This window comes from Cavia porcellus, unplaced genomic scaffold, assembly GCF_034190915.1.
Source record: "Cavia porcellus strain 051 isolate PalLab524CR breed Dunkin Hartley unplaced genomic scaffold, mCavPor4.1 scaffold_4, whole genome shotgun sequence".
Taxonomy (NCBI): domain Eukaryota; kingdom Metazoa; phylum Chordata; class Mammalia; order Rodentia; family Caviidae; genus Cavia; species Cavia porcellus.
Window position 1 is genome coordinate 47671623 of NW_026947487.1, and position 111716 is coordinate 47783338.

A 111716-nucleotide genomic window follows, 5' to 3' on the forward strand; every position below is an offset into this window, starting at 1 on the left:
TCACTCTGTAGTAATTCTCCATCTCATGTATAAGCTTCTGTTCCTCCTACTCACACCTCAGTCATTAGTGTTGAGTGGAAAGAGGGCTTCTGAATCCATGGATGACTACTCTCAAGATTAGGAGAAGGCAGTGTCTATTACAGGGGTAGCACATACATGATAGGACTAAACTCCAAATTATCTGCTTTTCCTTCTGACTTCCTAGAACAGTTGCACAAATTACCTTAGATATAAAAGATATAAGGTAAGAAAACAGTTCATGAGGAAACCAGCTGACATTCTATTACAATAAGGACTAGTATTCGATTCAGAGAAGCATTTATAGGTATGTCAACTTTAATTATCTGTGCTCAGTGATCCTTAAAATGACTCTGCGTTTCTCGCCAAGCTGCATATGTTCCATGTGCTAGACTTCTTTGCCACCTGGGGAACTCTAAAGTTTGCTTCTAAGATGTTTGTGGGAATATTCCAGCGTATCATTTTAGGTGTCACATCCATCGAATCTATTATACAAGCGTAGAAGAAGGGCTTGTTTTGTTTCTTTTCAGGATGGTAGTAGATTTCCCCATGATGAGGTTTTGATAGTGACTTATGTTTTCGTTGGGAACAGGAATAATCTGATCTTTCTGGCCCATAATCACCCATTTTATTCTTCCTCGTGCTTTTGTGTGTATCACAGTAATGGGAATCATAGTTCCAGTGTTCATTCCCACATAAATTAGATCTGGGGCTCCTTCTTTCTTTGCTTTGAGGGTACATGTGGGACTTGCTTTGGTTTTTTGCAACGTGTACTTTAATACTTGATAAAGAGTAGCTTGCTGCACTGTCTGCAGTCCATGAAAATCTCTCTTCACTGAACGATATGCAAGATGACACAGACTGAATGTCCAGAATATCCGAGGAATGGTACCAGTCAGGTGAATGCATTTTGGAGGGTGATCTGTAGTTCTTCCTTCTGTGAGACTCAGAGGAAGATGGTGGCCTATTCAAGGCGTATTTTGTACAGGCTCTAACATGAGGGGAACCTGAATCTTTGCTGTTAGATGATTTCAGATAAGGTAAGATGTCTTTAATGGTGAAGAGATTAGTTGAAGGAATGCCATTCTGAACTTCATATAGAATTTTTTGTGATTCATGACTTAAGTAAGTGTTAGCTTCCAAAAATATACTTTCATCACTGTCGTCTACTTCAGGAGCCATGCACTCATCCAACATAGCTGAATTCTCAGCACCTACCTGAAAATCAGTCAAGTAATCAGAAATCTTCCTTGACTGTGAATCACCCAAACCAGTAGTATTTTTCTGGGTGTTTATATGAAAAGGTTTATGTGTATTTGTTTCTTGAAATGATACGTGATAGTGTTTATGTTTTTCTGGAGTAACATGGGATTTTAACCCTGAAAGAACACTAGTGTCTTCCTGTACCCGACTCCTCTGTGGACCAGGGTCAAAGGTACACCCCGATGCTGGCTCCAGTCCTCTGCGGAAAAGCAGTGAGTCTTCATGGGAATGCTGCTCTTTGGAAGTAATACGTTCCTGTAATACTTCTGTGTCACAGGGCAGAGACCAATTTGCCCCACTGTCATCTGCTCTTTTACGTAAGCCAGTTGTGTTTAAATCAGGGATAAGTTTGGGGAAAGCCTTTGGCTTAGGCAATGTACTTTCAGCAGAAGAGCCCAGGTGACAATGGAGATATTTGTGTTGTAAATTAAGATCTATTTCATGAAGGGATTTTTCATCAAAGAGTAGAAAGATCCCATTTTTTTGCTTTGGTACTTTGACAGAAGAATGACTATCATCAGGCAAAAGTCTCATTTTTTCATGAGCATTGATCATCTCATAAGATTCTCGTACAGTTCTGGCAAAGGCATTCATTTTTATCTCCATTGTTTTCACAGAAAAGTGCCTGTGAAGGTTTTCCTTTCCTTCCACTGAGTACGTTTGGAGCCTTGGTGACCATGATGGTAACTTACGCTTTTTATGCAGTCTTGGATAGAGTAAGCATTGGTTTTCTTCAAAAGTAGGCTGTTTTAGGTAAAAGCTAAACTTTTGAATGGAATTTTTTGCTATCTCTGGTATCTGATTTAGTTTTATTTCAACTGCTTTTGACTCTACATGATTAATGAGATCGTGTTTTTCTTCAGGAGTAAGATGTGTTAAACATTTGTCCTGCAATTTCCTTTCTTCATGATTCACAATATTGTTATTGTCCTTTTCTAATTTTTTCTGTCCCACATTTGTAGTGATACTCATTTTTATTTTGTCTGCTTCTGCTAGGTGTACTGATTGAAGCAGCAAAGCTTGGAGTTGTTGAAGGGACTTCCGAAGCAATTCTAGAAGATATTCTCTTTTTTCTAAAGCTTTTTGGAGTGGTCCTTGATCATCTTTCTCTGAAACAGAGACTCCTTTTGAATTTTCAGAGGTATCAAGTGCAACCTGCAGTTCCTTGAATGTTTCCCGTGGTGACGAAAATGAAACTGAAACCTCATGACTCACTGTTTGCTTTAAATTATCCATTAGTTCAGTTTCTTTCTTCATATTTTCACCTTCTATTTTGTCTGTTGTGGGGTAGGAATGGAATGTAGCAAGAGTTTTTTCTTCATGTTTTTCTGGCTGAGACTTTTGCCCTGGAAAGCGCAGTTCCAGCCTTTCCCCACCTCTGATAGCAGATTTGGTGGAATACATGTTCTCATGTCGTGAATGTGCATCTCTTCCTGATTCAGTGTGTGGCAGTGCAGTGCTTTGCTGGGCGGTGACCATGAAGTTTGAGGTTCGCAGTTGCTCTTCGTTTTTGCGGGGCACATAGTGTTCTGCTTGTTTAACTAGCTTTTTACTATCACCTTTCGCTGACTCTCGATTGGCTCTTTTCTGAACACGTGATTTCTGGACGTGAGATGATTGGCCTCTCTGCCGTGCAGAAGAGGATTCTGTAATTGCTGCTGTGGCTTTGTTTGCTTTGTTCCTCGAATCCAGGTTAATGAGAGGCATGGGTGATACAGAAACAAAAGACTGTGTCACAAGCATGCATGAGTCACCTCTATCTTTGTGCATTGTGCTCTCCAGCACCTTCAAATCCAGTATCCATTCCTTTGCATTAAGGATATGCCACATTGGTGAACTCCTTGGCACTTGGCAGTGTACCCCAATCCTCAGAGCTACCATCGCTGCCTCACACCTTCTTTCTTGCTGTAACATAGATTGGCTTCTTTTTCTTACATGGTCATTTACAGTCTCTCTGTCTGCTACTTTTTTTGCATCTGATAATGCTGAAAGTGGTACAGGAAGAAAGGAAGATGTTTTACTTCTAAGTCTCTCCTCAAGTATCCGTTTACTTTCATACCGTTTATGGTCAAATGGAGAAGGGTAAGAAGCATTAACTTTTCTTAGAACTGCTGTATCTTGCAGTTTTCCCCCATCTTCATGTTTTTTTCCTTTGTGTTTGCTAATATACATATGCAGTTCTGTTCTGTAGAGCTTAGAGGAAGGAAGGAATTTTTTTGACTTGAAAGCCATATCTGTTCCTCTCCTGTATATATTGTTTCTATCGATCTCTTCTTTCTGAGGCAGATCGCTTTTGGTTTTGACATCTTTCATGGTAACACCACCAATTGACTCTGTAGGTATTGTTTCCCTGGCATTTGACCTTGTCTGAAAAGCAGACCTTGAACATTTTGGCATTTTATCACCTAATTCTGATCCTTTCTCCAGTTTGTGGTGAGGGAGTGGTGATAATAAAGTAGATTTCGTCACAACTACACCTCGTTCATCTTGTTGCTCCTGCACTTTCATTTCTTGATGTTTGGGGAACATTACACTCTTTTCTTTTTGTGCTTCACGCTCTTCCTGGTTCTGTGGCATATATTGTTTCCCACTTTGTACACTGGTTAAAATAGCACCAGTAAGTGTTTTTATATTCTTGCTTCCTTTAGGATCCAATGGTACCTGGAAGTTCTGTTTTGAACAAGAGAATTTTGTAAACACTGGTGTACTCTCTTTCTTGATTGTGGGGTTCATATTAAGGAACAGAGTAGATCTCACAGTGGAAGTCTTAGTCAACATCCTATCTGGCTCATTTTTATCCTTCTGACTGCTTTCCTCTTGCTCTTTAGTTTCCCACTGACGGACATTTAAATTGTGTATATATAAAATAGGTGATTTCTCTGTCATCCAACATGTATCGTTGGGATCCACTCTAACCTTCAGACTCATAGCCTCTTCTCTAACTTTGTTTTCTTTCTGTGGCCTGTGTTCTTTTAATTCTTTTATGTCATTTGAAACTTCTGCAGCAGTTACTTTTGATGGTGCTGCTGTTCTTGCATCAGATGATTCCTTGAACTGCAATTTTGAGAAGAACAATTTTATAATTCTGCTTGTCAAATGTGTCATTAGTTCATTTTTATCTTCTTGCGTCTTTCTCCTAAGCTCTTTGGTCTTCCATGGCAACTCCTGGACATTGAGTGGATGTGACAGTGGTGATTTCCATACTTTTGGATCCTCAGATTGGGGGTGCATTTTGTCGTTCCTATCTGTTATGAATCTATCTTTTGTTCCTTCCTGTGTTATGGATTGCATTAGTTCTTTTCTGTTGCTGTAAGATACTTTTGTACCTTTCTTTTTAACTGCCCCTCGGTCCCAGCTCAGGGAAGTTAGGTGAGAAGGTGAGAGGGAGGTTTTCCTTGAAACTGTTTCTGGTTCAGTCTTGCCTTTCCCGTGCTCTTTTGTATTCACAAGCAGTGTCTTTTCCCTGTGGAGACACATCACATGAGATGCCTCTGCTGCCAGTCCTGTGCTTTGGAGGACTATTTTCATGCCTTCTCTTTCTGCCCTGTCCTTGGCCTCTTCAAATGGCCCGTGCTGATCTGCATTCACTCTCACACTGTGCAAGCCAGTGCCTTCCCCTGCACCGTCAGGTCTGTGTTGCCCGGTGCCTGAGGGCACAGGAAGCTTTGCCGCTGGAGGAGAGGGTCTGCGGTGAGGCGGAGCGGGCGTGGAAGGGTGAGTTTCTGTCAGGACCCCACCCAAATTTATTGTTCTTTCCTGCCTCTCTCCTGCGTTTCCTTTAATGCTCCACTGTGATTCTCTTCTGCTCAGAGTACTGTGCTCCTGGGTCATGAGCATGTAAGGTGTTCCTGATGGTTTTGGCACATCATTAGGGCGCACCCAGCCATCTGTGCCTGGGGGTTGTACTCTGTCTGCTTTCTGCGGTAATCTGTGCCACACGTGGCCAGCTGTGGGCTCTGGATGTGCAGAAAACAGTGATTCCTGGAGGACAGAATATGGCGCAGGGTATCTCATTATTCCTGACTCTCCTTTTCCTGTTTGTTCTCCTTCTGTGCCTCTTCTTCCCTCTTCTCCCTCTTCCCCCTCCGCCTCTTCTCCTACTTCGTCCTCTTCTCCCTCTTCTTCTTTTTCTTCTTCTAATGTCTCTAGTTTAGAGATAAATGAAGTGACAAAATGACAAGTTTTTCTCAGATGCATCAGTGTTTTCTCATCATCTTCCCACCTCTGCCCTTGAATTCTTATTTGCAATTTCTTTGTTCTCAGAATAAAGGAAAGGAGGGATTTCTTTGTCTTCCCAGAGGTACATTTGTGTCGTGTTGTGTTCTTCTCAGAAACCTGGGCTTCGCTCTGTTCCCCCTCCCTGTGCTCTCCACTGTCCTTGTTCAGTCCCCTCCCATCTTCCACTTGGGGATCCCGTTTCCCCTGCTCTTTGTCCTCTTCATGTCTTCTCTCCTGTTCTTTCCTCTCTTCCTCCACTCTTACTTGCTTTTCTACCTCTTCATCTACTTTCTTCTGCTCTTTCCCTTGCACCTCTCTCTTCCCGTCAGCTCCTGGCCCTTTATCTTCAGCAGTGCTCCCATGCGCTACAGCTTTGCTGTCCACTCCCCCCTGCTCCTTCCTACCTTCATCCACCTTCCCTTCCTCTTCAGTTCTCCTGTCCACTTTCCCTTGCTCTTTAATGTTTTTATCTACTTTCTTCTCTTCTTTCCTCTCTCCATCCTCTCTCCTTTTCTCCTCAACTTTCCCATCCACTTTCCTTTGCTCTTGATCTTTTTGGTCCACTTTCTCTTTTTCTTTCCTGCCTCCTTCCACTTTTCCTTGCTCTTTAACCATTCTGTCCACTTTCTCCTGTTCTTTCCTCTCTCCTTGCACTATCCCTTGCCCTTCAGCTCCTTCGTTCTCTTGCCCTTCTCCATCCTCGCTCTCTTCCTCGTCACCTTTTCTGTCCACTCCGCCTTGATCCTCAATGCCTGTGTCCTCTGTCTCCTCCGCATCCTCGCTCTCTTCTTCACCTTTTCTGTCCACCCTGCCTTGACCTCTAATTTCTGTTTCCACTTCTCCTCGCTCTCCAACTTTTCCATCTGCTCCCTCGTTCCTCTCTCCAATCACTCTCCCTTGCCCCCTTCCTTCTCCATGCACTCCCTCTTCCTCTTCAACTTCTCTGTCCACTTTCCCTCCTCCATTCACAATCTTCTGCTCTTCTCTTCCTCTGTCCGCTCCCTCTTGCTCTTTCCTATCTCTGTCCACTTTCACTCGATCTTTCCTCTCTCCATCCGTCTTGTCCATCCACCTTTTCTTGCTCTTTCCTTTCATTATCGACGCTCCTCTGCTCTTCAACTTCTCCATCCACTTTCCCTTGCTCTCTCCTCTTTCCTTGCTCTTGAACCTGTCTGCCCTCTTTATCTTGCTCTTTGCTCTCTGGGCCGATTCCTGTTGCTCTTCCCTTTCTCCCCCAAATCTCCTGTGGTCTTCACCTTCTCTGCCCGCTTTCCCTGGCCCTTTCTTCTCTCCAGTCACTCTTGCTTGTGCTTTTCCTTCTCCATGCGCTCTCCCTTTCTCTCCACCTTTTCCGTCTACTTTCTCCCGTTCTGCCCTCTGCTCACCTCCCCCCTTGCTCTTCCCCTTCTCCACTCCCTCTCTCTTGCCCTTCCCCCTCTCTGACCAGCGTCCCTCTTCCCCCTCCTTCTCCATGCACTCCTTACTCTTCACCCTTTCTGTCCACTTCGTCTTGGTCTTTGCACTCTGGGTGCTCCCCACCAGCTCCTTCCCTCCCGCGGTCACTCTCCCTTGCTCCTTCCTCTGCCTCTCCACTTTCTCTTGCTCTTTTCTGTCTCCGTCCACTCTCCCTGCATCTTTTCTGTCCACATCGCCTTGCTTCTCCCTCTCTAGGTCCACTTTCCCTTTCTCTTTATCGTTTCTGTCCATCGTCCTCTGCTCGCTCTTCTCTCCATCCAGTCTCCTGTGCTCTTCAACTCTCCTGTCTACTTTCTGGAGGTCTTTTTTCTCTGTGTCCACCCTCCCTTGCTCTTTCATCTCTCCACCCACTCTCCCTTGCTCTTCCCTTTTTTCATGCATCTTCTCCTGCCCTTGCCTTTCTGACTCCACTTTGCTTTCCTCTTTCCTCTCTCCATCCTCTCTCCTTTGCTCTTCGTCTTCTCCCTCCACTTTCTCTTGCTCTTTCCTCTCTCCGTCCACTCTCTCTTGCTCTTTACCTTTCTCGTCCATCTCCCCTTGCTCTTTTACTTCTCTGTCCACTCTCCTTTGCTTGTCACCTGTTCTGTCCAGTTTCTCTGGCTCCTTACATGTTGCCTCTTTCAATTCCTGGAGTGTCAGCGATGGAAGACAGAACTGGTTTAATCCTTCCACAAATATCTCCTTCGTTCTGGAATCCCATTCCACATGAGTTGAAAGAAAGATGGAATCCCAGGATTTGTTCTGAACTACATCTAGATTATGTTTCCCTTTCTTCTGCATGATCTCTAGTTCTTGTTTCTTACTGTCACACCCTGCCTTCTTTCCATGCAGTATTTGTCTAAATGGTGAGTTCTTCCTCCTCAGGGCGGTACATATGAGGTCCAGTATAACTTTTATGTCTACGATATTTTTTCCAGTTTCCTCCTCCTTTTGCAGCAAACATTTTGACTCCAGTGCAGTGTGCAAACTCTCACAAATAGCTGAGTCTGCTAAGGATATTCTTTTAACATTTGATGGTGCCTGGGACTTTGGTGGCATCGGGCAGCTCTTTAGTATTCTTGGCTTATCTTCTCCTACTTCTGTTCTTGAATACAAATTAAGCTGTGATACAGAGGGTGAAAAAACGCAAGAGCTCATCAGTTTCTGCTCTAATTTATCTTCTTGCACCTTGCTGTCTTGTTTTATTCTGTGCAACAGCAAAGGGAATTCCTTTCCACCAAGGACATAGGGCAGTACATCTTTTTCTAACTTCAAAGTAATTTTACGGCCCATTGTTCCTTTCATTTCCAGTGGTTTTGCTCTGTCCTTTTCTTTGTGTGAAGTATGTTGTTCTGTTCTTTTTACATTATTTGAGAAACTCATCCTGACATGAGGTAAAGAAGGGATGGGATCATATACTTTTGTCATAACCAAACCTGTTTCATTCTTGCTTTGTTTCACATTGACCATTTTCTCTTTTATGTTGCACTGCAGTTTGAGTCTATTGACTGAGTTATCATAGGCAGGGTCATTAACTATATTCTTCAATGTGAGAGCACTTCTAGGGGGGCGTATTTTGTCTTTCATAGCTCTTCGTTTCATGCTATCCTCCTGTCTTTGACTTTCATACAGTAGAGATATAATTCCAGAAAAAGAACGTAAAATTATCCTCGGTAGATATGCTTCTTTGTGTTCATTATGTGTTTCCATGTGCTTTCTAACTCCTAATTTGGGTGAGCTACCATTTGGCTTGATTACCTGTGCCCCATCTGATGATCTTTTTCCTTTTAAAAGTAAATGACTCTCATATTTTGTAGTTTTACCAGATGATTCTAAAAGCAGCATTGTAGTTTGTTTTCTCAATTGCCTTGGAGTAACTGGGGGTGCAGTAGATTCCTGCCCATATTGACATATAGCACTCAGACGATCTTTAGGGGACAAGTATGCTGCTTTTGTCTTGCTTGACATGTTGCCTACTGCAGATAATGCTTGCTCTTTCTCATGCATTAAACATGGCTGGAGCTGTAGACAAAGTGGGGTATAAGATAAATGTTCCTCCACATTCTCAGCGGAGACTGCCAGACGCTGTGGCTCAGTTCCCTTTTTAATTCTAGCGTTTCCATCTGTAACATACACTTGCTGTAATGCTGCTGTATTCTGTGAAGTGGAATAATCCCAGTATGTAGTGTTCACAGCACCTCCCTTTCCTTGTTGCACTGGCATATTAATCTGAAGTAGATCTGCTTTGGAGTGAGATGTGAGCTTTGGAAGAGCTTTGTGTAAATTTATTTCTTGCTGTTCTCCCTTTTCTGTAGTTGAAGTGTGGTACCCCAGACTATCTACTGACGTTACCACTTTCTTTACCAATGAGGATACAATCTGATGTATATCTATTGGAAGATTGGAAGCAGATGCTGGAAGAGTCTTGCCTCTACTTTTTGGTTGATACTCTTTTCTTCCCCCAATTTGCACATTAAGTCCCTTTGCCTTTGGAGGTTGACCCTCTGGACTACTAACTTTATTTGATGCTTTCTCTACTGTGGTGCTTGAAAGTTTTGATTTTAAGGTTGCTTTTGATGGGACTTGTGTTTTTGGAACTTCAGCATTAAGTTGATGCATTATGCAAGAAAAAATGGATTTTAAAAGAATTTCTTCATTCTCTTCATAAATGTTCAGTTTGTTTACCCTTAATGTTTTTGAAAAGTCTAATTTTTGTATATTTGATTGTAATGGGGTGTTGGTTAAATTTGATTGTCTTAGTCCCCATGGCTTTACATTGAAATGTAGAGACAAGCCTTCCTGTGACTGTATTCTTTGTAGCCTATCTGTCACTGTTACTCTGTTACACTCGTTCAAGTTAAGGGACACCATCAATGGTGATAAAATAGTACTTAGGAATATAGGCGCACCTTGTTTCGTCTTGGGTTTGGAGTAGCATCCTAACTGCCTTTGGTGGCTTGTTATGTCACATCCTGCAATATTAAATGTCTTTGCCTTCTTCGCCTTCAAAATTACACGTTTGGGGCTCATTTTATGGGTCTTGTCCATACATTCTAACATGCCTGTCTCTATTTCAGGTACCGGTGAAGCAAGTTTAGAGAAAATGAAGGATTCCAGAGCGGTTGTGGGTGATTTTAGGGCTAATCCTTTCCTTTTTTCTGTTACTGAATCATGCAGCACAGTATTATGAAACCTGTCAGATAGGACCCTAGAGCATACTAAAAAGTTGGTAGTCTGTGATTTCAGGGTCTTTGGTGGTAAATATTTAGGATGACCGTGCCGTGGAATATTAAAAATCTTAGAAATCGGTGCCTTCCTTGCCTTCGCAATTGGAAAGCATCTTTGCCTGTGCAGTGCGCTCAATGGTAACTCCTCCTTATCTAAGAATTGTGGGTACGGATCCTCCACACTTGGTAAGTCCTTCTGTACTTCCATCCTTCTGTTTGGGTTCATCTGGGGAGGTGACACGAGTTTCTGGCTAGGTTCTGACATAACCTCTGAAGGCATCTCATGCTGTGGAACACGTGGATCAAATGCCAGCTTATTTGGGTCCTTAGGAGTCTCTGTTCTCCCGCAGTTTGTTTCTAAGAATGAGGAACTAAGTGCTTTTAGTTCATTAGCATTGGTTGTGAAAGCTGGTTCTAGCTGATGTAACATGCTTGGAGAGATGGAGTTCAGTTCTTTACTTTTTTTGTCATACACTTTTATATTTTTAATAATGCCTGAGATTTCTTGCTGAGTGGAACCTGAAAAGTTGATTTCCTCTGTATCTTTAGACCTATTTTGCTTCTGCAGAAAAAATCCGCATTTTATTAAGGTTGGCATTATTTTCAATAGTTTTTTTCTGAAATGCTTTTTCATGGAAGGAGTCATAAGCTTGGAGACAGAAATAAGATGCAAAGGTGCATCTGCTTTTTCTTTCCTTTGTTGGTATTCTTGCTTTTCAGTGTTGTTCTTGCATTCTGACTCATTCCTATTTTTTGAAGAGTGATGGGCTTTGACTTGAAATACCTGACAGCATGGTGTTTTCTTTGCTTTCGTAGGTGGAACTTTAAGCTTGAGTTTCCTTTCACCATTTGGTAATTTTCTTTTGTTTTTCAGCCCTTTAATGGTAGGTAAAAGAGGCATCAAGATACATACAGAATGCCGATTTAAGTTTGATGGAGTAATTAGTTTTGAAACATCTTCAGCAACTAAATTTGGACTTAAAACTAAAAGTACAAGCTCAGTATTCTTATATACACTGTTCTTTCCCTCAGGTGAATTTTGAATCTTGTCTGAATCTTCAAACTGGGCAGCATATTTGGCTCCATGTAAGTTCTCACCAGACTCTAGGCTCTTGATTACGTTTTTTGTCTCAACAGTATCAGGGGCTGTGATGAACTGTTGGCTTACATCTGTATCCTGGGTCTGTACCGAGTCTTCCGTGTTGGTGGAATGTGGTTTGCTTGTCAACTCTTGAGGCTGAGCAAAACAGCTGACCTTGGTACCAGGCTGCATGTTGACTGGGTTTCTGTTTTGAATAAATTGTTGGGCTTGGCTAGTAGCTTGTGCTTCATAAAACTCATCATTCTGAATAATATTTTGTCCTGGAAAAGAATCTTGTGCTTGGGCAGAAATAACCATGTCAACAGAATGTTGATTCTGAACCAGAGGCTTTTGAGATCCTGAGTACAGATTAATAGCTTCATTTATTAATGTAGCTTTAAGTTTTGAAGTAATTTTATTGCTCATATTTGCTTCCAGAAGTCTAACTTGGTCTTTGGTAAGAAATAAATGAGCAGGAGGGCATGATGTCACATCAAGCTCTTCATTTGTCACAGTGAATTCAGAAATTTTTAAAAAACTAAAGTCACAAGACGATTTTGAGTTTTTCTTTTTGTTGGTCTTCATTAGTGAGAATAATTCCTTCGAGGACAATATTGTTTCATATTCATTTTCTGGGTGCAGTCCATGGCTTAGGAAACATTTTCTTGATTTTGAGTGAAGTAATAACAAAGATGAGCTGGTCCTATCTGAAGATGAGTTACTTCTGTAACCTGCTTGATGTTCACTGGTACCTGCCTGGATTATTTCACTCAATGATAAACTACTGTCTTCAGAGTTGCCTTCATTTTGTTCAGATGTAAGTGTTGAAGTAATTCTTCCTGGAAAGGTGTTAATTCTGAAATATAAGAAAATAATATGCAACTGAACTGTCATTTAGGATATTATGTGTTACAAGGACTTGAGTGTTCAGGAGACTCACTCTTCAATATGAAAATGGATCCATATGGAGATAGAGGGAAACTGATTATCCACATAAAAACATTCATTACCTAGTTGCTTTCTACTAATAGGCTAATCAATTGATGAGGAAAGTAAATCAGTTATTTTTCAGAGAGTGAAAGAATTTACCTCAATCAAATTTTTTTATTTTAAAAAGTAAAGCAGAAAAAAGGGATAACAGTGATACAGAATTTTTTAAAAAGTTGGAAATTATACATATATATATATATATACACACATATGTTGGTAAATGTATATAAAGGTATACATATGTATTTGTATGCAAGATAAGTAACTACAGTATCAACTTCTGTCAGTTGATCAAAAAGTTGTCATTGTTTGATCAATTAATTTTTTTTTTTTGTCTTTTTCATTTTTATCGGTACCAGGGATTGAACTCACGACTGCCTGCTTGAAGGCAGGCGCTTATGCCGCTGAGCTAAATCCCCAGCCCCTGATCAATTAATTTTTGATAGCAGTGAACTAAAGCAGCAAGATTATATTCTTTAAGAAACAACATTAGGTTGGCCATAACCACTAATATAAATGGCCTCCATTCACCAATAAAAAGAAACACAGGCAGCGTGGCTCAGGAGACAGGATCCATCAATATGCTGTCTATAAGAAACACATTTAACCCAAAAGGGGGTTTATAGACTGAAAGTCAAAGGTGAGAAAACAATGCTCTACATGACAGGGAACCAGAAAAAAGTGGGGGCAGCCTGCCCATCAGATGCAGGTTGGTTAGAAAGCCATGACACTTTTATAAAGTGGAAAACTACTCAGTTATAAAGTGTTGTGGGTATTTCTATGAGAGTGTTTTGGGGAGGAGCTTAACATTTAAATCAGCAAACTCTGAGGAAAGCCTACTGTTCCCCCTATTGTGGGGAGGCCTCATCCTATCAGCTTGTATAGTACAAAAGACGGATCTTTGTGCAGAAAAAGGAAATTCTCTGGCAGTCTCTGCACTTCAAGCTTCACATTTTAGACTTGCTAGACACCAAAACTGTATGGATCAATTTAAAAGATGACAGACAGACAGATAGATAGATAATCAGTAGACAGATCTGTTTCTCTGGAGAACTCTTGTCTAACTTATTATCTACACAAATTCTTGGACCTTCCTCTACTCATGTGGAATCAGAAGATCCAGTGAAGGAGCCCAGGAACTGGAGTTTTAATAAGTCCCACCGGTGACTCCAACACATAACAAATACTGAAAGTCACTGTCTTCTGGAAGGACAAGCCTAAAATCAAAACTGCAACGCATAAACTAAGTCAGATAACTCACTAGCTACTTCTTTGAGGATCACAAATGACCTCATAGTTTACAGGAAGCGTAACCTTACTTTTAAGTAAAGCTGTTGAACAAAATGGTTAAGACAGTATATGAAATCATCATGATCTACTAAACCATAGAAATTGCTTGTGCTAAGTGATTATATAGCAACATCTCATTAATTTGGATTTGGTTAATATTTTTAGGCTACAGTAGTGATTATATGTATTCACAGCATAAGAATCCTAGGAAAATATTTCAAAAATGTTAACTAGTTTTCAGGTTTCCTCAATTGTTATTTATTAACGTCCAATATGTAGGCTGTGTTAGGGGCTGAATTGTATTTCTGCAAATTCCTATGTTGAATTCCTCTTAGGACCTTGGAATGGGACCATATTTGGAGCTACGGTTTTTATATAGTGAATTAGGGTCTAATGAAGTCTATTTCTGGGCTCTCCCCTATACGACTATTTAAAGGTTAAGTCTCTAAAAGGTACTGGGGTTAAAGTAATCCCTTAGGGCGAGGGTCCTATAAAATGAGAAAATTCGGAATGTCCTAAATTTAAGTACAGAGGTCCAAAGGATGGAAGAGAGGAGTGAGGAGTGAGGAGTGAGTTGGTTGTTAACAAGCTACAGGCCAAAAAAAATAGCAAGGCTCTTCATACTCTTAAATGTACCTGGAAATCTTAGCCTCTATCCCATTATGACTCCCTGAGTGTCACTGTATCCTGCTTATGACCCCACCCAGTCCAGAAGCAACACTAACTTCTCCTGGGCTCCTGGCATCCCAAAGCTTTCCTGCTTTGTAGGTTCATCATAAACAACCTGTGCCTCCTGACTCCCACTTTTCATTATTAAAATGTGCTCTTAGCACTGGCCCAAAGGAGAGTTTTCCAGCTACTTCCTAGGCTTGCTGCTGGGGCGATGGTAATGTGTCACAGGACTGGCCTTACTTCCTGGCTGGCACCTGTAATAGTACAAGAAATGCTTTTCTTTTGGAAATCTCTGACTCCAGAGTTTTGGTGAGTTCTTAAGAGTTCTCAACTTTTATTATGAAGATGAAATCTGGATAAAGGGACATTGCGTGCTGAGAAAAGATTGTGGGAAGACACAAGAAAGCGCTCATCTCCAAGCTGAGGAGAGAGCCCTCAGGAGAAACCAAACCTGATACCGATACCCTGATGTTGGACTCATCAGCTCCAGAACTGTGAGAAAATAAATTTCTGTTGCTTATGGGACTTACCTAAAGTATGTTATGATGACAGCCTCCGCAGACTAATATAGGCTGTCTTATACATTTATTAAATATACATTAATTTTAGTGTAATCCATGATATTAAGTTCAGTCCTTAGAAAAACTTCAAACTTGGAGTTGGATTAATGATCATGACCCATTTGACTCTTGATGACTAGGCTCAGTCCAACAGGAATTTCATGGTCCATTAATTAGCAATGGGCATAATCTAATCTTAGCATAAAGAAGTCCTAAAACAAACCATTCTCCAATTCCGTGTAAGATGAGCAGTATTCTTTGCTCACAGAGACTAAGCAGTACATAAGTCTACCATTTGTGAAATGTCCTTTGTCTTCTGGCCTTGCTCTGAGATTTTAAAAGGAACATTTTAATAATTATGAGAGATAGCTTTATAACACAGTAAGAAGCAGAACTGGATGCAAAGGGATCCACAGTAGTCCACAGTCAGAACGTCACACACCGAATCTGCTTCTTTTATCTATCAATGATAACTCACTTCAGGAAATATGCTTCTGAAACTAACTGATGACTGGCAGATTCAAGTGTTGAAAACCAGGTAACTGGTGGTGAATTGACCTATCACCAAGCCTCTGCGGATGAGGTTGACCACACAGCCGGTCCCTAAACCCACTATAAGAGCAGGAGCTGGCTTTGCTCCGAGATCATGCCTGGCCAGCTTGGCTCCCCCCAGTTTTCAGATCCCCAACGCCCATCTCACCCTTTGTGCCATTTGGTCCTAAGCCTTACACCATCTCACCCAGCCTCCCGCCTTCTGCCCACCCACCTTCCTATCTCATTCCACAGTGAGAAAATTGCATCCACTCACTGGATCTCTAGTGCTGTGCACTTACTGATTCTTTTTTTGCCTGTGCTTCTACAAATATTCAAGCCTTTCTATTTCAAAATACTTATTAAGATGCTATTCCAAATATAGTTCTGTCCTAAGAGCAGATTTAAGTGCCAGGGTAAAATATTTTTGCTGTTTCACATATCATTTTAACTCATCTCTGTGATGTTCCTAGGAGGGAATTCTTCTAAGCCTATTTTGAAAATAAAGAAACAGAGGTAAAGTGAGTTGAAATCACTGGCTCAATGCCATGACACAGTAAGAAGCAGAACTATGATATAAACTTAGGTCCTTGTAAACCCAAAATGTGTGGGGGTTTTTCATGACCATTGGCTAGTGCTAGAGGAGCCTTAACTCTTCAATCCTTTTCCCTCACTGCCACCACCACACTAACATCACAGGTTCCCTTGTTTTCAGGGATATGTTCCAAGACGCCCAGTGATGCATGAAACCCACAGACAGTACCAAATCCTGTGTCTTCCCTATAGATATATGATACCCAAGATAAGTTTAACTAATGACAGATTCATGATCAAACCCAGGGCCTCACCTGTTAGGAGAGTGCTCTAATACTCAGCTATGCCCTAGTCTCTTAAACTTTAATTTATAAATTAGGCACATTGAGAGAACAACAATAATAAAATAATTACAATATAGTATAATAAGGCTGGGGATATAGCTCAGCAGCACAGTGCCTGTCTGGCAAGCACAGGATCCTGAGTTCAATCCCTGGTACAAAAAACAGAAAAGAAAAGGAAAAAACCCCAATGTACTATAAGAAAGCTATATGAATATGGTCTCTTTCTGTCTCAAAATCTTATTTTATTTCTGCATTGTCATTTAAAGGCAACAGTTTACAGCTTCGCTCTCGCACATCTTAATTGTCATCATCACTACTACTGTGTTTTGGGCCATCAACTAAAATAAGGGTTGCCTGACACAAGCCCTGTGATACTGGGACTTTTTATGATAAGCAAGTTGCAGCTAAGTGACTAAGAGGAAGAGAACAGGATCCGTGTGAGTACATGGGGCCACGAGGTAACTCATGTTCTGGGGAGGACACAGCAGGTTAGCTTGAGATTGGAGCCTTCAATGTGCTGCTCAGAATGGCATGAAATATAAAATGCATGAGTTGTTTATTTCTGGAATTTTCTGTTTAATATTTCCAAACCATTGTTGACCTTGGGTAACTGAAATGGACAGTAACCACTGAAGTGCTTCAGTACACAGGTTCTGTCTGTGTGGAAAGGAAAACCTAGGATGGGGTGACTGTTGTACCTCTCCCTCACATTCCCTACAGAGCCACACCAGGGATGAAGCCCTGCCTAGGCAGGGAAGGAGTAAGGGCACAGAGAGGGGAAAGCTTTGGTCTCCTCGATTCAGAAGCTAACAAAACTTTCCTCCCTCTCTTTTCTCAGGACTTTCTCTTGGCTGTCGACCTGCTGGTTTTGAATCCCTTATGAATTTGGGGTCCCTTGCATTCCTCACCCCTGTAATGTCCCAAATACTGGCTCTCGGTCTGTCCGACTGGATGTCCTCTGGCTGCGCTACTGAGGGGCTCCCGTGTGTGCTGGCGCTCTGCTCCCAGCCAGTCCTGACAGGGATTCTACCTCCTGTACCTCCACATGCTGTGACAGCTTCCCAAGACGCCCACCCTAGGACCAGAGTTGCTAGGACCCACTACGCCAAAAAAGCAACCAGGTATAATTAATGAAGTGTCCCTAACATGACGAGTGAAAGCAACTAGACTAGCATCAGGCATCTTGAGAGTTACTCTCCACGAAGCACCTGGTGCTCTAGCTGGCCTATAAAGCACCTCTGCACTGAAGCATGTCAGTGGTTTCTGTCCACTGAACCAAACCCAAACTTCTGACTCCTACGTTCACCTCCCACCGCTTCTTGCCTCAATATTAATATCCAGCAATTTTGAAGCAAGTATCATTTCCTTCAAACGCCTGCTGTTTCTTATTTCCTGGCCTTTGCTCATGTTCTGGGATTCCTTCTAGGCTAATTTTCATTCCTCCTTTTAGGATTGTCTCCAGCATTAAATTTCATGAGAACGTTCCCAGCCCCACTAGGCTAGCTTAGCTACCTCTCCGATGTTCTTATATTTCTAGCCCTTGTGTCTCTATACTGTGAGGAAACCAACCTTTAGTGCGTATGTCTCTGCAGAAGAACAAATACTTCTTAAAGACAGTCTTACTGTGTGTGTCCTAGTGTCAGCATTCATTAAACAGTAGACAACTAATAATTATTGAATACTTTTCAATTAAAAAACCCTAAAATATCCAAGGCAACAAAAGTAGAAAAGATATCAATATTTAATCCCTAGCCCTGAGATACTTTCAGTGTGCTGATAGATTCTGACTGTGTAAACTCCTTTAATGTCACCATCACAGCACAGAGCTCTGTTATCCTGGTCCAGAGTAGATGTTAATTGAGAAGTGGTTCTTCCTATTTCTGTGTGTGTAGCATAGAGAAAACTTACAGTGAGAAATCAAATTATTTAACCTCTCAGCTTTTTCTTCAGTAATACTTGTGATAATACTTATAAATAATAATACTTATATTACCCATCTTGAAAGATAATTTCAGTAGTATGTGAAAAGCTCCTACCACAGCTTGGAACATAGTAACCATTAAAAAAACCATTAGATTGAATTGTGAAGAACAGCTACAGTCCATTATTTATATGGGAAAATCCTCTAAATTTCAGAAGTGCAATTTTGAATAGAATGTAACCAGTCTTATTTAATTCCAAAACATATCACTTACCTATGTCCTGCATGAACAGTATCTCTCCAATTACTTACACCTAAATGGAAATTTAAAAGTCACAATATCAGGATAAGAAATTCAGGCTAATCAAGTTTCATCATATTAAAACATGAAACTGTGATATTTACCAAGTTTTATCTTTTTCTGGTGACTGTCTTCTTTCTGTTTTGAGGCAGAAAACAATATGTTAGAAAGGTAACCCAAATATTAAAAGTTTGAAAATTTTACAGATTATTCCTATGTCTAATTTTGAAAAATAAGAAAGGAGGAAATTAATCATACATGCTTACCTTCTGGAAAGATGAACATGAACACTCTTTGTTTGGATGCACAGTCTTCTTCCAAAGATATGTCCAAATTTTTATGAGTATTAACTCAAGAGTAACTACTATGAAAACTATAAGAAAGATTGCCACCCAATGATTTTGAAAAACCCAGGACTCTAGAAAGTCCTGTACTGTCAAAAGTGTCCTAACTTCCAATATACTCCCAATTTTACTCTTAAGGAAATCATATGGCTTTGATATTTTGCAGTAACATGTGAAATAGATTGGTATCTCATTCAGAAGTCCTTGCCACAATGTTTGTACACCCATCTCGTAGCCATGCGTACAGCTCTCCCAGAAAAAGTTTCCAGGACAAGGCAGTGCCTCAACTGTAGCAGTGATTGCTCTGGGTTGCAGGTAAGTGAGGTCCATGTCATAGTGGGCATTAACATAGCTCACAGCAGCTACAGCAAGCATGAAAGTTCATTGGCGAGACACAAAAGGACAAGTACAGTGCATAGCTTTGTAATGCAGGATCATCTGTCAATTTCATAACTCCATAATTCTGTACACAATCTCAGTGTAATTGTATTATCACTGCCTTAAAGTTTAAAAATGCAGAATACGTTTGAATTGATAGCACTTGATATAATTATTTCAATTAATGTATTTTATGCTTCTTTGGGTTCAGAAAAATGTAGTACTAGTTTAGAAAGAATATAGAGTTGACAAATTTAGCAAATAAAGATACTGGATGTGCAATTTAATTTGAATGTCTGCATGAAATTTAAATACTGTACTAATAATTTTTATTATAATTATCCCCCATTACCACCATGTAGGATATAAGGTAACTTGTTTTTTAGGAGCCTGTCTGAATTATTTTTCTGAAAATAGAACGTTTAATTTTATATTTCTTTTTGCTAGAGAGCTCTGTTGGCGAGTTCCCCTTCACCAATCTATTAATATATTTTAAGCCAAAATTAGATGTGATGAATTTTCCTTTTGCAGTGTTGATGGTGTATAATCTTCTTGGTGATTTATTGCATTCTATTTGCCAGTATTTTCTAGCACTTTTGCATCTGTGTTCATTAGGGAGATCAGCCTGTATTTCTCTTTTTTGGTTTGATCCTCCTCTGGTTTGGTATCAAGATAATGCTTGCTTCCAGGAGTGAACCTGGGAGAACTGCTTCTCTTTCAGTTTCATTAAAGAGTTTGAGTAGCAGCAGTGTTAGATGTTTTCTAAATATCTTGAAGAATTCAGCATTGGATCTTTCAGAACCTGGGCTTTTCTCTGTTGGTAGGTTTTTAATTACTACTTCAATTTTGTTGACTGATACTGGTTTATTTATAATTGCATATATTCTTGATTCAGCTTATTAAGTCACATGTATCTAAGACTCTCTCCATGTTTATGTTTTCAATCTTATTAAAATATGAGTTCTTGAAGTAGGTATTGACAATCTTCTGGATTTCTGAAGGATCTGTTGTGATTTCACCCTTTTCATTCCAACTTGTATGAATTTGAGTCTATTCTTTCCTTATTTGAAATAAAATTGGGTATTTGTCACTTTTATTTAATATTTCAAAGAACCAACCTTTCAATTCATTGATTCTATTGTTTTCTTAGTGTCCACTGCATTAGTTTCTATTCCAATCTTTATAATTCCCTCCTTTGCAAAAGCTATAGGACTTGTTTTTCTTTTTTCTAGACGCTTAGGGTTCAACATTATGTTGTTTGAGTACATTGTTTTTCTTATGTTATACCACCACTATAAATTTTTCCTGTAGAACTGCTTTCATCACGTTGCTTAAATTTCAGGATGTTGTATTGGCATTATTATTTAATTGCAGAAAATATTTTCTTCTTTAATTTCACCCATAACCCATTTGTTGGGAGAGTAGTATTTAATTTCCATGTGTTTATCAGATTTGTTCCCCATCAATTTCCAATTTCACTGCACTATGATTCAATAATATGTATTGGGTCTTTTCAGTTCCTTTGCATATACTTATGTTCTGTAAGGTAGCATGTGGTCTGTTTTGGAAAAAGTTCTGAATGCATCTGAGAAAAATGTGTATACTGTGTGGGATGAAACACTGTAGATATTTACTAAGTCCATCTGTTCAAAGATTTGGTTCAGCCCTGATATTTGTTGAATTTTTTCTAGTTGATCAGTCTGTGAGGTATTGACATCCCCCGTTCCAATTGCATTAAACCTTGATATTTTTATATGTTACTGCTTTATATAATTGAGTCTGCTGGGGCTTGCTGCATATATATTTATGATTGTTATCTCTTCCTCTTGGATTGTTCCCTTAACAAGTATTAGTGACCTTTTTTGTCTCTCTTGATAAGTCTTGGTTTGAAATATTTTGTCTACAAATAGAATAGATATTCTACTTTCTTCTGGGTTCCTGTCACATGGAGTACTGTTTTCCCTCTTTTGACTTTTACCCTATTAATTTCTAAGTTAGATGTGTTTCTTGTATGCAGCATTATTGTTGGATGTTTTTCTTGATCCATTCTGCCAGTCTGTTTCTTTTGATTGGTGAGCTGAGATTGTTTACATTGACGGTTATAATTGGTGTATATTGACTTGTCCTTGTCATATTATTTTTCTTTTGTTGGTTCTCTTTTCTTTTCCTTCTGTTAATTTGCTTGCCTTGACTAATGGATTCATTGTATTGGGGTTCATGGAACTGTTGTCCTCATTGTCTTTCTAGAATATCCTTTAGAACTTTTTAGAGTTCTGATTTAGTATTCATGAATTTCCTCAGGTGTTCTTTTTCATGGAATTATCTTATTTCTCCATCAATTTAAAAAGATAGTTTTGTGGGGTGCATCAGTATGGGTTGGAGGTTATTTTCTTTTAGGGCTTGAAATACTTAAAACTCTTTTCAACGTAAGGCTTTGGGTTGAGAAGTCTGCTGTGATTCTGATAGGTCTTCCTTTATAGATGATTTACTTATTTTCCCTAAGAGCTTTTAATATTCTGTTCTTGTGTTGAATTTCTGGAATCTTGACTATTGTGTGCCTTGGTATAGTTTTTTTCTGATCATGCATAACTGGAGTTCTGTATGCCTCACACCCTCTGCATGTCAAATTCTTCTTCCATACCTGGAAATTTTTCTGACATTACTTCTGTGAACGGATTTTCTAAAAATGGTTTTGAGCTTTCTTCTGATTTTTCATTGACTCTAATCAATCTTATGCTGATCTTCTTTCTATTGTGTAGCAGCTGTTGGATTGACTTTTTGTGGTCTCGCTATTTTTAAGAAATCTGTCATTTGATTGTCACTAATTGTAAACCTGTCTTCTGGATGTGTTCTGTCTTCACATTGGTTGCTTCTGTTGCATATACTTTCAATTCTATTTTTAATCTCTTTGATATGTATTAGATTGTTTTATGGAACTTATTTTTTGCTGTGTCGGGGATTCATGGTGTCCATGGTCTGTTTTTGTTTTTTTGTTTTTTTAACTGTGTCTCTTTTAGATTCACTAACCGTGTCCTTCACTATGATCATCATCTCTTTAGTTTCTAAGAAATTATTTCTGATTTTTTTTCTGTTCTCATTCATCTGCTGTTACTTCCGCTGCTACCATTTCAAAAAGTTCAGTGGGTGGTTTTGATATCTTCCACTTAATTCCACCCTGAATTTGCTTTGAGAAAGTGGAGGTCTCGGGTTGCATCTTCTCATTTTCTATTTTTTAAAAATTTGTTTTCTGCATTTATGCTTCTACATTGCTTGTTTGGTAGCATTATTATTAAGACTTCATTAAGAAATGACTACTTTTCAGAGTATATTCTAGTTGTAGCTGGCGTTTGGCTTAAATCTGCTCCAAGAGTGTACCTCTTCAATTTATTAGGGATGAGAAGTTGCTGCCAATTTGGCCTCGCTCTCAGTTCTTTGGTCCTGGACTATGGTATCTTATTCAATCTCAGTACTGTTGTACAAAGAAGAAAAACTACTTCACATTGCTAAAGCAGTGCAATGAGGAATAGCAATAGCTTCAAGCACAGCCTAGAAAATGACAAATTGTGGTAGCTATTACCTTTCCACCTTTAACCACAGGATCAAGAATTATATCACAAAAGCTAAAACAAACCAGAAAATTATACACAGTAACTATTCCCTCCATAGAGCAATTTTACCTGCAGGAGAGAAAATTTAAAAGGGTGAAGAGGAAGAGATAGAGAAGTAGAAGAAAAGAAAGAGATTAGAGGGAAGGCTGCAGGAGAAAGGAAGATTACCCAAGCTTTGGCAAACTGATGAAGATGGCAGGATGTTGGGGATCATAAATTAGAAAGTCACATAGTATCTGTACAGGGTCCTCCTTGCCCTGCCTTATGGGCTGGTTTTGGAATACAGAGATTCCACTTCCTCTCCGTCACCACAGAGATCTTGATGGTCGATGAGACTGTGATGCTCCAGAGCAGGATGAAGCTGCTGAGGACAATTCAAGGGACCCTTGTATCCAGCTGAATCTAATCTTGTTTCTTTCATGATGCTAAACTTGCCCACTCTACCACTGCTCTAAAGTACTTTTCCCCTCCTCATAAACTGGCTAGTAAAATAGTAGCTAACTGGAGATTCTTGGTCTTTGTTCCCAGAGAGCACTGAAGATCCCAGAGTCCTATTTCCTTGCACTTCTTGTTTCTTGCTCTTTTTTTCTTGCCATGGCCATAATTCCAGGCAGGAAACTGAGAAAAACAAACAAACAAAAAAAACAATTAGGCTAACACAGCTTCAGAAAATGGCAATTTGTAATCTAGAATAGAGGAAATTTTATAGAACAATAAATGCAAATATACCGAGGGAAAATCTTGCTGAAATAAGCACAGATAAACAGACGCCACATGTTCTACATGGAAGTTAAAAATGTTGATCTCAGTGATAAGAGTAGAATCATGTTTACTGGAGGCTAGAAAAGTTGGATGAGGGATGAGGGGAGGGTGTGTAATTTGTACAGGAGTACAGTTGGGTAGGAAGAACGACTTCTAATGTGCTACATTACTGTAGATTAACAAGGGTTGAAAACCATTAACTGTATGTTTCAAAACCTAGAAGAGATTATTTGAAATTTTCCAAACAGAAGTGCTTGATATTATGAATAAAAGAATTACCTTGGTCTGATCATTATACACTGTATACATATATGAAAATATGACAGTCCATCAGTGAGCTCAAATGTTAAGTATATATTAAAATACAAAGTGGGAAAAAAAGAAAGAACAATTAGGCTAGTAAAACTGTACAGATAGGAGAAAGAAGGAAAGAAGGAAGGGAAAGAAAAGACATTAATTTGTATATATCCGTAAGACAGCCAAGATGACTATACTACTAATTCTATTGGTTCTTGGAAAAGAACAGTTAATACTCATATGATTAGATCAATTTTGCATGTTCATATCTAGTAATCTAAGCAAACTTTTTGAAGATAACAATACACAATAGAACAACCATTGTTAAATTCCTATCATCCTGTTTGGAAATTCTGTATTTTTATTGTCTTGGGGTGGTCGTTGTCTCTTTTGCTTTTTTTTTTTTTTTCTTTTTTTCTCTAAAAAATTGTTTAGATGAGAACTGATGAAGTTTCAAGAGTGATGGCAGTGCAAACAAAAAGGAGAGATGTTTAAACACTAAAAATAGAAGATCCAGAAACTGGAAAGGAAATGTATCTGTAGACAGGAGAGGGCAGTGGAGTGGTGAAAGAGCCAATGGTTTGGGAGGAAGCCTTTAAAGAAATCTTAAGAAGTTTCTCACGTGGGCACTACAGACATTTTGGAGAGAATTTTTTTGCTGTGGCTATGGCATTACCTTTAGCGACAGCCCTCTCTAATCCTTATGACACCTAGGACCACCACATCCCAGCCCTGACAATCAACAATGTTTAATTTTCATCTCCAGCTTGAAAGAGGTGAGTATTTTGAATGGAGAGTAAGCCTTTTCCTAAGCGTTTATTTCAGCTGTAGAAACTCGGGGATAAACCAGCTTTAAAATGCTATCTATATCATCCTCCTATTTTGAAGCAATTTTTTCTTTTAGTAGTGATCAGGATTGAACTCACACAGAGTTACCTACATTAGTACCATAAGTTTTATCTTTGTTTGGTCACGTGTATTATGTGTACTTTAATTTTGTAAACCTGAATATTATTATAATTGCATAGCCTGGTTAGTAAACTTTTAAATCTATTGTTGTTGTACCTGTATAGTATGTTATAATTCATAATAAATTGCCCTTTTTATTTTCATATTTCACATTGATTTTACTTCTGGTTCACCATATTATTTCATAACTGATTTATAATTTTAATAGACCAGTGATTATTATTCAACAGCTCTGAATTTTTTTCACTTATCATCTTTCGATGCTTAAAATGTCAAATGTTTACTATCTTTAAAATTTGACTTTTCTTAAAAAAATTTAAGTCTTGCTCAGAAAGTAACCCCAAAAGAAACTATATACTAGGTGATGCAGGAAATTTGAATTTCTAGTTGTACATGATTTCATTCTGTAATATAAAATCTTGGGATGCTGATACCTAGGTTTTCATTTTTGATGCTATATTTTAAAAAGTAAAAAGTAACAATTAAAACCTATTGTCTACCAAGGCAAAAAGAATGAGAAACCCTAAAAGAGAAAGTTCTCTAGGCCACCCACAACTGTATGAAATGTCTACCATTAAAAGCATAGGAGAGAAATGAAATCCATGAAACAGATTTAACAGAGATCCAGAGATTAAAAGCTCCACTGAAAGTATGTGCAACAGATTGAACAAAGGACAAGATAGAATTTTTCAGATCTTAAAGACAGAATCACAACTAGTGATCATGAAAAGAAAGATATCTCAAAAATAGCAAGAGACCATGAGAAATCAATCCAACAGCTGAAAGATGAAGCAAAGGAGAATAACACAAGGTTGATTGGGGTCAATGAGAAAGCTGAAGACAGCACAAATGCCATAACAATCATTAATATATATGCACCTAACACAGGAGCACCCAACTATATAAAAGTTATAGGTAGACATGAAAAATCAAATGAGCAATAACACAGTTGTAATGAAAGACCGTAATACTCTATGGTCACAGAGAGATCAACTAGACAGAAAATCAGCAATGAAATACCAGACTGAACCAAACTGTGAACAAAAGGAGTTAATAGGAAGCAGCCACGTCCCGAGGCCATGCCACCACTGGGGGGGAGCTTCAGTGAACCACCCACCTGGGCCTCTCCAGCACTCCAGGAACCCCAAATTGGAAGGACGCAGGTGCCTAGTCCGGTCACTACACCAAGGCACTGGCAGTCAGTGCAGGAAGCACCTGGGATGCAGCAATGGGCTGATTGGGAGAAACACAGGGAAATATCAACATGAAGGAGCAAAATAGTCTCAGTCCTCGGCCCGGGTAAGTTCAAGAGACACAGATACAGTAGAAATCATAAGTCACACACCTGAAATTTCTGAAAAGATAACTACTGAAGTAAAAAGCAATTTGACTCTTAATAAGTGTTTCACTTTACATACCTATGTCTGATGGTCTGGACAGCTATTCTGAAGAGGCATTATGGTAACCATTGTTAATTTCCTATTATCTTTAAGTCCTGCATAATTTTCATTGTTTGGTCAATCTCGTTTTATGAAGTCTGATGGTATGGGCAACTATTTTGAAGTTAAGAGGATATACTACAGTAGCCAGTATTAATTTCCTATTATCTTGTTTTGAAGTCCTGTATCACTTCATTGTTTTGTTTTGATTGGCCTTATTGTTTGGTTTTATTCTCTTTAATTTTTAAAAAAAAAATTCTCAGGCAAAAAAGCAACAGGAAAGTGAGGGAATGGATAAATTTCTTAGAACACCATTTATTATTACAAATTTAACGTCAGCCTCACCATCCTGTGCATTTTATAGGATATATGTATCTCACCATATATCTTAACACTATTCAAAGCCCAGTTCAGGAAAATTTCCCCAGATACAATTAAGCCCTAATCTAACTCTGCCTAGAGTTAGCACATTGGTCTACTGCTTAGCCCTTAATTCTCTCCTTAATTGCGAGTGGCTACCTATGAACTCTGTATACTATGTAATTTAGTTTCCCAGTGCTGAGTATTTCTCCTTGGTAGGGCTTCAGTAAACACTTCCTGAAAGTTGTTCCTTCATTCTAAAAGCAGTGTTTGTACCCCATATCTGAAATGTATCCCCACTGTTCTTCCCTGAGATTCTTTGAAAGATGAGGTGAAGAGATGAATATACTCTATAAATCTGATTAGATTTAATGTAGTAAATTTGGTTTTTGTTCGGCAGAGCTTGGAATTCAAACAAGGCTTTGTGCATCTGAGGCTGAGTACTCTTCCACTGAGTAACACTCCAGTTCCTACTTCTTCTTTTAAAGATGACACTGCTGCACAAAATTTGAGTCCTTTCTCAGACAAATAAGACAAAAGCACTGCTGTAACAAAATTCAAATGTTTTAATTTTTTTTTCAAAACTTAACTATACTAATAAAAATAAATTATATTTAGACCACCTTCAATATTTGTACACCATATTCATACAACTATAACAGTGCTGTCAAAGACATTTGTAAAGTATATTAATTTCACAATTAAAAATGTGTTTCAAAAATAGGATAACATTAAAGAACATTAGTCTGAAATATATCTCAATGCTGAGAGGTATATTGTTATTTATCAAATTAACTGTATTGGTATTCAAAATAACATGGCTTTAACCCAATTATTTCTTGTCCATTTCAGTGATCTCCTGAATCCAAAACAAAATCTGTGTGTTTATTTCTTTGAAAACATCATTTGTTGACCGTCCTTTCACTGCCATGGAATGGTTTGCCTTCTCGATCCAGTAGATCTTAGTGGGAGCTTGCATTTTCTGTGCCACCTTCTCCAGCAAGTTCTGAGGGAGGGAAGCAAAGACAGTATTGGACATTCTGTCTTGATAAAACAATCTTCTCCTCACCCAGCCCATACCAACATCTATTCACCAATACTCATTCCTGCTGTACAGTAACTTTCTAGGCAATGGATGTGTAAGGAAAGGTCCACCCGCTTCGCTCAGATACAATGGGAGGGGGGGACAAACCAAGCATTTGATATTGACAAAAAATAAGAGACTCTCAAACATTAAAAATAGAAAAACAAAAAACCCACCTTTTTTCAAATGAGTTCTATGCTCTAGAAAACAGCTGCTTTGTAATACCGGATAATACTCAATAAAGGACAGACAGTGCCCAGCCTGTTCTGTCTCAAGAGTCTATTTTATAACCATCAGTCAGAATGGGGACATGATTAGAAATGACAACATTCAGATACAAATCCTTCATTTCCAAAAGTAAGAGTCAATCCATTTACCAAGTCTTTCCAGGGATAAGCATTTTGTTCGTTTTGCTTGCATTTTTAGGTTCTTCAAAGAACAGCCTAACAAGAGGACACTTAGCACTGGATTAGCACTGTCTGGCATTACACAAGTTAGACAATTATAATGGACAAGCTGTTTTTTTAAAAAGAGAGAAACAGATTCAATACCTTCAAATTATAGTAGACAAATAGAATGAAATTATGACAGGCATGTTACCCCTTTCTTAAAGGACTAAAGGTTGTAGGTAATAATTTTTCCCCATCATACTTGATTGCACTTTTTTTCTCATTCATATAAACATTGATTTGTAATTCACCTTTTCACACATTTCATCTGCAGAGCCTGATACAAACAGTACAGGATCTTTTAGACGGAAGAGGTCTTCGTCTCTGAGTTTATGCTGCTGCTTTGGATGGTGCAGTGGATAGGAAATACAAATGAGGCCCCGGACAAAGTCATCGGCTTCATCGGGCTCCACGTGACACATGACAGAGGCCGCCGCTCTGGAGCCCATTGAACGACCTAAAAGCAATTAAGATGAGACTTGGTTTGAAATACAAACATGTACATGAAGCAGTCGTGATAATGCGGCAAAAGCAGATTTTACTTACTGTTTAATGTTTTTGTTAACTGCAAAAATTATGTAACTTCAAAAGACAATAATTAACAAGTCTATGATACCTGTAATGGAAACCTACAGCTTTATGATCCACCTGAAGTCCGTTTTAAAACAGCAATTTTTTTGAAGAATACTTAAGAGCGAGGACACTGGTTGTGAAGGAATCATTTACAAGACAGTGTTTCAAAGATACAAATAAAAGGAGACATCTTCAGGTTATAATACACAAAGTTTAAATTTGCTTTAAATATGTCAAGTGCTTTAATATCAAGGTGGTCACTTACCAAAATAATACAGTAATTCTTATATTAACTCCCTGATATCAATTTTAATATTAAAATGGGTCATTAACAACAATTCACAAGTTTCATAATTTACCTCCAAGGAAAACACCTGCAAGTTTGTATTCTCCTGAGGTCTTCAGGTAATTCTAGATAAAAATAACCAAAAGATTATGAACTCTTCTCCTATGTAATATTCCCCTGAACAGCAAAGACATTATTTCTTATCATTCTGACATTTACGAAAAACTACACAAAGAACCACAAAATCTTAAGATTCTTCTTGAAAAATTCTTCTTACCTCTTCTGGTCGTCTTTTCACTATTAAATCACATGTTGGGTAATACAAACGTGTGAGAAAAAAAGAATTTCTTTCATAAAAATATTCAAATAATAAAGTAATTTTACACAAATTATTTTTAAAAGGCCAGAAGAGGCTTCTAATTAGTATCAAAATTGATACTAACAAATAATGTAAAGCTCTGGAAAACTTAGCAAGCTTAAAGTAATTTAGATCAAAAATTTCAGATCTGTGCTTTAGCAATGTTTCTAAACAATATCTATGTAGAAAACACTGTCCTATTTGCACATGCACAAGGTGGCAAATATTCCAAGTGTCAGAGCTATATTCTAAAATTATACAGTTCCAGGGAGAAAATCAGTCCTGGGCAGTATCATGGAGGAACGTTTATGATGTAAGCATTTATCTCCATGGACACCAACTGATGGCAAGAGAGAGAGAAATCTGACACTCAAAGGTGTCGGGTACTGTTGGAAACCTGTAAAGCTCTCAGAAGACTCTTCAGCAAAACCAATGACTGCTAACAAAATTTGCCTTAAGTTTATTAAGAATTTAAAACCAAGTCTTAAAAGTAACTCGAAATTTGCTTACCAAAACTGCTTTATATGCCTTAATTCTATGTACAATATTAAGGCCTTTGCAGGTAAACCTCAGGCAAAAAAACCCATGAGATGCAAGATGTGCTGCTAGTGACATCAAGTGTGGGAGATTCATGTCTCCTGATGCTCCATGTGTAAGAATTATCCCATAGGTTAAGTTCTTGTTAGGTACCAAGCAAACAGCATCCAGTAATTTATTTCCAAAAGGTATTTTTAACTTAACCTAAAATTCAAGAGAATGAAGAGATTAAAATTACCCCTTTGGCTATTCAGACAGCTGAACAGCTATACATATTTGTTTAGTGAAAGTCACAACTCAAGTCATGGTTTCCAAATAAAATTAATACATTTAACAAATAGATCTTATTGTATGTTACGTACCACAAGCGCTTTATATGTGTTATCTCATTTCAGTCTTTTTCGTAATCTATGAGGCCGGCAGTACTATTATACCCATTTTACAGACAAGGCACAGTGAGTGAAGTAACTTGCCCAAGGTTACACAGTAACTAAAGCTACGTACTAGGACTCAAAACCAGGCAGCCTGCTCCAGAGCCCAGCCCCTTAATGACTAATGAACTGCCTCTCCAGGGCAGGGTGAAAATAAGAACAGGACCCTGAAGCTGTAGGATTACCAAGTAAGTAAGTAAATAAATGAAAACTGACAACACAGAACATATGAAAACATTACCTCTGTATGACTCATTTTCACTGCTGAGTAATAAACTGCAAGGGCATTACATCTGAGACGCAAAGGCCATCTCCCTGCAAAGATTCTGTCGTGAAAGGTGAGCTATTAGACACAAGTATGACACAAGAACCAACACATTCAGTGGCTGAAGTACACCTGCTCAGAGCCACTCCTCTAAAAACCCGTGTCCTTACATGTATTTCATTTTGTCACATATTACTTACCTGGCTCTATGATTAGAGACAAGTGTAGGGCCAGCAGGTGTAAGATAAATGTCATTTATTTCAAAGTAGGGTGCTACCTTAGCAAAAAAATACTGACTTTAAAAATATACACAGGTAAGCACCTTCATTCTCAACTATCTTCAACCTCATTTTTGCACGTCTGTTAACTCATTATCACACTCAGCACCCTGCTTTCCTGAAAGAGAAGAGAGCTTGCTTTGTCCTTGGCCTTGAGGTGCCTGCTCCCAGGCAGAGGACCCATCACACCCCACAGACTCTAGCTCTGGCCATAACGGGCTTTAACTGACGGAATACAGGTGAAGACCCGGTGTGCCGCTTCTCAGCTGAGTCACAGCAGGTTCTCAGAAGCCTTCTTGCGCTTTCACTCTGAGACATGCTTTGGGCAGCTTTGCATTTTCAGCCTGCGTACCCAATTAACACGTGGTGCAGACAGGAAGGGCAAAGTCTGGATCCAGTCTGGCCCACCTAGGATCTAACCCACAGCTGACCTGCAGCATTGTGAACATGAATGAAAGCCACTGAAGTTTTGGAATTGTTATACAACATTCCTTTGTAGTTTGAGAGAACTTTCATTTTTCAGATAGTCAACATGAGAATCTCCATAAGTGACCCATTTGCTTCAGTTGACATTCATTTAATAGGTGAAAATAATACAGCTGAAAGTTCAAAAGATATCTAAGACAGTGAAAAATGTCTTTCCCAGTCTACTTTTGCCTTATACCCAGATTTCCTGGCTGAAGGCAACCAGCATTACCCACTTCCTGGTTATCTTTCCAGGCTGTACTGTAGTTTCCTATAGGAAATTGCACAGGGCACAAACTTTAAAAGGAAAAAAGGCAAGCATTCTTTCTCCTCTCCAGCCATGGAGTTCTTCTCCACTCTTAGAAGCAATCAGTGTAATCAATGTGTTACCTCTCTTATTGTGTTACTTATTTGTTCACTCCAGAATTCTCTTATTTGAGCCTGGGATGTATTAATCTGGCTCAAAACCTCTGAAAGTTAAATGGAAGGAGATTAAGGTACCCCTATGAATATGCCTTGGGTCCCCCAGTTCAAAAATCCTCGACTTTGTCAAGATAAACAGCCTCCATTTAAACCTCCTAACTACTCCAAAGGCACTCAAGAGGGTGAAATGGGAACAGGAGCTAGATATTTAGCTTCTTTAAAAGATTTCACCTACTTCCTTTAAGTCTTCCAACCGCAGCACCACCTGCTTCACTCCCAGCTCCACAGGTGTAGGGTGCTGATCGTTCCTATGCATTTTCAAGATTCTCTGATTTATACAGTTATTCATAGCATTCCCTACTGCTGGTATACGATTCTGTTAAGGTTTGTTACGACATTTGTTTCCTAGAGCCCATTATTTGATAATTTCCCTATGTGGGTTTATGCCTTTTCAAAAAAAAAAATCCTATGTTTGCAATTTCTTTGTGAGATTTCAGGAGGAAGCAAAATTAGAGCGCATTCCCTATCACTATCTTAACTAGTGTCCATTCTGTAACACAGGATTGGTGTTTTGTTGTGAAAATGCTCCTCTCCTCCAGACTTCCTGAGGAACAGCTTGTTCAGCACAACCGGCAGACGCGGCCTTGACTGCTTCATAAACACTGTCATTGTCCCTATCGCAAGCTCAAGGCAACCTGCTCTTGGGTTTTAATCTCTGCCTCTGGGTTTTGATAACAGAGGTTCTGATCTGGCTCAGTCTTGATGTCTTTCACTGTCGATGCAGGAAACCACATCGAATTTCTACAGCTGCTGCCAGCATGCACTGCCCGTGTAGGACCCGACCTCAACACCGCGCGCGCACACACGCCGCCGCCAAGAGCACTCAGCAGCTGATGCTCCGCGCCATCCCTCACGTGCAGGATCCTTGGCTACGTCTTGTGCTAAGGAATCAAAAGGCCATAAAAACCCGACTTTTGATTGAAAGGCGCTCGTGTGCTCCCTGTTATGGCGACAGCTGTCACAGGGCTAACGTGAATGTTGCTAAGACTTCCAGTCTTCCCGGGGGTCCGCTCAGCGCCACCCACCCGATGATACCAAGCAGGAACAGAAGGCAACGTTCGGACGCGGATGTGCAACAGCATGGGGGTCCGAGGCATTCGGCGATCACTTCTGCTGAAAAGCGCGCGCGTGTGGAGGGGAGGACCCCGCAGCCGGGGGCGCGGGCAAGGTGCCCGGGCTGGCCCTGCCACGCTGCGTGCCCTCCTTCGGCGGACCCCCGACCCCGGCCTCCGAGCCCCTCCTCACGGAAGCCACACCCCTAGTGGCAGCGCCCACCGTCACCGCCACAGCCATGGCCACCGCCACACTCACCGGAAGGCAACGCCGGCGCCAAACCGCGCGCTCTCTGCAGAGAACAAACTAGCACGCTCGAAGCTACCGCGTCGCCTCCCCCGCCCCGTCTGCGCGGCCCATAACTACGCATGCGCGCCCTGGCCACGCCCACGCACGCCGCGGGGCACGCCGGGAGCGGGAGTCCCCAGCGCGCCTTGCCGGATCCGCTTCCCGCCCGGACCTGACGTCATCAGAGAGGGCGGCAGCGGAGGCGAGTGAGGCGTCAGCTGCGGTGTGCACGAGTTGTTTGCGGGTTCCCTGGTCGACCCAGTCACTCCAGTCTAAATTCCTGAGGTCCAAAGACGGGGTTCAGCGGGGACCAGGCTCATTTCACACCGCGCAGGCACAGGATCCTTGCAGAATCCCGTCTTCTGATCGCAGGCCCGGGTGGACCGGGCTCTCTGCCGTGTGCACCGGGCTCTCTGCCGGGTGCTGGAAATAGCCATCCACGTCCGTCTCGCAGGCTCCCGATAGTTCAAGGCCGACCTGAGCCACTCAGTGATCCCTGTCTCGGGACAGAAACAGCGACCTGCGTGGCGTCCACCGCTGTCCCCTCCTCGTCCCTGGGTCGTCAGCGCAGCTGCCAGGTGGACATTGCGGCAGTGCGACTGCTTCACCCCGGGCCTCCGCGGGCTTCGCGTCCCGCCCAGCATCCTGGCGGAAAGGATCGGCATCCGGATTTCCACTAACCTGTGCCTTTCCCTGACTGCTGCGGCGCCAGGGAGCCTGGTCTTTCCGCCACTGGGAGTATAGCCCTGGCTTTCCTGCTCTGCCGAGATCTCAGTGAGCAGCCGTCGTTTCCGGTCCTTCACTCACTGTTATCTTTTAATTTATTTACGTATTTCAGAGAGTCCTTCTCTGATGAGCCTTTCACATTTCCTGTCCTTCTGTCCAGGTTACTTAACATACTGTGATACGAGTTATCTCAGTATGTTTCCTACTGAATTGTCTCACTACGTTTCCTGTGAAAACGTGTGTGCACGCGTGCATGTCACCGTGAATCTCCTGTGTATGGCACAATGGCAGTGTCTCAGTTCTTCCTTGCTGGGACAAAAGACTCAACAACTACAGCTTAAGGAAGGAGAGGTTTACTTTGGCTCATTGTGTAGGGGTTTTAGTACATAGCTGCTTGAAAGGCAGGCATGACACAGATGAAATAGCTCAGGGCATGGATAGCAGGCAGGAGAAAGAGGGAGGAAGGGAGAGACAGATCTCGGGAATGAGGAGTGAGGAAGAGCTTCTAGGCCGCCAGTGATCCATTTCCTCTAGGCTCCACCTAACAGTGACTTATTTTAGCCTCATTATAACTACCCAACAGTATTTCAGTGAAGTTCCAGTCAGTGCAATTAAAATGGAAGTAAGTCATTAAAAATATGGTAGGGGTAGGGATTTAGTTCAGCGGCATAAGCACCTGCCTTGTAAGCAGGCAGTCGTGAGTTGGATCCCTGGTACCGATAAAAAGGAAAAAGACAAAAAAGTATGGTAAAGATGATACACAGTCGTTATTTTTTAAATGATTGTTTTTGAGAAAAGTTAAAATTTACGTGTTTCGATAAAATGGTTTAGTAAGTGCTTTGCACAGAACATAAAAAAACTATGGTTGTCTTAGGCAAATAAACAGCTAGAACATAATTTTAAAATACTCTAACAAAATAGCAACGAACATAGAAAATATTTAAGAATAAATATACTCAAGATTTTATGTAAAAAACATAAAATTTTCCTTGCAAATCCAAAAGAAGACCTGAACTGATAGACATATGTAGCATTTTCTTGGCTCCAGGACTACATAAAATGATGAACATAGAACATTTTTGTCAGCTATTCAAATTAATGAAATTTCACTTGGAAATTTTTATACTCCTTAACAAAGTGGTTTCAAACTACAATTAGAAGAATAAGCAAGATTAAGAGAACAGTCGATCAGTAAAGAGTACTGAGATATCAAGATACTAAAATTTTATAGAATATTTTAAGAAAATTTGAAATTTAAAAAATTTCATTGTAAGAAAACCTAATCTAATATGAAAGATTAACAGATCTTAAATAGAAAAATACTAAGTTCTGTACTGAGCTAGACATTGGAAACAGGACCAAAAAGATTAGGAGACAACATTTACAAGGAACAACCAAAGATTGATATTGATAATAGAGTTGAAACATCAATAAGAAATTTCAAAGGTTGAAAATTTGATAAAATTACTGAAAATCAAAGAAAATACTAGATGTTCAACATTATCATCAGAAAAGTATTTTTTAAATTTTAAATTGAAAAAAAGTTATCCAGTTGTTGATCCTCTAGGAAAATGGGACTTAATACTCTATATTAAGGAGAACATAGTTTATGTAAACTTCTTGTTTTTCTTTATCTATAGAAATTTAAATTACCCAGGGGGAGGGAAACACCTGCCATTAGTAGCAGTAATTGGTGATTGATAGCCTCTCTTAGATTTGGAATCCAGACACTGAAAAATAACAATTTGCAGTAGAAAAAAGGTCGAAGCAGATTGCTGGGAACCAGAAAGGAACTGACGGAAAAAAAGCTACAATTGAGAAGATGGTCCACACTGCAGAGCAAGCAAAGCAATTTAGTCTCTCCCTGGCCCTTAGGGCTCACAGGGAAGGGAACCAGGCTCCCCAAAAGCAGGAAAAATGCCTGTGACCTTTGTGCACTGCACAATAGTGTGGGATTTTGCTCTATGGGACTCCTTCCCCAAGGCAGGGAACAGCTGGAGAGGGTTTCAAGCTCCATGCCCACTGTATTGCCAGAGAGAGCTGGGTGCCATTTGGGGGAAGGGGCTGATTATTTAAATCAGATTCAGAACACTTGAAAAAACACATTTCACATCAGAGTTCCCAGTGTTGTCATTGCACAGTGACTGAGTTGGAGCTAGTCATGGGAGACCTCTGTGGACAGGGAGTAGGCTACAAAGAGATCTCCAGGAAGGACATGGATCATCCTCCTTGCCTTGAGAAGCTAGGCCTGGCCCAGTAATGCTCAGAAACAGCTGGACTTGAAAGTACCGAGAGCATTAAGTACTTGCACCCTTTCCCTGCTGCTTACATCTAGCACAGATCTGAGGTCTGATTGCCTTTCCTGTCCAGCAGCAAGAGCAAAGACACATCTCCACATGGACTTTGCTACAGCTAATGTAAACAGAGGGCCTCTAAAATAGTGCATGTAGGAATCTCACAGGCTAAAAAACTAGGCAGAGCAGAGAGACTCACTGGACTCCAAAGCTGCAGATTCCAGAAGGAAACCACCCATTCAAACATTCAGAGAACATTTTTTCCCTCTTTTTTGGACTCAATTTTCTTTTTTTTTTTTTTTCCCTTGTTTTTCTCTTTTTCCTTTTAATGTGTGTGTGTGTGTGTGTGTGTGTGTGTGTGTGTGTGTGTGTTGTTTTTGAGAAAATGTCTTGCTATGCAGTTCAGGCAGACCTTGAACTCATTTATGTAGCCCAGGCTGGACTCAAATTCACCAGGATCCTCCTGTCTCAGGTTCTCAAGTGCTGGGATTACAGGTACCACCATGCCTGGCTCTTTTAATCTTTTTCTGGTTTTTATTTTTTATATTTTATTCTCCACATTATCCTTTATCTTCTATTTTTAGGTGCTTTTGTTCTGTTACCTTCATCTAATTCTATAAATATTCTTCTACTCCATGTCGGGATCCTTTGTCTTACTTTTATGTCTTCCTCCCCCTACCATTGTTCAATTTTTCAAATTTTCTTTTTGTATCCTCCCATTCCCAATACCTTATATGTTTAAGAATGTAACCATTAAGCCAGGCAGGATTCAAGGGGGAATCTCTGAAAAGCTGTTTTTCCGGTCTTCTGCACTAGAAACTTGGGTAAGGATGTGTAGATTGTTAAGTCTCACTGCTGTCATGCAAAGTTTGCAAACACTAATTTATGAAGTTATAATAGGGTTCCGTACTGAGTCTAGTACCTGGGAGGGAGGAGGGAAGGGAGTGTGCCATTGTTCAGCAGCCAAGTGCTGCTGCGCTCTGCCCCCTCCTGTGGATGGTGGCATCCTGTGTTGCCACTGCCTCTCCCCTAACCCTGGTCAGGTGCATTTGGCTTTGAAGATGACAGGGCTTGCTGGCCCACCCTATAAGGTCTTATTGGGAAACTCCCAGCGAGATTCTAGGCCAGGTCACTTGGGATTTGAAAACATGGTTGCAACGGGCCTCAAGGCTGTAATGCAGCTGAATTTCAAAGGCCAAATTTTGCATAGGTGATGTCACCAGCTCTTTCCCAGCTGGCATCACCGAAGGCAGGGAAACCTCAGGGCTGCAGCTGTAGTCTTCAAGGCTTCCCTGTGCCTCGTAAGATGCCTAGGTATTTGATGCAAGCAAAACATAGGTGATTCAGTGTGTCTCTGTTACCACAGCACCAGGACCCGCCCTGGCTGCGACCCAGTCTCTGAGGTGCAAAAGCCCTGCTCTTGTGCATGAATCTGGAACACCTGGTGCCAGGATTAAACAACTGTACCTGGTCACCTTTATCACATGAAATTTTCATTAAAATAATTTTAAATAGTTACTGTTGAATTCTATTGTTAGTGAAGGTATAGTTATCACATTTGGCATATATATATATGTACTTGCTCTATGTGAATATTTGGGGTTTGTACTATAATTTTTTATTTCTTCTCTAAGATGACACATGGTACAATATTGGTTCTTAGAATATGTCAATATCCAGCTTTTCTTGGGTAATATTACTGTTGCCGATTTACTTGATATTCCCAGGACACACAGTTGTTGCTATTGATAGGTTTGCTCTGTATGGCAGTGCTAACTTGCCTTTGTGACATTAACAATCCTGGGGTCCAATCCCAAAGAACAGCGTGATGGGCCGATTACACTGCATCTCCCACTTCTGTGTTGACAGAGATGACTGGATCTTGGACACAGGTAAAGGCTGTATAGTGAGCCATGCCTAGAATATCACTGAAGAGCAGACTGACTAAAGAGATCTCCATACTAGCAAGAAAGTCTTTCCATGATAAGCAACTACATACTCAAGCACAAAACTGAAGATGAGAAGACAAAAAACAAAATCCATCTCAAAACTCCTAACTTGTGCAAAGCTGATCCATGGTGAGGGGGAGGAGATCAAAAGCAATGCAGCTGAAGTATTTGAAAGACTTAAAAGAGATTTAAAAATATCAGTGAGGTGCTCGGGGGCTCACAGAAAATATAGCCAATTAGATAATGAAGATAAAGCAATCAGAAAGCTTAAGTTTCCAGACAAAACTAAGAAATTAAAAAAAACTTTACCTGTAGGAAGGGGGAGGGAGAGGACAATGGAATAAAAAATTAAAACCTGTTTACCAAAGTAATAGAAAAGTGTGTAAATATTGGGAAACAAATATAAATAAGATATATAGCACCCCATATAACCATTATTGGTGGTTACATATATGGAGGATGTATATGTATATACATATATGGGGAAATGTAAGCTAGTACAACCGTTATGAAAATCAGTATGGAGAGTCCTCAAACTACAAGAATTTCCATTCAATTCAGTATTCTGCTCCTAGGTGTCTTCCCAGAAGAGTTAAAGGTATCATATTACAGGGATGTATGCATACTCATATTTATAGCAGCAGTTCACAATATTTAAGTCTTGGAAACAGCCTATGTGGTCATCAGACGAATGGATATACATATGTGTGTATATATATGTATATATATAGGAGTACTCTACCGTTGGAGAATAACATATTTGAGTCATTTGTAGCCAAACAGATGCACCTTGAGGCTAATGTTAAATGAAATAAATCATACACACAAGCTTAAATATTACATTGTTTCTCCTATCTAAGAAACCCATATTATAAATAAAAAGAAAAATAAATAATAGGAAAAAATTTAAATTACCCATAATTGTTGGCTCAGTAAATTCATTAGAAATTTTTGCAATCAATGGGTGAAAAGTAGAAATGCAATGGAGACAAAAACCTTTTATGGTCTGGAATGATGATAGACTTCTGCATTATACATTTTTATACATTCAAGAAAAAGTATAGAGACCTCCATATTAATGATGGCTCTACTGAAGTTTCTTTTAAAATTATGAACAGGAATTACCTTTGTTATTAAAAGGAAGTTATTCTAACTTGTGAAATAATTATATCTCTGTGGGAAGTTACAGAATTGTATTCAAGAACCCCCTCATACCCTGCACTCAGGTTCCTCCAAGGGCAGCAATCTTGAGTGACCACAGTAGAATATATGAATAGGATGTTAGTACAGGGCACAGTGCTCACTCAGTATCACTAGACACGCCCTCGACTCTGTAGTTTTAGTTCTCTTGTTTCTATTTATGTAATCACCACCACAACCCAATACAAGAATAATCCACCACCAAAAGTACCCCTCAAGCTACTCTTAACAGCCCTACGGCTCATATCCCCTACCCATAAGATTTGTTTTTTTCAGGAAATAAAACAACGTAGTGATGTACTGTTGAGTGAGACATCAAGTTATAGAACATTTTTTTTGGAGAGGGGAAATATTAATATGTTTCTATGAGCATGGGAATCTTCCAGTTCCATCTCTCATGGTCTAGTTCAAATGGCAAATTGAGTTCCCTAATCCAAACCGTGACAGAGGAGAGGTGCAAGGTCGTCATCCACAGATCACAGTCCAAGTTCCACAGCCTGAGCCCTTCTCAAATTCCTCACTGGAATCTCACCTCTCCCTGTTTAGAATTCAGAGACCTACAAGACAAGCAGGATCGCCTAGGAATCCCATTCTGTCAACTCCTATTTTCTACCTATTTTTACTACAAAAGTCCATATTCTTCAGAATTCCTGCCAGGCTAACGTGTCTGCCTCTTGAGGCCCAGGGAACACACAAGACACTGGTGGCAGTGCGACAGTGATGGATTGAAGCATCCTCTCCGTCAGGATGAAGGGAAGAGAGAGCTGAGTAATGAGGACGCATGCCCTAGAAATTTCGAGACTCGTTATATTTTGGTAAAAATTCCTAAGACTTAATCTATCTGTCTTTTGCCTTTTGTCACTCATCTAGTAGGAGTGACCTCTGGAGGCAGTGTGCATATTAGAGACCCTGTTGTGTTTCTTTAAAACGTACCTCTACAATTATCCTCACTCTGTTCATGGATATAGGAAACCTTTCCCCAGCACCTGTGATTCTGTGTCCTGGACTGAGTTTCCGCAGAGCCGGAGGCCTACTGATAGGTATTCTGGGATTGTTCTATTTCCCACCCCCACATCAATACAACCCATATCCACATGGCCTTACATGCTATGGCTTTATGAAAAGTCTTGTTACCTGGTGGTGGTGGAGGTGCAGTCTTTACAATCCCTTCTTTCTCCAGTAATTTTTCTGAGACTTTGAAGAACCTGAAAATTGTTTAGAAAATCTTCAGCAAGTTTTACAAAAACAGGGATAGAACATATTTTGATTAGGATGCACTAACTCTTTATACTCTAGATGCTATACCCAGTAGGAGGTTTGATGTCTTTAATGCTGACTTTGATCATCTATGGACATGTAATACTTTTCAATTAATCAGGTTAAGTTTTCAAAATTTTCAGTGTAAATGTCCCTTTCTGTTAGACTTGATTCCTTCAATGAGTAATGCACGGTTTTCAAAGCTATTAAATGTTACGCATTTTTATTTCATTCACCATCACTAGTTGGTATATTGAAACACAGTGATATTTTTATATGTTGGTTTGGTATTAAGCAAATGGTAATTTTTTGTTGATTCCAACAATTGCCCTATATATTTGTTTGGATTTTTTGTGTAATAAGGCATATCAGCTGCTTCTAATGACAATTTCATTTATTTTTAAATTCTTATACTATTTGTTCCTTGATCTGCCATCCTAGCTTAGATCATCGTCATGTACTGTGTTGCGTGTATGTGATGGAGGGAATCCGTATACTGTTCCACTTTAAAAGGAAATGGTTTTAGATTATGTCCTGGGTTAAGGAGCGGCTCCCAAAAGATCTGCCTGGGTCCTGACCTGACATCTGGGATACATAAGCTTGTTTAGAAAGCATCTTTGCTAATATAATTTAAATTCTTGATATCATCCTCCATGTAGAATGGGCTTCAAATACAGTGAGAGGCCCTGTGTCCAGTGACAAGTGTCCTGCTAAGAGAAACAAAGAAACACAGAGAGCAAGACCTAGGCAGGGACTAGTCTATAGAGCTGGGAATTCCAGGAGCCGCCAGCAGCCAGCCAAAGCTGCAAAGAAGGCACAGGAATGGATTCTGTCTTAAAGCTTCCGAGGGAACCAGCACTGCCAGGGCCTTCGGTTCCGGCTTCTGGCTCCAGACCTGTCAGGGACCAAGAGGCTGCTGTCGGAAGTCACCAAGTGTTGAGGAAGCGCTAAGAAACTCGTACAGCAGACACAACAGACTCTGGCTTGCTGACCTTGGGCTGAAGTAGGATTTCTTTTTTTTAACGTATTTTTGATAATTTAATTTTGAAATTGTAGACCCACAGCAACTATAAGATTTCATTATTTCCAGAGATCTGTGTGCCCTCCACTCAGTCTCCCTCAATAGGAACATCTTTCAAACTATCCTACCTCAGCCACCCAAAATACAGGGTCACTGGAGTTCCTTTTTGTAGCTATCCCTGCTTCTGTCCTGGCCCACCCCTTCTTAAGGTCTGACAACCACTCATCTCCTCCCCATTTGTGTAAGTTTATCATTTCAAGGTCATATAGGACAGGTATGATGGCACATACCTGTAATCCCAGCACTCAAGAGGCTGAGGCAGGAAGATCACTGCACACATGAGGCCAAGCAGGGCTATGATGTGAGTTCAAGGCCAGCCTGAACTGCAAAAAAATACCAAAAAACAAAAAACAGTCATAAATGGAGTCATACATTGTGTAGCCCTTGGCCTTTTTTTCCTACTTGGTGTTAATTCTCTAGAGATTCACTCAAGATGTTATATGTATCATTTTTCTTTTTGACACTGGATACTATTCCATAGTGTGAATGAACCAATCTTTTACCCAGGAAAGAACACCTCACATTTCCAATTTGGAGCTGTTGCAGGTACACCTGCGGTAAGTGTTTGTGTAGTGCTTTGTATGAACACAGGTCTTCATTTCTGTGGGACAAATGCCAAATGCAAATTGCTGCATTTTGAGTTGTAGTTTTTAAAATTTAATCATTCTGATATTTTATAATATCTCACCATGCCTTTTTCTCTTCCCTAATAGTTGATATTGTTAAAATACTGTACCTTTCTGCCATTCAACACCTACCCATACTTTTTTATGAGATGTATGATCATACTGGCTGGGGAAGAATTTCTTAAACCACATTCAAGAAGTGTTAGCCATAAAGATCGATACATTCAAGTCATGATCTTTTGAGCCTTAAAAGATACTGTGATGCCAAAAAATATGTCATAAAATAAGAGATATGTAGCAAATACAACCAATAAAGGACCACGTCCAAAATGCACTTCTAGAATCCACCAGGAAGTCAATTAACTTAGTGTGAAAATGGGCAAAGAAAAATTGTACAAGAAAAACACAAATGGCCCCAAAGGCTCCTACGCATGTGCAAAGATGCTCAGTCTCACTAGGAATTAGAGAAATGACAAGATACCATTTTGTGGTCTATATATGGGTTTTTTGTTATACTCTCTTAGCAGAGTTCTCGATAAAACTGGATTTTATAAGGAAGTGTACAGATAGGCTTAGGACAAGGTTCAGGAGCCTGAGAAATTTGCCAAGTGAACAGTCTTTGTCCATTGTTACATCAATGCTTCCTTATATTTGCTTTTTTTTTTTTTTTTTGATACCAAGGACCAAACTCGACTTTGTCCTTGCCAGGCGGTCACTTACACCACTGAGCTAAATCCCCAGCCACTTATATTTATTTATTTTTATTTGGCCAAATTTTTACTCATTGAACCACCAGGTGAAATCAAGCATAGACAAAACTTTCTTATTCAGTTACACTTAAACAAGACAAACAGTCACACCAGATTCATCAGGATGCAGCCGTGATGTGTGTAAGACATCTTTCTACAGATATAAGTCAACACAGTGGGGGTCAGAATAAACCCACCACCCAGGGTATTGGGCTGGAGGGGAACAGGGCAGCATACTGTAACTTAACCCTTCACCTGAAGAACTGACTTTTAAAACTAAGTATTTCTAGCCCACTGTAATGGCACACAAGAAGAACCCTAGCACTTTGGAAGGCTGAGGCAGGAGGATCCCAAATCTAAGCCCAGAGCAAGACCTTGTTTCAGAACGGATGGGGCAGGAATGCATCTCAACATGAAGGTCTTGGGTTCACTCCCAGTTCACACACAAGAACCAGGTCTTTGCAGCAGTTCCAGGTATGGATCCCAGGACCTCAAGCATGATAGGCAAGCACCCTACCCCACACGGGATATGTGCAGTTTTAACAAGCAAAGCCCCACATTCCCAGAAAATGGCAACAACGCTTCATCACAGCTTTGTGTCCCCCTTGAGTTGGGTTCCCCACCCAGACATCCAACAGTGCTGTACCCAGACACCACCTCCCTGCAGCACACAAGGTCCCTGAAGGCTCCTCCTTCAGACTCCAGTGCTGCCCACATCCCAGTGTTGTCACAAAAGCCACAATGAGAAACAGTACCACCCTTAAAATAGCAAAACCTTGCAGGAAGGAAAGGAGTGTCCATCTTCCTGGGTCTTCAAGCTGCAGGTTCCTGGCATAATTCAGGAAAAGATCCAGGGCTTGGGAGTGTTGCAGTACTCGTGGCTGTCCCTGACTGCTTCCAGCATGGCCTCCAAGTCACTGGCGGGGAAAACCTGCAGAAAGGGCAGGCAGGGCTGCAGCAACTCCTCCCCGCAGCTGGGGAACGGGCTGTTCCAGGATTGGGGGCACCAGCTCTGCGTGTTCCAGGAATGGTTGCCCCAGGACTGGCTGCTCCAGGCTGAGTTGTTCCAGGTCTGGTTGCCCCACATGGGAAGTTTCCCAGATGTGTTCACCAGGCAGCTCTGGGCATAGTTGGAGCAGACACCTGGGTACTCTGCTGGGGCTGGAACCTTCTCAGGTGCACCACCACCGTTCTGCAGCCAGGTGCTTTTCTGCCATCTCTTGCATCTCATTCTCTGATTCTGGAACCAGATCTTAACCTGCTTGCAGCTGAGGTTCAGGAGGCTGGAGAGCTCCTGTATGTGCTACAGGCTGAGGTACTGCTGCCTCTGGAAACGGTCTCTGAGCACACACAGCTGCATCTTCAAGAGGATGGTATAGGGCTTCAGCTTCTTACCTAGGACCTTCCCCTCCTTCTTCCTGCCCAAGGCCTCCAGGGAGCTAGGTAGGGTGGCACAGGGGCTGGTGGAGGAGTCGGGGGCCTCCTGGATGAGCAGGTCCCCAGAGGAAGGGACGGGAGAGGTAGACTCAGCCAGGGACTCCTCAGCCTCAGGCAGCTGCAGGGCACCGCAGGTCTCTGCAGGCCTGGGAACCTCAGGCACCAGCGAGGGGTACCTGGAACCGCGGCTTCTGAGCAAGGCAGGCTTGGGGGGCAGTCTGGGGCCACACTCACGGTGTCCACGAGGGAAACAAACTGAGTTTGAAAGCAGTTGGGAGAGACTAAGGCTCTCCTTAAGACTTAGGCCTAAGTGGGAGAGCTTAGAATAAGAGGAAGATTTCCACACAGGTCATATATTTACTTTAAAACTAGGTATCTTTTATAATCTTGTCTGTAGACAATTTAAAGAAATTTATAAAAGATTAACTGGAAGATGAATGGGAAGGAGACAATTTGGTAAACATTTTGCAAAGGATTACATAAGGTTTGGTGATGGAAATTTTAGTTCCTTTTAAATTCTTTAACCCCATTTCAAAATGATTTCCATTCATTCATTCACCCATATAAAACCTGTTAGGCTTTTAGTTGTAGCCACACTGTTATGCCTTGGAACACAGAGAAAAGGATGGCAGTCAAGTTGCCTCTGATATGATGAGGAAGAGAGACAGCTCACAAATAGTGACTGTGTGGAAGATACCGGTGAACATAAGGCAGCAGGAATGGAGAGGGAGAAACTCGGAGATGATATCTGAGACCTCCAGTGGGCACTGAAGGATGCGTCTAAGCTGGATGGAGAGCAGGCTATAGCATCTCCGTCCCAAAGACCATCAAATTCAGTGATAGTAAGGAGACAAGCATAGATGGAACCGCGAGATGTTTGCTTTGTCCAGATCTCTGGCTTCACATTAGGAAGCAGTGAGAGATTTTACTCAAGGCAGAGGCAGAGGCATTTCTATGATGTACGAGTTAGAATTGGTTTTGGTTGTGGGTAGATATCCAAAATAACAGGGGCTTAAAGAAGACTGGGATTTGTTGTGTGGTGTTGCAAATGAAGTCTGCGCAGGTCACAGGCAGGCTGAGTAAAGGAATCAGATACCTTCTCTTTTTCTGCTCCAAGGTCCAAATACAGCTAATAATCAGCACAGCACAGCACAGCCTTTTAAAATAAATGTGATTTTATTATAAAATTCTAAAAATGTGCTTTCCAGGACAGTCATGCAAATGCTGCATAAGCAGAAACATCTTCATAATGCAAACGGTCGCACAGACTTTATACTGTCTGTGCAACTAATACTTGAGAAAAATATTCTTCTTTTCAGGTAAGAAGAATCTTCAGAGCACCATTATTTGAACGGAAAGTATTTTGCACGTCAGAGTTCATCTTTGGTCTGCAATCAAGAAGCAAAATATTTAAGGAGGCATCGGGAAGATAGGAGTCCAGAAATCTTACATTAGTTATTTTTTCTGAAGATGAGAGGAGGAAAAAGAAGTCAAAGTGTTGCTAAATGCTCTTACGGCCTAAACTATCTCTGGAGGGTCATAACTGCTGGTCTGTGTTACACCATTATCAGCGAAGGGCCGGTGGGCACATGGAAGAAGAAATGAACAAATTCGGTCCCTAATTTCTACTAATCCAAGGAAGATACTGACAGGGTGACTCCTCTATATCACTTTGATAACAATTTAAAAAAATAAACAGGAGAGTAGAAAGAAAGCTGCATAGTCTTTTCTATGGCTAAAGTAAAAAAGATACTGTGATACCAAATCAGGAACTGGGTGAGAGGGGACCTTTCCATTCACAATCCTGTTTCATGGCCTTGTAGCACTGCAGGAGGTAACATGGGTGATGGACCATTCAAAGGCCAATGAGTTGGTGGCAGGTCAGTTGTCCACAAAAGACACAGACACTCAAAACAGTCAATGCTCTGGTCTTCAGCGTGTGATGCCCACTTCGGTATAAACACTCCCACTAGCCTGATTCCAGCTATCTAAACCTTACTTAATGTACACAATTCCTGAATATTTAATAACTGGTAAATGCCTATGAGCTGGTTCTGACACTGGCAAGGCCCGCAGTCACCTCCCCTCTTTAAATGCTCTTGAGAAGTGTTGTCCAATCTGCTCCTCATCTTTGGTTATAGTACCCCGATTCAGACTTTATTCATAGGGAAACGTGATAGCATTGCTTAAATAATGTCAGACTTGCATAATTTACACACACACACACACACACACACACACACACACACACACACACTCCTTAGATTATGAATCCATATTCCTTCACCCAAACTATATTTCTGAAAACATTACCCCACCACACCACATCTCCACACATAAATACGCACACACAATCTGACCAGGAGAGACTGGCTTTTACTTTGCTGGACGATTGGGAGCTGAAATCTTTTTTGGTCTCAGTTCTGTTAACCAGAAAATAAAGAAATGACTACACAGTGTCCAAGGTCCTTTGGAGCCTAACAAGGACATGAACCTGCCTGTTACAAATGAAGATATCATGTAGTGATGGCAACAGAGGTCGCCTTGAAGTGAATAATTTGGTGACATGGACATTCACAGTTGTATATTTTTTTCTTCCATGCACTGGGATAATGAAAATCAGCCAAAACTATTTCAGGGGGACTTGATCTGTGCAAAAATATTTTTCATCAGTGAACATCTATTTGAAGGCCATGTGATCGGAATTCTCACATTAAAAAGGTTTCCCCCGGTCTTGTCTTCTCACTCTACTGCATTTTAGCACCTTGATGGTGCGTTATTACTTTCTACCACCTCCACCTCTCTGGCTGAGTTGCTTGGAGGCCTCAGAATGGATACAGACGCAAACTCAAACCCGGTCTATGTTAGCGTGCTCTCTGGTGAGGTCAGTTCTGTTACCTTTTTCCTATGGCAGGAGCAAGGGAAGAGGTCGTCCTCAGCCTGTGGTTCTACTCTCTTCATCCCTTCTCGGATTTGGGGCTCACTCACTTGCAAGCTGGCATATTCCTGCAAAGCAGCGACAGAGAAGAATGCCTTCTGAGAGACTTTAAGTACATTTGCCAATGAATACTAGAATTTATGAGCCAAGTGGTGCTTAACTCACTTGTGTGAAATTATTATGTGCAAAGTCTTCTGCTAACACCCCCATAAACACCCAGCAATAGAGTTAGTGCTGGTCATTCTCTGACTGTCTCTCCCTAACCTCTTACGATTTCTTATGACTCTGTTCCAAACTTATGTGGCGATGTGTGTCTGTCTATCTATCTATCTATCTACCTATTTTACCATTTTTTGCTTCTTTAATGAAAATAATTTTGCACATGATCTTCCCCACAATGAGAATTTGAGGACAGTGACCATTTCTGCCTACCCTGCCATGGCTGCCTCAATCATCACCTTCAGTTACTACTTTCTTGGCCTGGGACAACATAGCACTAATGCTAAAAATAAGCTAAACAAATGAATACTAAACAGCTGATCTTTACAAATTTGCACAGCAAATCTCTCAGTTCATTCACTTGTACTCAACCCAATGCACCCTTCATCATCTCCTAGGCAAGGTTACAGACCAGAGAGAGACCATCTCCACTCAGCCATGGAGCCCAACACAGGAGGTCAACATCAGAGATGAAATTCTCAATCTACCTATACTACTGTTATAAGCAAACAATTTGTTTCTTGCTGTGTTTTTAAAACAAAACTTTTAAAATATCACTTTGATTATAATTACTAAATGCTTGGCAAATGAAGGCAACTTTCAAGAAAACTTTGGGGTCAGGAAAAGAGTCCCAAACATACATTGTATTGTTTTCGCAAATAAAAACAAAAGCAAAAACCAGAAACAAAACAAAGGTAAGGCAGCAGCAATATAATAGGAAGATAAATCCTGTAAATTTTTTGGAGTGGAGACTACATTATTCTAATTTAAATGTTTTACTTGATATTGTAACATTCTCCATTATTTTACCTTTGGTTTGCAGCTACTTTTTATTATTATTTAATATCTATCCACAATTTTCACCCAAAGAGGTGCAGGTATCTTTCTATATTAGCATACTCTTAGAAATTGTTATATGAAATATTATTTGCCAGTAACACAATTATTTGACTATTTGAGAAATACTGACCTGGAAGAGTTTGAAATAATAACAGAATATGTCATCACCCATAAGATTATTTCTTGCATATTCCTGTCCTGCTTTTGCAATCTTCTTTGCCTGGGGAAATTAAAAAAAAAAAAAATCTTTTAATGGGGCATATTTTTTCCTATGCAGACATAGGCAAACAGATGTTCACAATGCAACCACAGTGAGTCAACAGCAAGAAACACACCCTTCAGGGCAGTCCTGTGTTGCAAAAGGAACATTTAACAGTATGCCTGTAAAAATCAAAGGGAGTTTTTCAAGACTTGAAAGTCTGAGAAGTTACTTTGGGTGTCCTAGAATTAGGCCTCTTGTGGAGACGGGGAGAGAAGACACACCCCAGGCAAGGTAGCAATTACTTTGTAAATAAGTGCAAGATGAAGCTATATTAACGCACTGCCTTCATGGCTGTCAGAAAGCAACTGTGACCTTGAATCTTGTTCATGGAACCCCTCACATGATTCAGTGGTGGAGCTGGTGACACCTCTCCTGCCTCCTAGAATGGCCCCCTGAATTTTCACACTGCTACCACCGGCAGTGCTTGTGGGTTCGACAAAGCATAATCAAGGCCACTGTGCAGCTTGTTTCACCTGCGCAGTGGACAGTTACTACAGGGTGCAATGGCTATGTTCCCGGAAGAGGAACTGCCGGGCTCTCCACGAACAGGCAGCTTCCGTGAAAGGTGACAGATGAATCGCAGCATATCTGAGCCCTCTTTGGGCACAAGGTATTTCAAATGCTCCTGCGTCATTGGGCTAGAGACAGGAATAAACTTCTAGGAGAGCCACCTTACCTCTTCGTCATGATCTTTGGCCCACTGAAGTTTTTCCAGCAGGTCACTCAGGTTGCTTTTAACCGGAATATAGTGTTTCCAGGGCTGCAGCTCATTATAAAAGTGCTCATAGTAGATGGAGTCCTGCTTCAGCACAACACTGTCACCCACCAGTAGATAGGGCAGACGATACGCTGCCACTGTGCCATCAATATTTATTTGATACTTATGCTGCAGAAGGGCAGGAGAGTAGCAGAATCCTCCATTAAATCCCCACTTTCTGCTCTATTTCTCCCTCCCATTCTACACAATAATCTGCCATCCTCAGATTAAAAACCTGGCTAGACACTGTCCACCACCTTCACCTTTTAGCAAGGGCTGTCACACAGCACACAGATATAGAGCTAAGCATCCATTTGGATGTGGTCTTAAATTTCACAAGGCAAGCAAAAATCTAATTCCTGAAGCAGCCAATGACAGAAGACAGTGTCTTAAGCTGCACCATCTGTGACTCTAAAATTCCTTTACTTCTTTATCGATCACACATGTGAACCTAAGGATGCCAGAATCCGTACTAAGTTAACTGTGTTTTTAAACAGCAGATGGCCAACCATGTCTTAAGGAAATTAGAAAGCTCTAAACAAGAACATCTATGATGAACAAAAATATTCACAGGACAGTGATACTCAAGAGCCTTAGTTGTAGAAAACTCAACAGGCAGGAAAAGCCAAGGCATGACGTAACCCCCCTCCCCACCAAAGGGCTAGTTAATAAAGAACTCTCTTTAGCTATAACCATTTTTTTTTCAAAAATCTTTGCACTATGCATTTGCAATGTCAGGGGTGAATCTGAGGTTTCCCCAGGCTGTGGAACCTTCCCCAGCAGTTCCAGGTCTCTGCACTCACTATGGTTTTGCTCATCTCTCCTGTTCTCTGTAATCTCCCGTGTGCGATTCTGGCACAAAACGCTGGCCACTGCTGATGTCATACCTTGAAGAAATCGAAAAACGAGATGTGCTTCACAATGGGACCATACAGGCTCTCATCGTGTTTAAAGAAGAAGAAGTTGGTGAAAGCAGCATCGATGAGCTCCGGGTGTTTTCTGCTGAGCTTCACCAGCTCTAGTCTCTCTTTGCGGCTGTCTCGGCCTCGCCAGAGGGCCGTGGAGTTCTTGCTTTCCCAGGGAGGCCCCGTGTTGGCTTGCACAGACATCATATCCAGACTGACCCTGGAAGACAGAAAGTGCACACGGTCCTCTCAGCTGTCATGTCACAAAGGCGGGTGGAAAAAAACTCACCAAAGGGAGCACAGCACTCTCACCGGCCCATGGTTTCTAGAACAGAGTCGGTCAGGTCATAAGTGGGCATCACGATATCCCTGGAATCCGTGGAGCCACACCAGGAAAAGATCGGATGGATGTTTGAGCTGGATTTCTTTTTTTCCAAAGGCCAGTCTCCCAAATTAACAAAAAACTCCACATCTGGCATCTTCACCTAGGAGAAAAGAAAATAGAGAATTGATTCCTGGTGTTTTCCCCTGTATCACTCTTTGTATTTATCAGTTAAAATCAGCATAGCACCAAATGAAAGGCCAACCTATGAGCTTCCGGCAATGATCATTAGTTTAAAAAAGGTGACCTTGCAGAATACGATCAAATGTGTAAGTATCCCATTTGCTTTCTGCAGGATCCAACCTGACCAACAGAATTACTGCAAAAGGGATGAAGTAGAAAGGTAGTTTCTGTTCTCATGCTGCCATGAGACAGTCAAAGACAGAAAGAGGGTTACTGGAAAATAACAAAAAATAGCATTGGGACTCTAATTCTAGCTTCTTGTTCATGAGCCAGTTGCTTCTACTTAATAAAACGTTCCCCAGATAGGTGGTGGTGATAGGATTTGACATCACAGCAGCCTGAAATCACGTTCAGCCATACTAACTTTGAAGCTAAGCAACTTCTGCTAACACATGGTGTGAACATGTTAGAACCTGCTTTACAGAGCCACTGAAAATGCTTAGAGGATTTACAAAGTAAGATATATGACATGTGTTTAAACAAAAATATTTGAGTCAAAGATGCATTGCCTTCAATGCCCTGCAAAACAGTCCATTGGCTTTGAATTCACTTATTCTATCATTCTCGCCTCTTTCTGATGCAGTTCTGAAACTCTTTTGGGCGGATGTCATTAGTTGTGCTGTGGTGGCTGCCTTGATGTTCTGAATTAATTCAGGGTCTGTCTTTCATGGTCATTTTTGCCTTTGATGAAGAGCTAGGAGCCTCACAGTGCCAGGTCTGATGAATAGGTGTGTAAAGACATTCACAGAAGTAGATTTCCAGAACTGCTTAAGAAAGTGGCAAGAATAACAGGGAAAACATATAGGAAGAAAGGGATTGTTTTGAGGAGGATTAATGGCTGTGTGCCTCTTATTGCAATGAATTTTTAAAAATTTAATCATTCACTATATTTTTTAGCACTTTAGTATATATTTTCTTTTTTTTACTTTAGTATATATTTTCATTAAGAACTGTATTAGTCAGTTTGAAAATAATCTTCAAAAATGAAAGCCTTGGGACAATTCTTATTTTTCTATGTGTTGATACAAATGAGCAAAAACATATGGGACAATACTCTGACCTCTTAGCCTAAAGGAGGCATAGTGTTGATACTAAAACCCTTCCTTCAGAACAAACTGACTGCATATGCTTTACAATTTTGGAAGGTGCTATGATTTCACGCATTTTGAATCATGTGTGCATACATCATTCAATAAACAGATAATAATATAATAGGTTATGTATAAACATCTACACCACTGGTAAAAATGTTGACAGAAATGTTTGCGTCAGCCATTCACCCATGTGACTGGGTTCCTTATGGGAAGAGATACAGACTCATAAAAAGGCCACATGATGAAAAACGCAGACCTTCACGTTGCTCCAAACCATGGGGCACAGAGGACTGAGGGTCAGCACTGGACGCTGGGGAAGGAAGGTGTCCAGGACCTCTATGGGAGTACCATCCTGCTGACACTTCGATTTTGGACTTTCAGCCTCCAGAATTGTGAGAATAAATTTCTGTTATTTAAGTGCCTACCTGGGTTTATAGCAGCACACCTCATAATAACTATCTTGGAAGCAGCCTTGTGGCTATCTATCAACAGATGAACGATAAACAAAATGTGAAATTTATACATAATGGCATACTGGTCTGCTATAAAGAAAAATAAATTTGAGGCATTTGTAGGAAAATCGATGAATCTTAATGTTAAGTGAGATAAATCAGACATGCAACCTCAAATATTGTGTGGTTTCTCTTATATAAGAAACTCAAAGCATAAATAAAGAGCAAAATGAAAACTAAAGGAGATCGGGATGGATCTTTTGTACATGAGAAGGGGCTAAGAGATGGGGAGGGGTTAAAAGGAATGGTGATGTGTCATGTACACGTATCAGCTCCCAGGAGGCATGTCATCACTATGTGCTGCAAATATGTACCAACAGAATAAAATGAACTTTTTGTGTTGTTTTCAGCCACTCCATTTGTGACTCTTTGTTACATAGTCCAAGAAAACTAATATAGGTATTCTCCATGAATTAAAACTTCAGAACAGTATCGTCATAGGGCTCCAGAAACAAATACCTTTCGCATGACTGTTAGTTTGAACAATAAAGCCTGGTTTAATGTAGCCTCTTACAACGGAGACGAAGCATACGCTTACCTTTCTCGTCAAAGAAAGCAGGATGGCATCCATGAAAATCCGAAAACCCACATGCTCACCATGAGTCTTGATATAAACCTAAGAGAGAATTTAATACTTATTATGCCAGCCCAAAAGTGCTGGCAGACTTTGCTTTGTCACCGTGATTGCTGATAGGGTGATGCTTTGTTAAACTATTTAGTTCGATGCAGCCAAACAGCAACACAAAACAAAATCATGAAAGCCAGAAAACCTCAAACTACATGTTGTACCTTGTTGTCTTTTAAGGTGTAGTGACACAAACTCTGCCTTTGTCCAAATCTTCTGGGGATTTCGGTTGCAATCTTCTCTGGATCAATCGCAGGGAAATGGGACAGGTCTTTCTGAATCTGGGCAATGGATTTGGGGCAGTTCATCTCCTGGAGCCAGGCGGCACTGTCTTCTAGAGGACAATCGCAATTCTCATGGTAAACTGGCCCTGTTTACACAGAACACAGTACAAGAGTGAACTCAGCCTCTGAAACAGGACAGAGATGCAATGTGAGGGCTCCCAACCCTTTGGGCAGTTAGGGAGGGAGGGCCTTTGGATTAAATGCGCATTTTAAAATAACACTCTTTTTATTACATTGAGTCATTATGAGTAGGTCAGCCTTGTATTTTAATAGCTCCTCACTAAGAAGTTGTGTGGTATTTCATGTTCAGGTCCAATTTACATGAGTTTAGATGAAGCCAGCCAGTACTACAGTGGACATTCTTCGTCATTACTGATGTACTTAAGAATCACTAAATATTGGTAAAAGACTGTAAGTGAGAGGACTGTCCCTGTTCACTGAACGTTATACAGATATTTCAATGTTTTATTACACAAACAGCTTAAGTGTTTAGGGTACTTTTCTCAAAGCCTAAGAACTCTGACTAATTTTTTTGTGTGTGAGTGGTGCTGGGGATTGAACCTAGGGCCTTTGCACTGAGCTACATCTCCAGCACCACACCTTTTGTTTTTTAATTTTTAGATAGAGTCTAAGCTGCTTAGGCTGGCCTTGAATTTGTGATCCTCCTGCCTCAGCCTCTCAAAGTGCTAGGATTACAGACACACACACTTTTGCCTGGCTTTATGTTTTTTTAAAATGCTTTGAAGAAGAAACATAAAGAAAAGGCAATCTTCAAAACAGTTTATTTCACTAATATTACAATGAATTTATATATTTATAGAAATAATTTTAACATAATATAGCTGAATCTGAATTGAGGGCTTTTTGTTTTGCTTTATTTTTCTTTTCATTTCTTTCTGAAACTCTCAGATTCTGACCTGGCCCAGGCAATAGCGGACAGGGCAATACTTTTTTAAGGTTTAGCAGATTCCCATGTGGTGCTGGTGGAATGCAGCTAGGAACCGAGACCCTTTAGAAAGGTTTACCTTTCTTGGGGTACCTCTGTTACATACACTGCTTCCCCCACTTTGGGATTCTGACTCCTCTGCCAGGAAAGAAGTTGGCTGTGAATAACTCTCTTCCTATATAATAAAGAAAACACCAGAGAACCCCCTGGAGAAACGGCATTGAAATGAGGACAGAAAACAGCTTTAAGCTTTGAGCTCTCTCCTGGAGGGATCTACCAAATTCCAGTAATGATCACATTTACTTAATTCTTATATTTCCAATTAAGAACATATCCTGTATGACTGTATACACACTCTTATTATTTTTGTTAATATTATGTCTTCAGGGATGGAATTCTCTAACAGTTACTTGCTTTTTAGTGAACTACAACTTCCTTTTGAAGCAGAGATTTCTGTCTTTTTTTTTAAACCAGAACTCCTAATTTAGCTTTCTAGGTAGGAAATAGCTAATTTTTTTTTACTATTTCAGTGGAGGGAAAATGCTGTTTTTGTTAATGCAATAACGTGTCATCAAATACTACTGCTGTAAAATTATATTCCAAATTACCTTTTAAAATATACGGAGATTTAGCCACGTGTTGACCTTGGAATTTAACTTCCACCTTCAGATTTTTGTAGCTTGCATACATCCTGTATCTGACTATGAAGGACCCATCCTTTCGGTCTAAAACCTGGACTCCAACTCGAGTGAACTGCTCATCCAGCGCTGAGATTTTAACCTGGAACGCTTTTTCACCTGGCGAGGATGTGAATCTGTGGCAGGAAAAGCAATGAGACAGAAAGATCATTTTAAGCAATAAGAACACAATGATTATGCCCTTTGGTCTGTAATCTTTACTATTCTCTCCCTTATTCTTCCTCTACTATATATTTGCTGCTTCTCTCTTAGTCTTTTAGTACCAGAATGAATAGAAGGATTAGAAATTAAAGGAAAAAAATAAACCAAGATGACAATGGTCAGGATAACACAGCACAATTTCATGTTAGACAATCACAAAGGGATCTGTATTAAGCATGGAGATATTTTTGCATTCCATTATAACAATATTCCCATTGGTCCACTAGGTACTTACTTTATGCTTATCACATCTAGAAATTTGCTTCCAAAATGGTGTTTGCAAAGATGACTTAATTTGGGAAAAGTTCTGTCTGTGATTTTTTTTTTTTTTTTTTTTGTCTTTTTCGTTTTTATCAGTACCAGGGATCGAACTCATGACTGCCTGCTTGCAAGGTAGGCGCTTATGCCGCTGAGCTAAATCCCCAGCCCCCTGTCTGTGATTTTTAAAAATATCAGTATTATACATCACAATGGCCACAGGCAAAAAGCAAAATAGACATAGTATCCTCTTAGTGGCAAAGGTGTTTTGGAGGTGTGGTCTTGCTGTTAAGATGGCATTTACTTTCCTCTATAAATTTTGTTTCCTTTTACAACCTGTCTTTGCCTTGGGCAACTTGTTACTCCCAATGTTGCCACCTGTTAAACATACTGGCCAGCACCCACCAATAATAAAGCCTATCGTTCAGAAACAGGTGAATTACTAAAGTCTCAAGTATAATTTTAATGCATTGAATTCGATGGAATGAAAAAAACTTTTGTAGCAGTCGCCTAGAAGATGCGTACTTTCATTTCTGTGGTTTTTGATTTTCAAAACCTACTAGCCGGCCTGAAAACCGAGGGGCACCTCAGGGGAAGATGCAGCCCATCAGGTCTCCAATAAGTGGAATTAAAAGCAGGGCAGAAACAGTATTTTCAGCAAAATGGAGGCACTTTGCTTTGTTCTGATAATGTGAGTCTTCCTAGCAAAATAGCCAAAAGACAAGCTCCTATCATATTGTATAATACAATAGTACTTAACGTATTGTATTATGTGTTATGATTCGGAATTATTTCTACAGAGCAAAATCAGGTCTGGGAAGGTTGTCAGAAACAGATGTAGATTGTGTCTGGGACCCCGGATGGGTAACTGCTGGGCACAGATCAGTTTTGGGGGCGGATCTAAGTTGAAGAAGAAACAACGTTTTTACCTGGGGCCCTATAACAGTTTAAACAGAAGACGCCCGGACTCACCTCCTCCCAGACGCGTCCACCGCCTGAATGTAGAAATAGCGGGCAGGGAGGACCACGTCTGCTTTCAGCCCGGGTCCCCATACTTCGCTCTTCTCCGGGCTCAGCTGCCCCTCTCCGCCGGTCTCGGCAAGTGCTGTAACGGTCCCCAGAAAAAAGCAGTAAAGCAGCAAAATGCTAAACATTTACAAGACAGACACTCGCGATGTCCCACAGATGAATGAAGACGCGTAAGAAGCGCGGCACGGTCACACGGCAGCTCGCAGGGCTTCCCGGAGAATCGCCCGCTATGCGGGGCGCGCGTGCACCTCTCCACCGGCTCGAGGTTACAGGGGTGTCGGCAAGCCTAAGCGAAGGATACCGCCAGGGCTCTACGGAAAGGGACAAGAAACCTCTTCCTCCAGACAATGATAGACTTATGTCACGCCAGCCACCCGAGCATCCTTTGCGGGCGAATCCGTCTCAGGCTCCAGCCAAGGTGCCAGGCAAGGGATTGGCCTATGCATCCGGCCAGGGTCAGTAAGACTTTCTCCAAGTGGACGGCCAAAGGAACATGCGTCCCCAGCCCCGGGCTGCCTGGGATTTGTAGTTCTCCACAGAATTAGCGGAAATCCTGCCAGCATTTTTTTTTTTTTTTTTTTTTAACCACCTCTTAGCCAGTCTTTACTTTTCGGTCACTGCTTTCGGGGAACAGATGCCCGAGAGAGGCACGCAAGGTCTGGAGACTCAGCTAAGATTTTACGACTTTTGTTTGTTTATTTTGTTTTTTGGTGGTAGTTGTGGGATCACCACATCCTTCGCACGTGCAAAGCGCGGCTGTACTGGGAAGGAAGAGAGAAGAGTGCAGTTGGTGATATCCGATGACCTATCGCCAGGCACCGCGGTCCACAGCGCTGTCCCCGCGCGCTCGAATGGGACAGTACGCCAGGGTAACGAGGGGCGCGTCGCGGGCGGCGCGCTGGAAGCAGTGACTACTGGGTTCCACCGCGGCCACAGCGACCTGAACCGGCTGGACAGGCCTAAGGTACAACAGAGCAGAGGACAGGGGCCGAGGTGACCGCCAGCTGTGCTTCCTGCGCGCCCGGCTCTCCGCAGAGACTGCGGGGGGCCACGCGCGCCTTCTGTGCTCCTCCACCCCCGCTGCGCCGCTAGGGGTCCTGATCTCTCGGGAGTCCTGTCGCGTCCCAGTGGAGGTGACGGTTCCACCAGAGAAGCAAGGTGAAGAGTTGGGTTGCCAGGGATATAAGGGATCAGTTCTCTGGAAGACAAAGCTTGGTTTCCAGGTGCTCCAGTGGATCTCGGCCCTATCCTGGCGCGCGTCTTCTCGCCAGGCTCCGCAAGGCCGTTCCCTCCCCCTGCACGCTGGCACCGGGACCCTGCGGTCCCGGGAGCGTTGCGAGAGTCCAGGACTTGGAGCCTCACCATGTGTCCTCCCCTCCCTTATGCCAGGGGCCCCGAAAGCCCGGACGGCCGGGTGACTTGGTGCACCCAAGGAGGCCTGGCCGGCGCCAAGGCAGAGGGGTTCTGTTTATATATTTCACCATTGTCTTTAATGCCATCCACGTGTTCATCGGAAGCCCGAATGGGGCCCTCCCCTCTCCGCCGGGGACAATAACTGCGCGCGTCGCACCCTGCAAGGCACCTCGGCACTGGTGCGTCCCAGTTCCTAGACAGGATCCAGGCTTCCCCTCGCGGCGCACCCCGTCGGCGGGCCCCGAAGCGAGGGAGGAGAGAAGGAGGGCGGGGAGGCCTGGCTGTTTGTGGCCACTCCTGGGATCCAGGACGCCCGGCCCGGAGGCCGCCGGGAGGGCGGTGGGCAGGGGGCGCAGCCGCGCCTCTCGGCACCGCCGCTCCCGTATACTTGTGCTCCTCGCGGCTGGGGCCCGGCCTGCGCCACGGTCTGCTTCGCCGCGCGGCCTCGGAGGCCGCCTGGGCCGCGACTCACGCAGGAGGCTGTGGGACGCCCGGGCCTCCCCCGGAGCCTGCGCGCCAGGCGGGCGCCGAGCGCGGGAGGATCCCCGGTATCCTTTCCAAGGCCTATGCGCTGGGAAGGGAGGCGCGGGGCGGATGCTGAGACCCGGGACCTGGAGGGCGCGGGGAGGGCGCTGGGTGGAGAGCTGGAGAAGAGGCTGGAGATCAGTGCTTCTGATCTCGCCCTCAGACACACATTCAGTGCTTAGTATGTCACCTAACTGACCCCGTGAGACAAAACGCAGAGAGTAATATTCGTCCTATGTGGAAGGCTTTACTGAGACTTAAAAAATTATGATCAGTTCCCAAATAAACCTAATACTTAAGAATACAGACTTAAAATATAACCTGAAACGACTATCATCTAGGCGATGCGTTCTATAAATGGTGTTTATTTTAGGGACCAGTGCGTTGCAGTGATTTTCACAAATCATTCATTCCTCTGTCGGGGCACGAAAAGTTTGGCGTTTCGTAAAATTATGCTTCGCACACAACAAAACAGTACTTCTGTTGCCTTTGACATAATGTGGATAAACGATTAAGTTGAGCCATCAGTTTTATTAGTAAGTCTCACTCTAGCAACTCCTACTAGCTGGGATGAAGGAATGACAGTCAGGTAAAGCGAAGGCTTGTGATAATGTCTGGCGGGGTGCAGGCTGAACCAGACTTCTGCAACAGCATCCTAGGGCCTCAGAGCGCAGTCTCCAGGGAAATCAGATTTGCAGGAGGCAAATATATAAACACACAGCATAGGTAGCATCGCACCCTGTAAGACCTGTGCAAGTCAGCAGAGTATGCACAAGTGACCGGGACTTCCTTTGTAAAGCTAAGAAACCTTCCCTAAAAAGTGGGGGTTAAAAGATGAATGGGCCAAAATTAATGAAAGGGGACCACTGTGCTGGGGAACAGGATTCAGAAAACCTAAAAGCAGTCTGGCTGGAGCGCTGGTAAGGTACAAGTGGAAGGAGGCAGAGAAGTTGGTCTTTTGTTCGTTCCAAGGGCAGAGGGTTTGAAGTGGGGAAGTGCTATGTTCATCTCTGTGTAGCAAGCAGTTTTCTAGTATGTGGAGGTCAGATTAGAAATGTGAGCACGTAGGGGCGGGTGGTGTCGGACTGAGAATGCTTTGTACTTACACAGTCAGAAGGAGACAGATGCAGTGACTAGGAATGACAACTGCCGGCTGAGGGTAGATCGGATGATCTTCCTAAGCCTCCGAATTTCCTGAGGCTTTAATTGCATCATGAATCCAGTAATGAGTGTCTGTAGTGACTCTGGTGTCAGAAATAAATTGTCCCTAGGTCACATTGAGAAAGCTAGGACCTCAGCAAAGTACCCAGGACAGACACACTAGGAGAAGCTCCTCTGGCTCTGTACTCACTGGAGAGAGAGACAGTAGACATGAAGCAGATGCACTAGGAAAGAAAAGAAACGCTCTTTGAGTCATGGGGTCATGGGTTTTGCATACTTTTCATTTTCTGTGGAATATCATTTGGTACATTGCAGTTTTTCTAGAATATATTTTATTTATATAATAAAATAGAAAAACATTACATAGGTTTTCGAAGAGAAATGCTCATAAATAGTGGTTCAGATAAACTTTTGATACCTTTGGTTTTGAGTGAGAATCCATGTAAAGCAAATCTTTATGTTGATGATCATCTTTTTGTTTTTGTAAGACCAATGTGATCATTCTTGTCCAGTGACCATGTTTAATAGTAAACAAACCCCCGGACATTAAAAAAAAAAGAAAGAAAGAAAGGACACTACACTTTTTGAAAAAAAAAGTTTTGTCTTCTTGAGACAGGATTTCACTATGCAGTTTCAGCCTGGATTTGAACTCACTTTATAGCCCAGGCTGGCTTTGAATTTACAGCAGTCTTCCTGCCTCAGCCTCAAGAGTGCTGGGATTATTAGTATGTGCCACAACACCTGGTGACCACTGCACTCTTTACTAAGTGAAATTTTCTTTGTTGGCTTTAGCTTCCAAGAGGCTCAGTCCTAACTTTTGGGCTCAAATTAAGACATTTCCTTTTGCCTGTGTTTTAGATGAGAATAGTCTCTAAGTGTCCCCAGTGAGCACACTTCCTAAAGACTTCAAAGAGCCATAGAAAAGAGCTGGTCCCAGAGGCAATATTTTGCCCCTTTCCTCAAATTCCATGAAAGGTAGTTGGGTTTTCACTAGGATCTCCTCTGAGATTAGGATCAAGAAAATCCAGGGCCCCTGCCTGAGTCATCTCTCATTCCCTAGTGTTTTAGAGGCTTCTGTGTGAGGTTTTCGAATGATGGTTTTGATAGAATCATTTTCTGGAACCTAGGGAAGTGATTTGCATTTCTAGTTTTTAAAGTAAGCAAGTGGGGAGAGATATTAACTGTTAAAAGACAAACTGATTCCCATAGTGGACTGAATCTCTTCTGTGCTACTTTGTCGCTAGAGCCCTGAAAACTGTCATACCCTGCCAGACCCCTGGAAAGGCTCCCCCCATGTTACCTGTGACAGTGTGACCCATCAAGAAGCTCTTATCTTCATAAATCTCCAGCTTCTCTGGACGCTCACAGGTGTTACTGACTCCGTGGCTGTTTTCTTCCCTGAGGAATCAGTTTAGATTTGAGATTCACTTTTTCCTGCAGTCTATCAAAAATTAGTGATATCTGGATTCGATCCTTTTTTTGTTGTTGTTGGTGGTGGAATCAGGTTAAGAATAGTTTTAAAATGAAATCCATGTTGGTTGTTGATTTGAATCGATAACTGATCATCACAGATCTTTTATGCCTGTATACTTTTTAAATAACCTTGACAATACACTGTTGCTAGACAACTTTATTGCTATAATTCACATGTCATAAATTTACCTCTTGAAGTGTAGACTTTAGTGGCTTCTAGTATATTTACAAAGCCTTTCATTCACCACCACAACTGGTAATAGAATATCTTCATTATTCCAGAAAGCAGCCCTGCCGTGCTAGCTCTGGCATTAGGTAACACTCATCTGTGTTTTGTCGCTGGATTTGCCTGTTCTGGACTCTATTTAAATGGAATCACAAAGTGTCTAGTGCTGTGGTTGGCTTCTTTTACTTAGTTTAGTGTTTTTAAAGTTCATTCGGGTTGTACCTGGGATTCCTCTTCTCCTTAGTATCAACTAAGATTCCAAGGTGTGGACATCCCAGGCTTATCCCTTCATCAGCTGATCAGCATTTACGTTGCTTCTTCATTTTGGCTGTGACGAACAGTGCTGCTGTGTATGCGGGTAGACATATGTTTTCATTTCTCTGGAGTATGTAGGTAGGAGTGAAATTGCTAGACCATATGGTAATGCTGTTAAGATGTCCAAAGAACTGTGTTCTAAATCGATTGAACCGTTTTGGTTTTCTCCTAGCAGTGAATGAAGGTTCTAACTTCTCCACTTTCTCGTCGACACTGGGTATTATCTGTCTTTTTGATTACAGCCCGCTTAGTCGTTGAAGCAGTTGTTTCACTGTGGGTTTGATGTGCATTTCCTTGATGGCTAATGATGCCAGGCACCTTTTCAGGAGCTCATTGGCCATTTCTGTACCAACCTTGGAGAAGCAACTATTTGGAACTTTGCCCAATTTTTAATTGGATTATTTGTAATTTTTTGGTTTAATATTTTATTTTAAGCTAATTTGAAAGGTAGGTGGTTAGTGATTATAACTTGGGATACAAAGTTATAAAATAAATGTGCATTGAATGAAGAAAACATACGATTAATTTTAGGGCCTGTTGTAATATCGAGTGGATTGTTGATCATTTGTTTTTCTCCTTCTTTTCTCAGGGTCTCATTTTGCACTTCTCAGGTTTTTATAGAATGTTGTAAACAGTTGTCCAAGTCGTTCTCCAAGACGCAGAACCGGTGTGGCTTCTTCCTAGTAAGGGAAACTTTTACAGTTGTGTTCAATGCCTAACGTTGCAGAAACCGAAAGGTCCAGTGGTCCTGGAAATGCTGAGCACAGAGCAGAGAGGAAGTCTCCAGAAGAGAATCTACCAGGTGCTGTAGAGTCTTTCTGCACAAGTGCCTCGGGCACACCCTTGGGCCCCAAAGGAGGTGGCCATTACCCCTGGAGCTGTCCAGTGACTCACACTAGGGAAAAAATTTATGCCATCTGTTCAGACTATGCCTTCCTTAACCAGGCAACCTCCATCTACAAAATTCCCAACCCCGCCCGCTCCTCTTGCCTTCCTGACAGCACCTCATTGTCTGCTGGAAATAATTCGTCAAGGTACCTGGGTATCTCCTCTAGTGCATCGGAGATAATCTACAATGAAGAAAACAGCTTGGAAAACTTATCCAACAGCCTGGGCAAGCTACCTCTCGCGTGGGAAATTGATAAATCTGAATTTGACGGAGTGACCACAAATTCAAAACACAAGTCAGGTAAGAAAGAATCGCTGAAGTTCACATGGGAAAACAATGAGGGAGCAAACACATTTCTTAAAGTCTTGCCGTTAGAGGTATTTTCCTAGTAAAATACGGAATGGGAGGCATTGTTATCATCTTGCTTGTCATTGTGGTTGCAAGAAAGTAACCTTGGTCACAGGACATTTGGTTCATTAGTGTGGAACCTTTGGAGACTTCAGGCTTCACCTTTAAATTTACAGAGAGCTTGGGAATCAGAGCGTTGTATTATGTAAATATTATAATAACACTGTGCTTCCACAGTTTTGCAGAAATATAAAGTCATATTCTGTAAACTAGAACATAACTAGTTTTCTTTTTACCCTATAGTAACACTGTAGCTTTTTTGTATGGTTAAAATTTTTGGAACACTCCTCAAAGCCCATAGATATCACCGCATAGGTCATGTACTGCAGAGCTTTTGCTGTTCGTTTGTTGAGACGGGGTTTTTCTATGCAGCCCAGGCCGGCCTTGAACTCACTGTGATCCTCCTGTCTCAGCCTCCTGAGTGCTGGGATTACAGATGTGCACCATGATTTCACTGCGGTTTTGAAAGATCCTATCACGTAGGTCACAGTGCACAACCTTAACCATTGCATGGGGTGGTCCAGTGATAGACACCAATGCTTTTCATGTCTGTTGCTGGAACTCACAGTAATGCAGGCATTTTTTGAGGTAGAGACACTCTGGATGTTGGTGAAGAAAGGGGATAATTTTCATCCAAGTTGTACAACTACTAGAGGTAGAATTGAGATTTGTATTTTACCTGAAGCTTCTTTGATGATTTTGTAAAAACCTTCATACATTTGTCTCTTTATTTGCAAAATGAATTTGTTTCATCAGCTGTTATTTTATCATTCTCAGGGGCATGAAAGAATTTCACTTCATGTCAAAACTTATCGGTAATGAGTCTTTCATTTTCTTTTTCTCATAATGTGTCTTTTTAGGATTTAGAATTAAGGCTGTACAGGTCTCCTAAGACAAGTTGGAAAGTGTTTTCCTTTTTTCTGAGGGCTTGCAGAGGAATGTAACAATCTCTGTAATTAAGGTGTTGTCTTCATTACTGTTGACCTATGACAAATTTTAGTTTGTCTGTTTCATTGCAGTTGGCAAACTTGGCATATAAATGCTGGACTCTAAGGACTACAGTATCTTTAATAATCAATCCTCTTTCATTTCTATTAATGGTAATTTCCTTGCTTGTTTTTCCTTTTTGCTGACCATTGAAGCGAGGAGCTCACTGGTATTACTTGTCTTTTCAAATATCCAGCTTTTCATTTTGCTAATTTTTTCACTTGCTTGTTTTTTATTTCATTGATTGCTGCTCTGATTATTTCTTTTGATTCCCTTGTTTCTTCTTTTTGAATTCACTTGCATCACTGATTGAGACATTCCCACCATTAGCTAAAGACTATTCACTGTGTTAGCCTCAGCCCAAAACTTCTGATGCCCTTGTTTTTATTATTTAATTTGATATATTTGTACATTTTTGTGTAATTTCTTCTTTGATATATGAGTTAGTTGGATTATATGCTTCTTAATTTCTAGATATTTGGGTTATTTTTTCTAAGTATTGACTTCTAATCTAATTTCTTGATGGACAGGGAACATAGGAGCTCAGTCTTTTAAAATGTCCTGAAGCTTGTTTTATTACCGAGCCACACATATGTGGAAACAGTGTGCATTCTGTAGCAACTGGGTGCATCTGTAATTAGTAGTTAGGTCTAAATGTTTGAGTGTGTTGATGACCTTGTCTGGGCTTCTATTTAACTTTTGTCTTACTCTGTCCATTGCTGAGAGGGGGTGGTAAGAGTCTCCAGTTATAACTGTGAAATCATCTTTTCACTGTTTAATTCCATCTTTAAAAAAAAGCTGATAGAACTGTGGGGGAGGACCAGCGGCGGCTGAAAAGATAAGAAATATGAAATATAAATGACCTTTATTTTGGGAATTCAGGGAGAGACCCCCCCGACCCCCCGGGGTGCAGCATCTCTACCCCACGTTTGGTGATCTCTCTGTGGAACACGTGGAGTGAGGCACATAGGTAGCCTTGGTTTGGGGTGGAACCTAAGGGGGGCATTAGGGATGCACAGGTAGCCCATTGGTCCTAGGTTTGGCGCCATAGGTAAATTCCTAGGAGAGGGAAGATGGTGCAACAGGTAAATTCCTAGGGGTGGGGGAGATAGGGGCTTCCTGGTTCCAGTTGAGGCTTTTCCTGGCTACAGTGTCCCGTCTGGGCCAAAACCCTTTTAATAGCGAATTTAAAAAACTTTGGCAAAAGGCACATGATATAAAATGTACCATTACAGCCATTTTTTAGTTCAGGGACGTTGAGTGTGTTTGCATTGTTGTACAACTATTACCACCAACTGTCTCCAGACCTGTCCATCCTACAAAGCTGAAATTCTGTCCCTAATGAACAATAATTCCTATTCCCTCATCATCCAACTCCTGACAACCACCATTCCACTCTTTATTTCTGTGACTTTGACTACTCTGGGTTTCTCATATAAACAGAATCATACAGTATTGGTCTTTTTGTGATTGGCTTATTTATAGTCAGGCCTGTACTCTTTGGTTACCGTTTACTTGGAATATCTGCAGTCTTGCTCATGTCTCTAGATCCAAAATGATTGCCTTATAGAAAGCAAATAGGTCCTTAAAAAAATTCTACAAATCTGTTTTTTGGTTGGAGAGTTCACCCACTTATATTTAAAATTATTGTTATTGTTATTATTTTGGTACTGGGGATCGAACTCATGACCTCATGCTTGCTATGCGGGTGCTTATGCCACTGAGCTAAATCCCTAGCCTAAAATTATTTTTAATAAGGAACGGCTGCTGCCATGTTGCTGTTTGTTTTCTGTTTGCCTTATAGCTTTCATTTTAGCGTTTTCTGCACTATTGGCTTTTTTTGTATGTAGTTTTTTTTATAGTGAAATGTTTTAATTCTTTTCTCATTTGTTTGTATGTATATATTTTATAATTATTTCCTTTGTGGTTTCCATGAAGATTAAATTGAACACTGTAACATTATAATACTCCAGTTTGAATTTATCATACCACCTTAACTGCAATAATATATAAAGCTCTGTTCTCATAGAGCTTTATTCTCACCCTTTTTCACTTATTGATGTTGTAGTGTGACATCTTTGTACATTATGTGTCCAAAACATAAATTAACAATTTGATGCATTATGCTTTTAAAGAATATAGAAAAAGGTGAAGGTACCAACTAAAGTTATAATACTGACTTTTAAATTAGAAATAGGTTTTAAAAAAAGGGTTAGTCTCTAAATCATGCAGAATGCAAAAAGTAGAGCAACAAGCCAAAGTTATAATACCAGCTTTTATAATTGCCTGGGTTCCTACTTCCACTGAGATCTTCATTCCTTTACATGATTTGGGTAACCACCAGGCATGCTTCCATTTCAGCCTGTTTGTGATTGGCCTGCTGTACGGACCCTATTTAGCATATCCCCTATTTAGCATATCCGGCAGGGTAGGCCGAGTGGCAATTAAATCCCCAGTTCGTATTAGGGGGTGTTTTCATTTTGCTCTCACTTGTGTAGGACAGAGTTACTAAACATAAGAGTCTTAGGAGCTGCTTTCCTCAAGCTATTTTATTTTATTTTATTTTATTTTATTTTATTTTATTTATTTTATTTTATTTTATTTTATTTTTGGTACTAAGAGTCAAACTGAGGGCCTTGAACTTGCCAGGCAGGCACTGTGCCACTCAGCTGCACCCCTGGCCCTCCCCTGGCTATTTTAAAGATTCTCTTTGTGCTTTAATGTTTTCCTAGTTATATTATGAATTGTCTTAGTGTGGGTCTCTAAGCTCGTCCTGCCTGTGTTAAGCCTCTTGGAAGTCTATATTCATATCTTTCATCGGGCTTAGAAACTTTTCAGCCATGATTTATCATTATTTATTTTAGGTATGTTCTTTACCCCTTTCTTTCTGTCTTCTCTGGAGCTCCCACAATGCATAGGCTGGTCCGCTTGGTGGACCCAGGTCCCTTATGATCTGTGAGCTTTTGTTCAATATTTCTTTGTTTCTGCTCTTCAGGCTCAGAAATTTCAATTGTTCTATCATTCTTTCCATCTGTGTGCTCAAATCTGACATAGACTCCCTCTAGTGAATTCTTCATTTCAGTTATTTTAATTTTGAGCTTAAAAAATTATTTTTCATATCTTTTTAGGTTTTCTGTCTCTTCATTGTTATTTCCAAATCATCCATACAACCATCTTTCTTTAATTCTTTGAACATTTTTAAGATAGTGCTTTTAAAATCATTGTCTAGCAAATCTGTCTTTTGCTGTTTTTCAGAGATGGTTCTTGGTGAGTGTTTTTCTTTATATGCCTTGTGATTTTTTCTTTTTTAAGAAACTGGACTTACATAAGTAACCTTATGATATAGTAACTCTGGAAATTGACTCACCTATTCGCCAGGGTTTGATGTTTGTTTTTGTCCTTCAATTGCTGTAGGCTGAGTCTGTGCTGTGATTAACCTGCTATGTAAACCTAAGGGATTCTGAGTGTTTTTTTAATACCTGCATCTTTCCTTGCCTACATGCAAAAAGGTGCTAACATCCTAAATCTTCTGGAAATTGCTGTTTATAAAGGAGGAAGGGATTGAAACTGTGGGTTGAGGAGTGAAGAAATAGCTGCCCCCACCCTGTGTCTGTGTTTCCAGCATCAGAAGCAACAGTAGTAATTGAGATGGAGGTCCCTAGTGCTGCAAACAAACAAACAAATATTATTTGAACTTGTGAGGTACACACATATTTATGCGTTTTTTGTCCTCTTCAAGAATCAGCCCCTTATATCATTATAAAATGTTTCATTATCACTGGCAATATTTCTAGTGCTGGAAGCTATTTTGTTTATTGATATGGTGATTCAAACTGTCTTTTGATGAGTGCTTGTGTGCTGTGTCTTTTTCATTTGTGTGTTTGATTTCTAGTGTTTACATTTCTTTATTGCTTCTTTATCACCTGAAACGATTTGCTATCTTTTCATTTATAAAAGAGCATTTTATCTATCTCATAGTGCATAGTTATAACATCTACTTTAAAATTATAATCTGCAGATGTCAGAATCTGGGTCATACTAGAGTTGGCCTTACCTTTTTTTTTGTTGATAATTGTGTTTTTCCAGCTTCCTCACGTGTTCTATAACTTTCCCGTCTTCCCTAGATGGTGGGACTGTTACGTCCACTCTGGTATACTCAAAAAGTGCTGTGTTGTGTTTGTTTGTTTGTTTGGGGAAGCAGTTGATTTTGGTAGACCCAAATTGTAAGTTCTGTCTCTTGGAACAGCTTCCACTCTTTTAACCTTAGCTGCGCAGCTGGACCTCTGTTCTGTGCATGGTTCAGTAGTCAACCAAGCTTTGGCCCTAATTTATGCACAGTGCTTGGGCCTTTCTTTCTTCCTGACTGTCTTTTCCCTGAGCTTCTCTGTCTCACTTTTGATTGATTACCCAGAACTCTGTCTCATTGTTCAAGGAAAAATGATGGCAGATTTTCTTTCTTTCTTTTCTTTTCTTTTTTTTTTTTTTTTTTTTTGTCTTTTTGAGATAGGGTCTCTCTACACAGTTCAGGCTGGCCGTGAGCTCACTTTGTAGCCCAGGCTGGGCTCGAACTCGAAATGATCCTCCTGCCTCAGCTTCCTGAGTGCTGGGATTACAGGCGTGAGCTACCACGCCCAGCTTAGATTTTCTTTTATTTGTCCTCATTCCTTTCTCTAAACACCAGTATAGTGCATGTGTGTGTGTCTGTACATGACTGTATTTTGGGCTGCGGGTACATGGGCACGTTGTTGGTAGCAGTGAGGAGTAAAAGGGAAAAAGCGCTTTTAAAAAGGGAGCAAAAGGCAGAGATGACTGAAATGGATGTGATGAACGGATGTGATGAGCAGAGTGTTCAGGTTGCTTTTCGTATTCCCACTTTAGCTTCCACTTCAACAGTTTCCTTCTGTCCCATTCAATGAAGTTTTGCCCATCGGACTGATCTGTTTGTGGCCAGATGCGGATTGTATGAAATGGGCCCATTTTGAAAGTATGTGCTGGCCTATTCTGGGGGGATTGCTGGAGTGAGCCAGTAGGGCCCAGAGGGCAGGCCAGGTCATCCTTGGGGAAAAGTACGAGGACCCACTGCTCTGGCCTGTGAGCTCACATATCTCCGTAATTCACTGGTCTTAAAACTGCAAGTGGCAGGCAAAACTACTCTGGAAATAAGTCCTTATGAGGCCGTAAAATCATGGAAAGTCAGTTTCTGTTCTCCAGCTAAGATTCCTTGCACCAGTGAAGGAAATTCAGCATGATGAGCTTCATTACAAGTGGTTGTTCAGTTCTGTGCGGAGATTCTCACAGCCACCTCCTGATGGCTCAGGAAGGATAATTCAAAGGAAAATTCTTCCTTGATTGTATGGTCTTTGTTAATCTAGCACTGTACAGATATTCCCGGTGCAGCGAGGGCTCCTGGGTTTCCACTGGCTTTGGGGTGACACGACTTGGGGCTCTTTGGATGAATAAAAGATGCCTTGCCATGTTTGTATACGAGGCACGTACATATATAATTTACATTTTATAATTTATGAACACATCAAAAATTGAAAGTTAGTCTTCATTTAATTTGATGATTTCATATAAATAGATATATGTGAAAGCTATTAAAATATATGAGTGTAGCTGTCTGAAATATTAATAGCATTTTAACAAAATGAGGTTTAGGTGCTTTTTAATTAACACTTTAACTTACATAGTTTTTTTGACTGCATAACCCATTGGCATGGTTCAGAAATGAAAACTGAGCAGGGTAAATGTTCACTCTCGCTTTTGCCTGCTTTCCTCCCTGCCCCAGCCCTTCCCTGCCCCAGTACGTAACGGCTGTTGGTTGTCTCCTGTGTCTTTCAGAAGGGATGTGTGGGTGTGTGCATGTGTGCCCCTATAACCTGCGTGTGCATGTGTGTGCATCCACACACATGGAAGCGAGACTTGATTTCCATTCTGGCTCCTTGGACCAGCATCTCATTTTAATAATGCACGTGTGTGTGTTGGTCTTAATCCACTTTGTGCTCTCTGAAGGCCTGGAGATATTTTTAAGTACCACATCATCCCGTTAATGGATCCAGTGTTTTTTTTTTTTTTTTTTTTTTAAATAGGATTGCATTCATGTGGTTTTATTGTCCTTTAGAAAGGGTTCATTTTCTAGAACGTGGTCTAGTTTAATATTTTACTGTTGATTTGCTTTTATAGATGTGGCTGAAGATTTTTGTGATTGAGTCTTTTACCAGCTAAATGATTAGCTGTGGAAGTTGAATATAAGTGGACGATGGGAAATAACATTCATGGGTTTAAATTGTTTTTATTCTTTCTCGCTTTGTCTTTAAGGCAGGGAGCTATTCTTGAAAATACATGTACAGTACGCAATACACTTGCAAATATTTATAGAAGTAATGGGAATTACTTTTTAACTTTGGAAGATAATTTTATCTTAGTGGTTAACTACATCTGAAGCAAAATGCTCATTTTGCTTATTGTATTCCTTTTGTGTCCTAGGCAATGCAAAGAAACAAGTTTCCAAGAAAAAAACATCAGATAAGAAGGGAAGGCATCAGAGAGAGTGCCCCCAGCATTCTCCCCTGGAAGATATTAAACAGCGGAAAGTATTAGACCTCAGACGATGGTAAGGCTGTGTTGCTAGCTTTTTCAGTTTTTAAAATGTATGTTTTGGCAATAGTTCTGCTGTTTATAAATTAATAAGTTATATGTAGGATAACTATTTTTAGCATTAAGAATGTTTTTTGGATTTATAAATATTCAGTATACTGCACCGTGTGACATAGTTTCCCAAATTTGCTGGGCTGTTGTAGGTGTCTACTGTGCTGTTCCACCCGATGGTTATCTAGATTTAATGGCAGTTACCTATTGATTTAATTACATCCCTAGTTTTTTTTTTGCTGAAGCATTTTCAAATCTATAATGACATTTATCATATTTCAGATCAAATTACCTAAGTATGGATCCTTGAAACATGACTTAATTGCAAACTGATGTCATACCTAGTAAAACCAGCACTGTTTCCTTGTGTAATTTCTGGGCTAAGTTCACATTTCTCAGAGATTTTTCTGGAAATGTCTTTAGCCCTGCTTGTTCAAAGTGGGGGCCAATAATGAATCACATGTGTGTTTGCTTGTGACCCATTCTAATCTTTTTTTTAAATTGTAGGCGATAGCCTGATTTCTTTATGTACTTATTTATTTGTTTTAATTCACAAAAATAGTAGAGACTGACATTGAAGGGGCTTGGACAAATATCTTGAATATATCTTACCTTCTGAATTTGTTTTCTTTTCCCTTTAGTGGTTTGAATTATCACGAAACTTCATTATTTCCTGTAAGCTAGAAGTCAGGTATAAAGACTTGATTAGATTCCAGTTAAATGGTTTAGTTAAGAACAGTTCTGAAAGTGATCCCACACACTTATATTGCCATAGATGGTCTGATGATCCGACATTGGGGATTCTAAGAGTGATTTCTGGATTAAGGTGGCAGCAGCTGAATTTCACACTGAGTAGTTGTTTCTTTCTCATCTGCCACTGCTAAGTGAGGAGACAGAGTAGCACCAGGTAATCTCCAGTTCCCCTCCATTTTCTGTTTTATAGTTTCAGCCAAAGTCATTGACAATGCACGCTTAAATCTGTGTTGAAAAATGAATATATTTAAAAGTTCTATTGTTCTTCCTACTTCTACTACCTAGCTTTCTAGTAAGAAGAGCTTTTGCTTATTAATGGAAACTATTTGGTTACTTTACAACACAGTTTTTATTTTAAAGAAAAAATATTTCATTCATGATATTAAATGTACTTAACTATTTAAAACTATAAGGCCATAAAGGCTTTATGAGGCCATCAAACTACAAATAGGAGAGATTTGGGGCAAATGCTTTGAGGGTAAAATCACCAGGACTTCTGTTCCGTGGAACGTATTATAAGGGTAGGGTTGGAGTGCAAGACTCACAGAAGATAGTAGTGTTGTTGGTGAAAGTTTTAAGCTGCTGCACTGACATCATATTAACTTGAATCTGACTGCAGAGACTCTCCTTCCAAATAAGGCCCCTTTCACTAGTCCCAGGAATTGGGCATAACATTTTAGGAGACACAGTTCAACCCAGAATAATGACTATGTTATATTAAATTGGCCGTTATTATTTTTGGTATCACAGTGTCTCAATGATCCTTGTGCAGCTTATACATTCAAAGGTTATTGCTGATTTGTATATGCATCAATATATTATATGCACAGATATATACCTGTACATGCCTGTATGCTCATACAATTCTTTCTTTCTTTTTTTTTTTTGCAAATAATTTTTCAAGTAAGGCTCAAATTGTGCTTGGTGATAACAGAACTTCTGTTTTTAATTTTGGCCCCTCATTAATGCCTTCATTAGGAACAGGTCATTTGAAAATTAACCTGTTTTATTCCTTAAAATTGAATACTGAAGTCTGCAGCCTTCGACATTTCTCTTAAAACACGACCACTGTGTTTGGAACACCGTCTGGCCCCCATAGTGCCATGGAAGGATGTTTGTGTCTTGCTGTTAAAGTCCTCTGTGACATTTCTGCCTGTTGGCTTTTTGCCCAGGGCTTTCTCTGAACTCAGCGCATGATAAATGGATGTTTTTTAGTGTGAGTTGAAAAAAATCCTTCTTAAACCTTAGTATGTGGAGACAAGGGTTTGCTTTGTTTTGCCATTATTTCAGAAGTCACAGATATTCACGTCTGCAGCTCAACTTGGCATTTGGACTGAAATTTTAGTAGTTGATGTTATTAATGTTTTCCATGGCTTTGGATAACGTCATTTTAGTAGTTAGCTATTCTTATTGAAATAAGCAATTTATGATTATTATGATTTTAAGTGTTTAATAAATTTAAGAGTATTTAAAATGAAAAAGATTTTACATTGCTTGAAGCAATCAAAGTTTTCACTATATTGACACTTAGATCATGGTTTCTCAATTTTCATTTGAGTGAAGAAAACAGTCTTATTTTCCAGGTACTGCATAAGCCGACCACAGTATAAGACTTCTTGTGGCATCTCTTCATTAATTTCTTGTTGGAATTTTTTATACAGCACAATGGGAGCTGGAAGGTAAGTATGTCAATGTACTAGTCTCCCTAAACTCCAAATTGAAAGTAGTTTAATGTTGCTTTTTCTATAAGGGCAGATTTTGAGAATATATTTTTCCCAAATTAAGAGAAACATCTGCACTTTGTTGTAAGCCTGGTAGCTTAAAATATATGCATGTATTCTTTTCAATAACATAAAAAGAAAAATATTACTGAAATGGTTTGCCAGTCAGATAGGTTTATTAATATTGAGACAGTTTTGCATGTGATTGGAATTGTAAAATAAAAGGCAATGTTTCTCTTATAGCCTTCCACCTATTACCCAAGAAGAGGCTTTACATATTTTGGGCTTTCAACCCCCATTCGAAGATATTAGATTTGGCCCTTTCACTGGAAATACCACACTCATGAGGTATGAAGCTGCCACTCCGTGCCTTCAGTAGGTAGCAATGCCTTATTTCTAGTTCAGCTGTAGGTGGGCTGGTCGTACACTGCGTATGTGGATGCTGGCCCTCAATCTTTCATAGATACACCAAACTAATACCATGTCTGGATTTCTCCAGAATGGAAGTAATGACCTTCATTGTTGTAGAACTCTTGCTATGAGCAAACTTTTTTTTGTTATTTTCAGATGGTTTAGACAAATTAATGACCATTTCCATGTAAAAGGATGCTCTTATGTTCTATATAAGCCCCATGGGAAGAATAAAACAGCTGGAGAAACTGGTAGGTGAATATATAGAAGATTTATATAAATGCATGTGCATGGGCTTGTTAAAATCTGTCTCAAAGACTGGCTATTTTTTTTTTTAATTTTATTTTGAAAGTATACAACAGAACAGGACAGAATAAAGCCAACTAAGATCGTACAGTGAAATTGGTACAGAACTTCACAGCAGGTTACCGGGATAACAGTAATAGGTATCACAGTATATTTTGTTATCTTTATAATAGTTGTTCTTTCAATCACATATATCAAAATGAGATGAAATGTAGAACACTATAGAACTTATCAAAACAGAACATTGAATAGAGCAGTACCATTAATCAGAAAAGAGCAAAACAGTAATAAAAATATTTGCCTTCAAAAAGATGGTAGAAGGAAGTCCTCCTTATTTGCTATGGTCAACCTCCCAGGAGATGCTCAGATTTCTGGTTCCCATTTGATAATGGGGGGACAGAAGAAGGAGGGTAGGGGAAGTGGGATATTTGACTCTAGGCCGTGCATCAGTAGGTTCACTATCGCTTAGCACGGAGGCAGGCTGGTTGTTTGGCATCCTAAGCATCCTAAGTTCCAACGTGGCGTGGATATCAGGAGCTGCTGCTGGTTTTCCCCCTCACGACTGGCTATTTTGACTCATGGAATTATGTAAACCACCAACAGTGTCTGCTCTCTCATATCTCTTTAACCAAGATGTAATCTCTAGGTTACTTCTCAATATCTAGTTTAATATTTTTTATCTTTTCTGATATCTATATGTAGAAGTTTTAGAACTTTAAATCGTTTTATACGTTTTAGAACTTTAAATCATATTATAAGCCCTTCTTTAACACACTGTATTATTTGGGCCCAGGTTTTCTAGTGTGTGTGTGTGTGTGTGTGTGTGTGTGTGTGTTGTAGTGAGGGTTTGCAAGGGAAACACTTTAATACAGGACACATAATTTATAGTATTATTTTATAATAGTCACCCAAAGAATCAGATAAAAAAGCAGTGCATGAAAAGACCCAAAGAATCCAATTGAGGGTCTGGATCCCATGACAGTGTCCTGCATGAGTCCAGCTGAAGATGTAGAGCCCATGACAGTGCCCCCATTGAGTCCAAAAGGAGGCTTAGAGCCCATTTCATGTCTGGTACCAAACTCTGTCTTGGTTACTTTTCTCTCATTGCTACAACAAAATACCCAACACCTCAAGTTAAAGGAGGAAAGCTTTATTTAGCTCACAGTTCGTGGAGGTTTCAGTCCATACTTGACTGGTTCCAAGTCAGAGTGGCATGTGACAGAAGCAAAAATTCATGGCAGCAGAAGACAGAAAAAGAAGAACAAAAGGGGAGTAGCATGGAGAAAAGACTCTTTCTGTCCCTTATATTGTATGTAGGTCACACCCAACCTAGAGTGAGTGTAGCACTTACACTCATAATCCCAACATTGGACCATGAATTAATCACAAATTCAGGAAGCCTGCCTCTATGACTGTATGAGAATTTGGGGGGAAATCTAAACACAAACCATAACAGTGTGCTAGTAAAATCATTCAAAAATAGCATAGAATTTGCTGTTCTGTTTCCTAAAAGGGAAAGAAAGGAAAATACGTGTTGCTACACCTGTATGATATCATAAAATAGGAGAATAGAAAGTAATAAAGTTCTATTGTATAATGGTCTTGGTTATAAAAGAATATTGATGGAGTTGATTTTAAAGACTTAGTTATATACTAATTTATCTTATTTGTATTATTTAACAGTTTCCATTTTAAATTGTTACAATCATCCTTTCACTGAATTTTTTGATAGCACCTCTATTATCAAAGAAAAAATTGCCCTAATGCTTCTTGGAACAGAAAGATGACTTTACTCAATATTTTTGCAATAGGGCATTGTAATAGGGATGAGAGATCTGACTCAACTCCAAGGCAGCTGGGGATTTACAGTCAAGGACGAGGAGGATGTGAGGGAGATTTGTCACCTCAGTGATCACCAGGGTTGATCCAGCTGATCTGACTGGCAAGGCGGGTGTCCCTTTCCCTCCCAAAGCTGCGTGCTCACTTAAAGAGGATGACGACCCCCAATAGAGGAGGAACTTCTCTTCCCTCAAGGGTATATGAGTAGCTGTGCTCCTCTGTGAGACCTCTGCACAAGATCTCAAGGAAAAGAGGGACGGGGTCAGTAGATGTGAAATTGCTAAGAGAGGACATCACAGGTAGGGAAATTCTCACCAAAATGGCATAACTGTCTTTCTGCTTTAGGCAGGACACAGGCTTAGACATCAAGGGTGGGTGTGTGTGCGTGTATGGCAGATGTGTTGGGGGCTTAATTAACTCACAGGAATGAAAGCCTCACTTGAAATGGACTCAGTAGGATTCTTACTAAAACGAGATGCAGAAGCCTAAGGTTGAGGCCTTTTTGAGAAGAGGGCTCAAAGTTTGGTCAAGGAGAGAGTTACCAAAAGAGGATATATAGTTTACCAAGGTCAAGGTCAGGACATAGAGAAAGATGGCTTTCTGTTGACCTATATTACCTATATCTAGTAGCTTTATGACAGTAGCAAACTTGGAGAGTCTATGTTGTTTTTATACATACAGTACTAGTTTTGTGTCCTTGAGCATGTTGCTTACTGAGTTCCTGTGAAAACCATTTTTCTTTCTGTATTTGCACCAACTGTATTGGACACTGATGATATAAAAGGAGACAAGTTTGTAATACACTTAGCGCCTTGTGTTAGATGCAATAAGTGGAAGCTTTTTATTCTTTCTGAATTCTGTTTGGAATTCTATGATGGTATTTTGAAATCTATGTTGGTATTTTTTCTATATTTAGGAAAATCATTAGCACACCTAGGATATGGCAATGAAAAACTTTTTTAAAAGGTATATTTTCCAGATTGCTAATTTTTTCTTCATCTGTATCTGGTTTGCTTTTTATACTCTTCATTAAGTTTGAGATTAAAAAATTGTTTCAGTCATATGTTTTCATTTAAAAATATTTATTTTTCTGGTGATTTAAAAATAGGTGCAGAGTAGAGGCTGGAATTGACTTGTGGTTGGGAATTTGCCAGCCCTGGACCTAGTTCAGAAAGCCCAAGGACCTCAGAATGGTGCTTAAGGGGTTGGTACTGACCAACACCTTCCTGGTGGCCCACGGTGGGCTGCTCTCTCTCACCCTTTTCGTCACAAAGTACAGGTCATTTTTAGGACTTAAGAGTCCTGCTTACAGACTGGCCTGCTGCATGACCAAATGTATGGAATGTGGAAGTGTTCTCAGTCATTGGTCTTACTTGGAAGTGTTCTCAGTCATTGGTCTTAAATGGGAGGGAGTCTTTTTCTTCTCTTCACCAGGCAGGATTAAATCCTTCCGTTCCCATTGTTTTCACCTTCATGTGTGCATCTAGTAGAACAGCATTTCCTTGTCCGTGGCTCTTGGCTCCTCCTCCGTACCAATGGTTTCTTCTAGGAAAACCTGAGATGCCTCCCTTGAGGCTCCAAGCCCAGTTTATTATTTTTGCATCATAATACATGGTACCTAGGTTCTCTCTCTCGCTCTCTCTTTTTTTTTTTTTTTGTCTTTTTCTTTTTTTTATTCTTTTATCGGTACCAGGAAGCGAACTCACGACTGCCTGCTCGCAAGGCAGGCGCTTATGCCGCTGAGCTAAATCCCCAGCCCTGGTACTTAGGTTCTCATTAGGAGTTAATTTAATGAATCCTGGCTTGACTAAATGAGGCAGGAGGAATTCAGGAAATTGGGGTTAGGAAACTTATAAAAGAGAATTTTGTTTTCTCCATCCAAAAAGCCAGCATTTGTTCTTTGGAGGTGCTCTTTGACCTAATATGGAAAAGGACAGTGTTACATTTTCCTCTCTCTTTAGCTTACCTCCTCTTCTGGCTCCTTCCTGTTCTCTCCTCCCACACTCCCAAACATATAGTGAGCCACACCTGCCTGCTAGCCCTGCTTTCATCAGAATATGTGGCATCCTCCTGCTGTCTCTGGGAACCTCTTCCTTGGTGGCTTTTCAGATTCTTGATGTGATGTTTTGCTAAAGGCTAAGACTTACATTTTGCAATGCCTTGAACATTGCCTTCTATGTTAAGGGTGTTCAGTACAAGGTGAAAACTGTTTCAGAATCACTTCTTGACTGCTTGATGGAGTGGGGAAAAATGTATGTCTAGGAGAACAGAAACAGTGGAGTGGTTGTTGATAGAACTGTGGGGGAGGCGGTGGCTGTAAAGATAAGCAGTATGAAATGTAAATGACCTTTATTTTAAGAATGCGAGGCGAGACACCCTCCCCCACTCCCCGATATCCTGGGGCACAGCATCTCCCCCCGGGTCAGTGATCTCTCCGTAGAACACGTGGAGTGGAGGCATATATGTAGCTTAGGTTTGGGGTGGAGTCTGAGGGGGCATTAGGGATGCACAGGTAGCCCATTGATATTCTTTTGGTGCCAGAGGTAAATTCCTAGGGGAGGGGGGAGATGGAGCTCCTTGCTTCTGCCTGAGGCTTTACCAGCTACAGTGTCCTGTCTGGGCCAAAACTCTTTCATATCCCATCTTATGATTATTGTTATGAAAAGGGATGAAGATTTCTTTCTTTACTGCTTCCTGCTGGAAGGGGGCACTGTAATGGGGTCTGTGGGAGTTTACAGGATGACAGTTGATGCCCATGTAGGAGCTGGTGCCAGGTGGTTTAGCCAGGACAACTTCACTGGTGAATGCACGTATGTTAGACTGGAAAAACAAAGAGACAAGATGTTATGAGGAGGCATGGCACTGTCATATTTAAGGACCCAGGTGAGGTATAAGGAAAGGTGCTTTTGATTTTGATATGTCATTATATCAGGACCATGTTGAGGTAGAATTATTGCCATGGTAAGATAGAATTCTGAAAAATAAACGTGGGGTTAGGAGGAGTGAAGTTATGAGAGGTGATTACTCCCCCATCTGAAAGGGTAAAAGTTAAGAGGGTAGGTAGGTAAGCCTTGTCTCTGGTATGCATGATGTTGGAGTCTTTAGGAAATACTGTTGGGAGTCCTGCTGTAAAAAGAATAAGAAATTAGAAACCAAATTGGATAACAAAAACATGACAGCCTGAGAGTTGTGGCTGTGAGGCCTTGGTAAGGCAGAGATGAGTAGGCAAAAGGATGGTTAGATCTAGGGCTGGAAGGACACCACTTAGCCTGAGTGATGTGAGACCAGGATGGCAGTCTAGCAAATCTGATCACTGTTGAGGTTGCCAAGAATATTAGGTATGGGTCGCTGTAATCTGGTTGTAGTCCTTGGAATAGAAGACAAAATTTATCTGTCAGTCTTGACCAGGGTTGTCTGAGAAATTGGTGAATAAGAAAGGAAGGGGGTGGTCTAGTGATAACAGGTGTAAGCTGTTGAGGCCTCAGTATCTCAGTCAGCCTGTGTAAACACAAGGGAATAAAAAGCATTTTTAAGATTTAGGACTGAAGAGTGAGTGGTGGAGGGAAGGTTTGGCACCACTGGGTGGATTGGGAAGAAGCAGTCTGGAACCTGCATGAAATAGGCCCTGTCTGTAAATGGCATAGGTTGACCTTTAATACCCCTTAGAGGTTGAGGACTTATTACAGCGGCCTGAAAACTCAGGAAGAACTCTGTACATATGGCCTCGATGTCCACAAGTATAGAGAATGTCTTTTTTTTTTTTTTGTCTTTTTCTTTTTTATCGGTACCAGGGATCAAACTCACGACTGCCTGCTTGCAAGGCAGGCGCTTATGCTGCTGAGCTAAATCCCCAACCCCTATAGAGAATGTCTTACCTGAGACTTTTAGTGGGACTTGGACTCTGAGACAGACACCTTAAAGGGGGCTATTGTTGGCCTTGAGCCCCGTCAGTCTTCAACAGCAAATTTAAGCAGATCTGTCAGCGATGAATCTGGCAGTGTTGGCATTTCCTGTGAGGGCTGGAAGTTAGGATGGCTTACCCACTCTCTCGTGGCTAGGACAGTCCAGTAGCCCTGGGATAAGGTCTCAAAGGAACACCAGGATGGGGCACTCTCTTGCCCAATGTCTTCTGCTGCATTTGAGGCATGGTCCATCGTGGGGCCCAGGCAGCTCCACCTTGTGTTGGTTTACCTGTCTCAGAACTCCAAGTGTCACAAGTGTTATTGTTATCTCTGTTGTTGAAAACACGAAAAGCCATATTAAGAAGGTCTCTATGGAGTTTGAAGGTCAAGTTTTGCCTTTTTGTTTGAGATTTGGACTACAGTAGAAGGTATCCGTAGAATTAAGTAAGTATGCAGGAGTCAAATATAGTCAATAGGGTATTTATAATTTATTTTTTGTCTTTTTCATTTTTATCGGTACCAGGGATTAAACTCACAACTGCTTGCTTGCAAGGCAGGTGCTTATGCCGCTGAGCTAAATCCCCAGCCCCTGGTATTTATAATTTTAGTAATGGCTTCTCATAAGGAGGACAGGTCCAGAGAATTTTAGGAACTGACATGTCATTTGTCATATATAAGTATCTCTTTATGTTATCAAAATGTCTAATGCCATCTGATTTTTGGAGGATGGCCTGTTTAATTAATTTTTTATCTTTTTATTTAGGAGAGAAATCAGCTATGGTGTTATTTAATATCAGTTGAATATAGTTAATTATGGCTCAGTGGAGGGCTGAGCCAGGACAGGCAGACAGGCTGGGAAAGGTTTAAGTTGGGCTTCTGCTGCAGTGTTGGTTTTGTTGTTTGCATGTATCATATAACCCTTGTCTTGGAAAAGAGCTAGTGGTTCCTAGCAAAAGGAATTTAATTTTAGTTTTTAAACAGGAGATGGTTGACAATACAGTATAATATAGGCAGTAAGCTTAATATAGAACATTACTGGTGGTTTACAGCAAAAGGAATTTATAAATAACTCTTAATTTTAGTTGTTAAACATTTAGGAGATTATTGAAGGCTTTAATTGATAAACAAGGCTGGTAAAATTACCACGTGGCCACTTCCCCATTTATCAGCCGAAGTCTTGTCTATTGCCGGCTTATTTAACCTTGGTTAAATGGTTTGAGAATGTAAAAAATAGCATCTCTGAGCCGAGCCACCAAGCTGCTGTTTATCTGTGTTTGTGGTCCAGCACATGGGCAGAGCACGCCCAGCATGGAGGCGGGGCACACAGAATGAAGGCGGGGTGAGCACCGGGATGTAGTGTGTGGGGCGGGCTGGAACTGCCCTGGAAAGCTCACAAGGCGGGGGGAGCAGCAGCGGCAGTGGGCACGTGGCACACAGGGGGCGGAGCTGGGAGGCGGAGTTAGGACAGGGCGTGAAGCTGGGACCTTACACACTGGGACCCTGCTTGGGGCTGCTCATGGAGGCACAGTGGGTAGCTGGACCGACATGGAGCTGAGCCACCACGTGGAGCTGGAATTGCTCACAGGGTGCTCAGATTAGGGCAGACATTAGAGCTGACCCCACGTGGACCTGGATCGCGGCATGATAGCCAAGATACCGCACGGAGTTGGGGCGCAGCGTAAAAGCTTAAAACAGCCCATGAAAGTTTAAAGCAGCCTGCACATATCTCTCAACACTGTTTGAGTGCACCTCCCATCTCAGCAAGGAATTGATTGGTGCACACTGTGGGGGTGAGGGGAAGCAGGGAGGAAAGGAGACACTGAGAAAGCTTCGAAAGGCTGCAGAGAAAGACGCTATTATCTCTTTACGTGCGGGCAGGGGGAGGGATTCTGCAAGAGGACGCACATTCCCAAAACAAAGGCTTAAAGATAGAGAGTTTTGTAAACTTGTCATCAGTGCAATAAGCTATAGATAGGTATGGTTTTTTTGGGGGGGGGCAGGAAGTGGTCCCCAAGATAAAATCTAGTGTGGAGTCTGGCCCACAGAGTTATAGCCAGATGAGGCAACGGATCATGGTCTACTAAGTGTAAGTCATCACTTTTTACTTGTTTTAGACCAATCAGTATTTTGGTTCCAAAGCTCGTAATAATTGGCCATCACCAATGTATATACTAGTGGATTTTTTCCATGGATTTAGTAACAGCTCTGCCCGTGAGAACTTAAAAAGCTCTGAAGGACATGAGAGTCTTCTAGTGTGGACACAGGTTGGCCCAGAAAAACTCTGCCTTGGGCTAAGGATGTGAGAACATCACATGAACCCATGGAAAGGGGGAGAAAACCCTCCTGGGGCCTGGCCCAGTGGCAATCTCCGGGGGTTGCTCACCTGTGGTAAATTGGGTTGGTGTTGTTTGCGAACCAGCAGCAACCAGTTTATAGCTCCTGAGTGTAGAAGTGAGGAATTTAATGCAGGATGTAGTCCAGTCCTGGTCCTGAACGGCAGGGGACTAAAACTGGGAGAGCCCCAGGAGTCTCTTGTCTGCCATTCCTGGTCAGGGAACCATATGATAGAATTGTGGGGGGTGGCAGCTGAAAAGATAAGAAGTATAAAATATAAATGACCTTTATTTTGAGAATGTGAGGAGAGACACCCCTGATCCCCTGGGGTGCGGCATCTCCCCCGAGGGTTGGCGATCTCTCCATGGAACACTTGGAGTGGGGGCATATAAGCAGCCTAGGTTTGGGATGGAACCGAAGGGGCATTAGTGATGCACAGGTAGCCCATTGGCACTCGTTTGGCGCCAGAGGTAAATTCCTAGGGATGTGGAAGATGGAGCCTCTTGGTTCACCTGAGGCTTTACTGGCTACAGTGTCCTGTCTGGGCCAAAATCCTTTCAGTTGTCACCTACAGTGTACAGAAAGCCCCAGTGTACAGTTCTTGGACTTGTGTCCAAGACTGCACAATGAGTAGGGCCCTGGAATACCACAGCAAGAGCCCTTGTTTCTTTCGCTTGTTGTCTTTTGCTTGCTGATCATAAGAGGATTTCAGCAGAAAAGTTCATGGTTTCCTGTTTGTGGTGGATTAAAAACTATGGTGGATTAACACCAGTTGAACTGAATCAGCATGGTGCTGAGTGTGGATGGCCCACCTGAGGAAAGTTGCCAGCATTAAAAAGCAGACCTGGAGAGGAAGAGTAGCATTGTGGGTTCTCCTAGGTGTTGATGTTGTTTGGCCTGTTGGTTCTCCAGGAGGAGCTTGTCATCCTGGCTTCCCTGATATCAACTTGGCTGTTATCATTGAAAGAGCTCTGGACTTTGTTCCTGAGAATGGCTATGATTCACTTTAGGGGAGCTCTGGTCCTTACTTTGAGCATCACTTCCTAGCTCTAGAGGGGAAGATATGTGCTGTTCAATCTCTAGGAGAAGCTTGTCACACTGGTTTCTTGATGTGAACTCAGCTGTTACCATTGGATGAGCTTGGGACCTTCTTGTCACTGGGGGTGGCTTCATCCTTATTTTGGAGGAGCCTTGGTCCTCATTTTGAGGGTCACTTCTTGGCTCCAGTGCAGAACCCTCAACCTACTGGCACAGATCCTTCCCTCTCCAGGGACAGGTTTTCTAGCTTCCACCATTAACCTTAGGGCCTTCCCAGGGCAGATCCACGAAACAGACCTGCATGAGTCATTGCTGTGGGCTCTAGGCCTCCGGTTGGGCTCATGGGAGATATCGTCATGGGCTCTAGGTCTTTAACTGGATCATGCAGTTTATTGCTGTGGGATCCAAGCCCTTGACTGAATGTTCTAAGTCTTTAGTGTGTGGACAGATTTCCTGCAATTTCTTTGTATTTAACTCCTTGGGTGACCATTATAAATAATACAATAGATTATGTGTCCTATATATAATTGTTCTTCTTGCAACTCCTGATTACAACACAGCTGTATTAATACTGGCAGCGTCAAGACACAGTGAGAGGATAGAGGAAGAGGTCAGTAAAATTAAAGGAAGTTGAAGAGAACATTAACAGCCAGATAAACTATGAGTTTATCCCTGATATGATTATACCCAAAATATGAAAGAATATTGGATATCAGTGAAACTCTTGGTACAGAGAAAATATCAACTATATAAATTTAATGAAATTCTTGAAGTAAGAAAATATAGCCATGTAGGTTGGCACATGCCTGTAACTCCAGGACCGGGGGAGGCTAAGGCAGAAGGATCACAGGTTTGACTGAGCCCAGCCTGGGTAACTTAGTGACTTATGAAGATCATTTTCAAAATTAAAAATTAAAAAAGAGCTGGGAATGTAGCTCATTGTGAAGACGCTGGGTTCAATCCCCGGTACCACAAAAAATTAAGAAAATACAAATTTTTTTATTAATAGGATGCAATAAAATACTAAGTTCTGGAGAGAGTTGACTTAGGAACCACCATTCTGGAATTTGGAAAGATTTTTGACCAAATGTCCTGCACAGCTTTAAGATTTTGCATCCTGATTGTATCAGAGATTCTTGTTTGTAGATCTTTTGACGATGTATGCTTTATTTGTTTTCTTTTCAATAGTCTGCAGCCTTCTCAGTTCTTCATGACTTTCTTAATGACATAATGATTCGGTGTAAATGCTAGCCAGTTGCCTCAGTCACATAGGCGGTGTTAGGATGTGTGGCACTGGGTCCTACTGACCCCTTTCCATCTAAGTTTGAACTTCCAGCATACATCCATCATGTAAGGAGCGGAATACATTCCCTAGTTTCCTTGCTTGGCAAAAGTATGGTGATTATTTCCATAAATTTCCTCAAGTGTTAGCGATGTATTTTCCAACTTTAATATCTAGTTGTGCCGGGGTGGTGGCAAACACCTGTAATCCCAACACACTGGAGGTTAGGTGTGGGGGTGCTCTACAAGTTTGAGGCCACCGTGAGCTACATAATGAGACACTCGGTCTAAATTTATTAATATTTGTTACACTTTAATTTCATAATACTTGAATTCTTCCAGTTATTTCTCTATATGTATTTCCTGAAGAGTTATTATTCAGCTCACTACACCATAACTCAGTGATCTCCTTCTCCTCTCTCAGTGGTCTCCACCTTTGCTGCTACAACCCACGTGGCTCTGGAGATTCCTCAGGTGAAGGACTGTGAGAGGATGAGAAAATAAAGATGAGACAAAGCTGGGGTCAGGTGGAGCCCTTACTCTCCTAAGGGGAGAAAAGAACTGCTTAACCAGTGTAGCATGTTTATTTATATACTCAGAAGCATCAGGTCAATTTCAGCCCTGCTGCCTAGCAGCCCATGGCTTGGATTGTCTAGGGTCTTGGTGTTTCTCTGTGCTGTAGCAACTTCTTCAGGTGGCTTGTCCCCATGCTCTTTGCTTGTTCCCCGTGTTCTTTGTTTTCGGGATGGCCACGCCCTGGCCCTGAGACAGCCCTGCACGTGTAGTCAGTTTCCAGCTTCAAAGGCTCCCAACACTTTGAAGCATTTTCTGGCCACTGCAAGGAATGTGGGTTGCCCTTAACTTGTATAGCACTTAATATCAATCTGTCAGTGGCATCTGATAAATTCCACTCTACCTTTTATCATTCTAATGTGAATGTCCAGCTTCATATCCTTGGGGACCATACCACATAGCCCTTTGATTCCATGTGTGGTACCCATGACCTCACACATGTTACCCTGTGACTTTCTGTTGTTTCCCTAAGGCATGGAAAATAAGCATCTTTTCTATCCTCTTCTGGTGGAAGGAAGGAAGAGTGGTAGAGATAGGATTTCTTCAGTTGAATCTTGGATATTCAGTTGCCAAAACCACCATTAGGTGGTGGTGCTGATTCAAAAAACATTCTAAAATGCATCTTCTCTTCCCAAGTTGTTTTTAAAAGACTTTGAAGCCCATTTTCCACAGGGGCCTTTAAGTTTTTCTAGGCGCTACATTTCATAGCTTAGTAATTCCCTGGTGCTTGTCTACCCAATTCCAGTAAAGTCAGTTCCCTTATGCAATAAAAACAAAGTCTAGGGATTTTGACAAAATTTAACTGTGAAAGTCAGTGGATATGTTTTTTTGCAATGAAAGTCAATGCTAGAAGATGACATTGGCTATCCATTTGGATCATTTGAAAATGCAGGCATCAGTCACAGTGCCAGGGAAGTCCAGATTCATTTGGCTAGCTTGCCGATCGCACTTACATTTAGACATGTAATGTTTGGTCCTTCCAGTAGGTATTACAGTTTACTACTCTCGCTCAGGAGAGAGTACCAAGCCCTGCCTCACCCCTGCTAACTAACACACACCTTCCCCGTGACCGCAGCTGCCAGCGAACTGGAGCATCTTTGCATGTATCAGGGGCACAGGGATCAGTATCGTTTCCCTCATCTGCTGGTTTTCTTCATTTCACATTAATCACAGATAATGTGGGGTGCAGATTTGTGCCTTTCCGCCTTAGAGCCTCCTCCCAACACTGCAGCAGGCTGGTTTTGTTCCTCTTTCACGCCACTGTGTGGATCCTGGCCCTGCATCTGGTTGTGGTTGCCTTATCACTTAAATTTCTGAATTTTTTAGATATATTCTGGATTAGACTGAACTTTATTTGGAATTTAACTTCCATCAGTGACACACTGATATGTCCTGTCATAAGCAAAATCACTTTCTCATATGGTTATCTCAATGAATTAAATGTCCTCTTTACTCTCTTTTATTTCAGAGGGTGATCTTTTTGTGACTTTGTCCTGAAATTGTGGGGGTGCCCTACGGTAGGCTTCTCTCTACTATTGTACCCTGTGTCCTGAATTAGGTGATATGCTGTTCCCCGACTCTATCCTTCCGTCTGCAGTGACTTTGCATTCTCCCCTCGCCTCTCCTCTGTCTGGATTGCTGAAATCCTACCACTTCATTCAGTTCCATCTTGAATGCTCCCCCTTCTCGGCTCCTCAAACCCAATGTGCACTTTCTCCTTTGAATTCTGTACCCTTTTTGTGCCACCTTCTAGTACAGTTGTCTGTTTCATTTTCCCTGCAGGAGCTTGTCTTTTGCTTTCCCACGGTATCTGATATAGTAAGTAGGTGCTCATGAATTGAGTTAAATGAAATTTTCCTCCGAACAGTAAAGCACTGGCTGTCCAAATGTGGTCTGTGGACCAGTATTGGCATCAGGCAGTAACTGGTTAGAAACATAAATTCTTGGTTCCTCACCCTAGACCTACTAGGACAGCTACGCTGTGGAGGAAGTGTCCTGACAGTTTTTCATTTAACAAGCACTTCTCAACTTGAGGAGTCCTCCTAAGGATGGTATCCAACCTCTTTACAAAGAGAGCTTGGGTTTCCACTGGTAGGAAAAACAGCGATTTTCAAAAGGCGTTTAGTTAGATCCTGCAACTTCTGTGGATATGTCTCAGGGTCCGCAGGAGTGAGAGTGGGTGCCTGGATTCGTCACTGGCTTTTTAGGCCATAGCAGCTCTGCTTCGGTCCTTTTTATGGACCTGAATGAGTAAGTTTGCCGCAGAAGGAGCTGCATGTCAAGCTTGAAAATTACCAATTTAAGTTAGAGGTCAGCAAACCTCTGGCTATGAGGTAGGGAGCCTAAATTGTAAACAAAATTTTGTCAAAGCATGATCACATCTGACCTATAGGCCTAAAATACCTTGCAACCCTTTAAAAATAGGTATGCTGACCTGTAATCTAATCCAACAAAATGATGCTATATAGTGTACCTTGAAGTAAGGAAAAAAATTTCTGAGTATTTTAAGCTTACATACATTGAAATATGTATTATTATAAATCCTACGGATCAGTGTTATACCCACAATATATGGTAATAAGCCCAGGAAGATTATTCCATAGACGAAAAAAAGCACTTAATGTCTTCTAGAAAAAGAGGTGGCAAAAGGATATTTGTAGCAGACAGTTGATGTGTATATTAGTGAACCTTGTCTCATTTGCCTCTGAAAATATTCTAGGACACTAAAGTAATTATTATTCATGATCACATTAAAGAAGTTTTGAATTACATTTGATTTAAGAAAGGAAGAAAGTGAGAAATACAAAAAAATTCTATGGAAAAATTATGGTGAAAATTTTTGTTTTCTTCTGTTTTTTGAGACAGGGTCTTACTATACAGTTCAGGTTTGCCTAGAAATTACTATATAATTGCAGGCTGGCCCCAAAATCTTACTCAGCTTCCCCAGTGCTGGAATTTTAGGTGTGTACCAACCTGCCCAGCCATAGTCAAAATTCTTTTAATTAAAGTTTGAGTGGTGGCTGCTTGCCAGACATGTGTGAGACCCTGATCACAAAAAGTTTTGCAAGAAATTTTCTATATCAATCATGTGTATAAGCATTTTTTAAATTATTGCATTTGTGAGGAGTCTAAACCCCACATTTATATTTGTTCATTATATTGGGACCTCCTGCAATTGAGTTCAATTGTGGGGGTAAGATATTGATGCCTTTAAAAAATGTAATTCTTAAAAAATATTCCATTTAGAGGTGTCCAGGGGTATGAGTTTTCAGGCTGTTGGGAATGCAACCAAAAGCTACAGAAAGACAGCAGTTATCGTTATGAAGTATAAATTTTAGTAGAAAGTATCTAACTGTGCAGAGCGCTCAGGTGATAGGCCACAAAGTAAGCATTTATGCAGAAAGTCTAGGTGAAACTCTGGAGAAAAAGTTTAAGCCAGGAATATTATCACCATGGGCGAAATAAATTGGGTGTGGCAGGCCCTGTCTCTTTGACAGCCATAGCTGTTCTTAGTGGTCCTTTGCTGTTTCAGGGCCAGAAAGTCCATCATTATAACTGTCATTTGCAGGCTTTTAGCTAGGATATATTTAGTTCTATTTTTAGGATTTCTTATTTTAATAGGCCACTTGATAATGAATAATTTAATTTCTTCCAGGATTGCAAGGTAATGAAACCTCAGTTAATGGCTTTGAGTACTGATTGCTGGTAAAAACTTGTTTCTTATGGTAATATTTTTGAAATTGACAACTACTATAGTTGTGGGAAATGGACAAGGAGGATTGGTTTGAATAGGTCACTGTAGCACTCCAGCCTGACTCTGTAGAAATGTTCTTACCATTTTGTGAGCTGCTTTCCTGGTCTGTGGAACAGTTTTTAGAATGAAAGTGTGAGTTAGTGAGAGAAGTTGCCATTTTTGAAGCTTGTTTAGAGCTGTTTAAACTTATCCATTTGCATCAGTGGTCTTTAAATCGGGTTGTACATGCCCTGTGCATGTTACAGTGTCTACATTTTGATCTGACTGAAAGTTCTTACTGTTTGTGTATCTCTCACAAAGACTTATACGAGTACAGCTTATGAACAAGTGCTTATGTTGGGAGGCTTTTCAGTAGCTTTAATGACAGATGTGTACATCCAAAAAGGTCAAGAGCATTGCTATAAACACAAGATTCTAGGTTTTATATGTAGCAATTAAAATTTCATAGAGAGCTTTATATATTATTAGAATATTTTGGTAAACATGGATATATTTAGTTCTATTTTTGCTGTTTAATATGAATTTGTCTAAAGGGTGGGGCTGAATAAACTAATCTATTACTATTTTTTGTATGGATCAATGGCTTCCTGTTTTCCCCCCGTGGTGCCAGTGTGTCCCAAGTCATGTCATTTCTGTCCCCCAGTGCTTGACTTGTTCACCATGTGAAACCTAGTACTTTATGGGCCTTCTGTCTGTTTGGTTTTGTCTTTTGAAGCTTCAGGAGCCTTGTCAAAGTTAACACGTGGATTGAAAGATGAGTCGCTGGCTTATATCTATCATTGCCAGAATCATTATTTTTGTCCAATAGGCTTTGAAGCAACCCCAGTTAAAGCTAATAAAGCATTCAGGTAAGCATGTATGTATTTTATGTGGGTACTGTGCCAGGAAAATGTACTGCAGAGAGAATATTAAAAATGCTTGAAGTCTCTTGGAAACTGGAAAGCTTGATAATCTACTTTCCTTACATCAAGCTATTTTTAAATGTTAATAGCCTGTTCTTTTGCAGAACTGCATTTTGTTCATTTTACTTTACCAAATAATCTTATGCAAGACAAAGCCATTTAAGAACCCCTTTTGTGTCTATTATAAAAGAGTTGCAAAGGACTTCATGTGCTATATCTCAGTGTCCTCATTCAGGGTCTCATATGAACAGTGTGTCAAGAAGATTGCCACTACTGAATAAGTAAAAAGTATCTTACCTTTTTGGGGTGGAAAATGTGGAACTTACCAGGACTCCCATTTTGTCGTGGTTTTGGAGGAGGCTTGGAGCCAACTTTTATTCCTAATGTTGGGAGCTATATTACTTTCATGTTATATATTTTCTTCTTTTATTTAACCCAGAGTTTCTGTTTTATGAAATATGTATCCTTACATACATGCAGACTTAACGTTTTTTGAAAGATTCGGTCCTAAAGGAAAACAGTTTGAATACTTTCTTCTTCCTTGGCAAGCTTTTTTTTTTTTTTTTTCGGTGATGGTTTGTGCAAATGCCAGGATGGTTAAAAGCAAAAGGGAGAAATGTTCCAGTTAAGAGTTGGTGGAAACAACAGCCATGAACACTTTGTTACTGGCAGGCAGGGTCACCTCACCCTGCTGAGGTTCTGCTTTGGTCACACTTGGACCAGTGGGATTGCTGAGCAGGAAGAAGGAACAGGTTGGTGGTCAGTATTGCCCATTTAGGGAAGGCTGAAGTCTGGCCAGAGAACGTGGCTTGCTCAGATATGATTAAGTCTTTGGTTCTGGACGCCATGAGTTCTTCCAGTCCCACTCAGAGGCCCTGGGAGGGCGAGGAGAGGTATCCTGAGATAGGTAGGAGGAGCAAGCTGGGAGAACCCAAAAAGCTAGATATTATAGTTTGTGAACGAGGAGAAGAGGGAAAGTACTTGGTCTCTCTGAACTGTGAAGTGCTGTGTCCATTTCTCTGGAGGTAGAACTTCATGGAAGTACATCATTATTGACCTTTTCATTGTCTCATCCTGGGGTGTAGATAGCCTTATTTCAGGTGTTGACCAAACATAGACATAATTATATTTCTTTTTTGTTCCTTAAACAGTTCCTTATAATGTCTATGCCTAAGAAACACCTGAGATTAAAAAAAAAAAAAACTATGCAAATCATAAGGCTCTATTTTTTTTTGGTACCAGGGATCGAACTCATGACCTCGAGTTTGCCAGGCAGGCGCTTATGCTGCTCAGCTAAATCCCCAGCCTCGGAAGCTCTATTCTTGACCTATTTGAAGTAGGATTTCCGAGGATGGGATAAGGGAATCAATGTCCTGAAGTTCATCAGTGCGTTACTCCCTTAGGGTTATAGTTTTTGGAAACCTACTGAAAATTATTGAGAGTATATATAGTAAAAAACAGAAGAGCAGTTTAACAGTGCTGGTAGCATGTAGGATTTTGATTTCTCCTGATGGCATATAAATTTTTTTTTAGCCTCACCTTTTGAATAAGAAATTAAAGCTTAATTTTAATTTATGGGTCTCTTTAAATGGCCTCGAGAAGTTTGGCCAAGCTTAACCTCTGATATCATCTGTTCTAGACTGGTAAATGCCATCTTTGAATAAATGTTAAGTATTAGTATAGCTTTGTAAAATATATAGTTGGAGCATTATGCTTAAGGGAGTAAATGACTTTTAACTTTACCCTGTATGTATTTTCTCCTTAGCAGGGGTCCTCTCTCACCACAGGAAGTAGAATATTGGATCTTAATTGGAGAATCAAGTAGGAAACATCCTGCCATTCACTGTAAAAAGTATGTTAATTTCCTCTTTTTCTGTAATTGATGTAAGACTTTGATGCAGTGAAATGCAAAGAGTTTGATGAGTGTCAATAAATACATGTATCTGTGCAGTCCTGACCCAGTCAAGATGTGGTGCATTTTTTACCACAGAAAGCACAAAACACTTTGGTCCTCAATTTCTATCCATCCACATAGGCAACCTGTATTCTGGTTTTTCTCATCATAGATTTGCTTTGCTTGTTCTTGAGTTCTATGTAAATGAAATTATTAAAAAAATTTTGTGTCTAGATTTTCATTTAACTAATATATCTGGAACTTTGCTTTACCATAAAAATTTCAGAAATTTGTCAATATCTGCTAAAAAGCCTGTTGAAATTTTCATTAGGATGGAATCAATGATAGTCATAGTTTAGTTTGGGAAGAACTCACATTATAACAGTGTGGAATTGTCTATGCACATACACTGTATCTCCAGTTGATTAGAATTTTAATTGCTCTTAGCAGTACATTTTTCCATATTGAGTCATACATACTTTTTATTTTTCCTGGTGTGTTATATGTTTAGTGCTACTGAAAACTGATTTTTTAAAATGTTTAATTGTCTACTTGCTGTATTAAAAAAAGTCAACTTACTTTCCTATATACACTTTACATCTTTATCAAATTCACTCATCAGTTCTAATAATTGTTTTGTAATAGTTTTGGCTTTGTGTAGAATCAGGATATTGATGGAGATACATGTTGCCTTTAAATTCTTTTACAAATTTCATTAGCCACCAGGGGGCGTGTCGTCAGTTCCAGTTAGCTGCACCGTAGAGGCAATAGGATTGATTAGGCCCAGGAGTTGAAGGCCAGCCTGGGTAGCACAGCAAGAACCCATCTCAAATATCTACTTGATTATAATTAAGAAGAAAATACGGCTTGATGCTGCTTGAGCCTGCAGGATTTTATCGAATATGTGGACATGTATTTATTTTATAGATAAAGTGATCGTTTGTAAGCAGAGGACCTCGACAATAGCTGGGTAGAATTGTCATAAAAGAAGTTTTTAAAGCTTATTAGATGGAATAATGCTGAGATAAGAGAATTATCTTTAATTACCAGCATTATATGGTAGCAGCTTTCTCTTGTGAAAAGTTCCACTACATTGGTACTATGAACCTGAAGAAAACTGAGCTATATCTTCTTCTGACTGTAGGTGGGCAGATATTGTTACTGATCTAAACACTCAAAACCCAGAATACCTAGATATCCGGCACTTAGAGAGAGGACTGCAGTTTCGAAAAACAAAGAAGGTAAGAGCACCATTTTATATGAAGGACACAGAGCTATTCAGAACTCAAGCGGAAGGAAAGTAGCCTGGAGTTGCAATGGGTTGGTACCTACTACTGGAATGATACCAGGAGCCAAGTAACTATCATCCCTCTTACTCTTAAGGAGGCTACATGTTGTTTTAGCTCTTCATTTATCCGGTTATTTACTGAGGATTATGATCCATCAACTTACGACCTCATTTCAGATGAACAGACTGAGACTGAGCTGTCTTAATACAGTTGGGAGCAAATTACCTGTGGTCCTGTATACAGATAAAGCTGCAGGAAGAGGCTTTCAGAGAAAAGTAGATAGGTGCTAGGCCCAAAGTGGATGTCTGATTTATACAGTTGTATTAATGTAAGAATGTGAGAAGAAGAGAGGAAGAATGACCTTGATGTTTGCATCAGGCAGATGCAGTGGAGAGCGTGTGTTGCAAATCAGTTGTAGGGAGGCGTAGATGGAGGGTAGAAGTGCTTTGGCATCGGTTACTTTTTTGTTATGTTTTATAGTTTTTAGGAAAGAGCATAGGATAGTGTGCTCTGATAATGTCTGAACAGAGAAGACTGTTTTCAGGCATAGAAAAAAGCACTAAAACGGAGGGTTCTGTTATCTTTCCATGGGTATGGCAAAGTATCTGCCACAAATAAACATAAAAGGAGCAAATACCTATTTTGGTCCGTGGTTTCAAGGGTCCATCTGTGATCAGCTGGCTCCATTGCTGTGGGCCTGTGGGAAGGCAAAGTGTCATGGTGGCAGAACATCATGGCAGACGGGCATGACAGAAGAAGGCTGCTCACCTCATGGCAGTCAGGAAGCAGAAAGGAAGAAAGTCCAAGAAGTAGGGCTAGGGACAACACATAGTCTTCAAGGTCCTGACCCCGGGATTTCACTCCCATTGATTAGACTCTGCCACGTAAGTTTCCATCATCTCCCCATCTTACCCTCACATGGTGATTTTATCAATAAATTAAACTACTGATGAGGGTAGACTCCTCATGACCCAGTCACCTCTTGAAAGCCCCAACTTTGAACACAGTAAGATTTTGGGGGGATATTGTAAATCTAAACTATAATAGGAATCCACGAAGGCCCACAAATTTATATACATTTTTTAAAAAATTTTTTCTTAACTCTTGTTTTCTTTTTAGGTTGGGGGGAATTTGCATTGCATTATCGCATTCCAGAGACTCAGTTGGCAAAGATTTGGCCTTTGGAACTTTCCATTTGGAACCATTAGACAAGAATCCCAACCTCTAACACATGCACAAGGAATTGCCAAATCTGAGAGTGAAGACAATATCTCCAAGAAGCAGCATGGGCGTCTGGGCCGGTCCTTCAGTGCAAGTTTCCATCAGGACTCCACTTGGAAGAAAATGTCTAGTATCCATGAGAGAAGGAACAGTGGCTACCAGGGCTACAGTGATTATGATGGGAATGACTGAACTTGCTGGTGCTGACAACTGGTGTTATCCATGCAGTGATTTGTACAGGACTACGTTATGACAGTAGAAGATTTAATTGAGCCTACATTAATAGGAATGGATTTTGTGGTAAAAAGCATAGCCCTGTAGTTCTCTAGTAAATAGCCTTATATATGATTATGATGGAGGATTTCAGACATATCAGCAGATAAGCACAGATCATTGATTGTCCTTTTAAATGGAGAGTATATAAGCAATCCGGAGACAAAGTTTCATCAAATCAGATAAAATTACAGCTGCTGCTAAACAAAAATACAAATTCACTTAACAGCATTTACATTTAAACTACTTACGCATGAAGTGATTTCTCATGACATGATTCCTAGACATTTGGTACGGATTGTTGTAGTCCTAAGATCAAGATGTGAAGCGTTGTTTGCCCTTAAAAAAAATGGGGCTGTTGATTTCTAGTTTTTGCTTATAGTTAAAGCTCATTTTAAATTATTTTGTGAGTCTAGTAGTTCTTTCATTTATAATATCTTACTTGCCTCATCTATTTCCTGACTGTCTCAGGATTCTCAATAAAGAGGCAAAAGGGACAAGACTCAAAGGATTGATCTTTTCTATGGGTCAAATGGGTAACAGCGTTGGCTCAGATATTCTTGACTTTCTATATTTGGCATGTTAGGAGTGAATATTGACAAAGATCATAGGTTTTGAAAGACTTGTGTAAGTGTAGATAGGAATAGAGTCAGAGAACAAGTTTTCCATACTCATAGTAATCCTGTGCTGCCAGGTCTTCTGAACGGTCCCTTAAACACAGCCCTGTGCTAACAACTACATTGCAGATGTATTAGGAATGCCCAGGGCACTCAGAGGACAACTGTCTGTGTTCTAAATGCTGAGCAGTTTCCTTTTTTGAATCATATAGATAATTAGCTGTTTGAAGTGAGTGTTAACGATTTCAGAAGTGTGGATTTCGTATACTTGAGCTCCTCTCTAGCTGCTGTCAGTTTTTCTGATGCCGACCTGTGATGCACAAAAACTTGGATCTCTTGTTCTTTCATTTCAGGGCTTTGTTCTAGGACTCAAATCAGTAACTTGTTAAATACAGGGTGCTGAAAATGTTGGTAACCATATTGCAATACACCTCGAAGAGAGGATTCAGATTTTTATTTTTAAAATGTGTTCCTTTTTTTCTCTTGAATTTTATATCCATCTGTCTACTCATGTGTAGCCTACAGAAAGGGATATATATTATGAAATGGTCATTTTTCTGAAGAGACTATTTTGCTTGAAATGCAAGTGACTGAAAGAGATTTGTAGGTGGTTGATTTTGTTACTTCATACTGGAACTTTTAAAAAAGTTTTCATCAAATAAAGTTTTGTTTTCTACTTTTAATGATACGGGTGTTATTGTGCATTTGTTTGAGGTAGGGAGGAACTTTATAGTTTCAGCATATATAATTTGCCAGTTCTTCCTGTGTAGGAACTAGACTACAAGTTTATCCCCAATTAGGGTGAGGAGAGCAAACAAGGGCAAAAAGGCACAAAATTAATCTGGAATGTGTGGTCAGGGGATTCTTTGCTTTTTGTGAACAAAAGAGCCTTGAGCATCTGCTCTCCTCTTTTATTTACTTAGACACAGGATCAAACAATTGGGGTAGCAGAAGATTCATCTGCCTCCCTTATCTATAGTATATCACCCAGGTAAGCAGCTGGATCTCAGCAGTGTTGCCTCTTCCCTGGACCTGCAGTGTGCCAGCTGCCTGCGAGCTGCCAAAGCCGTGCAACTGCTGCTTGTCCCCTCTGTGCTCACAGAGACAGTCTGTTAGGTCTTGATCCTCATTATCTGGTCTCCCACCTGTTTCCTCTATTGTTGGGTTCCTCTCCCAAGATGGTCTGCAGACTATCAGCAAACAATAAGACAAATTATCATGAATCCAATCAATCTTTACATGCTATGATAGGTGTTCTGGAAAGGCCCTGATGGATAACATTTTCTGTCTCCCTGGTAGTTTTCCTCAATTGTCACCTGGGAGAAGGCTCTCACTGATGAGGAGAGTAGAAGAGTTAAGTTCCACCATGGGCAGGTCAAGGGGCAGCTTCCTCCATGGTCCCACACTCCTAGAGGGCACCCATGCCATCTGTCTATTTCCTGCAGTGATACAACCAAACCTCCGTGCCAACAGGGTAATTTGTCCCCCTTCCATTTCCCCATCTCTAGGGACCACCATAACACTTGTGCTTTCTCCTTTTTCCCATGCTCTTGTGCTTCTGACTAATGTAATTCTGCTGGAGTGCAATCTGTGCCACCAACAGGATTCAAACAATTAAGCATAAACATTATGAGATGAAGGAGAGATTGTGACTTATTAAGACTTATTTCCCCTTTTTGTTTTTGTAATTGCTATTTTCATGTAAAATGTGCATGCCCCAAAATTGCATGTCCTTGTGGATTACAAAGAATTCCATTAGAATGATTGACGTTCCACTGTTGTAAAAATTTTTGAAAGCTTTTGCTTATATAGACAGGATAATTTTCTGTTTTTGTTTTCTTACGGACTGCTGTTTTTGCAAATGCCAAGAGACAATATTCCTGGATATGCCTTGCAGTCTCTCCTGCATGGCAGGTAGAATATACACAATGAGAATAAGTATCTATACTAACATGCACATACTGAAGTTTGCCAAATTGGACCTATGTGCCACATCTGTGTGCCACAGCTTACCAAGCGAAGACCTCAAGGACCGCAGTCCTCTGATAGAATTCATGTAGGCAAAGCTTGTCATGCTGGACAAGATTTTACAGTGTGATGTGTCTGTGATCTGGAAAGTTTGAAGCCAGAGGTAAGGGCTTGAATGATCTGATGGAAATAAGAATGGGAAAGTACCATCTGCTGAAAAGTTGAGGTGAGTCTATCTGCATGATAATTTCCTTCTGCTAGTGGTCCAGAAACACCAGAATGTGAGTATACAAGACCCAAATGGCTTTCTGTAATCATAAGAATAGGTTGAACAGAGGGGGACTCTATTTGCTTTTTATACTGGCTATCTCCAAGCAATTAGTGACATTAACTACATAGGTGAAATCACATAAAATAGTAACAGATTCTGCCACAGTACATATCAATATGGTAATCACAGCAACTAATTCTGGTCCTTCACCAAAATTCCAGGAATGGCAGTTTTCTGGTAATTTTACATAGTCCAGTGAGCAGCAAAACTATGAGAAGAGCCATCCATAAAGCGAGCTAAGGTATTTGTTTGTTCATTGTCTTTTTGAGAAAGGATCTCACTATGCAATTCAGGCTGGTCACAAACTCAGTTTGTAACCGAGGTGGGCCTCAAATTCAGTGATCCTTACTTCTCAGCCTCCCAAGAGCTGGTATTACTAGCATGTACCACCATACTGGGCTAAGTTGAGGCATTCATACAAGAAATTTTCTGAGTATTTCTAGGTAAGATTAACAAATAATTGCAACACAGCTGTACAAACTTACTAGAAGGATAATGAGTATCAATAATCCTATATTGTCTGTAAAGGCTATCTGCCAGACCAAGGACGTTTGTAATAAATGACTATGCTGTGCAACATTAACAGGCAGCACCATATGATTGCAATCAAATCCTAAAAGTTACATCCTGCGGTGGCAGGCTCGCCAAATCAGCCCAGCCATTTGATCTGTAGAAGTCTGAAAACTTTTTGTAAGCTGATTAGAGAGACAATGCCACCCAATATGTTGGCACTTATTGTACCCTATTTGACCAAGAAATCCAGTGGGAGAGTGGGGAATGGAAAACACAATCAGCATAAGAGACATAGTTAGAATAACTTGTCTATTTGCCAAAGTGGTTTCTATCACCTGGAGCTCTTTAAGGGCTTCAGGTATAAGAAAACAGAGAATTCAATTTTGACTTTATAATGTTTTATATAGATCATATAATTGATATGTAGGTATTCCTAGTTTTGGGTGAATCTAGCTGATGTCTCCTAATAATTTTTGGAAATCATTTAATGTTTATAATGAGTCCCTTCTTAATGTTAACTTCTGGATTCAAACCTCTTATTCTGTTACCAGAATTCCCAAGTAATTATAGGGGGAGAGAGTTTGAATTTTCTCTGTGAATATAAATAACCCATGTTGTATCATCTAGCTTCTGCAAAAAGAAGGTTGTCAAGAATCAAGAGCAAGGGCAGGGGGTTTAGCTCAGTGGTGTAAGTGCCTGTCTGACAAGTGCAAGGCCGTGAGTTCTATCTCTGGTACAAAAAAACAAAAACAAAAACAAAAACAACAAAAAAAGAATCAGCAGCAAGCAATACAGTATCCCTACAGTGTAGAATTTAGGCTTCAAGGAACCTTCCTGTAACAGAATCCTAAGCCTCACCAACAAAGTACTGACAGAGGGTGGGACTGTTCATTATCCACTGTGGCAAAATGATTGATTTCAGTGCATAGACTTGACAAGGTAGTTGCAAGAACAGAAAAAGCAAAATGAGGTCAGTCCTGCAGATTTAAGGGGATGGTAACAAAGCGATCCTTAAGATCAATAAGTATCATAGGCCAGTCCTATGAAACTGAAGTGGGAGAGGGAGATCTATGCTGCCCAGAATGCCCATAAGGTAAACACATGCAATAGCTCTTAAATCCTGAAGTAGCTTCCACTTTCCTGGTTTCTTTGGTATAACAAAAACAGGAGTATCCCAAGGGCTACTGGAAGGCTTACTATGTCTCATCTTCAACTCTTCTATTAATGCTAGTAAGCAAATGAGCTCCTTTGGTAGGGTCATCATTCCACCCAAACAGGAACATCAGTTTTCCATTGTAACGAGAGTGCAGTCTTTGGGCGGGAAGAAGCCAGAGTGACCCCATTAAAATTTTGTCTCACAGCCAGGATCTTGCCTTTCATTCCTAATAGACTTCTATGGGTCTAGATTGTCTTGTTGAATGTTTTCCCTGTTCTTGTCCTGGAATGTCTCTCATGTTTTTCATCTTTCTATTAACATGTGGATTGCCTCATTAGTAATTTGAATCCACCATTCTTTCTGTAGACCCCTGACCCACAAATTGACTGAGATCTCTGCAATAAATGGCTGAAAGACCCCTTTAAAGCTACTCAGGGCATGACCTGCCTGAGTGACCCAAGCCCCATCAAGGAGGTGGCTACCGCTCGGATGGGTCAGCCAGATGACTGCTGAGATGAAGCCATCACTGAAACATCTGCACCAGTACCCATTTATCTTAGAAAATATTTTCCCTTAATCTTGATAATCTACCTGGGCTGTTAGCTTGTGATATCTTGAATGAAGAATACATCTTTATGGGAGGCATCTTTTATTCCCTCAGATCTGTTCTCAACCAGAAGCTCTAGTTTGACAACTGGTAGATCAATCAGTTGAGCAACACAATCAATCTCCTGGTTCAAAAACCCAGACATTTTTTTTTAAGTTGCCTATATCGTCAGGTATAATAGAATTGATCAAAACAGTACAGAACAAGACCAATAAAACCTACACTGGAGACCTTACAGGATTTCAAAAGAAGATTAATAGTCAAACCATAATGGGCATCTTAGTGAATCTTATTGCCTTCAAAGTGGTTGCCTATACCCTCAAACTTGATACTATCAAACAAAATAGAATATAGTAAAATCTGACAGAACAAGATGGGGAGAGCAATACTGGGGATCATAACAGGTTAATAGGAAAACAAAAAGTTACTATAATATATCCCGCTATTTTTTAATTTAGTTTTCCCTTAATTGAAAAAAATGTAAAAAAAAATAGATTAATTTTAAAAAAGGGTGGGATTGAGGTAAAAGAGGACATTGTATTAGAACAACACAGGTCAGAACCGAACTATTTAAGCATCATTGTGTTTCACCCCCAGATAATCTAACATAATAGTAGTCACCATAGTGCCTCCTTCTTTGAATTATTTGAGTATAACTTCATATACTATAGCATCAAGCATATCAAGTCAGTCTGAAGCTATTCAAGCAAATGAAGAAATTACAGGGTATTTAGAACTAGTTAACAGAACACGAACAATGGTTTCTATATTATCTCTTTGCTTATAAAAAATTTTGTTTATACTATCACATATAGTAAAATATAGTAAGATACCACATGTTAAAACCAGTGGAAACAGGTGTACAACAGCTTGATGGGACTTCAAAACAAGATGATATTAAATCAGCACTAGCTTTTATGACGTGTTGTTTTCTTCAGAATAGCTATTTGTACTATCACTGATACTAAAATCGAACAACCCAGGTTAAAACCATTGTGATAACATTATATGGATTCAAACCAATATGATTGGGAATCATGATTACCACATACTTTTATGTATTCTTATCATTTCTTACACTAGGGAAACTATTTGGTATTTATATATGTGAGTTTGATTTATTTCACTTATGAGTATGGTCTCAAGCTGCATCTATTTATTTATAAATATCTCAATGTGATCATTCTTTGTAGCTGAGTAGTACTCCATTGTATAAAAATACCACAACTTTTTTATCCATTCCTCAGTTGATGGATACTTAGGTTGTTTCCAAGATCTGGCTATTACAAATTGTGCTGCTATAAACATGGGTGCACATATATAACTGTGGTATGATGCTTTCAGTTCTTCTGGGAATATGCCTATAATTGGAATAGCAGGGTCAAATGGGGCTCCCAGTCCCAGCTTTTTGAGAAATCTCGAGACTGACCTCCACAATGGTTGCACTAGTCTACACTCCCACCAACAGTGTAGGAGAGTTCCTTTTTCCCCACAGCCTCCCCAGCATTTGTTGTTGTTGGTTTTCTTGATCTTGGCCATTCTTTCAGGAGTGAGATGAAATCTCAGTGTGGTTTTAATTTGCATTTTTCTAATGACCAGTAATGGTGAACATTTTTTCATGTGTTTATTTGCTGTTTGAATTTCTTCATCTGAAAATTGTTTATTCATCTCAGATGCCCATTTTTGGACTGGGTCTTTGAATTTTGGGGGTCTGATTTTTTTTAATTCTTTATATGTTTTAGACAGAAATCCTTTGTCTGAGGAGCAGTTCACTAAGATTTTTTCCCAGTGTGTGGGTTTTCTTTTCACTATACTGGAGATTTTTTTTTGACGTGCAGAAACTTTTTAATAAGAGGCGATCCCAGTTGTTGACTCTGGGAAGTATTTCCTGTGTGGTTTGAGTCCTGTTCATGAATTCTTTACCTACTCCTATGTCTTCGAGGTTTTTACCCAATTTGTCTTCCAATAGATTTAGTGTTTCTGTTTTAATATTAAGATCTTTGATCCATTTAGGTTTTATTTTAGTACATGGTGATAGGCATGGGTCTAGTTTTAGTTTTCAGCATATGGAGAGCCAGTTTTTCCAAAACCATTTATTAAAGAGACTGTCGTTCTTCCATAGCAAGGGACACAATGGTAACCATTTCAGATTACCTGATATTCCATTTTTACATCATGTACTATGCCCATCCTTTTGTTCTAACTGACTCTGTTTTGTTTAGCCACATTAGGTTTTATTCTCTCCAAAAAGAAATAATAAGAATTGTGGGAGTAAAAATATCCAAAAAGTGTAATTGTTATTAAAAAGAGAGGAAAGGAAGGTGGTCTAAGGGATATAATTGCATGTGTGTTTGAGTGTGTAGGATGGAAATCCATATTACTGAACTTTTGTTGGATCATTTATCGACACTGTCTGCAGTGTCATTGTATGAATGTTCACTTTACATGCTTTAATTTTATAATTTGGACAACTATTTCAAAGATGACAATATGTAACCTATTAACTAGTGATATCTTACTGTATTTTTTCTCTTGAAATTCTGTATTATTTGTACCCTTTTACTGCTTTGTGTTTTTAAATTTTATTTCCTTTTTGGAGGGATCCCGGGTTCCTGAGGCACCTCGGCCTGTGCCCAGCCATCGGTGTGCAGAGGAGGAGCTGCGCGGATCCGGAGCGCCTGCAGAAGCCCCTTCCTTTGTCTGGAGGAGGAGGGATCCCGGGTTCCTGAGGCACCTCGGCCTGTGCCCAGCCGCGCCTAGCCATCTGCGTGCAGAGGAGGAGCTGGGTGGATCCGGAGTGCCCGCAGGAGGCCCTTCCGTTGTTTGGAGGAGGAGGGATCCCGGGTTCCTGAGGCACCTCGGCCTGTGCCCAGCCGCGCCTAACCATTGGTGTGCAGAGGAGGAGCTGCGCGGATCCGGAGTGCCTGCAGAAGCCCCTTCCTTTGTCTGGAGGAGGAGGGATCCCAGGTTCCTGAGGCACCTCGGCCTGTGCCCAGACGCGCATAGCCATCTGCGTGCAGAGGAGGAGCTGGGTGGATCCGGAGTGCCCGCAGGAGGCCCTTCCGTTGTCTGGAGGACTGTGGATATCTCTGCAAGCAGGGAGGGATCACAGGCTCCTGAGGCACTGCGGTCTGTGGTGAGTACCCTAACCCGGCTGCGATCCAAGAGCTGTGGGTCTACCAAGGGGCAGGTGGGCGCACAGTGCCCCTGAGGCCCAGCTTGTCTGGAACCGCGGAGTTCTGAACAAGCAGAGGAGGGCCATTGGTTCTGCAGGCCCAATGGCCTGGGGTAGAGTGGTGCCAGAGTCTCAGTAGCTGCAAACATAGAAGGGGATTTTCAACAGATCCTGAGGAGGCTTTCAAATAACACTTGAAACACAGAAATATAGGAAAATGACAAAACGAAAGACCAAATTACAACCTCAAACCTCCAGCCCATCTCAGGAAACCCTAGGAGAAATGTATTTAGAAGAAAATATATCCCATCCTCCTCATATATCAGACACAATAGCTACTGAAGTTGACAAGCAACTCCAGGAAGCTTTAAAGAAATTCAAACTCGAAATAATATCCCAGATAAAAGAAGAAATGATAAAAGAAATGAAAGAGATTCTAAATATATCTAAAGAAAACACAGATAAAAAATTGGAGGAACTAAACCAAAAGATAGAATCCCTAGATGAGCAATATAAGAAACAAACAGAATACATAATGCAGATGCACAGAGATATACAGGAAATAAAAAACTCCACTGAAAGTTGTAAAAAACGCCTTAATGAAAGTGAAGATAGAATTTCAGACCTTGAAGACAGGATTGCAGCTAGTGAACAGGAAAGGAAAGATCTTTTAAAAATAACAAGGAATCAGGAAACAACAATTCAACAACTGCAAGATGATGCAAAGGAGAATAACATAAGAATGATAGGGATTAATGAAAAAGAAGGAGACAACATAAAGGATATCAAGAGGATATTTAGAGAAGCAGTAGCTGAAAACTTCCCAAGCATGAGATCAGAAACTGACATCAGGATCAGTGAAGCATATAGAACTCCAAATAGTCATAACCAAAATAAAACTACACCCAGACATATAATAATCACCATCCCAGAAATCCAACACAAGAATAGATTATTAAAAGCTGTCAGAGAGAAAAGACAGATCACTTATAAAGGAAAACCTATCAGAATCACAGCAGACTTCTCATCACAAACGATAAAGTCAAGAAGAGCATGGAGTGAAGTATTCCAGATCCTAAAGCAAAATGATTTCCAACCTAGACTGATATATCCTGCAAAACTATCATTTAAAATAGATGGTGAAATACGATACTTCCATGACAAAGAACAGCTGAAGAACTTTATGAACACCAAACCAACCCTGCAAAAAATATTGAAAGACAGTTTAGATACACAAAGGAAAAAACCACTAAGCAAAGCAAATAATTAAACAGAACAGAAAGATAAAGATGCAACAGCAGAGAGATAAGAATCCTACAATTAACCAACATTTAACAATAATAACCATTAATGTAAATGGTCTCAATGCACCAATCAAAAGAAACAGACTAGCAGAATGGATCAAGAAACAAAATCCAACCATATGCTGTTTACAGGAAACCCATCTAACCCAGAAGGATACTCACAGACTGAAAGTCAAAGGATGGAAAACAATTCTTCATGCAGCAGGAATCCAAAAAAAAGGCAGGAGTAGCCATTCTGTTTGCAGACAACGTGAACTTTAAACCAACAATGACCATAAAGGACAAAGAAGGTCACTACATACTCGTAAGGGGAAAACTCCAAGAGGAAGAGATAACTATCTTAAATATATACGCACCAAACTCCAGAGCACCCAGTTATACAAAACAATTATTAACAGAAATGAAAACTCAAATTATCAGTAACACAATTGTAACAGGAGACCTTAATACACCACTGACACCAAGGGACAGATCGACCAGACAGAAAATGAGTAAAGAAATAACAGAACTGAATCATACCTGTGAACAAATGGGTTTGATAGACATATACAGAATGTTCCACCCAACAACATCAGAATACACATTCTTCTCAGCAGTATATGGATCATTTTCTAAAATAGACCATATATTAGCTCACAGAACATATTTAAGCAAATGCAAAAGAGTTGAAATCATCCCTTGCATATTATCGGATCATAGCGCTCTGAAATTAGAAATTAACGATAAAAGATACTGCAAAAATCCCACAAACACATGGAAACTGAATAACACACTCTTGAGTAATCAGTGGGTCACAGAAGAAATTAAAGAAGAAATCAAACAATACCTAAAAGAAAATGAAAATGCAGATACAACTTACCGGAATCTGTGGGATGCAATGAAAGCCGTCCTGAGAGGAAAATTTATTGCACTGAGTTCCCACATCAGGAAAACAGAACGAATACAAATAAATAACTTGATGCTACACCTCAAACAGCTAGAAAAAGAAGAGCAAGTCAAGCCCAAAGCCAAAAGAAGAGAGGAAATTATAAAAATCAGAGCAGAAATCAATGCAATAGAGACTAAGAAAACAATCCAAAGGATCAACAAATCAAAGAGTTGGTTCTTTGAAAGAATAAATAAAATCGATAAGCCCCTAGCCAACCTTATTAAAAAAAGGGAAGAAAAAGCTCAAATTCATGCAATAAGAAATGAAAAAGGAGAAGTCACTACAGACCCAATAGAAATACAGAAGATCATCAACACCTATTTAAAAAACCTCTACTCTCAAAAGTTTGATAACACAGAAGAAATAGACAGTTTCTTAGAAGCATATGAAGTGCCAAAGCTAGATCAAGAGGATGTAAAATTGTTGAATAACCCAATCTCGGTTACTGAAATTGAAAATGTAATTAAGTCCTTACCCACCAAGAAGAGCCCAGGCCCAGATGGATTCACTGCAGAATTCTACAAGAAATACAAAGAAGACCTAATGCCGACACTCCTCAAACTATTCAATGAAATTGAAAGGGAAGCAATCCTTCCTAAGTCATTCCTGGAAGCAAATATCACTCTAGTACCAAAACCTGAGAAAGACCCAACTAAAAAAGAGAACTATAGACCGATCTCCCTAATGAACACAGATGCAAAAATCCTCAATAAAATATTGGCAAATAGGATCCAGCAAATCATCAAGAAGATTATACACCATGACCAAGTGGGATTCATCCCAGGAATGCAAGGATGGTTCAACATACGCAAATCAATAAATGTAATCCACCATATCAATAAAGCCAAAAATAAGAATCACATGATCATTTCTATAGATGCAGAAAAAGCCTTCGATAAGGTCCAACATTTATTCATGATAAAAACTCTACAGAAAATTGGAATAGATGGTCTTTACCTCGATATAATAAAGGCCATTTATGACAAACCAACAGCCAGCATCATACTAAATGGCCAAAAATTGAAAGCCTTTACTTTAAAATCAGGCACAAGACAAGGATGTCCTTTATCACCACTCCTATTTAATATAGTACTGGAAGTACTAGCCAGAGCAATTAGGCAAGAAAGAGAAATAAAAGGGGTAAAGATAGGAAAAGAAGAAGTGAAGTTGTCATTGTTTGCAGATGACATGATACTCTACATAGAAGACCCCCTAAGCTCCATTGAAAGACTCTTAGATACAATAAATAAATTCAGTAATGTGGCTGGATACAAAATCAATACTCAGAAATCAATAGCATTCCTATACACAAACAACAAAACCACAGAGAGGGAAATAAGGGAAACTGGACTATTCACATTAGCAAGCAAAAAAATGAAATATTTAGGAATTACTCTTACGAAAGAAGTGAAAGACTTATACAGTGAAAACTATATTACACTGAAAAAGGAAATTGAAGATGATCTCAGAAAATGGAAAGACATCCCTTGCTCATGGATAGGAAGAACAAACATTGTGAAGATGGCCATTCTCCCAAAACTCTTATACAGATTCAATGCAATCCCAATAGAAATACCATCAACATACCTTATAGATCTAGAGAAATCACTCCTAAATTTCATCTGGAACCAGAAGAGACCTAGAATCGCAAAGGCAATTCTAAGCAGCAAAGACAAAGCAGGAGGCATCACAATCCCTGACTTGAAATTATACTACAAAGCAACAGTAGTAAAATCAACATGGTATTGGAATCAAAACAGAGCCGAAGATCAGTGGAATAGATTAGAAGATACAACCACAACTACAAACACACTCAACCACCTTATCTTTGATAAAGGAGCCAAGCAGGTTCACTGGAAGAACGACAGTCTCTTTAATAAATGGTGCTGGAAAAACTGGCTCTCCATTTGCCGAAAACTAAAGCTAGACCCATGTCTATCACCATGTACTAAATTAAAATCTAAATGGGTCAAAGATCTGAATATTAAAACAGAAACACTAAATCTATTGGAAGACAAAATAGGTAGAAACCTTGGAGACATAGGAGTAGGTAAAGAATTCATGAACAGGACTCAAACCGCACGGGAAATACCTCCCAGAATCAATAACTGGGACCACTTCTTATTAAAAAGTTTCTGCATGTCAAAAGAAATCTCCAGCATAGTGAAAAGAAAACCCACAAACTGGGAAAAGATTTTAGTGAACTCTCTCTCAGACAAGGGCCTCTTGTCTAAAACATATAAAGAATTAAAGAAACTCAGACCTCCGAAATTCAAAGATCCAATCCAAAAATGGGCATCTGAGATGAATATGCAATTCTCAGATGAAGAAATGCAAATGGCAAATAAATACATGAAAAAATGCTCATCATCACTGGTCATTAGAGAAATGCAAATTAAAACCACACTGAGATACCATCTCACTCCTGAAAGAATGGCCAGGATCAAGAAAACCGACAACAAATGCTGGAGAGGCTGTGGGGAAAAAGGAACTCTCCTGCACTGTTGGTGGGAGTGTAGACTGGTACAGCCTTTGTGGAGGTCTGTCTGGAGGTTTCTCAAAAAGTTGGGATTGGAAATCCCATTTATTCCAGCTATTCCATTTCTAGGCATATTCCCAGAAGAACTGAAAGCATCATACCACAGGGATATATGTGCACCTATGTTTATAGCAGCACAATTTGTAATCACCAGATCTTGGAAACAACCCAAGTGTCCATCAACTGAGGAATGGATAAAAAAGTTGTGGTATTTCTATACAATGGAGTATTATTCAGCTATAAAGAAGGATCGCATTGAGATATTTATCAATAAATGGGCGCAGCTTGAGACCATACTCATAAGTGAAATAAATCAATCTCGCATGTATGAATACCGAATAGTTTCCCTAATTTAAGTAATGATTCAAATATATAAAAATATGTGATAATCATGATTCCCCATTATGTGGCCTTGAAGCCTTATAAAATTTTCACTTATTAATTAGAAAGGCTTTATTCTGGGCTTTTTGATATGGAAATATTTGAAGCTATAGTATATGAAGTTTTATCCAAATATTTTAAGGAAAAAGACAGACACTATGGTAACTACTATTCTTTAAAAAAATTATTTAGCTATTTCTTATGTTTATTTTAATTAAGGGAAAAATTTAAAAAATTAGGATATATAGTAGTAACTCTTTTTGATCTCCTATTAACTTGTTTTGAAGTCCTGTAATACTCTCAAGATCTTGTTTTGACTGATTAGACTCTGTTCCATTCTGTGCGATAGTAGCAAGTCTGAGGGTATAGGCAACTAATTTGAAGGCAATAAGATTCACAAAGATGCCCATTCTGGTTTGACTATTGTCTCCTTTGGAAGTCCTGTAATGTTCACAATGCCTAAGTTTTATTGGTCTTGTTCTCCACTGTTTTGTCCAACTTTATAATATCTAATGAGATAGACAATTCCTTTTAAGGAAACAAGAGACAATGTTGATAACCATTGTTAATAACCTTGTACTCTGTTCTACATCATGTGCTATGTCTATCCTTGGTTTTGAGTTACAGCTTTGTTTTGCCATATTTGACTTTATTCTCTCCCCCCCCAAAAAAGTAATAAGAACTAAGGAGTAATAAAATCCAAAATGTGTAAATTTTGTTGTAAAAAAGAGAGGGAGGGAAAAAAAAAGAGCTCTAACGGATATAACAGCAAGTGTGTTTAGGGATGTTAAATAGCTGACTATATTAATGTTTTTGGATCATTGAACACAGCTGTTTGCAGTCTCTCTGTTTGAATGTCTACTTTGTATTCTTTGATACTGTGATTTGAGCAACTATTTCCAAGATGATAATATGTAATCTATTAACAGGTGATTTCTTACTGTTTTTTTTTTGTAGTTCTGTATTATGTGTAACCTTACACTGCTTTGTTTTGTTTTGTGTTTTTCTCTTTTTCCTCTTAAATAAAAAAAATTTTTTATTTCCTTTTTTTCTCTTTAAATAAAAACAAAAACAAAAACAAAAACAAAAACCCAGATATCATGTTACTGAACCAAAACCTATTTTTCTCCCAAATAGTCTGAATCAATAATCTCAGGAAGTACCCCAACACCCCATAGGTTCAACTTACTTTTTCCTAAGACTAAACTCACAGTATCTAAGACAAGAGGTCCCCATATTCCAGTGGGGATTTTAACAGGGTATTTCTGTCAGTCAGGGTCACCGATTCAGCAGCAGGAAGTCTAATCTCGAGCTTCCTAGGGTTCTGGTGACAAGGGACTTAAAAGTCCACTAGAGACCACTGAGGAATTGGGCTGTAATCCTATACTGAGAATACCCCTGTTGTTTGCTGGGCCTGGGGCCAGGACCACATCCTGTTTCTTGCCAGTGGGAAAATATTTAGTCATTTTGAATATATTTAGAATGACACTGATTAGCCCAATGACCTCTCCCTCCCCAACATCTAGGGCAGAGGCCCGGCACTTTCCCCTTGGGCGAGGGATGGCTGCATTCTCTTTGGTTTGGGGCTGTTTACAAACATGTCCTATTTTGCCACAGTTAAAATATATTTTTGAAGAAGCCTGATTTTGTTTAATTAAATATGTGAGTAAATATTGAGGGCTTACAACCAACATCTCAGCATATTTTCAATTTCCAAGATTTTAGTCACTCAGATGGCCCCTAACACCTGTTTATAGTCCTTATTAGCATTCTCAAGAGCCAGTTGAAACACAACAGTCTGCGCTGCTTCGGAATGTGGAATAAACTGATAGACTGGTTCCTGTCTTTCTGCAGAACAATCATTAAATGTTCAAGTCAGTGGGAGGGGAGCAAATAAGGTTGGACAAAAAGCACAGAATTAATATAGAATGTGGGGGCCAGGGTGTCTTTGCCTCTGGAAAACAAAATAGCCCTGAGTATCTGGCTCACTTCTTTTTTATTTACTTAGACTTTGCCTCCTGTTATCTACAGTATATGACCCATTACACAAATAGATCTCAACTAGATCTTGCCTCTTCCCTGAAACTGCAACATGCCAACATGCCTGCATGTTGCCAAAGGAGCACAGCTTGCTATTTCTCTCCTCTGGGCTTGCAGAGAAGGTCAATTAGGCCCTCATTCTCATTATCTGATCCCCTAGATACCTTATTTAGTATAAGAAACCATCTTGAATTGCTTATAATCAATGAAATTATATTATCATGGGTACAATTCTAAATTTCAGTACGACTATAATAGGAAATAGAAATTTTCATTCTTGTATTAGTTTGAAATAAACAAAGTTGTGATTTTTGTAGGCCAAAAAGTCCTAAATATAACTTATTCACATAGTTCAGCTGAATATTTCAGAGAAGATGAAGGCAGAAAGAGACAAGTGGAAAGGAGAAAACGCAACGTAAAATATTAAAGAATAGGGTAAGCCTAGGAAAGGAGGATGTTTATTCAGCCTGCATCCTGACTATATCCAATTTTTAAAATTAAAGTCTTAATATATGTGATAGCTTAAAGTTTGCTTACAAGTGTGGCAGTTGTGCAGAGCACAGTGAAGTTTAAGTTTAGTAGAACTATTTGCCCACAAATGGTAGGTAAGAGTTACTGCATCCTCCTTTCAAGACTAGTAACATTCTTGTCCTATTTAAATTCTTGGTTAACTCTTAGGATTATCCATAGATACAATGAAATTTCAAAAACTGCTCTGTACTTACTGGCATTACCCACCTCAGGAGAGTTAAGATGTTCAAATTTCCTCATTAAGTAAAATGGGGAAACGGTTGGCAACAATACATAAGCTAAAACATGTAATGTTTATTTTCACTTATTTACTTACTTTTGGTGGTACCTGGGATTGAACCCAAGGTCTTCACACTTAGCTACATCCCCAGCTCTCTTTTCATGTTTAAAATTTTTAATCACAGTCTTGGTATCATACTAAGTGGTCCAGCCTGGGCTTAAATTTGCAATCTTCTTGCCTCAGACTCGAGTGCTAGAGTTACAGGTATGTGCCACTAGGCTACATGTAGTGTTTAGAACAGTGCCTTGAAAATAGAAAGTGCTAGTTATTTTTCTATAAGATTTGTTTACTATTCAAGTTATTTACAGAAAATTCTTTAAAAACCATCTAAAGGAGATAATGTCTTGTGAACAAAATACACACATCAGTTTCTGTGCACTCAAAATAATTTTATAAAATAAGTATTGCTTTTTCTAGGTGGTAGAGGCTTGTAATCTCAGCACTTGGGAGGCTGAGGTAGGAGGATGCCACAAATTTGATGCAAGACCCTGTCTAAAAAGAATATTGCTTTGATTTTTAAAGTACTTACAGTACTCAAATGTCTACATTACCTGCTTGTTTTTACCCAGCTTTCAGGTAAAAACTTCTCACTGTTCCTTTTATCACTAGTGTCACCGGTAGAGCGCTGCTAAACAAAACAGCTATGTCCCTCAGTAGGTCAAGTTGGTGTAGCAGGTATAATTCTTTTCAACTTTCAGTGTCTCAGACATGGAATGGTTCAGACAGCTGCTACGGGACCCACTACATGCTTCAATTCCACCCACAGAATTTCCACCCTACCAAATCAGTCCCTCCACAAAACTAACAGGAACATCACTTTCTAGTGGGTGTTTCATGTTAAAACTAGGATCTCAGAATGACTCTGGGAAGTTGGTGGTATTCCCATTTTCCTGTCAGGAACCGAAGAGATCACTGATCAAGAAACATTACTAGGATCAGAGGACCTTAGTTTGCTAAAGCTGCTATGACAAAATATCAACGACTGGGTATTTAAAAAAAAACTCAGAATACTTTCTCACATTTCTGTAGGCTAAAAGTTGTCTTGACAAGGTGTTGTCAGGCTTGGTTTACTTTCGGCCTCTTCAACTTAAGAGATAACCACCTCCTCTTTTCATCTTTATGTGGCCTTTTCTCTGTGTGGGAATCCTTGGAATCACTGCTCAAATTTCCTATTCTCATAAGATCAGGCAGGGTGGTTTAAATGCCACCTTAATAGCTTTATTTATTTACATATTCATTATTTTTG

General features: G+C 40.3%; 4 protein-coding genes, 1 long non-coding RNA gene and 1 pseudogene across 13 annotated transcripts; 2 read left to right on the plus strand and 4 right to left on the minus strand.

The window, feature by feature from the left end:
- Nucleotides 1–318: 318 nt before the first annotated feature.
- On the minus strand, nt 319–9825 carry Ccdc168 (coiled-coil domain containing 168). The gene has a single exon (XM_063246668.1). It carries the CDS (start codon nt 9823–9825, stop codon nt 361–363), a length of 9465 nt encoding a protein of 3154 aa, XP_063102738.1. The 3' UTR covers nt 319–360.
- A 4488-nt stretch (nt 9826–14313) lies between these two features.
- Nucleotides 14314–26331, plus strand: LOC106025180 (uncharacterized). Its single transcript, XR_001198763.2, has 6 exons — nt 14314–14708; nt 16450–16620; nt 17022–17304; nt 18916–19064; nt 24509–24570; nt 25748–26331. It is a non-coding gene; the product is annotated as an uncharacterized LOC106025180 (long non-coding RNA).
- Nucleotides 26332–27105: 774 nt separating this feature from the next.
- Tex30 (testis expressed 30) lies at nt 27106–33201 on the minus strand. Of its 3 annotated transcripts, none has more exons than XM_003477586.5 (6): nt 33083–33201; nt 30522–30606; nt 29823–30053; nt 29028–29079; nt 28347–28552; nt 27106–27568 (listed from the first exon to the last, which is right to left on the minus strand). In XM_003477586.5, exons 2-6 carry the CDS (start codon nt 30534–30536, stop codon nt 27395–27397), a joined length of 678 nt encoding a protein of 225 aa, XP_003477634.1. In that variant the 5' UTR covers nt 30537–30606; nt 33083–33201; the 3' UTR covers nt 27106–27394. The 3 variants fall into 3 exon arrangements, with proteins under 3 accessions (XP_003477634.1, XP_063103076.1, XP_063103075.1); XM_063247006.1 differs by lacking the exon at nt 33083–33201 and adding an exon at nt 32797–32873; XM_063247005.1 differs by lacking the exon at nt 33083–33201 and adding an exon at nt 30746–31938.
- A 10332-nt stretch (nt 33202–43533) lies between these two features.
- Nucleotides 43534–45138, minus strand: LOC100734473 (putative homeobox protein NANOG2; annotated as a pseudogene).
- Nucleotides 45139–45588: 450 nt separating this feature from the next.
- Nucleotides 45589–56948, minus strand: Poglut2 (protein O-glucosyltransferase 2). 2 transcript variants are annotated; one of them, XM_003477585.5, is made up of 10 exons: nt 56508–56945; nt 54987–55192; nt 53313–53518; nt 53062–53139; nt 50665–50837; nt 50335–50572; nt 49367–49576; nt 48559–48648; nt 47330–47437; nt 45589–45819 (listed from the first exon to the last, which is right to left on the minus strand). In XM_003477585.5, exons 1-10 carry the CDS (start codon nt 56687–56689, stop codon nt 45802–45804), a joined length of 1509 nt encoding a protein of 502 aa, XP_003477633.1. In that variant the 5' UTR covers nt 56690–56945; the 3' UTR covers nt 45589–45801. The 2 variants fall into 2 exon arrangements, with proteins under 2 accessions (XP_003477633.1, XP_063103074.1); XM_063247004.1 differs by lacking the exon at nt 53062–53139 and having other exon boundaries at nt 56508–56948.
- A 187-nt stretch (nt 56949–57135) lies between these two features.
- Nucleotides 57136–95400, plus strand: Bivm (basic, immunoglobulin-like variable motif containing). 6 transcript variants are annotated; one of them, XM_013141389.3, is made up of 10 exons: nt 57136–57220; nt 62267–62866; nt 70448–70574; nt 72946–73041; nt 73327–73431; nt 73651–73745; nt 89237–89369; nt 91189–91275; nt 92462–92558; nt 93726–95400. In XM_013141389.3, the coding sequence occupies exons 2-10, from the start codon at nt 62389–62391 to the stop codon at nt 94017–94019; spliced, it is 1512 nt and encodes a 503-aa protein (XP_012996843.1). In that variant the 5' UTR covers nt 57136–57220; nt 62267–62388; the 3' UTR covers nt 94020–95400. The 6 variants fall into 6 exon arrangements, with proteins under 6 accessions (XP_012996843.1, XP_005007208.1, XP_012996844.1 ...); XM_005007151.4 differs by lacking the exon at nt 57136–57220 and adding an exon at nt 57350–57528; XM_013141390.3 differs by lacking the exon at nt 57136–57220 and adding an exon at nt 57350–57528 and having other exon boundaries at nt 91192–91275.
- Nucleotides 95401–111716: the final 16316 nt, after the last annotated feature.

Coding starts and splice junctions, on each gene's coding strand:
- Tex30 (XM_003477586.5), bottom strand. Junction 29,080..29,822: donor AGGCATATAAAGCAGTTTTG/GTAAGCAAATTT, acceptor ATTTTTATCTAG/AATTACCTGAAGACCTCAGG. Junction 27,569..28,346: donor CAGATGAAATGTGTGAAAAG/GTGAATTACAAA, acceptor TCCCTCCCTCAG/AACTTGCTGGAGAAGGTGGC.
- Poglut2 (XM_003477585.5), bottom strand. CDS start 56,689: ATGTTTAGCATTTTGCTGCTTTACTGCTTTTTTCTGGGGACCGTTACA. Junction 53,140..53,312: donor ACACCTTAAAAGACAACAAG/GTACAACATGTA, acceptor ATTCTCTCTTAG/GTTTATATCAAGACTCATGG. Junction 50,838..53,061: donor TGCTTTCTTTGACGAGAAAG/GTAAGCGTATGC, acceptor CTTTTCTCCTAG/GTGAAGATGCCAGATGTGGA.
- Bivm (XM_013141389.3), top strand. CDS start 62,389: ATGCCTAACGTTGCAGAAACCGAAAGGTCCAGTGGTCCTGGAAATGCT. Junction 73,746..89,236: donor TAAAACAGCTGGAGAAACTG/GTAGGTGAATAT, acceptor TGTCTTTTGAAG/CTTCAGGAGCCTTGTCAAAG. Junction 91,276..92,461: donor CCTGCCATTCACTGTAAAAA/GTATGTTAATTT, acceptor TTCTGACTGTAG/GTGGGCAGATATTGTTACTG.
- Ccdc168 (XM_063246668.1), bottom strand. CDS start 9,825: ATGGTGTCCCTTAACTTGAACGAGTGTAACAGAGTAACAGTGACAGAT.